This window comes from Amphiura filiformis, chromosome 9 (genome assembly GCF_039555335.1).
Source record: "Amphiura filiformis chromosome 9, Afil_fr2py, whole genome shotgun sequence".
Lineage (NCBI taxonomy): Eukaryota > Metazoa > Echinodermata > Ophiuroidea > Amphilepidida > Amphiuridae > Amphiura > Amphiura filiformis.
Genome location: NC_092636.1, coordinates 46,921,826 through 47,066,004, shown reverse-complemented (window position 1 = coordinate 47,066,004; position 144,179 = coordinate 46,921,826). Strand labels below are relative to the sequence as shown.

Here is a 144,179-nt window from a genome sequence, read left to right as displayed (position 1 = left end):
GCATTCTGAATCTAACTCAAAATTAGTAACAATTTTATCTCAGTATCATTAAATCGGATATTGTACCGTGACGTCGGCCAGATATTTTCGATATTGGTATTGGATCGGATATCAGTCAAAAAAAAATTTTAATTATTTTTTTGGCAAAGTTTTCTGCAACTTTGAAGAACCACTGGACCTATTCTGAGGTGCTAGCATAGTTAATTTGAAGAAAAAAATTTGGAAAAAAATTACGAAAACATTACAGTTTGTTATCCAATATGCAAACTATCAACAAATGTTTACCTCTTAGCTCTTCATCTATTAGGCCTACATAATTATTATAAATGCATGGAAAATTGTAATTGTTTCTGATCTTAGCACCTCAGAATAGGTCCAGTGGTTCTTCAAAGTCGCTGGAAACTTTGGGAATTTTTTTTTTAAATTGAATTAATTTTTTTTTTTTTTAAACTGATATCTGATCGGATCGGATATTGGCCAGTATTATTTACATCGATATCCAATCGGTAGACAGTTCTGCCATATCGGTTGAGGCCTAGAGATAAATCAGGTTTAGCTAGCTCAAGTTGAGTGCCGGTTAATATACCATATCCAATTAGAGCGCCAGCTCAGGGCACAATTTTTTAGCAAACATGAGGAATTGGTAAATGGGGATATACCCCCTAAAAAGTTTTTTACTCATTTTATGATGAAAACATCATTTGTGAGAAAAAACTGCTATTTATTAAATCATTAATTTGTGTATTTGGTTTGCAGTTGACCAAGATGACATCTGATGAACAACAGTAATGGAGATGGCTTGATGCAACACGATCTTGGGTTTCTGACCTGTTACTTTGTAAGTAAAAACATTCTTAATGTCAACTCATTTTTTCCTTTAGAATCATGCCAACAGCAAAACACCATAGAGTATAATGGTGAAATTAAGAATGGTGGAATATAAATAAGCCTAGATAAGACAAGCAACTAAAAAACTGGAAGAGGCTACATTACGCTAAACAATCACAGAAAGGCTTGAAAATGTGAAAAACATAATCTATGGCAGCACATTAAAATGGCTCTTTTTACTTGTTTTTTATTTGAAAGAAAAAATACTAAATCCCCATAATGTCACTGATTCAATGATACGTAATGAGACGTCTCAGCACTCACTTTATTGGTGAATAAATCTCCATGCAGACATTTATCAGACCCATTTAATATATTATGTTTAATTGTTATTATTTGTCTTACAGGAGCATGCATGATGATTTGGAAATTGGACCTTGTGATGGCCACCTTGAACAACTGATTTTTGAATCAACAGACAGAACAGAACTATTATTGCTGATTATTCAGTGGATTATGTAGCCTACTGATTTGTCACATACTTCTCAAATAGCAATTAGATGTAAAGTTACAGCATTCAGCAATTGAGAAAAATCAGACAAAAACACTTGTTTGGCCTGTATGAAAATGAATTGTGCAGAAACACAGAACACAAAATGATTGTGTTCATGGAGAACAAAACTAAAAGGGCTCCAGTATTACTCTCTAAAATTACATAAACAATGTACACATGTATAACACTCAAAGATTATGACACAGGAATTTGATTTAATACAGGGCCTCTGAAAGAACTGCAGTCAGAAAATTTAATTTTTGAGTACCATAATTTATTTTGCTACAAAGAAATTAAAAAGGTGTATGTTGTTACGTGGTAAAGCATCTGTCACTTACTTTTTAATTTTGAAAATCAAGGGTTTGGTTCAGGAACCAAACTAGGAACAATAATTAAAGTTCAGAGAGTACAGTTCTGTATTTAAGTTTTTGTTTGTTTTATTGTTTTGGTTTTGGAGTGTCCTCTGATTAGAGCTAAATGCTAGGATCAGTCTTCATTGACATTTAAAACAAAAGATAAGAAAAATAAGGCCCCAGTGTTTTTGCAAAGCTAGATTCGGGTGTGTTCATGAGATATTTATTAATGATTTCAAAATGCATTTGTATCCATTTTGAAATCATTAATAGAGTATGACATGAACACATTATATATAACTATTTGCATATTAAAAACACTAGGGCCTAATCCCGCCTATTATTTTTTTCTTCTTCTTTTTAAATATCAACCATGAATGATCCTAGCATTTAGGCCTAAAAAAATTGTTTGATTGACATTTGAAAAATTAGGGTAGGTCGGTCAGCATTTTTTCCCTTTTTTTTTCCTTCGTTTTTGCACCCGCTTTTTAAGCTGTAAATTGCGTATGATAAAGGCCTTGGAACTTAAAAAAAAAGGTTTTTTATTATTATTTTTTAGGTGTTTAAGTTTAGGTCGCTCGGGTTACGCCTAATCAAACAATTTTTAAGGCCTTAGCTCTAGGGTCCAGGGACACTCCAAAACCGAAAAAATAAATAACTAAATAAATGAATTAAATGTTTTTTAAATAGCCCGACGGGCCACATGGAGATAAAACCCAATAGCCCAATGCAAAATTTGGTAGGCATGGCTATCGCTTATTCCAACCCCTTTAACTTGCAGTTTCTTGTATTCACAGTTTCAAACATTTACAGTTTACGGGACAAAAAAAACATTTTGCAGGCAAAAATAAAACCCATGATCTTTCATGATTTTTATTTTTGCCTGCAAAATATTTTTGTCCCGTAGGTTTGTAGGATTGTATATTAAATTGCAGATCGCGATGATGCATGAAAAGAGTACCCTTTCCTGCAGATTGTTGCTCGATGATGACAACACATTTATTCTGAGTGGTTCCCCAGGTATTAACACTGAAGCAAATTCAAACAAACTAAAATAATTATGCTTGTAATTATTATTCTTTCTTTCCATTGTTACACATACAAAGTCATGAAATACAAAGTCATGATTGTTATTAAATGCCATCTGTAATTACCAACAGTATTACCAGTGCTTGTGTTATCAAATATAATTATAGTTTCTTTCAATAGTGTATGAAAAGTAAATCTTCAGATACCATGAAAAGAGGTTGAATAAAATGTACTTTTTATATACCATGGTCATTTATAAGTCAGATTATAGTCATTCATCTCTCATCAATGTCCTTACTAGTTCCTGACAGACCTCAACAGCATGTACATGTGATCACAATTCACTATAAAATATTTGGCTGACCAACTGAGAGTTAATTCCAGGACCTATGTTACCAGAAACACATAAACACATTTAAAGTCTAAATGAAACAAGTGAACCTTGACCCTTTTAAAAGAGATGAAACTAAATTTCCTATCAAGAGGTGGAAATTACACATTTCATGTAGACCTCAAGGCCATCTATTGCCACACAATGAGTTAGTGGAAGTATTTCATAGGGTATGAAAATACTTGCATTTTTCTGACAATAAGTTGAGCTGTGAACAGATGTAAGAATGGCCAGATGATTTCGCTGTGAATTTTGTACCAATTACATGCTATTAAGGTGCACTGAAAGTGGTACTATGGTGTAATTTAAAGAGTTCACAGTGGTGCACTCATTGGAGATTTGAGAATCACTGAATAAACATGATTCTCAGCTTCTGTCTATCCAGTCTAACAAAGCTTCATAATATCAATCCTTATTCATTTGTTGCCACAGTTCACTGCATAAATTTAGTTTCTAAATTGGAATGTGTTAAATTAAAAGTTGTTTGTAGAGTGCTTGTTGCCACACGAGTGTACATCGGACTAATAACGCAGAATGTGGAACCTCATATTGCTGACTCCCAGGTGGCTTCTGTAAGTTTCCCAGGCTTGGTCAACCACTCGGCTTACCACCTCAACCTGTAAATTTTAAAGGAAAAAGAATAAAATATTTTTATTGTTTAAAATCAAACAATTTTTTTGGTAAATTGAAAATGATACACTGTGACTGGTCACATACTGGTTGCAGATCAGGTGGACTGTAGGTACATTTTTATAGCTAGTCAAACTTTAAAAATTACCCTCCCAACATTTGGTTTACTCAGTGGCATTCATTTGTAAACTTAAATTGTTTCCCAATTTTGGAAAAATCTCAGTAGGTCAGCCCCATAGAACAGGGCCTACCAAAAAACTTTGCCCCCCCCCCCCATTCACCACCCTGCGGTACATATAAGGGGCTGTGCAATAATTATGAGCCCTGGAGGAGGGTAAAATTGGGGGTGCTAGGAATTTTTGGCACACATTCATGTGGTGCCTTTTAAATAAAACGCTCAGGAAGGCTTAGGAAAACAGTACGGAAATGCTTAAATACTCAAATATTCCTGCTTGCTGCGCTCGCAACATGTATCTTGTAAATTAGGATCCCAAAATTTGGCATGCGGCCATGCGCAAGGGGGGGCAAATAATTTTGGCAGGTTGAGAGCGGTGGGGCAAGCAATTTTGGCGAACCGCTCGAAATTTTACCTCTCCCGGCTCATAATTATTGCACAGCCCCTAATTATTGCACGGAAGGTCATCAGTTCAAATCATCCGGTCTGGAGGTCAGTGGAGGATGATTTGAACTAAGTGGGTGAAAAAAAAAATTATAACCCCCCTATTTTTGGTCTAAAAAATTTTATGCCCCCCCCCCCCCCAGTATATTTGAGACCCACCACCCTTCCGAAGAAAATGCCAGCCACCTAATTATTTAATTAAATATAAATATACTCACGTCACTTTTAAGCTTTCTTACTTAGATCAGCACAAAACTGCCCTGTCTCTGTCGCGATCGTGCTTCAGCTGTCTGCCGCGCCGGTCACGGTAAATCCATACAAATTGTATCCATAAAGTGTCACTCGGATCGCCACACAGCATTTTAATTATACTTTCTTTTGTTCATGTTTAACACCTTGTTTGTTTACATAAAATCCTCGTAAACATAACCGTAAACAGTTCCCGGAAATCCCGTAATACACTGCAGCCAGCTGACGAACGGCTTCCGGGGTTAAATTACGTCATGGTATCTTGACCAATTGCGAACGATGTTATATCAATTGCGTGACTTGACACTCAGAATCGACTGTCCAATCACAATCACGTAGATCCTTCAGTTTCCCAGACTGTATGTTCGTGATAGCCACATACAGTCTGGCCGCGAGACTACTGCCTACAGTGAGTGCAGCTGTACTACACGCTGCACGCTGTAGTCCATAACAGGACCAACGCAATATAAAATGGTCAAATTTTGAGTTCAAAGCGCACGGCCAATTTTCAAAGCGCATTCTAGCGACTATCATATCTGTTCAACACGTATTTCCAAGTTTATGAGACCAAATCTGGTTTCTTGAGAAAAAAATCATGACGGGAGATATTCATCATTTTCTAACCCGGTATCAGAAGATTTTCGTCTGATATCAAAATCGTGCATAGCAATTCACGTGTATCGATACCGTGTATTCATTTTAGTGTCCCTTCTGCACCAAATAATTATTAGCCAGGCGGTGTCGGTGTGTGGGGGGACTTGATAATATTTGTGCCCCCCTGTCAATTTTTTGTTTTCATTGTAATTTGATCTAAGTTTTGTTGAATAATATGCATGTTATCATTCCCAACACATCTGTGAAATTTTGTATGAAAATTCAATTTTTAAGGTGGTAAAATTTTTTCGGCCATTTTGGGCCCATTTTAGGCAAAAACAATGATTTTTCCCAAGCGATAACAAAAAATTGCTTTCTCCCAGCAAATAAGTAAACTGGAATTGTTATGTGAAAAGGATGAAAGTTTTTGTCAAACCATGTTTCCCTTTTGTCAGAAGATGAATTTTGGGTCAAAATATAATTTTTTCCCAAAATGCCCCTTTTGACCCCTTTTTGACCAAAACGGTGATTTTCACCAAGGCATATCTCACAGAAAAAATATTCAAAAGTGAAGTCAATGTTGCATTCTGCTTCCTAAAGCATTGAATCTGTTGTCAATGCAAACTAGAGAATCTGAAAATGATTCATTTTGGTTTTATTCATAATTTTCTCCAAAAATGGTGTTTTCAGTGGCACAAAATGGCACAGATTTACATAGGGCTTTATTATCAAGTAAAATAAATAGCGCCCTCACTCAGATGTGCCTGTCCTTTATTCTGCCTTGACGACTCAAGGTCATTAGGGGTGGTGCAATAATTATGTGTACCCGGGGGGGGGGGGGGAATTATAGGGAGGGGCAAAGATTTTTGGCAGGCCAAAAGGGGGCAAGCATTTTTGGCAAGTCGAAGGGGGGGTCAAGCAATTTTTGGCAGGTCGAAAAGGGGGGCAAGCAATTTTTGGCACAGATATTTTGGGCGCCGTTCTATATTACGCCCTAAAAGGCGAGGAAAACGTTTAACACGTTCAAATATGCAAAATTTCCTGCTCGCTGCCGCATTATATATTAAGACAATTTAAGGTTTTAAATTCAGGTTCCCCAAAATCTTGCATGTGTAAGGGGGGGGCAAAGATTTTTGGCATGTCAAAGGGGGGGGCAAAGGTTTTTGGCACGGCCAAAGGGGGGCAAGCGATTTTGGCAGACCATTTTGAGAATTCGTGGCTAGTGTTTCTCGAGCAAAAATAAGGCCAATTAAAAAAAGAAAGTAAACAGCCGTTTTCGCCAAACGTTTGTCAAACAATTGCCGAGCATAAAACGTTTGTCAAACATTTTCAGAACGCCCAGAACGCTTGACAAACGTTTTGATCGCTAAATGTTTGTCAAACGTTTGGCGAAAGCGGCTATGTATGTCTCAGACACATTTGGTAAAAAAGCTAAGTGCTATGCGTTTTTTTAAGATACTACTAGAATTTCGGGGTATTTTGGGGTCCTCCGATGTGGTAGCAGGACAGGGCTTGGAAGAGGCGAACGATGGGTTTTCAGATTATGGGTTCCGAAGTAACATATTGTTTCATAAAACATCAAATTTGTGTGTTATTATCAGCGTTCGAAATTTTGGTTGTCCGGTTGCCCAGGACAACTAAAAAAGTCGCCGGACAACCAAAAATACTGATTGGGTTGTCCGCCGGACAACCATAAATGTGTAGCCAAAACTCACCTTTGTGAGTGTATCCTTTAGCTGGTAATATACGGACAACCAAAAATTTAGACAGACAACCAGAAATTGTAACCTGGTTGTCCGTGGGACAACCAATTATTTTTCCTTAATTCGAACACTGGTTATTATCCATCGGTAATCTCGGCAAAATAATTGTAGCATTTTCACGATAAACGCATCTGCAGAATCGCTGTTGTGAAGCATAATACTATGTCAAAAGGAACGGTGAAGCGCGGGGTCGATACACCGTGTGTTAGTAGGGTGTGTGCGCGTATAGGGGCTGTGCAATGAGCCATGGGGAGGGTAAAATTGGGGGGGCAAGAAATTTTGGCGAGCCAAAAGGGGGGGCAAGCAATTTTGGCAAGCTGAGAGGGGGCAAGCGATTTTTAGCACACATTCTTGGGGCGCCTTGTAAATAAAACGCTCTAAAAAGGCTTAGGAAAACCGTACGGAAACACATAAATATGCAAATTTTCCTGCTCGCTGCGCTGGCAACATGCATAGACCATTTAAGGTTTGAATTGGCATCCCAAACATTTGGCATGTACAAGGAGGGGGGAAAAGATTTTTTGGCGGGCCGAGAGAGGGGGGGGCAAGCGATTTTTGGCGGGCGAGAGGGGGCAAGCGATTTTTTGCGAGCCGTTTGGAAATTTTACCCCCCGGGGGACTCATAATTATTGCACAGGCGCGGCGGGGAAGTACATGTAGTCAAAATACCGTACTCGGACGCTGGCGTTATTAACCAATAAGATGTATGGATTACCTAATAAATATTTATGAGGTATAGTATATATGCATATATCCCCCTTTTTAGGCTATTAACCCTAACCGCTTAAGGGCTTTTTGGCGACAGGAAGGGAAAGAAGGAAAGAATAAAGAGAGAAAAGAAGGAAAGAAGTTGGAACCCGAGACCCTCGCATGCCAAGCACTCGGTCGGCGACACTTTGCCACGGGTCTTGGGCCGCTGGCCAGTGTAAACCGTGCCTATATATCACTTAGGGTGATTGCGTCATCACACCACGTGGGATGCATGCACGAACAGCGCATATATCAAGTAGTATTTTGTAGTATTCAGGAGGGTTAGGGTTAAGCCATCGTGAATAAAAGAATGTCACCATCACAGGGCTGTTGCAATTAAGGTTTTAGGTTGAAAATGTGGGGCGGCCATCACAAATGTGGGGCGGCTAAATTACAAATATATGCCCAAATTGAAATAAAGATATATATATATAAAAATTCTCATAAAGTGGGGTGGCCATGGCATCCCCTGCCGCCCCGCTAGCTATGACCCTGCACCATCATGCATAACACCAGAGCCGCAATTCCTCACAGCAGAGTCAGCATTTTCCAGCTGCAAACAATTATGCATTTTGTACAGAAAATTGCTGATTACAATGACATCATGTATGTAAGTAATAAAATTTGATTTCACTGACACGCCTGTCACTATTAAATTTCATTGACATGAGCTGCTGTCACATAATACTTCAGTAACAACTGGACTTAAGCTGTTGAAACATGTGGGTACCGACTCATTGAAATTGAAAATTCAACATCATCAGATGTCTTCCTCTTTTCAAATATTGCTTAATAACAGTATTACTTTTTCCATTTTCCATTGAAACAGAATATATCCAGTGGCGGCGCTACGGGGGGGGGGGGGCATTTTTTTCCCACCCTTTTGCCGCAAAATCACATAAATTTCCACTATTTGTCAATTTTGCCCCACCCCCAAATTCAGTATGCTCCCCCAATCCCCCCCTGAAAATAACAATTCCTGGTGCCACCGCTGAATATATCCCCTCATGGTAAAACAGTTTGTTCACCATACCCTGTGCCATAATTATCAAGCCCTTTAGCAAGCAGAAAGTAGCTTAATATTTTTCATCTTATTATTGTTATTATTATTATATTGTTGTTATCATGTTTTATATTTTGCAGATATCGGTTTCACAAGGCAACAAGACGTACTCTTGAATTTGACCTACCTCTATTATAAAGTGGACCAACAGCTTTCCTAAACCAAAACCATGGATTCCAACAACGCAACGCTTGACAAGGTATCAGAACAAATCGCCAGGGCGAAGTCCACTACGCCAGGTTTGAGCAGACGGATACTTACGGAGTTGCCCGCTCAAAAACCGTTCCAGCTGTTCATTTTACTGAAAAGGTCACCGGAGGGCTTCCCTTTTATTTAGGCCACGTTGGATTTGACCCTCAAGCCAATATTCCATCCGGCACAGGTTACAATGCTGAAATCGGTTTTGCCGATGGTTTGATGTTCGCTGACCCGAATACGTACGTCACTTTACCATGGGTCGAGAATACAGGCCGTATTTTGCTTGAGCAAGTACGAAGGCAAGTTTGTGGACGCCAGATCCACGTGTGTTGGCTCGTAAGCAGCTGGAGAGACTGAAGGAGCTTGGTTTTTCCTTGCTCTCTGCCCACGAACATGAATTTTTTGTAGTTGATAAAGAAACGCTTGATCCATATACTCAGGGATACAACATTCGATCTACGCTTCGAAACTACAAAGATCCAGCACTGGTTCACCAGCTCTTGAGGGACTTGCCGAAAGTTGGCGTCAACGTTGAAGTATTTGAAAGCGAATATGGACCCGGTCAGCTTGAAATCGCCTACAAGCCTTCTTTTGGTATCAAGTCTCCAGACACCGCTCATACTTTCCGTACATCGGTCAAAGAGATTGCACAGCTGCGCGGTTATATTGCGACATTCATGTCCAAGCCGTTTCCACTCAGCAGTGGAAGCTCCTGTCATTTCAATCATTCTCTCTGGGATGCTGAAGGTCAAAAGGGCATGATGCATGATGAGAACAGCCCTAATGGTTTGTCTCAAGTTGCCCAGCACTGGATAGCAGGCATCTTGGCCCATGCTCCTGCTATTAGCCTTCTAATGGCACCCACCGTGAATTGCCTCAAACGGTTTAAGCCGGGTACATTCGCGCCTTGCAATGCTACGTGGGGTTTTGATAATCGCAGTGTTGGCGCTTCGTGTAAAAGTTGGTGGAGAAAGAGGTACGTACATCGAGAACAGACTAGGCGCCGCTGGCGGTAATCCATACATCGCTGTGGCGGCAACCGTAGCTGCTGGAATTGACGGAATTCAACGACAATTGCAGTTACCGGCCCCGGTCAAAGGTAACGCATATGATCCAAAAAACGTACCTCCTAAGACCGCTACCACCCCCGATAATATGGAGGAAGCTCTGGGTTATTTCACTAATGACAACATCATACGCGAGGCGCTTGGTGCCGATTTTTGTAGGTGTTTTGGAGCTCTTAAGTTGCACGAAGTTAAAATGGAGAATGAGGCGAAGGCAAAAGGGGACACAGATTGGGAGAGGAACCTGTTCTTTGAATATTTGTGAACAAGAAGTAAAAGCATTGGGCTATTCCATTTGAAATCCATATACCCTGTATGGAAGACACAACCTTAATATCCCACACAGGGGATATAGATTTCAAAGGGAGTCCCCCATTCAGGTAACCCATTTGAAAATCATGAAGGAAAGTAATTCTGAGCAAAAGGGTCACAGTTTACGCTTTTGAAATAGTTTGCATGCAAGACTATTTCTATTAAAGCCATATTGTAACATTTCCATAAAAAATAGATTAGTCTTTTTTTTCTATAAAATGTTAGTTTTGCAGGGTATGTTAGTTTAATAAAATACATTTTGAAAAATATTGAGGACGTCCTCCTCAGCAAATGTTACAATATGGCATTTTAAGCACCAAAATATCATATATTCATTTTTCTATCATGTCCACACAATGCTAGATATTGTGTTTCAGCCAGAGCTAGACACAACTAGAACTCTAAGCTATATCATTGTTCCAACTATTTTTGTATGAGGGTCTGTATGTTTACCTTATGCGCTTCAAAGTATTTAACAGATTTTTCAAATATTAGATAAAAACCTATTACCATTTGGTTCATTTGTATGTATTTTCTTAGGATTTATGTTTCTATTCTTTGTATCTTATAGTTAATATTCTAATTACATGATCAGTAACATTGAAAACCTACTTCATTTGTCTTTGTTCTCTCTGCAGGAGGGTATAATTTTGGCCAAAAAAAAGTGGATCTAGAGTTGGATATTTTTTTTTCATATTTGAATTCTCATATTTTTGGTATAAAAAACAAGGTGTTATACAGCTGTGAAAGAAAGCACACACAATATTAAAAGCAGATGCAGGCATTGGTAAGCGAATCGATATAAATTTGCAATTTTTAATATTGTCTGTGGCTAAATATTAAAGGGGGGGGGGAAGAAGGAAATTTGATCAACCAATATCGGAGCTTTAAGGCTAATACAATTTCTTTTGTTTTTCTGTATCAAATTTCCAGCTAGGTCTTCCTGCTTTGTTTACCAGAAAAAATAGTTACGAAGTATGGAGTGTTGTGTGCAAAGCCGAGAAGTAAAATGTTGGCTTACTTGGGCAATAAATTGGTCAATTTCGATGATGGGTTGCATACATGTGTATTTAGTTGTAAATATTCAATTTGAAAATGGTAAATTATGGTATCTTTGTAGTCTTTCAATTCCAATTTCCCCCTCACCTATCTTAGTGGCATACAGGTGCCTAGCATTTCAGAGGTGAGGGCAAAATATTTATGTCTCGACTATTGACCAAAAATTTACTTTACTGGGGTGCATGAAGTGTGTCAGAGTTAATTCTGCACTATTTTGGGGTGAATTTTTGGTCTTGTAAAATAATTTGTTGCAATTTCTGGCCACTGTCCATGGAGGCAACCTTCCAGACATGTCTGACTGCTAGTCAGTATAGCAGTCAATTGCCACCTATTTAATTCTGATATACAAAAGAAGATGAGAACACTGACATATTGTTATGAACACAACAGAGTGCTAAATAACAGTTTAAAATAAACTCTATTTAATCTATCAATGGAGCTGTGCAATAATTATGAGCCGAGGAAGCGGGAGGGAGGGGAAATGTCCAAACGACATGCCAAGAATTGCTTTCCCTCCCACAGCCTGCCAAAAAATCTTTGCCCCCACTTGCACATGCTAAATTTTTGCAAAACTCAATTTGCAAACCTTAAATGGTAGTATGATATGAGCATAGCAAGCAGGAAATTTGCATATTTGAATGTTTCTGTAGTCTTCCTAAGCCTTTCTTGAGCTTCTTATTGAAAGGTCCTCTGTAGATGTGTGCCAAAATTTATTGACCTTTGACCTGTCAAAAATTGCTTGCCCACACCCTCCCACTTTCAAGCTACCAAAAATTGCTTGCCCCTGGGTCCAACCCCCCCCTTTGGCTTGCCAATAAATCCTTGCCCCCTAATTTTGCCCTATCACAGGGGTAATAAATATTACAGTCCCTATGTTGTGAAGTGCTTCAGGCGATTTGCCGTAATACCGATAAAAGTTTTTGTATTGTTTAATTCTATCAACTGAAGACAATGCCAGCAAACTCAAAATGTACAGAAAACATTTAAATGCCGGGTAGGTAAAGGGTATAAAACATAAAATAACATATCAAGTCAGTGTTGACAATATAAAATGTTTGCCAAAAATATTTTAACAATAACATTTCGACAATATTTTTAATGTTTTTGTCATGTTTTTGTTAATTTAAAACATTTTCATGACCTTTGTGTAACCCGACATTTAAATCTTATCAAAAAGTTTTGACTAAGGACCAAAACACAGTTATAACATGTTTAAAAATGTTTAAAGGAGTATTTTGTGATCCTAGCATCCTCTTTTTATGACCATTTTCAGTAGACATCCACGTAAAAAGCCTATTCCCAAAATTTCAGTTAATTCTGATTTTGCGTTTGCAAGTTATGCATGATTATGTGTATTACACTGCTCCATTGACCACTGTGTTGTTATTTCGTTCTGGTATACAAGAACAAAATACAAATTTGATGATATTTTTGCTAAACTAATTAATCTGCAAGAATATTTTTGTACATACACAAAAATGTCATGTAGGCAGAGGTTTCCACTGGTATAAAAATATGAAAAGTGGGGGATGAGGCTGTGGATCATGAAATGCCACTTTAAAGTTTTAAAAACATTTTTGTGTTTACTGGGATGTTACTGGTTTTTCAGCAGTGGCAGGTTTATACTTGGATTCCAATGGCAATATTGTCAATTTTTCAACTTATACCATCTATATGAAATTAATTTGCCCTGCCCTGATGGTTTGTATAGTAACAACAAGTACAACTTTGAATGTTTGTGTATAAATTAACTGAACACATAACACATAATATGAATAATAAGTACTATTTATTATAAATGACAATTTTAATATCAATATTACAAAAACAAATTGTAGAACTAAAAACAAATGTGGAACTACAAATATTTTGCATAATATGTATTTATAGAAGTGTAGCAGGTCTATCATTTTGTGCCTTGAAATCAGATGAGTATTAAGAATAAACGTACATGCATACAGCTAAAGTTTGTGTTGTGTTTATTATTTGTTGAGTGGCAGTGGCAGTCCAGTTACATGAGATACTGAAGGTAGTTTACACAAACCCTGTAAGTGCGTATCTATAACATTGCCTCTGATAAAAATCCTGCTAGGATCAAAAGCTCCCGGTGGGTTCAGTCTTCACTGACGATGTGTACGCATGATGGTTCCAATTAGGGGTACTTTTCAAGAAATGTCCGCATAATTTTCTAGGACAAAATTGTTTGTGATTGTCCAATTTAGGGGTGTTTTGGAGCAAAATTGTCCTTGAAATGAAAAATAGGGTGTATTTCTAGGACTTTCCTCCGCGTTTTACCGCTACAGTTTTGTTTTTTTTGTATTTTTTCCACACAAAAATTGTCCTCATTTCCCTGTGAAATAGGGGAAACATTCAAAAGCGTCCTTGAAATGGTAAAAATAGGGGTATTTATTTCGGAAAAATGTCTTTGATTCCTCGTGATAAGGGGTGAAAAAAATCGTCCTCAAAATGATAAAAATAGGGAGGTATTTGGGGCATATTTTCCTTGATTTCACATAAAATAGGGGTAAAATTGCTGCAAATGTCCTTGATTCCCCGTGAAATAGGGGGGTCATTTTCAAATCCTGGAACGGTCATACGTCCTACCTTTAAATACAAACTGAACCCACCGGGCAAAAGCTCAGGCCCCTATAACATTACGGTACCTTATTGTGGAAGATTACTCTGTGTACCCACATTCGGTGGTTACACGACACTCGGTCAAGAACTCCACCACCACAAACACTACCCCCACCACCTACTCCTTCCCAGTGCTATCTACTGAAGATAGCTGACACACACACACACACCTTGTTATCTACTGAAGTTTATACAGGGTGTATCAAAATGATTGGTACCCATCAGTTTTTCCAGAAGATACAATGTTGAATTGGAGAAGCAGGCTTTTCAATAAACATCAAAACTGATGGGTACTAATCATTTGGATACAACCTGTATGCACACCTTGCTATAGATAATTTACACACATCTTGCTATCTACTGAAAACAGTTAATACACACACCTTGTTATCTACTGAAGATAATTTACATCTTGCTATCTACTGAAGATAGTTGACACACCCACCACCCATATCTAATGAAGATAGTTGACACACATTGCTATCTACTGAAGATAGTTGACACACACCTTGTTTTTTACTGAAGATAGTTGACACACACACACCTTGTTATCTACTGAAGATAGATGACACACACCCCCCTACTTGTAAAACGTGCCAACCGGGGATATGTGTGTGTAACTATCCAACCGAGACTATCCAAATGCGCTATGCTATGTTGCATTGCATACGTGGATAGTCCCCACTTTGCTGGAAAAAATCCAAAATTTTGACTCGAAATGTTGACTGTACCCACCAAGTTTCATGCCCATATGACAGTTTTTATTAATTTGACAAAATCAGAAATGTATCCCCGTTTTACACACGCCTATCTACTGAAGATAGTTGACACACACGCCTTGTTATCTAATGAAGATAGTTGACACACACGCCTTGCTATCTAGTGAAGATAGTTGACACACATGCCTTGTTATCTAATGAAGATAGTTGACACACCTTACTTTCTACTGAAGATTGACACACCACCACACACCTTGCTAATCTAATGAAGATAGTCGACTCACACGCCTTGCTATCTAATGAAGATAGTTGACACACACGCCTTGCTATCTAATGAAGATAGTTGACACACACGCCTTGCTATCTAATGAAGATAGTTGACACACACGCCTTGTTATCTAATGAAGATAGTTGACTCACACCTTACTTTCTACTGAAGATTGACACACCACCACACACCTTGCTATCTAATGAAGATAGTTGACACACCTTACTTTCTACTGAAGATTGACACACCACCACACACCTTGCTAATCTAATGAAGATAGTTGACTCACACCTTACCTACTGAAGATAGTTGACACACACACACCTTGCTATCTAGCCTAATGAAGATAGTTGACGCACCTTACTTTCTACTGAAGATTGACACACCACCACACACCCCTGTCTGTGTTTGCCTCCAAACGTGGACATTGTGTTTTGCTATCTAACCGAGGACGTGTGTATGATGTTTTCATCGCCTAACCGTGGACTAAAATGGCAGATTTTTTTTTTTTTTTTTCGAAACGGAATTTTAGCCATCACCCTGCGGACGGTAGTTTTTACACGTGTGGTCCTCGGTTTCAGGCAAATAGCGTTTAAAGCATCTAGCATGCATTTGAGGTCTTTTGCAGCAGTTTGAGACCGAGGACAGTCCTCGGTTGGAAGTAGGTCCACAGTTTAGGGTGAAAAATATTGTGTGTGTCCTCGTTTGTCGGCAAACACGTACGCACCTTGCTAATCTAATGAAGATAGTTGACACACACGCCTTGCTATCTAATGAAGATAGTTGACACACACGCCTTGCTATCTAATGAAGATAGTTGACACACACACACCTTGCTATCTAATGAAGATAGTTGACACACCTTACTTTCTACTGAAGATTGACACACCACCACACACCTTGCTAATCTAATGAAGATAGTTGACAAACACACCTTGCTATCTAATGAAGATAGTTGACAAACACACCTTGCTATCTAATGAAGATAGTTGACAAACACACCATGCTAATCTAATGAAGATAATTGACTCACACCTTACCTACTGAAGATAGTTGACACACACACACACCCATCCCTTATCTACTGAAGATAGTTGACACACACTTTGTTATCTACTGAAGATAATTTGCACACTCCTTTGCTACCTACTGAAGATAGTTGACACTTTGCTTATCTACTAAATAAAGTTAGTTGATACGCATCCCATGCAAAGTTTACACACACCTTGCTATCTACTATTATGCAAAATACTTGCGTAGGGTACCAAAGTGTATTGGCAAAATAAACAAGGGTGAAATAGACTATGTTTGGCTTCTATCAGAACACATCATAGGGTAAAACATCTTAAAAGAAACATCAAATTACTTATATTAAACAAGAACCTGAACATGCATTTTTACTTTCTTAGTGTTAAAAAAATGGCAAAATACTAGGTATGTTTTACACGCGCCGAGTAATACTCGTTTAGGGTGCGTTTCGACAGTCCATACCTGAGCATGGTGTCCATCACGTAATGTTAGTGCCCAGGCCCCCCCCCCCCAATTTGGAAAAGTATACAAAAAGTCCCAAAATTTCATAATTTGCAAGCGTAGCGACAAAAAACCCAGGTTTTTACGCTTTTTTAGACAAAAGGTCCAAATTTTGGGAAGAAAGTCCACTTTTCACAAAATCGCCCTCCCCCTTGGAAAAAAAGTCCACTTTTTCAAAATCAGCACCCCCAAATGAAATGCTGCGTACGGGCCTGTAAGTGCCCCCTGCCCCTGAGAAAAAGCCCCCAAACGGGCTGAAAATAAATAAAAACACAGGAATTTTGACTCACAAAAAATCTGAATTCAGGCTAAAACCTGAAAAGTGGCATCTCTGTTAATGTGTTATTAATTGCTATAGATAATTTACACATCTTGCTATCTACTGAAAATAGTTGACATACCCCACCTTGCTAGCTAATGAAAATAGTTGACATACCCCCACCTTGCTAGCTAATGAAAATAGTTGACATACCCCCACCTTGCTATCTACTGAAAATAGTTGACATACCCCCACCTTGCTATCTACTGAAGATAGTTGACACACACCTTGCTATCTACTGAAGATAGTTGGCACACCTTGCTATATCTAATGAAGATATTTGACACACATTTTGCTATCTACTGATGTTTACACATGCCTTGTCATCTACTGAAGATAGTTGATATACACATATCTTGCTATCTACTGAAGGTAGTGGACACATCTTGCTATCTAATGAAGATATTTGACACAATTACCTATCTGCTGATGTTTACACATGCCTAATCTACTGAAGATAGTTGATACACATCTTGATATCTACTGTAGATAGTTGACACACCTTGCTATCTACTGACACAAGTTGACCCACACACTTTGGTATCTACTAAAGATAGTTGACATACATCCTGCTATCTACTGAAGATAGTTGACACACTCCTTGCTATCTACTGAATTAACTGACACACACCTTGCTATCTACTGAAGATAGTTGACACATCTTGATATCTACTGTAGATAGTTGACACACCTTGCTATCTACTGACACAAGTTGACCCACACACTTTGCTATCTACTAAAGATAGTTGACATACATCCTGCTATCTACTGAAGATAGTTGACACACTCCTTGCTATCTACTGAATTAACTGACACACCTTGCTATCTACTGAAGATAGTTGACACATCTTGCTATCTACTGAAGATAGTTGACAGACACCTTGCTAGCTAATGAATATAGCTGACACACACCTTGCTATCTACTGAAGATAGTTGACACACATCTTTCTTGCTATCTACTGATGATAGTTGACACACATACTGTGCTATCTACTGAAGGCTACACATACAATTTTCCCATGGTAATACATACGGTCACTTACGCACTTTACCTTGGTGCCAACAATTTAAAATATTTGTTCAAAATGTGATATTTTCTCTTTAAATTACACTATTTTTGCGGTAGAAGAATAGAAATAAATTGCTGCCTGATCCTTTACACCAAAGTGTGTCCTCGACTGCAAAAATGTTTAAAATTGCATGAGATTGTCAGCATCTCTACCACCTTGTTTGCTCATGGGAAAGTCTGGAGGCATTTTATGTCTGTATCAAACATTATGGAAATTGTACTATACTTTGTTTCACAGTATTTGGTAGTGGCGGCAGTGCAGTGCTCTAATGCAGAGCATGCCAGTGGTGGTGGAAGCATTAAATTTTTTTTGGGGGCGGAGGGGGGAGTATATTTGTGACCTGATCCAGTCTCCAGTCCACTCAGGCTTAAGTTATATTTTGTCATTATCAGGTTTATATGAAGTAAAAAATTCCTTTCTATCAGTCCAACCCCATGCTTATAACTGATTTGGTTGCAAAGTTATAACTTTCTACATGTACATGATCATAGTCCAACTATGACTAACAGTAACCTTAATCTATTTCTGGCTATATCTCTGTTTCGCATTTACTGGCATTAGCCTTATTAAGTGGACTTAGTCGGGTCACATATGATAGTGGTTTTTACTGGGACATTTGCTCTAAAAGTTTTTACTATTTTAGCCCAAAATGAATGTGAATTTTGGCATCTGATGGTAGACACAGTTTTGCAATTTTACTCATTTAGGCCCAAAACAAGTCTTTTTCCAGCTAATAGGATTATGCACTGGGCAATGATTGCTATTTTTTCTTTTAAAATTTTTAGGTTGATGTCCCCATTAAAAATGATTGAGTTTTGAACAAAGTATAGCGCTGACTGTTCAATATTCCGCATTTTGTTCACCAATCTGAATTGTCAATTTACTATCCAGTGTGTATAGGAAGGGCTGAGGTGTAAAACATGTCATATATACTGCCTTGCGCTTTCCAGTTGAAATCCATACACACCCTATGGAAGACATGACATTAATCTTCCATTCGCCACTTAGCAGTTCGCCATTATGCACTATGTGCGGGAGAGCCTCGAACTGGCAGCATACATGAATGGGAATTGAACCAGTCATATAACATTCTGTGTAAGGTTACGTAATTCTTCCTTTCATGTATGCTGCCAGTTCGAGGCTCTCCCGCATATAGTGCATAATGGCGGAACTGCAAGTGGCTAATACAGGAGAGTCTACTTCAAATGGGGTTACCTGAATGGGTGACTCCATTTGAAATCTACACCCCCTATGTGGGAGATTAAGGTTGTGTCTTCCATAGGGGGTGTATGAATTGTACCTGGTATTAGCCCATAGTGATCACATCGAACAGGTGGACTTGGCAGGCAACAATCAAATTTGAGATACTTGATAATAATGTGGTGTTAATGCTCTGCATGCTAGCCATAGGCTTCAACATAAAAAGTTCAATTTTTCAGATATTTTATCCAAATATGAAGAGCTATCTTAGATATACTAGGATTGTTTGTACTCATTTTAATGCATATTTCATGCCGAGTCCAAATATGGTCATGAAAATGTACAATTCTGAAAGTTTTGAAATTGAAACCCGAACGGAGAGAGTTCAGTACTCTTAATTTTAACAGCTTTCTTTGAGACATAGCTTATCAAAAGTAATAAAGGTATTCAGAATTGAGGCTTGATCATATTTATGATCCATTATATTTTCCATTTATGATATCATTATCATCCATATCTTGAAAAGAAGTTTGCTGCAAAGTCCATCCTTTTGATGTGACAAATCACAATTACTCATAATACCAGTAAAGAAAGTTTAAAATCCAACTACTCATATTAATCAAGTATTTTTATTTAATATTCAATTTTCTCAGTATTTTTTCACATGAACATCTAATAAATTTAATAAATTAAGTTCTGGTAACAAATCCAAAAGAATAATAGTACTCATTCCATACATTTCATTTCCTATTATGCCTAAAAAAATTGTTTGATTGGCGTAACCCGACCTACCCTAAAATTAAAAAAAAAATTAATTTAAAAAAAAAGAAGTTCCAAAGCCTTTATCAAACGAAATTTACAGCTTAAAAAGTAAAAAAAAAAAAAAAAATCCCAACCTACCTACCCTAAATTTTTTTTATGTTACGCCAGTCAAACAATTTTGTTTAGGCCTTAGTATTAGGAACCTTATGCACTCTGCAATGACTGTTATGTTTCTAGATGTTGCCACTTTTGAAGGTTGCTGGTTTGTTTATCTGGTCATAAATTCTGTCAAATTTATATGCCCCCTCATCCTGATTCAGTCTTCAAAAAAAGGCAACATCATTACAGCCACCAAGGACTGCCGAAATCTAGAAAGACTATAGTCATTGCAGAGTGGACAAGGTTCCTGATAGGAACTGAAATATATCTGGTGAGAACTATACTCTTTTGGATCTGTTACCAGAGCTTATTTAAAGGCCTATTCAGTGATTCCAGCGATGGTGTAAAAACTTAAAATTGTTTATAAATTGCCTTAGAGTGAAGGAAAAGTCATTAAAATGGTCAATAGCTATTTTTGTTATGAAAAATTTGGCAAAAAACAAGGAAAACAGCAATATTGACAAATCTGAAAGCTGCTGAAGCCCCATACAAATACATGTAATTAATATCTCTACGTAAGTATAGAAATTAGATTCATGTGAAATGTCTTATTTTGTCGCCTAACTAAAGTTATACATGGCTTTCGCACATTTATGACACTAACAAAAGTGCCAACTTTGAATTTGGTTAATTTTTACGATCCTCCGGAAGAGCAAATCACTAAATTGACCTTTGACTTTTGAATGATCCTAATGAATCTCATCAATAATAACCATCTAATGGTTTACTTACACACTACATAGTGGGATGTCATACAAATAAGGCACATTGGCAATATTTTGTCTTATGATTGCATCTTAATTTACAAAAATGAATGGTTTTATTCTTGTATGTGTACATTATAACATGATTTTTTTCTTCATTAAAACATTTTCAGCTCTTGCTACAAGTTGAATGTATAAATTGTCAATATATTCACTAAAATAAAATTCAGGTGCATCATGTTTTATATAGCAGACAGTGGCATAGCGTAGCTACAAGGGGGAAATTTGCCATTTGGGCCCCTACCCTCCACAATGCTGCCAAAACTTTTCAATGCCAATTTCAATGCCAAGGCATTGGCTCACCAGGTCATGGTAAAAATTCTCAAGTAGCCCAATTTTGAAGCTTAAAAAAAAGCATTCAATACCGGATATTTGGGCGGATTTGCTTGAAGAACGCAAATCACCCAACTGGGCGGAAAAACACTTGACGGGAAGTTACTGACCGATCAAAAAATTTAGAGTTTCATAGACTAAAATCAGCTAAATGGAAAATATGACTAATTACTGCCATAGCCTGATATTGGCAAAAGTAGCCCAATTTTAAGCAAGTAGCAGCACAGTTTTTTGAGTTTGTGTGCCTCTCAATGCAGTTCTAGAGCTTGTTTCTCAACAATGTTTGCATCTTTACAAAGGAGCCGAGTCCTTCCCCTCAACATGGACTCCCCTCTGAAAATAATCCCAGCTACGCCACTGTCAATAGATACATATTGGGAGGTGCAATAGTTATGTGTATCAGGGGTGGGGGATACTAGAGAGGTGGGGTGGGGGTATGCATTTTTCAGCAAGCTGCAGGAGGTGAGGCAAGTAATTTTTGGCGAATACATATGGCAATGTAATATTTTGCCCTATTAAAAAAGGCATAGTAAAAAAAATATACTAAAACTGTTCAAATTTGCAAAATTTCCTGCTTGCTGCTTTTACATAACATAATTCGACATTGCTAAGGTTAAGGTATCAAAATTGGCACTTGTTAAGGAGAGGGGTACAGATTTCTTGCACAGGTTTTTAGGCAAGCCAGAAAGGGGTGCATGCAATTTTTGGCAAACCATATTTAGAATTAACCACTCCCACCCCATACACATAAATATTGCACAGCCCATAAACAAACCATTCACAATCTAGGTGCAGGAAATAGCTATTTTAATTATCATTAGTTGTTTTCAATATTTTGCATCAAAATTAAAGGGGAGCATATCTCATGTCCTTGTTGATCATCTAATGTAGCAGTTATCTCTGATTGCCCCTGTAAGTAAATGGGCCATTCCAGTTGAAATCAAGACACCCCCAATTGAAGACATGACCTTAATCTTCCACACAAGGCGTATGTATTTCAAATTGAGTTACCTTAATGGGTGATTCCATTTGAAGTCTACGCCCCCTGTGTGAAAAATTAAGGTCAGGGGTGTATGGAATTCACATGCAATAGCCCACTGACACCAGTTACATTATATTCTAGCAAATATTCTTTTGTGTTACATGGTCCAGCTGTGTTAATGTCAAAACTGGCATGTTTCATCACCAGCATCATTCATCATGATCACTTTATTATATTAATAGCATTCACATGTACAGCTAATTTCAAGATTATTAAACTGCACTTCAGTGCTAACACATTTTCACTCATAATGATGTCAATACATCAGTCTATGCTGCCTCTACTCATTCATCATAATACCGTACTTAGAAATTGACACATGCATAATACATAGGCCTAATTAACAAGCAGTTTATCCTAAAATCAATTGATACAATTCTTTAAATTTCAAATTATTATCATTAATATGTCATTTCATATATAAAAGCTTTAAGGCCAAAAAAAAAAAAAGGTTTTTCTCAAAGCTCACTAGCGGTTTGAAAACAAATGCGAAATGCGATTTTTTTTTTTTTTGAATTCCGACTTCAGATTTTTATGGTATTTTGAGAATAAAAATCGGATTTTTGCCAATTTTTTCGGAAAAAAAAAAAAGAAAAAATTGAAATAAAAAAAATTCGCATTTCTTTTTTCTTCAAATTGCGCGATTTTACAAACCTGATGAGCTTTGAGACAAACCTTTTTTTTTTGGCCTAATAATAATTGCACTCATATATTTAATAAAAAAAAGAAAACTGCTAACATAATTCTGGAGCTATCACTAGTACACTTTGCCTAACAAAATAAAAACATGATATTGGGCTATTCCATTTCAAATCCATACTACCCCTGTGGAAGATTTAGCTCAAGTGTTCAACAAAGGGAGTATGGGTTTTGAATAGAATAGATAATTGGGTAACTTCCATTTGAAATACTCACTCCAGTTGCAGAAGATCTAGGTAAAGCCATAACACAGGGGGAGTATGTGTTTCAAAATGATTAACCCTGACCAATTGCATTTGAAAAACATGCTCCCTCTGTGGAAGATATTTCCAAAATCTTCCACAGAGGTAGTGTGGATTTCAACTGGAATAGCCCAATTTCATATGATATATTCAGTAATCAGTATAACTATCTACAGCATTACAAAAATCTTGTGCTTATAAAACTATTGGCAAAATACACAATCGAATATACATCCAAGCAAACACAAAAATGTTTGAAAAACATAAACATGTTCAGGCGGCGGTGGAAGCGATATCGTCATTTTTAACGTCGCCATTGGATTAACACATAATCATGAAATCTTCACTTTGTTATGTAGTGCCAAAGCAAAATTATCTTACTCTAAAACCGTTGGGGTACGACAATGTACCACACTGTTAGTATGTTGTTTTTCAATTTATAACTGCTAACCGTGTATTTTGAATGGGGCTGTCAGCCTTGTATTTTCGCCAGCCTCGAACGTCACATGTTGTGTGTCCTATGCAGCCTGAACATGTTATAAATGAGTTATGGTTTTGGTTAAAACATTTTTGAATGTCGGGTTGTAAGTTATGAAAACATTTTTTATAACTTTTGTGCAAAACCACTACAACATTTTACAAATGCTGTCAAAATGTCATCGCAAAATATTTTTGGCAAACATTTGTACAAAATATTTTGTTAATGCTTTTATATAATAACATTATGTTAGAATGTTTTAGAGCAAGTTTTCAAAAATGTTTTCTGAATGTTATTAAAATGTTTTATACCCATATAACTCAACATTTCAACATTTTCTGTAAAACTTGTTTGCTGTGATTGTATATTCAACCATATACTACGTTCATTTGAAAATGCATTGTAAATTCAAAAAACTTAGGCCTAATCACACTAGGAAATAGTTGATTACGACTTATTCACTTTCCAATTCAGTGCCAAGTCTAGGGTTTTGAGAGCGCTATCAAACAACATCGAAGTGCAACTTTTCCTGGTATAAACAGTCAAATTAATTTGATTTAATTCATACATGTCAGCTAACCGTGCTTGCATACATTTCCGGTCCACAAGTGTCCTTGCTAAGCAACGGCAGTATCAAAAAACAGCTGTTGTGGTATGCTTTGTATGTATTATCAAATTTAATTTCAACCAGCTGATACTGTAATCACCACCAAATTGCATAAAGTATTTATGGTGATCCTCATCAAATTCAAGGTCAAAACAGGGTTTGAGCACCATGAAGCCTTTAAAATTCAAGGATTTTTCAAGGATTTCAAGGTCCAAAAGCATGATTTTCAAGGACTTACCACAACACAAAAATCATGATGCGGCTCTCCATGCGACACGTATTAACGAAAGTGACAGCTCCTCTCCACTCCCCAAATTTTGCAAATTCCAATTTTCAAGGACTTTCAAGAACCTTGTGCAAATCTCCAGGACTTTCAAGCCCTTGAAGAGGTGTTTTCAAATTCAAGGACTTTTAAGGACTCTCAAGGACCACGGGAACCCTTTCAAAATCAAATTGCGCCTTTTTCCTAGTGTAAACTGCCTCACATATTGCATTCTATCAAAGTGTCCTTCTAAAAGTGCACCCAACAAGTTTGTTGATTTCTTTAAGAAAGAAAAGAAAACTATTTAGCTCATGAGATGTAATGTGTCTCGTCTGTGCAAATGCCACATGCAAACAACCTATCTGCCTGGCTTGCAGATAAATAACCAGCATTTGCCACGAGTAAGCCCGCGTACGTGCATATAGTGTATTAAATGCACATCGGACCAAAACAAACCCCTTTGATTTCACACAATGACCTGAAACAGATATAGCACGCAGTTATTATTTTTCAAGTAAGCAGCCTGGTAGCATTTCACATGTCTTTTACATACAGTCAGTATAACAAAGGGTTGATGTACCCCCCTCCCGAAGACATTTTGGTATAATCCAAGAAATCTCTAGTTTAGTATGGAACATGGCCTGATTCAAATAAACATTATTTTTCATCAGGTTCGCCGTCGCAAATAATAAAGGAGACAAGTAGAAAAAGTGATCCCGCCCGGGAATCGAACCCAGGACCTCAGGTTTACGAGACCCACGCCTTAACCACTTGGCCACGGGAGCTTATGATTAGGCTGGTTGAAATTGAACCCATAAGCGGTCACTAAACTTATCTCCTCCCCGCAAATAGCCCATAGTAGCTAGGGCCGTAAATGCGAGAAATAAATTGCCATCCTCCCTGTGAGGAAATATTACACGGAAAAACAGTGGCATGATCGACGGGAATTATATAAATAAACATTATTATGGCCTGATTCATTATATATCAGTGAAGATGATAAAGGTAGCAACAAGAACCTACCCACAACTAATCAGTCTGTGTTCCAAACTTATTTTTTGGATTATACCAAAATGTCCTAGGGGGGACTTACATATTGGGAACCCTATCACAATTTCCTTTTCTTTTCCGGAAATCAACATACTTGTAGGAGTTACACAAATGCTTAAGGACAATGTAATTTTAGTATAAAAAAGTTTACAGTACAAAATGCTACATACATTTAAGAAAAATGTTCAGTTCTTATGACTGTATAATTTTTGAAACTGCTGACCAAATTGTGAATTTTGGCAGAGTTACTTTATTTGCATATGTAATGCAAATTATGAGAAACTCAGATGTACAAGTAGATTCAAGCCTCTTAGTTAGCATTGTTCAAATTATCCAAACCCCATGATTTTTTGCTTGGCCTAACAGCAGGTCTCAAAATAACCCCATATTTTAGTGGACCCTCACAGTTTTTCTTACAAATGTTGTGTACATTGTACAAAAGGATGAGGTCCCTTAATGATATATCCAGGGGCCTTCACATATTGTAAATTTTTTGAGGTCCCGCCATGATATATCCCAGGGCCCCTCACATATTTTAAGGGCATTTTATGGCTCCACGCCCACCTTATAGTAGTTCTTAGTTAGAACACTAACATAATTCAAAACAGGACACATACAAAATATTTTCAACCTCAAATATTTAAATGATCAGCATTATATACCTTCAGTATAAGTATCACTAATTAAAAAAACATGACTATTGGTATTAGTATACATATTGGCATTGGTGGAATGTTTCATAATCTTTTTGAAAAATTTCAGCTTCATATTCATTATGCATAGTAGTAATATTAGAAAAAGACTATAAAGGCATAATATGTGATCAACAAATTCTGCGCCAACAAGATTGGTCTGCAGTTTTCTTTGTCATCTACAAACACTTTGTTGAAATTGCTTTAAATTAAAAATATTTGGCAACATGTAAATAGCAATTCTGGAACAGAAATAGGCCATTCAAATAGTCAGTTTACAGCAGCTATGGCTATACCAAAAAATCCCAAACAAAAGAACATAATTCTGCCAATCACATATTATGTCTCTTACCAAACAAACAAGGACTCAGAAACACAAAGCCTTATCTCCATGTAGACCATTTTAAAGAAAAAATATGATTTAAGATTATGGTCATGCTATGGGAAATATTCACAATGTCGCCATCACATCAACTGGAGGCTAGACTGGAACCATCCTCCAGCATGCTGACTTCAACTTCCTATCTGAGATGTAATTGTTCTCTGCACTGTTCTGGAGGCAGTTAACCTTACGACCTCTTGTGCATTGTGCAATCACCCTATATAACTGCATGACATAGTGAAAAATTAAGATTCTCAAGAGAAACTTACCAATAACAATCTTAATATTTTTGTATCCAAAAATTCACAAAATTACTTGTTGCTGAGCCAGGGCTTGCAGAATTGAAAAATTTTAACTTGCCCGCCGGGCATGCCCACATAGAAATCCACTTGCTGGACTTAATATTTACTTGCCCTGCTCTTTTTCAAGCTCTTGATTTGTGTATTTTGTTTTGTTGAAAATTGTGAAAGTGCGTAATTTCAATTTACCTGTAATTTTAAATCCAGTTGCCCACCGGGCAACTGAGTCTGTGTTTTTTGGTTGTCCGGCGACAAATTTTCTGCAAGCCCTGGATTAACAACAATTACAATTTACCTTTTCGGTAAATCCCATAAGCCTTTGCATTTGACTTGATGTCACGGCAAAGTGCACATGGGTTAGTGAACATTGTATTTCGATGGCATGAAGTGCTCAGTAAAGATGTGAATTGGCATGACGTCATCAGGTATCCAAATGCAACGGTTCATGGGATTTACCGGAAAGATGAATGTGATCAAATCACAATTTAGACACAGATAGAAGTAGACAAAGAGCACCATATTTCATTGCAATAATCACTTGCAATATGGCCAATACTAGTATTATGGTACAGAGGGTATTCATAAAAGTACATTAATTGCTACCATTTCTAAGCAAGTGGGATTGTTTAGTCTTGATTGGCTTGCCTGCGAGTTGAGCTCAATTCCTCAATAGAGTCTTTACATTAGTCTAACTCATGAATATCTTACACCAATGATACACCCAGATGGCACTGAGCCAGTGCTAGTAAGTTCTCATACTACACTTCAGAATTCAGCACACTCCAAATACAAATCTGTGAATGTGTTCCCCGAGACAAAAGAACATCTTTCTGGCTATCTTGTTCTATTTAAATCTGTCTTTCAAATGTTAACATCATTATTATATAGTATACAAATATTAACTGTCTATGAGTGTGATGGTGAAATATAATCACGAGGTGAAAGATGGATTGTTCCATTCCATGAGCCGGAACGGCGAGTGGAATGGAACAATACATCTTTCACCGAGTGATTATATTTCGACCATTACACAAATTTAAGACAGTTAATATTTGTTTTATATCACTCATGCATAAATTCTATTACTAAAATACTATTTAAGGTAGGATATACATTTTTTCATCAACAAAACACCTTGTTTTGCCGTGATATACTTTACATTTTGGGGTCCACCCCATAACTAAATCGGCGAGTCCAAGAGTCAGCGCGGCTTGGGCGCAGGCGCACTCTGACGGCAGAGCACATGATGGTAAAGACTATCACACGGAGAGGGTGATAGTAAAAATGATAAATAGTAATCAACCAATGAACTGTCTAGAATTTATGTATGAGTGATATAATACTCAACAAGTCTGGACAACAAGGCTGTACCTCCTTGTTGAGGCATATACAGGTGAGTCTAAAAGAATGTGTGCTCTCAAGAAATATCTATATTATTTGAGAACTAAAAGATCGAAAATTGCCTTTTTTGGTTAAATCAACATAGCTCAAGAATGGAATGGTCAATTTCAAAAATTCCAAAAATATTTTTTTTTTGGAGAGAGTACAGACTTTCAGACTCACTCAGTAGGGACTACTCAGTAGTAGACACAACTCACTCAGCAGTAGGGACTACTCACTGATCAGTAGTAGGGACTACTCATAGGGACAACTCACTCAGTAGTAGGGACTACATGTACTCAATCAGTAGTAGGGACTACTCACTCCTAAAGTAGTACTACGGATTACTCACTCAGTAGTAAGAATTACTGATTTCTTGCTCAGTCCCTCCCTAATACTTTTTTAAAATAAGTTAAAAATATTTTATGAAATGTAAAAAGTATGTATAGCCCTATTTGTTTTATACATGTGGACCAATTTATAGCATTACAAATTATTGTGTTCGTTCACAATGGTTTATTGTGTAAGAAAAAAGGCCATTTTTAAAGATTGCACCTGAGTCCATAGCAGTCAGGTTTTCTTTAACAAACACATGAATAGACCTGGCCTACTGTAATTGTTTGAGAGTTGACTGCTATGGACTCAGATGAAACTTTTAACAGTTTGAAAAAAAAAAAGTGCAGTGATTTATAGTGCACTACGCACAGGCACAACGCCTAGACGTTGATCCACAAGCCTCAGCACACTTTAAAACAGTCTCTTTTTTACATAATGAACCATTGTGACTGAACATAATGACTTTGCATTTAGTCAAATATTTGCATTTCATCAAATATTTTTCGATATATTAACAAAAATATTTAGGGGGAACTTCTATGTTGTGGACCCTATATTTCTGTGTTGTTAAATTTGTGACCGAACCATTATTAGCAAAATTCACAAAAATAAGACCCATGTGGCAATGACCACTTATACATCAGTATACAAATATTAACTGTCTATGAGTGTGATGGTGAAATATAATCACGAGGTGAAAGATGGATTGTTCCATTCCACGAGCCGAACGGCAGTGGAATGGAACAATACATCTTTCACCAGTGATTATATTTCGACCATTACACCTAATTTAAGACAGTTAATATTTGTTTTATATCACTCATGCATAAATTCTATTACTAAAATACTATTTAAGGTAGGAAATACATTTTTTCATCAACATAACACCATGCTTTGCCGTGATATACTTCACATTTTGGGGTCTACCCCATAACTAAATCGGCGAGTCAAGAGTCAGCGACGGCTTAGCGCCGGCGCACTCTGACAGAGCACTATGATAGTAAAGACTATCACACGGAGAGGGTGATGGTAAAAATGGCAAATGGTAATCAACCAATGAACTGTCTAGAATTTATGTATGAGTGATATAATACTTGATGTCTACAGATAGCCCCTGAATTCATTACCACATCATCATCATAGTTCTTGGCGAGACATTCTTGGTCCTCTCTTCTTAGGTGGCTTAGCTTTCTTCTTCTTCACTTGAGATCCTGTTGCTTCAAAATCAAAAGGCTGCAAAGAAAAACACAGAAAAACATCCAAAGTCAAAGCTAATTCATAACACTACTACGTGTTAATTCTGTCTTGTCTCAGAGTAGCGCCATGTTGGATTTCGCAGTGGCAGATTCGAATCACGCACATTAACCTAATCCAGTGGGGCATATACACACATGTAGAATGGCGATTAGTCCGTACACTCACCTATGTTTCAGATGGACATTTTATTTTTGAAAAGACCATGAATACATAAAAAAATATTTCGTATAGCCCCCTCACGAAAACTAGTGCATTGCATACGTACTTGCTCAATTAGCATTTTGTGCAAATTTTGATTACACAATTTGTTGCCGTTTTTTTATGGACATTTTCATTTCACATGTAAAGTCTATGGAGATTAATATTAGGCAAAGGCTGGAAAGGGTGCCATAACTTCATTTTAGGCCGTTTTAGGCACTTAAATGCTCATAAAAAAAGAACAGCAACAAATTGTGTCATAAAATTTGCACAAAATGCTACTTGAGCAAGTACAAATATAATGAAATACTCCTGGAGAGGGGGCTATAGCTAAAACAAAAAATGTCCTATACCTTAGTGGTTATGAAACAAAGGTGCACTGTTGACACAACCACGTAAGCACACCAATTTGAATCTGCCACTGTTAATTCCAACATAACGTTACTCTCAATTTGAGACGAGACACACACACACTATAGCCCAGCCCCCACTCTTGTTTATCACTGGAAAAAAATTATACAAAATTATCTATTTTTATGGAAATGTTACAAATTGCTTTACTTTTTAGTCTGTGATAGCACCAATGGGCTATTCCATTTAAAATCCACTCTCCACAGGGGGAGTATGTTTTTCATATGTAATTGGTCAGGGTTACTGATTCTGAAAGTCATACTCCCCCTGTATTACGGACATAGCTATATCTTCCACAATTGGAGTATTTCAAATGGAAGTTACCCAATTGTCTATTCTTTTCGAAACTCATACTCCCTCTGTAGACAATTTTAGCTAAAGTTTCCACTGGGGGATTGTGGATTTTAAATGGAATGGCCCAATGGAGGGACATCCATGGGGTAAGATTACCTCCATCAAAACATTGCCTCCAGTCAATTTATGCACAACATTAAAAATGTTGCAGAAAAGATTCAAATGAACACTATTTAAAGAGGAAGCCCCACCAAAGCAGTTCTGGGGTGAACCAAACCTGCTTGGTTATCAAAGTTATCAGTGACAATCAAGGTTATCTCCGAATTTGACAGGTGCTAATTGATGCTTCAATGTTATTGCATCAATTAATAACTGTCAAATTCAGAGACACCTGTGTCACTTGATTAATTTGATAAGCAGGCAGGTTTGGTGCACCCCATAAGAACTGCTCTGGTGAGGCTTCCTCTTTAAGCTAACAAACTTTCTTGTTTGTCCTGCCATAACATATTAAAGTTTTGATTAAGTTTAAAAAAATGTATTTTGGAATGTTATGAAAATGTTTTATAACCTTTATATAACCCAAAAGGAAAACATTTTACATGGGGGGGCACAATTTCAAATGTTGCCATTTCCATTTTTCGAATGCATGGTAAATAACAGCTGTCTAATGAAGGGGGCAGTAAAAATCCTGTACCCATGGATCTAATAGCGATAAAATATCAAGATTAATTTGGTAAAAATACACACTCTCTTACTTATCATATTCCCCATTAAAGTTTCTTGGTTTCAAACGACACAGTTCTCAAAAACAATATGATGCCAATTAGTTTTATTAGCATTAGTATAATTAGCGTGGTTCTTGGACTCTTTTCTCGCTAAAGGCGAAAGCTAAAGTCGCGAGTACGCAATTTTCAAGCACATCAAATTTGAAATATACAAAATATGAAGAAAGAATCAAGAATAAAGAAATACAAGCATTATCACATTGCTTTACACTAATGCCCAAAGATGAGAAACAGTTCTGGGGAAGAGAGAGAGAGAGAGTTAGATAGAGTGTGACAAAAGCAAGAAAGAGAGAAAAGATATACAGAGATATAGACATTCAAATACAGGAAGAGTAGCAGGAAGAATGTAGGGTAGCATTCAATGAATATGCAAGCATTGTCCAATTCAATTTAGTCTTGAATAGTCAAGAAATTCTGTTAAAGATGATATTAAACAAAAGTAAAATGTAATCTTTTGTTCAAATTTACTAGCCTGGTCCTTAAGATTGGAGATAAGAGGAAAATATTGAATATTTTCCACACTCTTGCTTCCTACTTTACTATTTACAATAAAATATTTACAAAATCCAAAGTCAGTATAAAAGCATAGTATACTTCAGTTACAAGTTACTTCAGTTTTCAATGTAAGCTGATCAGAGTTTATATCAATCATTCATAACCTCATGAATATGCATGATGCGTGTGATCCAATCATATTTGATTATTTGTGAAAACGCGAACGCAATTCGAGGTCATTAATATCTCACAATTGACTCCGGACGCGCAACAATGACTTCCGCGTCTGACGTAGCAATCAAAACATAGGGTGATTGGGGCCCCGAACATGAATAAAGAATTGGCATCATTGCGAATGCGACTACCTTCAAAAAAATAAATAAAAGCAGCCCCGATCACAGCAGGTAAACCATTAAATATGCACACACATTCTAAACAAAACAGGGTCCTCTTTTGAATGAATATTGAATAAATATAAACAATTTTTCCTAATATGTTTGTCCCTGTGTTACGTTGATCGAGTGATCTCCCGGAGTGAGCTTTACGACCTGCGTCTAGGTCTCAGCTGCTCCCGATCCCGGCATCTATTGCTCTCAATAATTATGATTGCATCGTATGACGTGACTCAAAACAAATACAATTGGGGAATCCCAAACCAGAAAAAAACAAAAGAATAGACGAGTCACAACAACAAGAAATAGCAACTAGAAACCACAGTTGTGTTTGACCAAACACGAATATCTATGCCCGTGACCACACCCAGCCCCCCCCCCTCTCTTCCCCTATTCACAAAACGAAAACTTATACCCCTTGGTATAAGCTTTAAATGATATAAGTATCATTATCATAGCACCTAAAATAAAAAACCGCCCAATTGGGCGCCAAATGCAAAAGTTAGTGACCATCATGTGAAAGCCCTTGTTATAAACTTTAATTGATATAAATATCATCCTCATAGCACCTAAAATAAAAAAGCGCCCAATTGGGCGCCAAATCAAAAGTTGGTGACCACCATGTGGAAGCCCTTGTTATAAACTTTAATTGATATAAGTATTATCCTCATAGCACCTTAAATAAAAAAGCGCCCAATTGGGCGCCAAATCCAAAAGTTGGTGACCATTATGTGGAAGCCCTTTTTATAAGCTTTAATTGATATAAGTATCATCCTCATAGCACTTAAAATTAAAAAAGCGCCCAACTGGGCGCCAAATCTAAAAAAACTGGTGACCACCCCCTTGGTCACCCCCTTACAAACCGTGACAACCCTTAACCCTCCTAACACCCATTAACCAACCATACACCATGTCCCACAATGACAGCCTTTTGAGGTGGTCCAAGGCACCAATATCAAAATGCCTACACATTCCCTTTTAAGGGAATTTTTGTCAAGTGATCAATTTCCTTCACGTACGATTCGGGCCGTTATCATTGCAAACACAGGTAGCTAACAAAACGCTACCTATTGCGCTACACTGTGTTAATAGGTCGTACCTATTTTGCTTTTTAAAGTCTTTAGACTTTGACCTCTGGAGATGCGGCTAATACAGAATACATCAAGGGTCATGGGTCATCATTGTACCAAATATGAACCCTGAGGGCGCTGTAGGTTTTGAGCTAGAGCTGTTTGAAATTTTACACATATTGCTCACTGTAGCCCATGACCTTTGACCTCTGGGGTCGATGTTACTGCAGGAAATATCTAAGGGTCATGGGCCAATCTTGTACCAATCATGAACCCTGAGGGCGCTACAGTTCTTGAGCTAAAGCGGTTTAAAAAAATTACACATATTGCCCTCTGTAGCCTGTGACCTTTGACCTCTGGGGTCGAGGCTACAATAAGTTACTTCTAATGGTCATGGGCCATCATTATACCAAGTATGAACCCTGAGGGCGCTATAGTTCTAGAGCTAGAGCTGTTTGAAATTTTACACATATTGCCCACTGTAGCCCATGACCTTTGACCTCTGGGGTCGGGAGTACCCTAGGATGTTTCTAGGGTCATGGGCCATCATTGTACTAAGTATGGGCCCCAAGGCTACTTTAGTTCTTGAGCTAGATGAGTGCAAAGAACTGGTCTTGAGAAGAAGGAGAAGGAGGAGAAGAAGAAGTCGAAGACTAAACACAACAAATACAATATCTATGCCACCGTTCCACGGGCATAGATAACAACAACAGGAACCAAACGATATTACAATTAAATTATTTTAAGGCCCAAGCCTCCGTGACATCCCAGTGAAGGTGTAAAAATACAAATTTGTTATTGTGTACTTGAAGGAAATTTAGTCATTAAAATTGCCAATTAAGATATTTTTGAAATGAAACATTTCTTCTTCTACCGGTGAGTACATTCCTCTCTTCGAGAGTATCGTCGTACTGTGTGCAGTGCAAATGTGGACGAAAGGGAACACGGCTTACCCCCCCAAAAAAAAAACCCAGGAAAAATTACAGCAGTATGGTCATGATGGTGCATGGTGGACTATTGACAAAACTGGAAAATAAATCTTATATTTTGTTTGTAAAATAAATTACACGTCCGGCTTTCGGCTTTAAAACCACTAACAAAATCTGAATCTTGATTTCTATTATTATCCAGATGAGAAAATTACTGGATAGGCCTATTTATTATTTTGTATGGTAATTTGAAGCTCAAAATATCATTCATGGCCCTATAAATAGTTGTGAAGCTCAAAATATCATGGCCCTATAAATAGTTATGCTGGCCGGGCATGCTGGTTGTTCTTTCCCATGTTCCTCACAATATAAACAATTAATTTCTTCAGGTATTTATTCACAATCATTTTGTAAATGGTAGGCCTAACAAATATCATGTAGCCGAATTAACATCATGCATGGCACAGGGGGCCTTTGCATGCTAGCTAGGCCTAGCATTTGTTGTTCCTCACCATAGAAAGTCAGTCATCATAGTGACGGAGGTGTGACGATGTGAGTAGGCTACCTCGGGCTAGGTAATTTAAACCTGGAACTGTTTTTTAAATTCATTTTTAGAGCATCATTCCATTCTATTTTTCTCGGATCATTCTGCAAGTTTGTTTAAACGGTCCTCGCATGCTCGGTAAACGGTCGCGCCGTGCAGAGACACTTGCATGCTCGCGCTCATGATGCCGGGTAGGCATGATGCTGGGTTGGGCCAGCAGTGCCAGCCTTAAACAAAATGCTCAAGCCAGGCTAAAAAGCGTAGTAATCAGGGTAATCATGATGATATCTTAATACTAATTACGGCGTGTCCGTCCGTCAAATCCTCTGTCCGCCGCGCTATCGCGTTCGCTGCGTTTATGCGCTCACGCTGGTGCACTATCGCGTGCTCGCGTGCGATATCGCGGAGTATCAACGGGAGTGTGCGCGGAGTATAGTACGCGCATCGGAAAAGCATTACATTACAGTGTGACTAACAGGTGCATCTCATCGGACCAATAGGCCTATTTTCAAGACAGGATTAACATAAAAATCATCAGTTATGGTATAACCCGCTTATGCGTTGAATTTCGGGTATTTGGGGTCCTCCAATGTGGTAGCAGGACAGGGTTTGAAAGAGGCGAACGATGGGTTTTCAGATTATGGGTACCGAAGTAAGCGTCACAGCTACAAAACAGAGTTGATTGAGCGACGCATATCGTAGTAGTTTGAAAGGTTAGGACATTAGTATTATTTTGGGGTCCTCCAATGTGGTAGCAGGACAGGGTTTGAATGGGTGTTGGGTAATTAGAGATAGGCCTATCACGAGAACCGCCCAACCCGAGAACCGCGAAATCTAGTAAATTATAAGCATGCTGGCCAATATGGAAAAATAGGGCCTACAGATTTGAAGATGCAGTGCAAGGAAAACTTGAGCTCTGTTTTTACTGTCAGACACCGGTACGTACGGTATAATTGTCAGCCTTTGGTGGGTCAAGAGAAAATTCTGATTTTAAACCCTAATGGTAGAACTATTCATCCATTTAAATCCAAGTATACAATATATCCAGGTCCACTTGTAAACATGAGAATATAAACTTGGCGTGCAATAATCATGATTGATGCAACTCGTTCACGCATTCAGAAAATCTGCATCTTGGCAGACTTCGCCAAGAGTGAGCGCCCAATTTCACACACGTAGGCAACCCGGCTCATGCATGCATAATTACGATAGCCAAATATTCAACATGAATATATATGCTATTGTTCTCCAGATAATGTCACGATATAAAGTTTCATGTAAAAATACATTTCTGTAGCAAAAATCAACAGTACCGCAGTCAACGGTCAAATTTATCAATTAATCAAGGGGCCCCGAAATATGGATAGCAAAAATGCCCTGTATCCACGCCAATGAGGTCATGTAGTCAGGATTCGCCCATTATTAATGAGGGATGACGACTAAATAAATTGAAATATTCGAAAAATTTCCAGCAAATAATACGAAGGAAAGATAGGATTTTGTACAAAAAACGGTAATGAATGACAATAATAACTGCGCACCATCTATTTTGAGGTCATTGTGTGAAATTGGAGGGTTTTGTTTTGGGCCGAGGTATTTTCCGAGGGCGCGTAATATTTGATATTGTCTAAATCAAGTATTTTTAATTTTTCTTAATGTTACCAAATTCAGACTAAAGCCGTGCTTTTTACTAGGGGAGCTAGAAGCACATCCTTTGCAACCCCAGAACTGAACTAAACCAACTTTAGGTTCCTGAGATGACCCCAAAACATAATCAGGATGTTCCCAAAATATAAAATGGCCCGAGTGTTTTTTGTTCCATGATGGCGTCCAAAATGGCTGCCAAATGCAAGTAATCACTATAAATGACCATATATATGAATACTATTTCTGAACCAAACTAACCTTTTTAGCTTAATTAAAGAGCCCAGCATAACCTGCCCATTTAATAAATTTCCCCACCCAATTCTGCAAAAGGTATATGCATTAAAACTTAAAAAAAAATGGGATTCGAACGTCCCACAATACTTTGATCACCTCGTAATCGCCGGGAATTGTTAGGCTTTTCCCACTACGCCAAAAAAGTAGATCCATGTTAGGAGGATTTCATTTTCTTCGCAGGGGGGCCATGAATATGTCGGTGATCGGAGTCAATTTTGTATGACCCCCCTATCGCGGGCTAAATGTTTCTACGACCCTGCTATCTCGGGTCAAAATTTTTTATGACCCCCTCCGCATGTACACAGACTGACGACAAATTATTCATTGCTGGAACTAAGGCACGGAGTGCGCAAAAACTTTAATGTGCAGAAAGTGCGTGGAGCACATTAAAATTCTGATCGTAAGAATATTTTGGGTGTAAAAAAATTGTAACCACCCCATTTTTGGGTTAAAAATTCTATGACCCCCCAGTATATTCATGCCCCCTCCCCCTTCCGAAGAAAATTACAGCCCCCTTAAGAGTGTCATAGTTCATCTGTCTGATGTATATTTTGGGTGTTAAATAATTAAGTAGACAAAGTATAGGACTTCAATTAATAATTTGTGACGCTTCTGGCGAGATGTCACAAGGCAATTCTCAAAATAAAATATATTGATATTAAAGCAATAATGATTTGCATAAAGAATAGATTCCTATTTAAATGTTTGTTTTCACTGATCACATTATCACCTTTTAATTTTGAGCAAAACAAAATGAGGTATAACGAAGAAAATTGCGATTTCATTCCAGCGCCTACAATATGTGTACTACGCTCGACGATCGTATTACATGTAATACTGCACGGAGCATCGCTACCGACGTGTGTACACATAAGCTGACATCCGCGGACATGTTAGCAATCACTCGATCGGGGAACTCTAAATAAAACCGGGTCTCCCCGGCTTTAATATTAAAATATATATTTAACTGTTAATAAAATTGAAGGCGCCGCTGTGAAGCAAATCACACATTATGGCTTTAATACGCCATGTTATAAGGCCCATCGATTACGAGCTGATCAAACTATACAAAATCCAACATGGCATTATCTTAACTTGATCAAAAACAGACGATAGATATGAAAGACACAAATGCTGGTGCATTAGTAACATAAACAAAGAAAACATAAAAAAAGTGAATACTTTGGCATTCAAATTTATTGAATTGGATATATATTATCAAGTTTCAGTCATAATAATTTTACAATTATACCATTGTTTGGGGAAAAAGGAAAATAAATTGATACAAAAGATAACTATTATACTCTACAAATGTCATTTAACTGCACTTTATAAGATTTTTATGCTTCTTTCCCACATTCACAAGTTTGACAATGACGTTTTTCATTAAAAAAATTTGCTTTTTCCATTGTATTATTGCATATAAAATATATTTATATTGTAACTCACTGTATCATAATTATATTGTTGTAGATGAATGGATGAAAATAAAATTGATTGATTTATTGATAATAGTCCAGACCGGGATCTCCAAAGGTGCATCGATGACTTACGACTTTTTGAGACTCGCAATTACTAAAACATGCATGGATTGATGTTGAAGTCAATATTGAGTCCGTCTTAAAGCCATATTGTAACATTTACTAAGAAGACGCTCTCAACATTTTTAAAATTCTGTTTTTTACACGATTATAGTGTACTAAATAGTAAATTACCATACCCTGCAAAAATTAAGACTTACTGTAGTTTTGTTGAAATCCCGAGATTTTGAATAAACCACAGGAACCCTCGTTTTATTATTACAATAGAAATATTAGTCAAACGTGTACACCATGTTTATAACACAGTACGTACCTGGCATGCGGGTAGTCAAAACATATCAAAAGAACCAACCCGACTCACGTTAGAAGGAGTGGCTCGCATTGGCAACATTTATGTGCTGGTATTAAAGGAGTATTTCGTGATCCTAGCATCCACTTTTCATGACATTTTTCAGTAGATAACCACGAAAAATGCGTATTCCCAAAATATCAGTTGATTCCGATTTTGCGTTTGAGAGTTATGCATGATCATGTGTCTTACACTGCTCCATAGACAATGTGTTGTTATTTCGTTCTGGACTTCTGGTGTACCACAAGTCCAACATACATGTAATTCAAATCTCACAATATTTTTGCTAAAAGAATTAATCTGCAAAAATTTTTTGTACATAAACATTATGTACCCAGAGGTTTCCAATGGTATAAAAATCTCATTTTTTTTGGAGAAAAGTTGGGGGATGATGCTGTGGATCACAAAATGCCCTGTGCATTTTTTTAGACATGGGCCTACTCAATTACGTGCAATTCTCTTCTCATTTTCTCCCTTTTCTCATCTCTTTTTCTTCTCTTTTTCTCCTTTGGATTCTTCCTTTCTCTTTTCCTATTTTGTGGAGGGGTGCCAGCCCCTTCTAATTCGTGCCTGTCAGACACTCACATATAAACACACACTAACATCCCCACACTTATACTGACAAGCATACTAATTATGCATACATGCGGTATGACCGTATGGCCCGGGGAGTCACTCACTACTTGACTTGCTATGCACCGCGCCCATGAAAAACGCCTAAAAGGGTATGTTTTTCACCACACAGCGTCGTCGACATCTTTTTGTAAAAAGGGTACTTTTTCAGAAGGCATCGCCATTTAGGAGTCCTTTTTCAGCCAAATCCTTAGACGTTTAGGGTTAGTAATATTATTGTTTGAGTGAGTTTGCACTAATTTGATAAAAATCACCACTTTTTAACTGATTCTTGTTACTTTGGGGCATGTTTTCTTCAGTATCTATAGGTCTGCAACATCAAAAAGACACCTTGGGTATCAAATTAACTCATTTCCCTGTTTACGCCACTTAGGGTATAAATATAGATATTTCTCAGTTATCGCCATTTAGGGTAGGGTTTTTGCATGTGCTACGCCATTTAGGGTAGGATTTTACATTTAGGGTAGGATCGCCATTAAGGGGTGCAATTTGGTTATGTGAAAATTCACCATTAAGGGTGCATTTCAGAGGTGCTCGGACGGGGGTGGGAGGCACTTTTGTGTAAGAGTGACCCCCCTGGGCCGTATGTAAAATAATTCAACATTATTTATTGTCATGCATCTTTATTTATTACAGTTTTTATGCTAAAACAAACAAAATCCCAAGACATTTAGCAGACGGGTATTAAAATACAGTACAGGATAAACGCTTTTTAGTATACAGTATAGAATAACATAACAACCATTTTAAGGTGGTACTACATGTACACCACCTGATAAAATTTTGTGACTAATTTTACATTTTTCTCCAAAAATAACTACACAGTGGTAATGTATATTATAGGTCAAGGAATTCTATTACTTCACTGAAATGAGGTACATTTTAGCGGTACCTCTTTTCTTATCATAAATAATGTACCGTTTGTCTTGAGTCGCTGAAATTCCAGTGTAGTAACTGGATTCCTTCCCCCTATAATATACACAACTTTTGTTACCAGTGTATTATTATTTTGTGAAAAATGCAAAAATAGTCACAAATTTATCAAGGGTGCAGTACCACCTTAAGGTGTGCTAAATTATAGCCTATAGCTGTTGTATTCAACCCAGAAGTAGACCAAGTTCCTAAATGAAGACCATTGGGACATGCAATGATCTGTTGAAACCCATACATCTCCTATGGAAGATAGAACCTTAACCCTAATACTACTGATGGAACTCACTACAGCTCACTTATGATGAAAACTACTGTGCATAGATGCATTCCACGCAATGCGATGACATAATCAGCCCAATTCATATATACCAAAGGAATCGGCCAGCGAAATCCCTGTGGCTGTAAGTAGGTGATCTTCTGCGTGGCATGCGAAGTGTCTGAGGTTCAAATCCCGGGGGTAACAAGTGACTTCTTTGTTCATCTTCTCTCCTTTTTTGTTTGTTCTTTCCCTTCCACTAGCAAAAAAACATGGGAACAGTTAGGGTAAGTTAGCATGTTTTTAATAGATTTAGGCCTTCTTAACCCTAACTCTAACACTACTAGAACTCACTAAAGCTCACTATTGCAAACCATTGCGCATGCATGCCTTCCACGCGATGCGATGACTGAAATAGCTCAAGTGATATATACCGAGGGAATCGCTGGCCGGGCCAGCCAAAACCCCATGGCTACAGGTCGGTGATCTTCTGCGTGGCATGCGAAGGGTCCGAGGTTTGAATCCTGGGGTTCCAAATAACTTCTTTGTTCATCTTCTCTCCTCTTTCATTTGTTCTTTCCCTTCCGATATGGGCAAACACATCACTTTCTAACCATGACACTGGTTTACGCAATTGTGTCCAAATTTCCTCCGTGATCAAGTGCCATACCTGTTGATGATATGGGATGTTGGTTTAGCTGTACAACTTATGCGATACAGAAGAAGCCTGGTTGTTCTGTTGTCTTTGATTAGCACCTTGAGTAACAGAGCCATAGTCTGAAGGATGGATCTTCTTTCGATGGTTGTACACAATGTCCGATATGGTATAGAGGTGCGGATTGATCGCAGAATTAATTGGGAGGATAACTGCCACGGACCATGCGAACACTGATGGTGGAAGAGTGACAACTCTCATCTGGACAAGAATCCCAAGTAAGATGATCGGAGACCAGCAGCAGAAGTCGGTAGCCACTATTGCTGCTACCTTTGCAGTAAGGCGGATTTGAGCTTTCATTTCTTTATCAAGTCCGACTCGTTTTGCCGATTTGTACACAGTTTGAAGCAATAATATATAACAGATTAAGATGATGAGATAACATGCACAATTCAACCCAAGAAATACGGCTACGGAAAAATACATCCCAGTAGTATGACCGGTTGGTTGAGTATTTATGATGGTTTTGTAGAAAGAAAATGCTTCTCAAAATCAACTTTCTTTTCAATGGTGGTTATGTTGTAGGTTTGCAACAATGCCAATGGGATTCCAATGCAGACGCGTGCGAATTATTGTAGAACTTATCATTTCTTCCAGCAAACATGGACGGAATGAGACCGAGAGCAGCGGCTAAACTCCATGTTATTGAAGCAATCACAAGGGTGGATTTCTTTCCAAATTTATATTTAGTGTGCGGATACTTTATGCATATGAATCTGTCAATACTAATAAGGGTCACAAAGAATACAGAAGCTTCGCTGGAAGCAATACACAGTGCTCCAGCGAATTTACAAATATACCCAGTCCTCCACATTTCAGACTTTAGTGGGAAGTCCCTCCCAAAATGAATGTCTGCAGCACCAATAACGATCATATAAATACCCATGAGGAAATCTGAGACGGCAAGATTTCTGAGTAACATGGATTGGACTTTATTTTTTGCAGAATGCTTTTCCGCCAGCAAAGTACAAACAGGTTGCCCGCTGCTGCACTGATGCCGATTATCCACATGAAAACTACTAAAACTCTGTCTGATAGTAAACGATTGCAGGTCATGTAAGGAGATTTTGGTTTGGTGGCGCTGCATTCCACATTGTCAGGAGTGTAACATTCACAGATTTCAGGTTGGCTGACGATGACATCGGCTGATTTAGAAGACTGGAAAAGACACGCCGACATATTGAATGCTGTTTCCTTCTAGATACAAATGGTTAAGGTGTGATAGATGATTAATGTTTGGTACTATGTGTAAATTGTTGTGAGATAAATCCAAGTAAGCAAGCAGTGTTGTTGCATTGAACAATTCCAATGGTATGAAGCGGAGTCTGTTCTGTGACAGCGAGAGACTTGTTAAGCTCCGTAAGTCTTGAAACAAATCCTTTGCCAAACTTGTAAGCAAGTTGTCATTCAGAAGTAAGATGCTTAACTCCATCATACCATGGAACAAATCATCAGGCAGAGTTTCTAACCGGTTTACGCTGAGGTCTAGATTAGTCAAACTATGCAGCCCGTCAAAGATTCCGGAGTCTACAACTTCCAGGCTATTATTGAATAGCTTCAAGCTGGTCAGCTGATGCAAGTTATTAAATAAGTTGACATTCAGCAAGGTGGTGAAGCTGTTTAACTGTAGAAGTAATCGATCTAAATTATGCAAATCTCGAAACAAATCAGATGGTAAATATGTCAGTTGATTGTGTCTGAGATTGAGGAAGGTAAGCTTATTCAATCCGTCAAACACTCCTAACTGTAAAGAAGAAATATGATTGAAGTGAAGACGTAGCTTATCTAAATTGGTCATGCCGCTGAAGGCATCTATTTCAATTCCAATAATGTTTGCTTCTTTCAAGTGTAGATCTTCAATGTCCTTCAGAGAGGGATAATCAATGATGGCATTGTGATCCTGTGCAGAATCTGAACAGTGGAGAGCAACTTCACGGAAGCTGAGGGTGGTGTTGCAACTTTGTGGGAAATCAAAGGTACACTGACCCTGCTTCCAAATGCAGGAAATGATCTCATTGTATTCTTGAATTGTGCAAAATGGCATTGTTTGGTTACCAACTAAATCTTGGCCATCATCAACACGCTTGCTACATTTGGTCTGGTTAGTGTGAACTGTAGCAGGTATCGCTTTTGAGAAATACAGTCATGTTCCCATGTAGAGTGGACTGGAATCGTTCATCATGCAGAATAAAACTGCTGCAAGGTACACTGTGCCCATGTATCATCAATATCTTGTTTGCACATTCAGCAAATTGTCTTTGGATGTAAAGTACTTCCCTATCTGACCACAGAGTGTGTGGGATTTGAATCAGAACAGCTGATTCTGGAGTTGTTGCCACCTGTGCAGTGCATACGCTATCTGGGATACTTTGTAGGATAAACATTGCATCATCACTTGAAGATGAAATGCAAAATTCTGGTGATGCAGTCACATTCAAATCAGCAGTGACTCCTAGTTGCCTTAGCATGTATTGTTGATTGAGTAAAAGCATTAGTAAGAATCTGAAGACCAATGTTAGAGGCAAAATCATCATCATGGTTGGGTTATCCTCACTGCTGTACAAAATTGATGATGGTCTCTTTATGAAGTGGTCTTTTCCTACACTCTTTTCACTGCACTTTTTTCCTGTTTTAAAAGTGTCGCTTATCAATTTTTAACTCGTCTTTGAGTTGTGACAATAAAAAGAAATATGGTTATACTTCCCTCATGTGCAGAAGGGGATTCTACTTGTGAGATTTTAAAATATTAAAATGCTAGATTTTGGCATTGCGCTGAAACATTCTCTGAATAATATTGAATGCAGTCTCCACAATGTCTTGAAAATGGCCAAAAATAGTAGATGAGAGTCAGTGGCTGGCTGGGAAAAATGATTATTTCTTTTACAGAACTGACAGTACTATTTATATATATTTTGTTACCTAACTCATATATTAGATAATGTTTGTTGTTGCTTGCTGTAATGGAGATGCTTACAAGTAATTGGCAGCAGAAATTGGCTTGTCAAAGATTGATCCTCCGCTGTCATATTTTAGTCTTAACGCAGTCGATACAAATTCAGGTACATGTACTTGGGTACGCATAAAGATTACTTGAATTGAAATCATTCAAGTTGGTTCAAACAAAGCTGCCTGTCATATTTCAGATTATTTATAGCTGAGTATTATTCATTTAAGTTAGTTCAACCATAAGCAGCCTGTTATGTATCAGACAATACAAAGTAAAATCAATATTTTTGTAATGGGGAAAATATGAAAATGCTCATGAAAGATTTAGCGAGACTTTTCAAATTAAATACACAGCGGCCTTGCCTGTTTCACACAATGTTGATAATGACACTTACTTATATGAATCTGAGCATGTACAGATTAGCCAGACTTTTCATATTAAAATGCAGGGTGGTTTTGGCTGCTTAGCACAATGTTGAAAATCAAACTGACTCACTAGCAAATTGCACATGATTATGAACAGATTAAGTTGGACTTTTCAAATTATATATCACATTAAGGTTTTGCCTTTTTGCACAATGTTCAAAATGAAACTGACGTTCATGTAGCATAAACAAGATCTCACTCAAGGTTAGTATTACCACCGAGCTGTCGTTTTCAATAGCCTCTCTCTTCAACTTGGGACAGTGATTTAATGGTTTTTTTACACTTTTTAATCTCTTGCAAATTTGATAGTTCTGTTCACTCTTCAGCTGAGTATAAAGCTCTCAAATATGCTCTCTAGAATGCATTAGCTTCAAACTTTGCCTGTATTGACCTTGACCTGATGATGTAAAAAAGTGCAGTTTTATATAATTTGTTAATTGGAAATTGTATCAGAATCCAATGAGATTTGGAGATATGCTGCTAATCAGGCAAGCAATGATTCTACATGGAATTACCCTCATTAGTAATAACACTTGCTCAACAAAGATGATAACTCAGTCAGCATAATAGTTAACATAAATATTAGAGTTTGGTCGCTATTTTCACACAACTGTACCACAGAATTAGCATGTTGTTGTTGTAACAAGCTAATTTGTTAGAGCAACATGCTGACTTGTTGCTTAGCAATAGATTAATGAAGTATGCACTTAACTGTTACATGTTTCCAACAATATATTTACAAAGACCTTTACAAATACTCTTTTTCATGTAGTCAGTGGTTACATTGTAGTGCCTGCTATGAGGTACACGATACCATTAATGTTGGTGTTAACTTAGCTCAATATTTTGATTCTGTTGATGAAATCTTAATTTTGAAGGACACACCAGTTACTTCATTAAGTAGATGTCACTAGAATGTAGATAGAACCCATTTTATAAATTGTCAAATCACATCAATATCAGTAACTGTGATGTTTTAAATTCATTGGTAATGTGATAGTCATAGAAATATCTGTAGAAGCAGAATAATATATTCTATGGCTACACTTTCATGTAGCCTGGTGTCTATAGAATGTTACTCTCTGTCATTACTGCAAGTGTTACAACTATACAATGATATCAGGTATTGATTATAGGATCTCACACAGCTAACTTTGCTATCAGGGGTAGATAGCAACGGTAACTATATCACATATACTTTCCGAGATAGCTATAGACGCTACACCGTATATACTTTGCTATCAGGGGTAGATAGCAATATACCAAATAAACTTCACTATCAGGGGTAGATAGCAACAGTCACTACACCACATATACTTTGCTATCAGGGGTAGATAGCAAAAGTCACTGTCTATATCACAGGTAGATAGCAAAAGACACTGTACCACATATACTTTGCTATCAGGGGTAGATAGCAACAGTCACACTGTCTATATCACATATAATTTGCTATCAGAGGTAGATAGCATGCAGCATTCTGATCCATACACAGCTTGCATGTTCATAAAACCAATGTAATAATTGTGTTCATCTCCTCATCAGTGCTCACAACATTCACTCACACAAGAATAAGCCTTTTTGCGACTTGTAATAATCCTCTGTCCAATGGTTCAGTATTAACCGAAGAGCCAATTCTTAACTTTGCAGAAGTCCACCATTCACTTCAGCTCACTTTTTCTTGAAGCCTTTCTCCTGTCAAAGTTAGATTGCATACCAATTAAGAAGCCAAACTATAAACACCATACAAGTACTGTTATTGTTCTTGCCGAATAATTCAATAACTTCACCGATGCAGTAATATGAAATCACATCCTTTCATACATGTAATAAGTACGTTGGCGAAAACATTATGCTACTGTGAGCTTAAATTACCATCTCTTATTGTATCTTTTGCTGTAAAATAAGATTACAATTAGCGATTACAAGACCATTCTTAAACGCAGCAATTCACCAATTGTTACCAAGTTGCACAGCAATTCACCAATTGTGACCAAGTTGCAATCAGATGGTTTGATGTTGATGAAAATGTTTTCAAACATTCACTATAAATATATTCACAAGTATTTTTCATAACCAAAAGCTTTTTATCGATGTTTACAGTCAAAATAATCTAAATCCTGTCAAAGCTTTTAGGTGAACACAGAGAGGAAGTAGCAGAGTTGTATGTTCCGTTCAATAGCGCAGACTTCAGAAAAAATTCAACACAAAGTCTTTGCAATTTTTAAATGGATATATCTACAATACTGAGTTTCCCTGGTAACGTACATGCTTTTCCTTCACTTTATACCGTGATTTCAAGGAACCAATCAGAGCTCAAAGTGGTGACCAGCAAATGAATTGTTTTCCTGCTATTGGTTGTTTTCTTGTTTACATTGGTTTGCTACCTTTTATAACTGATGTAAAATAAGTATATATAATATCTGCGTCAACATTTAATGTAGAAAACAAACATGCACAAGAGTAATTTAATGCCATAAAATAAATTTTACAACATTAAATTATTCTTGTGTGTGTTTATATATATATATATATATAGATGATGAATAGTATCTTGGTTTTATGGAATGGTCATATATCACAGTTCTCATCTATTAGCGTGTTTCTATTGAGTCCCCTGCATTTTACCGGTAAAACTGTTCGCCGTCAAATAGTGGCAAAAGGCGGATAACGGTCAGTTTCCATTGCACGTTGTTTACCGGTAAACACTTGATGAACAGCGCCAATTGACACACCTTAAAAGTTTGCGGCTAAAGGTCGTGCACTGGGGTCAATCGCAAAGCACTGTGGATTTTAATATTGTAGTATTTTCTTAATTGTTTGGCTAAAAATTACGCCATTGGGAAATCCCCCTCAGTGATATCGACGTGAGTACTCAGTATCGTATTGTTGCGCGCAAAAAAATAGGTCTTATAATTTAATCTTTCACAGCTTAATTTCAGTTAATATTCTTTTTAGTGAATAGTAATTTAACATCAACAACATAATATTAAATTCATGAAATTTGTCTAATCTTCTGAAGCACACACCGCCGCGGATCCGAGTTGATTTCTATTGATTTCGCATGCACAGCTGGATTCATCCGCTGTTGTTGTTGTTGCCGGGCGTTGTTGTTGTTTTATTTCATGGCTTTTACTAGGGTCATAAATCATAACTCATGTTAAATATTTAGCATAATATGTATAATGCAGGGATAATGCAGGGATAATGCATTATGAATATTTCTTCCATTTACTTTATTTATAGCAAGTGAGTCAAATATTTGTATGTGATTAGGCCTAAGAATTTTTGCGAACGGAATGGTATAATACATAATAAACAAGCTAGCTCATTTGATGATGCAGAGGTCAATTTCGCGACTCAACTTCCGTTTTCTTCCCTGTATGCGCATTCAATCGGAACGGAGTGAGTTTCTATTGACGTTCACCGGTAAGCGTCCCCGCTATTTTCCTTCCTCAAGAAGGAAAACGTTACCGGTAAAAACTCGCCTCTGTTTACCGGAAAATACCGGGGAAGGTCAGTTTATATTGAGCAGATTTAATCCCTTTGCCGTCTTTTTACCGGTAAATGGTCCCAATAGAAACACGCTAATATGAGTAATAAGTGCCAGGAATGGTTATATAATTAATTTGATATTTAAAGACCTGCATGCATGTCACAATTAGTTTTCCCTTATTCAGTTGTTCTAGTTATTCTAAATTTTATACTTATGTACCAGGTTCGTAGCCAGTGGAGTGCAAAATGACTCCCCCCCCCCCAAAGTCTGCCTTAGCGACAGCTTGGTCATGTCGGGGTTGTTGCTGTCTGCAGCAGCATCGGCACTGCGATTTGTTCCTAAAAGGAGTTTTAGCAAATACTCCTGCAGATATGAAATTACGGGGGAAAATTGATGCAGATAATTGCCCTTTCCTAGCTTCAAATTACCGTCAAAATTGCCTAAAACTGTGAAGCTTCTGGAGGCTTCACCTTCGGTTTATCCTTAGTGTAAGAGAGCACGAAATACTACAGTGGAAACTTTTTAATACGAAATTTGTGGGGCCACAAAATTTAGTTTGTCTTATCAGGATTTTGTCTCATCCATTACATATTACATAGGGATTCAGTACCAGGGACCTGAAAATCAAGCTTGTCTTATCAGGTTTTTTGTATTATCAGATCTTGTATTAACAAGTTTCCACTGTAATAGGATTAGAGTTAGGATTTAGGGTTAGGGTAGGATTAGGGTTAGGGTTACAGTTGGGATTTGTATGGTATTCTCTTACCCCGAAGGATACACCTCACCTCCTGGACCCCCACCAGGGCTTTGCCCCTGGACCCCAGCAGGGGCCCTAAGGCAGGGCCCTGAACCCCACCCATTAATGCTCGTGCTTCCCACTCAAAAAGTCTTGCCTTTTAAAAATCTGCAGTCCCCTACAAAAAACTTCTGGCTTAGGGCCTGTTATGTATAGTTGCTTAAGGGCTGGGGTATGAACGTTTGGACAGTATTTATTTTGAGACATTAGAGCACATCAGACATATCGAATTGCATTCTGAATACGAAGAATGTCCTTCTGATATCAAATAATTTTGATTTTTGAAATTCGCAATTTAATACACATTTTATGGCAAATCATTAAAATTGATATTTTTGATATTTAACAGTACTCAAGTAAACTTTATAAATCTGATGATTTATACTTAAAGTGTATGTAGGTGGGATGAAAAGTCGACGATTAATTGAAAATTTTGAACTTTCGTATTGAAGATATGGATTTTTTTTCCCAAAACACCCACAAAAATTAGGTCTTTTGGGGAAAAAATCCATATCTTCAATATGAAAGGTCAAAATTTTCAATTGACCGTCGGCTTTTCCACCCAGCTACATACACTTTAAGAATATATCATTAGATTTATATAATTTACTTCGAGGACTGTTATATATCAAAAATTTGAAAATATATCAAATTTTTATAATTCGTCATAAAATTTGAATTATATTGTGATTTTCAAAAATGAAAATTATTTGATATCAGAAAGACATGCTTCGATTCAGAATGCAATTCGATAGGTCTGAGGGCTCTCATGTTCCACAAAAAATACTGTCGAAACGCAATAAACGCTCATTCTAGATCCCTTAAAGTCATGACTGGAAAAATATAGAATCCAGGAAGCTCCTTCCAAGGAAATTAAGCTACTTGGAGGGATAAGTCAACAATCTGTTGTCCTCAAAGAAGCAAAATAGAGGAAATATTTTCCATTAAATTCAATAAGAAAATGTGTCCGAAATACTACCATAAATTATATTACACTATATGTAAATGTGTTGAAACTGGTATTTTTTTCAAAATAGCAGGGCTATATTGCCACTTGGGTCTGTTGCAGTGAAGGATAGGAAAGTTTCTATTGACCATACTTTAAAGTGCATATTTGTGCAATCACAGATGTGTTCCAATATCTGTGGTGCAATTAATTAGGTTACCTTGAGCTTTGTTCAGATTTGAACCTGCAAATTGTCATCATAGTCATTGTAGTCATGACTATTAATGGATGCTGACTAGTCGACTACACAAACTGAAGTCATGCAACCCTAATATATTTGCTGTTGTTATTACTCTACACTAGGAATTTCAATTGAATGATCCGACCACAATCATACTTGTGCGTATTTCAAAATACAACACAAATGCATGACCTTGGAAAATACTAACCAATCACAAGTTTAAGGGCACGGTGGCACAGCGGTACGGGCTCTGCCTTGCAATTGGTGGATTGCGAATTCAAGCCTTGGTGGTGTCATCATGTTGTGCTCTTGGGCAAGGCACTTTACCTTACTTGTCTCTCTACCCAGGGGTGAAATGGGGAGCTGTTATGAATATTGTCCACTGAGCGCCGCCCAAAGGTATGAGCAATTGAGCATGCCTTGGGCATTGCATGGCAGCTGACATAATCAGCGGAATAAATGTGTGCTTTGATACATGTACACGGCGCTGTATAAATACCAACATTTATTTTTTTTATTTTTTAAAGTGAGTTGGCGGATTCACTTCCGCGTCATGCACACGCAAGCATTCATCACACAGTGTACGCGGACGATTGTCACACTGTTGTCCAGCTCTGTTCATTTAGTTGAAGCAGTATAGATTGTGAAGGTTGTAATAACGTGTTGATGCTTGGTTTTTGAAGATTGTGACAATTTTAGTAACACAAACATATATCAAAAATCGATTTGGTATTGGTTAGCGGAGTAGGAATCGGTGAAGTAAGGGAAATCATTGATGTTTTATTGTAACATTGTCTCTGAGAAATCATGGGGATTTAATTTTGTTAATATTGGTTGTTCATGATTTTTCATTTTAAAAGTAGTAAGTGAAGTACATCATGTAATGTTAAAGGTATTAGTCAGATAGCTATCTTTAATATTTTTATATTCAAATTATTATTATTCCCCCACTAAGAATTGGTGAAGGGGCTATAGAAATGCTACATGCCCATGTGGGGGTGGGGATGTGTCAGTCAAAGCGCCACTCCGATAATGTTATATCTTTTGAACCATCTTCGTAGCATAGATGTATTTCAAGTAGGTGGTGTTTGACTATAAACATTGTCCTGGGTAAATACAGCTGGAGCTTTATATCATCGGAAACATTGAACATTTGGTTATAATATTATTTCTCAGAGAGTAAAGTGTATACCTATCTTAAGTCAATAACAGTCATGAGCACTATAATTTAAATAAAATGCTACCTATAACAGATACCGTATTTCCTCGAATTGTCGCCCCTCGAGGGCATTGCATTTTCCAAAATGGTGGTGTTTATTAGAGGTAGCATGGAAATATAAGCATTTTTGAAACATCTTGGTTGAAAAAGGTGGTGGGGGCGTTTAATTGAAGGGGAGCGACTTATTCGAGGAAATATGGTAGTCATTATATTATTCCCATATTATTACATTTATTTCTATCACAACCCTGAACCCTCCCTGTAATCCTAATTAAGTTGACTTTTTCCCCAGCGATTCCTTGTTAGTCAAATTGTCAAAATGCATTTATTTATTGCTTTTCCAAACAATGAAACACTTTATAGCAGGTAATTGCGTCAAATTGTAAATGATGAAAACACAAAACGAAGGACAAGGTGCTAAATTTCTGTAATTAAGATTAGCATTTATATAAGGTATCAGTCAGGCTGATGCATAAGCTGGGTTCACATTGTCAGACGTACGCCTAGCGGAACTTGGTTGGCTCAAATTGCTAGGAGTAGCGGTAGACACTGCAAGGAGTAATGGCAGTGTGAACGATGGTCAGCGTAAGTTCCGCCAGTGGTGTAATCTCCGCCAGACATATGTTGCAATGTGAACGCTGCTATGCATGCCTGGCACCCAGTTTAAGTTTGACCTTTCTTTGGTCGCAACTAAGAAATCACATTTGTACATTTTTGAAAAAGGTCCCAGAATTAAAACACCAGAAGTTGTAGCCAATGTTTATGCCGACCAGAATTGAATGCTTGGTGGAAATAGTCGGTGTATACTGCTACGAGTAGGCTAGGTGTGGACACGCGGTATGAGTAGGGAAAATTCATATTTGTGGAATTTTGATCAATGTTAGCATAAGGTTACGCCGGGTGTAACTCAAAATGTGAACACAACCATACACTGGACCGAGTCCCCTGGAGGCTCACTCGTGTATATAAGTTGTAAGCATGATGTTGAAAAGTAAATCGTTCAAGCTGAAAACTTTGTAGGACAGGGTGGCCAACCTAAATAAATAAATGTCAGTGAGTACCAGCACACTTTAACAATTATTCTGCTGCCATTAGGAAATATCAGAATAATTTCCGCTTCCACAAGGCCACAACTGATACGCAGGTACTCTCAGCTGACTTAGAGTGTGAATACCCCCAGCAGCTCCCCATTTTACACCTGGGTAGAGTATAGCTATTGGGAATTAAGGCGTCTTGCCCAAGGACGCAACACACTGGCCGCGGTGGGGGCTCGAACCCACAACCTTTCGATTATGAAGTTCGCGCTCCCTAACCATTGGACCAGCGTGCTTCCCAACCTTTGTGGACCTGAGGGCCACATTTTTAATTTGATAAAGTTTGATGGTTGCATGATACAGAGTTTATACTAACCTTTAGCTTATCTATTCATCTCGTCGGTCGCAACACACATAGTGGCGTAGAGTAATTTTTCAAAATTTTCCGTTTCACATAGTGACGTATAAGTTTTGAGCTAGCTATATCCTTTAATAGTTTAATCTTTTTTTTTTTTTTTTCACAGATCTTAGCAAATTTATATATTGGGTCACTTTGACATAATATCACAGGAAATTAGCCAGAACAACAATGAAAAGTCCTTTTGTGGATTTCAGAGCTTGAAAAATGATAATTTCTGCACAATGCATTGTGGGACGGTACGCAATGTATTGTGGGACGATGTAAATTCCCTATCGCAATTTTAAGATTCTATTTCATCATTTTCTTTCCTGTGTTTTCGTGTTGTTTGACTTGATCGCATGCATACTCACGGCAGCGAATGTGTTATTTTATGATGCGATAAATAAACATTATTGGTGAGCAAACTCAGAATTCCAAGAGATCCAGTGCATTCATTGCAGATAAATGCTAAGCCAGATGAATGGCACAACATCACCTGTCCAAGACAGGACTGAAGTGGGCTATAATAGCAAGTTAACTCTCTAGCATTATTCACACAGACTGAGACTGGGACTGGCATATGGCCCTGATGATTTGGTAAAACTATCTAATTTGAACATCAATGTTTCAAGAAAAGAGCTTTGAAGTTTGAACACTTGACATTTTTCTTTTTCAATCAAATAAATTAATAAACACATTTAATATCTTAGAAAATATAAGAATCTTATTATTTGCAATAATTTGGTGAATTTGGTCTAGTAATTTTGAAACAACAAGCATTATTAGGAAGTTAGATTGTTTTTACATTGTTTTACATAGTGACAAAAATAAAAATTTGACTCATTAATATGTGACCAGCTCCAACAAAACCAGGAACAAGTCGCCAGGCATGTTTTTGAGTTATAGGCCTTTAAGGAGGTATTACGCCTCGATAAATTTATGTCTATTTTTGTTTTCTCAAAACTAATAACACAGTGGCAACAAGGTTATGTATATTATAGGGGCAAGGAATCCAATTACTACACTGGAATTTCAGTGACCCAAGACAAGTGGTTTGTTATTGATGATAAGAAAAGAGGTACCGCTAGAATGTACCTCATTTCCTGTCATATATACTGAACCGCTTGTCTTGAGTCACTGAAATTTCATTGAAGTAATTGAATTCCTTGCCCCTATAATATACATAACTTTTTTTTACCAGTGTGTTATTATTTTTGAGAAAAATGCAAAAATAGTAACAAATTTACCACAAGGGTGTAGTACCCCCTTAAAGATGACATTCCCATAAAATTTTGGAATTCTTAATTTCATGGTATTTGACCTTGGGACTAAGTGGACATTCAAATCCTTGAAAGTACTTATTAAAGAGAGGTTTATTTAATCAATAAATGACAGTTGAACTATGATAATCCCTATTCAATCCTGTGTAAATCAGTAAACTAATTAGCCCATTAATCAGAATAGCAATTTTGTAAAAATATCAATAAGGTATCATTTACAAAATTATCCATATTTTGAAAAGTATTGATGCTATGAATATAATTTTGGTATCATTTTAAAGATTATTGTTTGTCCCGTGCTTATATTTTTTTTCAATCATGAAATGTCAAAATTGCGACTTGTTCCTGGTTTTGTCGGAACAGGTCACATATGGTAAAACAATCTATCTTGGAATAGATTGTTTTGTCATGTTATGGGTTTGTCTGGTGCCCTCTAAAAGGTCTTGGCTAATGAGGTAAAACTATCCTACTTTGAGATAGCTCATTTTACCATATCAAATACACGGAAAGTGATAAAAAGTGTCAAGATAGGTTCTGCTATTTTCAAAATGAGGCACAGTGGTGATTTGAGGATGTCACCAGTGGAAAGAGCGCCCTCAAATTACCCAAGATATGGAAGTATCCAGCCTCTTGTCACACTTTCACGATATCCGACGGGTACCTAACAAGCGCTTATACTAAGCGTGCCTCTTCACACCTTACTTAAATGCTTACTAGCGCTATGTTCCGTTGGAGTTACTTAGGCTACTATTATTTCCTCTTACTTAATAAAAATAAACGAAACAAGTTAGATTTGAAATTCTACCAAGGATCGACCAGGGTTCGAACCAGCAACCTATCGATCCATAGTTGAGGCACTACACACTATGCTACAAGTGGTTGTGCTAGAAAGCCGTCTATTTATTATACTTACTGTTTACGGAATAAAGCGCGCGCACACGGTATACTATTACTATTACTAGTACTAATATATTACCAATGAATAACCCTAACCCTAATCCTAACCTTAATCCTAACCCTAATCCAAACCCTATTCCTAGTCCTAATGCTCTGTGCCGGACAAAACAGGTACCTGATCGACGCTACTAAGCTTAATCCCATAAAACCCTTTTGATCGCCACGAAAGCGAGCTAAAATGTGACAACGGGTGAAGTATCTCAAAATGTCCAAATTTCAAGCTAGATAGTTTGACCAAACAGGGTCGCATTGTCCAGAGTCTGCTAGTGACTGACCCGGGTGACTGATTTGAAAATACACTTAGCAGGTTTGTGCTCCAAGCAATCAATAATATTAACACCCATACACATCGGCTTTTATCTAACACACGCGTCGCGTCACGTCACGCCACGTCGCGTCGCGTCACGTCACGTCACGTCGTCGCGTCACGTTGAAATGTTATCAAAAGTTCATAATAAATTATTAACTCCACAATTACCCTTATCTCCCCACGTGATAAATAGTCCGTGAAATAGTCCATGGAATTCCAGCTTTTCATCAATGCCGCAAAGCACAGCAAAGCTTCAATGAATAAAATAATCAGGATTGCTGGAACTACTTTTAAACCACAGCCCGTATCCTAGTTTAGTGTAGCCTCTTTTGCAGGCGGTGCGTTTTCGCTTTTCTCAAACTATGAGTGTGATAAAAACACGAGTAGCCTGCGACGGAGGCTACGTACAGTGCGCACACCACTAAATAATGCTCCCACTGAAACACATGTGAAAATGGCCTATCAAAACAAAATAAGCTACCTCATTCGCGTGTTTCAGACTTATAAAACACGTTAGCCATTTTTGCAGAATCTGTGAGGTATATGATGCGGTATTATTTGGTCTTCTTTGATGGCGGTGTAAATAGCTGGTCATATAATTCGCAGTAGGGATATTTGCTCTCGCCTCGGTTGTCTTTTGCTCCCTTTTGCATTTGGCAACAAATGTTGCCAAATGCTTTCTTTCACCCGCATTTCTTTCTTCTGGCAACATTTCAAATCGCTATAACATCCACATACTAAGTTGGATTTTAACCAAACTTGGTCAGAATGACCACTGACCACTCCCATTTATGGTTTGTACCCCAATTTGACCTTTGACCTTGATTATATAGTTATACAAAAATACTAAGGCTTCTAGACGATTAAGCCGATTTCCACCAAAATATTTTAGAAGAATCCCCTACCTATGCTTCATATAGGATGTACACAAATAAGGGGTCAAAGGTCATTTTTCTTCTTTCTGGCAACATTTCAAAATGAGTCTAGCACCCGTATACTACATCGGATTTTGACCAGGCTTGGTCACAATAATCACTGACCACCCCCATTAATGTTGTGTGACCATGACCCTAATTTGACCTTTGACCTACTCATCGTGGTTTAAAGCTGGTAGGACCTACATTTGTATAGGCCAAGTAAAATTAATACGGAATATTTTTTCATACAAATACAAGTAAATATTTTGCCATAGAAAAAAGTCATTTTTTAAATAAATGATCGTGTCTGGAAATTCATGGAAGGTAAAATCGCGAATCTGTTTGCCCTTTTACGTGCATTTCGATGGGGCTTATTTGGTGGTGTGCGGCCGTCAGCAATCGCCACGCCGATAACCATTTCACTGGGATAATGACGGGTTCGATGCGGAAACACCCCGGGAAAAACTAAACGAAATCGTGAACTGAATCCGTATGACTTGTTTGTAACTTTTAAGAAGATATCAACGTGACGTGACGTGACGCGACGCGACGTGACGCAACGCGTGTGTGACAAACACAACAAGATGTCATCAATGATATCAAGCCTCTCTACCAATTTCATCCAGGTAACATAATACCTAACATGTCTGTTTTGAGTGCTTTCTCTCAAATTTCTATTTAATTGGCTATTTCAGCTGAAATCCATACACCCCCATGGAAGATGTGACCTTAATCTTCCATGAATTTCAAATGGGGCTTATGTACCTAACTGGGTGACTCCAATTGAAGACTACACTCCCTGTGTGGGATATTAAGATCACATCTTCCAAATGGTGTATGGATTTCAACTGGAATAGCCAACTGTCTGATACTGTCAAAGTGCACTTTTGGTGTACATCATTGTTTACGTTTCACTCATTTTCAATTATCATTCAATTTAGTTTTTCAATTCGCGATTTTGAGTTTTCTTACATATATACGTATACACAAAAGAACATTTCGCACATATTTTTGTTGTAGCTCTGTGTCGAGCGCAAAATGATGTGACAATATTAAATATGCGACCACGAAAATATCCATTTTGACAGGATTATTATTTGTCTACAACTAGATCATATCTTATTACAATACAACCCTACAGACCTACATCGAGCAAGCTTGCCATAAACCACCTTATAGGCCCAATTGGGCCTCTTTCAAATCCACTGCCATGCTCTACCTATAAGCCTACATGCAAAAGGGTTGCCATAAAACCACCCTATCCACCCAATTTGGCCTCTTTCAAATCACCTTCCACACTCTACCTATACCTACATACAGCAAGGTTTCCATAAACCACCTTATCAGCCCGATTGGGCTGCTTTCTGATTGCCCGTTAAGCTCTAGAAAAAGTCATTACACCTTGCTAAAAATTGGAACTACTTTTGCAAATTTCCAGCATGGTGGCTTTCAATGATAAGGCTATCTTAAATTAATAATTTTTTTCTTCTTTTTTCCTTCCAAAATCTGCACAAAAATCTCACTTCTGACATCGTCAGACGTAAAAATAAACTAAGTCGTAAATCTCAATCAAATTCTTCATCTAGTGAAACTATGTGCATCTATTCCCCAGCGTATTCTAGTCAAAAAGCTTGTCCTATAGTTTGATAAAAAAAAAAAATTTAGTTTTTTTTTAAATTTCTATTTAAAAATAGAAAAAAAAAAAAACCACGAAAAAAACCCACATTCCGCATTAGGTTTTCAACTTGGGAAGGGCCTTGAGCCAAACTATTAAATTAAGATGGCCTGATTTATCTTCATAGATTAAAAAGAGGAACAGATAGTTCTCCAACAGGTGAAAGTACTGTGTTTGCATTCAATTATGGATGCAATCATTTTACACAGTGGTTCATCAGAAATTAGCAATGATGCACCCACGCATCCGCCAATTTTTATTTCGTGAGGGCTTTTTCATTTTAAAAAGCTAGGTGCTCAAATTCTTTTGTGTCTTTACATTCCAGCAAATGATACTTTGGCTTAAACCTGGTTAACCATACGTTTAATTTTAATGGGGTTTGCATACATGTCAAAACTTACATTTGTTTTATATTCATTCCATTAACCACCCAGGGCACTTGCCAGTCATTTTGGGTGGCGCTTATTTTTCATATTGTTTACATAATTGCATGTAAAAAAATGCCCCCAATATGGATTTCATGGTTCCGTCTCACGGTTGTTTGATGTATATAGAATTGGCGTCATTATTAACTAAATGCAAACTATAGATGGCGCTGTTTATCCTAAATCATACTTCTTTAAGTTTGTAAGGTGTGGGTGATTAATACTGTAATTAAACCAGCTGGAATAGGTGGAACAAGCAATAAGGACATTTTATAAACATATTTTATCAAACAATAAAAGGAATTATTTGTATTAAAAGCTTGAAACAGTAATTTAAAGTAACTAAATAGTGCCACCAATTTTGTCATTAATACTATACATTTTATATATACGAAAAAGCTATAAAAATGCTATAAAAGTGAATAATTTTGTAAAAGAGAGGAAATTAAAGTTGAGAATGACTTAAAAGCATCTGTATACATTAACATGATATCACTTTAAGCTGTTTAAGCCTAAAATTTGATTGTACATGTTTTGTTTGAAAAACTAATAAATGATCCCATCAAACAACCGTGGTCTTTGATACATGTGTGGTTGGATCCTGCATGCAATGATGGTGGATCATTATAGTTGAATCCATGAGGATCATGTGTAGTAAAGTCGTTGGGTGATCGAGCCATTATATGGGCGGTATAGTAAACTAATGTAAAAAAAACCCCACAGAATATTGAATATTTTCAGCATTTGGACTCATGCATTTCTGTATTAGAATTTTTGTGTGCTTTTAGACTGCAAAAAATATGCTACTTTAATACGTACTGCCTATCACATACAGGCTTTACTTTGTGCTTGCTGTGTCTTTTAGTATGACCAATTATGGCAACACTGACATCCAGCTGCCTGGCATGCACACCATGTCATCAAGTAGGCTAATGAAACTCTTGGTTGTAGGTGGGTGTTCAATGAGTAATAGCCACAGTATACAAGCAATTTCTTACCAAGTTTGTAATGTTACAGCTAATTTGTAACCTACAGATAGGACATTAAAGCAGACAATCTTCCCATCATGCATTGTGTCAGCATCCTAACAACCAGCATATAAACTGTAATTTTGTCCAAAATGAGACAATTATTTGACTATGAAGTTTGAGATAAATCCCATAAGCCTTTGCGGTTAGACCTGAGATGTTGTCATTTGACATCATGTCAATATGCACACCGTTTAGCGACATTGTTACTGCGCATTTCAAAGCCGTGAGGTGTACAGTATTAAACAATGTGTGCATCGGCGTGAAGACAACAGGTCTACCCACAAAGGCTTTGCTGGTAAGGTCCATTCTTTCAAAATGTACAACTGACAAGACTCTGTTCATGTTCTATGAACAATGTCCACCACATAATATATTCAAAGGTCCGTATGTGTCTGTATAAAGAACGTAAAACTGTCCAAATAGTGAACCAAAATGACACAGAGACCGCAATGACTAAAAAAAATGTGTCAACAATGTTATCCATGTTTGTGTGTGTGTTTTTGTGTGATCTGTTCTCCCTTTGTCTGCATGAAAAGGATATGTTCCAGCCAATACCGATAAGTTTTGTGAAACCTTATAAATGATTAAAGCTTTTAAAAACCATGTTAGATTTTAACCTTTAAATTTGACACATTATCAGCAAATAAAGTTTAACACAGTGCAACAAGTTAAACTCAATTTACCCTAGCTAAGAAATGGGCGAATCCATGTTATTGTTTACTGGGTCAGAGGTCAATCATTGTCATGCAGATAAATTTGTATTGTTTGGCTCGACCGGGAACCAATGGATTTTTCAAGGGTTTGGCGTGATTAGTTGGTGATTTATTCACTGTTGGTTTTGTATTGGACACGACAACAACAAAAATCTTTGGCTACCGATTCTTAGAAATCAACAGCAACTGTATAAGACATAAACAACTGACTGATTGATGATAAAAATCAAGCTTTGGGAAGCTTAAAATGTGCACGTTTACTGCATCAATAACAAGGACACACGCTGATTTTTCTACCTTGTTCTGCTTACTGCACAACAATATAATCAGGATTCAGGTTCCGAATTTAATGCTGCACTATGTATAATTGGTGGCGAGTTCGGGCGCTGGCATGCAGTGCTAAAACTTGGATGTAAAAAATATTGATACATGTAGTAATATCAACATTTTGTGCACGTTTTGTGAGCTAGCGAAGTCAGTATTCTATACAATCGTCGTGGAAAATTCCCGGAAAATTACGGTAGACTTAATCCCACTGAACAGCACAACATGCACGCAAAGCAGTCATCTTCAAGACTTCATGAAATTTGTGGTTGAGTAATTTCTGATTAGACGGAGAAATATCCGGGTGAGAATAAATTTATTTAATTTATGTATAATGCGGGAGTCGAAATTGTATTTAAATGCATCTAAATAATATTTAATGGTGTTTTCTTGCACACTAAAAAAGTGCTCCAAAACTTTGCAATTCCTGTGGCTTTACGCATTTAATATTAATGTCTGTTTACCAAGTGTGGTTCTATGAATAATTCATGAGGTGTAATTGTTATGTAGGGGCAGGGTTTTACAATGCACATGTAGCCATTATCCAAATAAGGCAAGGCGTAATAAAAGACACGCTCATTATGACGTCAGGGTCCTTGAGAATTTGACATGGGCGAATCAATCGATATCCCGATTGGCAAACAATGACTTTCCATTGCAAATCAATGGCGAATTTTTCCGGTGTCATCGTGATACATTTGAGCCATAGTTTTTACCCGCTAATTTGGACAAATATTACCAAAGTTACAGCAATTGTCGAATCAGTTTGGCAGCTCGAATTCGGGATGGCAAAATTTAAGCAAATTAAACTATCGTTTTTGATTAAGCGCCGGTTCATTTAAGTAGGTTTTTTTTCAGCATCAGATATGTTTTAGGGTAAAGTTGACAGTCGTATTTTAATTTGGTGCCGAATTCAGTTCAAGCAGGCCAAGAAATATTGTCAGTTTTCTTGAAATTAATGTGGTTTTCATTCAAGGGATCCCTTTTATAGTTAAAACTCAAAAATGTGGGATCATTTGGCTTATTTAATTTACGTATTAAAAGCTGGAAAATCATAAGTAGAGAATTTACAGATGGTCAATTTTATGTTCCTACTTGTAAATAACAAAATCAATAAAAATAGAATAACAAAAGGGAAGATGTAAGACGATGATAATGTCGGTCAACGATTACGTGTTTGGGTTGGGAAATCCCTAATAATGATAATAGTTTTAAGTAGCAAAATATACGGTGGGCAGATGATAATATTTAACGCCACTTGTAGCAAAATAGTTCACAAAGGCAATTTATTTTAGCCATAAAAAATCTGGAAAAATCCTGGTGCACTTTCCCGCCTCCCTCGTTCGTCAAAATGGGGTAAAGACAGCCCGTCACCCCCTGGCGAATTTAGCGTATTGGGCGTTTGTGGTAAAATTTTAGACAATTTCTAGGTGTGATTTCACCTTTTTATGTTAATGCAAGCATATTTTAGGTGATAAATGTTAGTATAACATTAGCAGGCCAGGTTTTTGTGGCTTATTGAAAGGAAGGGTATCATGAGTATATTTACCCTTGGATATTTACCTTCATAATGGACGATTATGTCTAAGCTTACTCTGCATAAAACGTATATAATTTACATGACAGAGTCGGTAATGCATTAGTTTTGTTTGTTTGGTTGAATTTGGTTTGATTGTGGCATAATGCCTTACTTAAAAGGTAACCTAGTTTCATCCATAAAGTGGTCATATAGTGTAGGTCTAATTTTAGTCACGGGTTGTAGACAAAATGTATCGAAAAACAAGGATAGCCCGATATGTCCCTAGACGAGAATTGTTATTGAATACTTGGATTTTGGATTTGGATTGGAAATTTGATTGGACTGGAATTGTAATGTTCTTTTCCTTGGATTTGGATTGAAGTTGGATTTAAAAATTGGATGTGAATTTAAAATTGAAAATAAATAAATAAATAAATAAATTGTAATGTTCTTTTCCTTGGATTTGGATTGAAGTTGGATTTAAAAATTGGATGTGAATTTAAAATAGAAAAAATAAATAAATAAATAAATAAAAAAAAAATAAAAAAAAAAATAAATATGCAATGCTCTTTTCTTAGGATTGAATTTGGATTGAAAATTGGTTTTGGATTTGGATTGGAAATTTGATTGGACTGGAATTGTAATGTTCTTTTCTTTGGCTTTGGATTGAAGTTGGATTTAAAATTGGATGTGGATTGCAACGCTCTTTTAACTTTGCATTGAATTTGGATTGAATTTTGGATTGGAAATTGATTGGACTGGAATTGTAATGTTCTTTTCTTTGGATTGGATTTGGATTTGGATTGAAAATTGGATGTGGATTGAAAATGGAGAAAAAAATAAAAAAAAATAAAAAAATAAATAAATAATTGCAATGCTCTTTTCTTTGGATTGGATTTGGATTGAAAGTTGGATTTGGATTGAAAAAAAAAAATAATAATAATAATAATGAAAGACCAGGGTTTATCATGTGTGTTACGGTCTGTGTGAGGGATTTTGATCATAGTTGCATACCTTTTTTAACCTTGCATCCCTCGTTAGGCTTTGATCACAGGCTCAACGGGAATGTGGACGAGCTCTTCGAGTCTTTATAGAACTTGATGGTATTAGTAATGTGAAGTTCAGAAGTTCAACGGTAGATTTAGATCATAAAACTTGGTGAAGAAGGATCTTGGATAGTTAAATAATCTTGTGGTAAATCTCAGGTCAAATATTTGGATGGTGATTTAAGGAGGAGTAGTTATGAGTGCCGCAAATACATTGGTCATCGCCCTGTTGGCCACAAGGGGGTCAATTTAAAGTAAAGTAAAATAAATTGGTTGGTCATGAAACCAATATAAAGATATCTAATTAGGAAAAATCGTTAAGCAGGGTCAAAGAACTAATTAATGTAGAGAAGGATTTCATGAAAAACGGGGTAAAAAATTCTTGAGGTCAAGTAAGTAAAAGCCGGATTGTGTGAAAATTGGGAAAATGTGTTCCCTCATCCCTTGCATTTGTGATACAATGACAAGGATATATTGTGTCAAAGCATTTTTATTGTGGATTAAGGGTAATTAAGGCAAAGATTGCTTCAGTTTCTGGAATTAGTAATTAGTAAATGTCATATTTTGAAAGGGTTAAATTTGTATGAGAGTAGATCGCACAAATAATTTGTCATGCTTATCCACATAACACGACGGTTCATAAAATGGTCAGGAAAGAAATTAATACAAATTAAATATTCATCTGTCTCCTGATAACTTGTGTTGGATCACAAACAAAATCGAGGAGGTTTATTCAAGTTACACAGGGTAATTAGTATAGATGTGCTGGCAGGTTGGTTCCCATTTCTTTCTTTTTTCTTTCTTTTATTTATATTGCAGGCGATACCAATGACACTTTGATGCTGGTGGTAAGAAACAAGCCTGACCTGTATGTACATGTACACCTGGACACCCATATAATTGCTAGTGACTACTAGACTTTGTGTGAGGCGACAGTAGACTTTGACATGCACAGCGAAGCATATTGAAAATTTTGTGTCATCTGCGAACCTGAACTTACGCACGAGCAATACAAGGGAGAGCATGCATCTTTTACACAAATTGTACTGTCAGAAGTCTATTGAACCAAATAAGTTCAAGTTCGAGTCCAGCTAACGAAAAAGTTAACACTTTAAGGCTTCTCTTGGTCTATATAATAGCATCGCTTGATCAACCGCAGTTGAACTTTGCATGGGAAATATTAATTTGATCATTCCTTCGATGTCGAGTAGTGGAAATTTGAAAGATGGGTTGTGCATGATTTAGCCATGACCGGCGCTTTGGTAAGGCAACTCAGGAACAAAGGGTCGCATGAACGCCGAGAGTGCTGAAATAGAATAAAATAAAGCAAGACATCAGGCAGAATGCTGTTAGCCACATTGGTCCCATATTTCCGCCTTAAAATGGAATTAAACAACCCAATCACTGGGTTCGATAATGCGGTTAAAGCGTAAGTGTACTGGCTAGGTGTCTTACTCGGATTACAAGGTCTATTTCACTACACAACAGAATAACCCGATTTCTGCCTGAGATAGACGAAAAGATTTTTCAATTGGTAACTAAAAGTACGAAAGAAAGTTAACCATTGCGATGTTGATAATCAAAAAGCTCAAATCAACTTCTTCATACATTTGAAGAAAGAAGAATTAACTTAAAAGAGGCGTAAATTCATCCAACTTCGCATTGGTAGTGGACAACATATACAAAAACAATTTATACAATTTTGCAGAGTTGGACGAAAAGGGTCAACATGGGAAGTTCCATTGGACAAATGAATCTCATGGGACTTGGAATATCACTAATATCTGGGTTTCTAAAAATTGAATTGCATGGTACGTAAAATCTTACAAGAAACAATTTATACAGTTGTGAGCCCTCTGATATTATATTGATGTGCTTTATGTTATGTAATAGTATGACTATAGGGGGTTATATATCTCAACAACACATATATTCTGTTGTACATTTGAAATTAATAACATTGAGTCAATCGTGCTGGTTTTTGTTTGATTAAGTCTGTGTTAAAGGGAAGTAGGAATCAACTCCAGGTTGGCATGGGGTAGCTAGACTCTGGGGCCAAGTACTATGCCCTCATTTTTTCTAGTTTTTTGTGAGGTTGCGAGCCGGCTAGTTATCGCGTTGATTTCTTTCAATATCCTATTGTGAACATACAATATAGAGGTCAATGTATCTCGTAGCATATAGAGCCAGCACAATTAGTAGTGTTATTGTGGAGAATTATATGGATTACAGTCAATATCCAGCAAAGAAATTTTAGTGCTGTTTTATGCTAATGAACAATTAGTGGCACAGAGCCAAACGGTGATTTATATTTCAATGTGCCAACAATAAAATCTTTCATTGAGGCACCAGTTAGTTATCAGTAGCATTATCAAACATAGGCAGATATATCTGGTTCATCCATCACCATGTGGTTTCTGGTATTCAAGCAGACGCTCTCAAATGCGCTAGTCAAATTTAAACATGTGCCTCATTCCATTGTGTATCCTCCAGGAGTGTTAGAGGAGGTTTAGGTAATGGCATCCGTGCGGCAAAGTGAACAAACAAGTTTAAGGGGGGGAGGGGAGTTAACCAAGTTCCTTATAAAATAAGTCCCTTGTGTGGGGTTTTGAATTATCTTTTCTGTATTTATTTATTATGATATATGTACATGTCATAGAATGCTAACATTAATACTTTATCCTTTGTAACTTCAGGTCGATCACCTGTTGAGAGTCTCGAGAATTGTTCCACTCGGGAGCGCCTGACCTGTATGCACCAGTACCGTAATTTATTGTTGAGTTTCCAGCCATTATATATTGGATTTAATGATCCAAGGGTTCGGGGTCAAACGCTCAGAATTTGAGCTCGGGTGGCGGCTACCCGAATGCAAGTTTGGATCACGTGTTGGTTTATCCAAAACGAGATTTCTCTGCGCCTTTGGTCGTTGTATCGCTAGAGTCTTGGGTTGGGTATTGTTCGCTCGATTAGAGAATCTCCTATTATATATTGAGAGTCTCCAAACGAGATTTCTCTGCGCCTTTGGTCGTTGTATCGCTAGAGTCTTGGGTTGGGTATTGTTCGCTCGATTAGAGAATCTCCTATTATATATTTTGCTATAGTACGGCTGAGAGTGTAGGTACTTGGTGCGGGTCCTAAACAAAAGTCAATAAATGGTTGTCGTGTTCTGATTGCCAACATGCATGCAATTTTTGCGTCCGAGTGTTTTTCAATTTCTCTGTCTTAGGGTAATAAAGTTTAACACAGTGCAACAAGTTAAACTCAATTTATTCTAGCTAAGAAATGGGCGAATCCATGTTATTGTTTACTGGGTCAGAGGTCAATCATTGTCATGCAGATAAATTTGTATTGTTTGGCTCGACCCGGGAACCAATGGATTTTTTTTTTTTTCGGGCGTGATTAGTTGGTGATTTATTCACTGTTGGTTTTGTATTGGACACGACAACAACAAAAATCTTCCCACCCACCGCTCCCTGTGTGGACATGTGAGAAGGAAGTAAAATATAATTATGTGTGACAGTAATGAGATAATGACCTGTATAAATACAGATATATTTTATCTACTACATGGTAGGTGTTAAATAGCTAATTAAAGCATTTAAGTGTCTGTAAGTTTAAAAAGAAAAATCAAGAATTATGGTCCCTGTAGATAAGGAGGGAGGAATAAAGAGTTGACGCCAATCATTAAAATTACATGTGACTTGCAATTAATTTCCCTTTCTCAGTTCTTCAAAGATACAATGTACACTGTTTAATTAGATAATGTGTTCAATATGTTGCTACATAAATTTTTATATAATTATTCTGTATCAACCTTTTTAGGATGATAGTTCAAGAGGGAAAGTAAGTCGTCAAAACTATATAATTCTTAATATGTACAGGAATTGACAATCGTATTGTTACATGCAGGCACAGGTGTCATCAAAAACAGTAAAGTAGTCTTTTATAAGGTCAAAGACTTCACACAGTAAGCAAAAGAAAATAATGCTGGGTTTTGAATTATCTTTTCTGTATTTATTTATTATGATATATGTACATGTCATAGAATGCTAACATTAATACTTTATCCTTTGTAACTTCAGGTCGATCACCTGTTGAGAGTCTCGAGAATTGTTCCACTCGGGAGCGTCTGACCTGTATGTACCAGTACCGTAATTTATTGTTGAGTTTCCAGCCATTATATATTGGATTTAATGATCCAAGGGTTCGGGTCAAACGCTCAGAATTTGAGCTTCGGGTGGCGGCTACCGAATGCAAGTTTGGATCACGTGTTGGTTTATCCAAAACGAGATTTCTCTGCGCCTTTGGTCGTTGTATCGCTAGAGTCTTGGGTTGGGTATTGTTCGCTCGATTAGAGAATCTCCTATTATATATTGAGAGTCTCCAAAACGAGATTTCTCTGCGCCTTTGGTCGTTGTATCGCTAGAGTCTTGGGTTGGGTATTGTTCGCTCGATTAGAGAATCTCCTATTATATATTTTGCTATAGTACGGCTGAGAGTGTAGGTACTTGGTGCGGGTCCTAAACAAAAGTCAATAAATGGTTGTCGTGTCTGATTGCCAACATGCATGCAATTTTTGCGTCCGAGTGTTTTTCAATTTCTCTGTCTTAGGGTAATCACTGCATTCTCCTTTTGAAGGAACACACATTTTGACAAAAGAAATCTGTGCACCACTTTTGGCCGAATTGATCATCTTACCATGCTTACTGTGGTGTCATATTTTTAATATATATTTTTAAAGCACACACACACAAAGATGAAGTGTCTCCCCTCCTGGCGATATTAATGTTTTGTTGAATCTATCTATCTATATATATATATATATAATATAATATAAATACACGTATTTTTACATTTAGTTACTACTCTGAGTTTCACGCCGCTCTAGCCGAGCAACGATCATCAGGTAACTGATGTGTTCAACCCTACAAATTGATTATTGAAAACTGCCAGTTTAAAAAATGTGAAAAGTAAGTTTTCTGAACTTGTTGTTCCAAAACTGTGAGTTATATTAATTAACATTACTATTCAATTTTTGCATTTATGTCAGTGGTTCCTTCTACAGGGTAAACCTTGCAAGCAAGCAATCAAAATTTGTAAAGTGTTAAACAGGTGAGGTCTTAGTTACCAGATCTCAGTGTCTCTTTGAAGAATTTTTAGTTAATTGGAAGCGTGATCATGTGACATTACCCAACTGTGTATCCCACTGAGTTGTGTCATCACTAAAGTAATTAGAGCAGAGCTGTATGTATAGATCAACTGCTCAGTGCCAGAAGTGGGTAAGTGCAATAGCTGCCCTGTGAACATTGGGCAATTTACACACAGTATATTGTACTCATCTACACATGGAAGCTACACATGGCAGCTATTGCACTTACCCACTTCTGGTACTGATACCAGTTTGTTCCAGTTTCAAATGATTCCAATCCCAGGGCAGGGGGTACTCAGTACAAATTACCCTATGGGGATGTACTGCAAACATGGGCCATTTGGTATATCAATGATCCCTTTCTTGGCCAATATGGATAAGTCATTTTTTTTCAACATTTTCCCAATTCCCTGCCCCCATAACCCTATTTTTCCTAACTATAGCAAAACTTTTACAATTTGTATTAAATTTGGCTGAAAATGTTTGACTTTTGGTATAGTGATGGATCCAAATCGCTGGAAAATTGGAATATAGCAATACGTCCACTTTCAAATTCAATGCGGTACATACATCCCAATTCAAAACCAAACTTGAGTACCCCCCCCCTAGATTTCAATTAAACCTACAAAGAATATACATGTATACAATGCACATTCATACTATGTGTGCCATGGACTATTCCAATTAAAATCTATACACCCCCATGGAAGACATGACCTTAATCTTACACACAGGTGGGTGTAGATTTCAAATGCAGAAATTCACAGTCACTCCGTGTGTGGAAGATTGAGGTTATGTCTTCAAAAGGACTATAGATTTCAACTGGAATGCATTAGCTAGAACTGGAATATAGCTACCAAACCTAAAATATTTACAAAAGGTGACAGAATTCAAATTATTCAGAGTGGCTTCAGGGAGATTTATTTTCAGGGCTTTCTTATTTAAGCTTTTCTCTATTTCCCATAGGGCAAACACAATGTGTACTTCAATATACGAGACACGTTTTTGAAGGGGTTCACATTATTTCCTAATGGCATTATCAATTCAATTTTACTGGTTTCAGTTTTACTTCCAACATGGGCAAACTATATGGTAGTTCTAGTGGTTTCAAAATTGGCAGTATAATTAATATTTTAGGAGACCAAAAAGCTGAAATTAACTTAAGCATCTGTGTCTGAGCACAAAAACACATGATCACTGAATAAACCCTGATTAAGATTTTAAGTAATGCGATCAACCAAAATTAGTCGAAAGTCAGAAATACTGATTTTCAAATATTGCCAAACAAAGGAAATAAATTCTTTCATTTCACTACCTGTAGTTTTAGAAACTCTTCAACTGTTCATATCTTTAGAACTAAATGTCCAATTTCAATTGGTTATCTGCAAAATGTAACTTTGCAAATGCTTTATACAATCATATAGAAAAATGAAAATTGATGCTCGAATTCAGACTGATTTTGCTTGATCACTCCATATATATTACAAAGTAACATTTTTTCCCCTTCTGAATTCAAGCTATAGTCGATTTATAATACATACAATACCCAATCGCCAAGTCTGTGAGGGCCACAGACTGTGGCTATGGCAATTGCATGTCAACAGTTTTAGTGCCAAAATAACCAAGCCTGTATCAGTACATGTATATCAGCACATGCAATGTAAAATGTATACATGTTTGCATGTGACTTACTGCGACCTAATTAACTGAGATCTAATAATTAACAAAACTAATTACCTCTAATTATGTCAGTGCATAGTTTGCACTCTTTTGTCAACTAGTCATGCAATAACATGTTACTTTTGTTTTACCACTGGAAAAATAACAATAGACTATTGTCTCCTCATATCATTATTTGATAGGGTACAATTCAAAATTGCTACCACACTAGAGTCCTCTTATGCGGTGCAGTGGTATTTTTCTCTCAATGAAGACTATTCTGTCGGTCCGTGCCACGTCACTTCCGGTTGATGATGCGACTCACGGTCGAGTGAAAACAAGTCCCTGATTCGAATTTTGTTGATGATTTCTGTCATTGGTGTTATGTAAATTTCGATCGCAAATAGTCAGTGGAATCAAACAACCGTTTCTTAGTCTTCAGAGTGGAAGAAACTTACTTGATTTACCGTTTATATACTGACAAACTTAAAATTAAATTCCATGGTCGAGTGTCGTTTTTTCCAAAATTGAATGTCACTCCAACAACATCGCTATGTAGCCTCCTTCACAGCCGGTTTCTGTTGTTCATAACAAACCGTGAGCCACATGCAGTTTGGGCCCGAGACTAGAGATAGCCCCGGGAGATAGCCCGGATGTTGGACCGACAGAATAGGGTTTACGCTTTACAGGGATGCATCACTTTTTTTAGTGAAGTCAAAAATTTATATGGTGCTCTACAGAAAGGCACTGACACTTAGCGTTTATTCAGGGATGCGCCTCTATCTCCACAGGCTGTATCAAAATGATTGGTCCACATCATCTTCCAGTGATTATTGACAAGACTGCCACATCAAAATGCAACATAGGAGCTACCTTATTCATAGATTAATGTTATTTTGTTCATGAAACTATCAATCCTGGGCATTTCAAGAGAATCCAATGTTGCATTATGTGATGAGATCAAGCAAAATCAGTCGCAACTCGGAAATATTGATTTTGAGATATAGCCAAACAAAGGCAATATTTCCTTTTGTTTCCTGTTGTTTTGGTAACTCTTTAATTGCTCATATCTTTGAAAACGGGTGTTCAATTTCAATGGGGTTTTATGCAAAATACAGCATAGCAAATAATTTTTACTATCATTTTAAAAACTGAAAATTTAATATTTCTGATTTCCCACTAATTTTGCTTGATCACATCACATATTGAAGAAGCAGGCTCGTCAATAAACAACAAAAACTGACGGGTACCAGTCAATCTGATACTGCCTGTATACAGGTGCAGAACCCTGTCCAGCCTACATAGAATAACCATCCCAGCCAGGATCAGTTCTTGAAGTAACCTACATCATTTTGTTTTTGTTGTTGTGCAAAAATGAGGTAACCTTCAGATAGCAGGTAACCAAAAACAAAGTGACTCTGGTCACCGACAATTTGGCACCCACCCTTCCGAAGAAAAATAAATAACAGCATGTGCAAACAAAGCAAAGTTCTTTACTTCTCTATAAGCTGGCGAAGTTACGTAATAATCGGATTAACTACCATAGCAATAGGTCAAAACAATTTTTGAATATACCGCGCTGCACTGATATGTTCACACGGTACCTCTGCATTGAACCATATCATGTTGATCACTTGCACCTGTAAGATTAGTATATTTGAAAAGACCAGTATTGTATTCAATCTATGATTGCAGACATACACAGGTGATTAGTTCAACCTGCTTGTAGTGCAGCGCGATATGTTCAAAATTGTTTTGACCTATTGCTATGGTAGTTAATCCGATTAATTACGTAACTTCGCCAGCATATACAGGGTGTAACAATAAAATTTATACAATTGCATTTTGACTTCTCAGGAAAAAACTAAAAGAGTTATGGCACAAATGTTATATGCAATACAATCAGTAATATCGTAGCTAAAAGAAGACGTTTAGTTGGTTTCTTTACTACCTTGGATTCAAAAGTTATGACCGATCAATTAAATCATCCAGAAAACGTGTTGGGCCATTTTTGCCATGTTTGCGCATATCAAGTTTGAACCGCGTAGATATGCTTATCGTGCATTAAACAGCAAAGGGCTGACACAAAAGAATTATAAGTGGTGTTTCGTCATATAATTAACATTAACTTAATAATAATATGATATTTCTTTAAAATTTATAAATAAAGTCATGAAATTTCTTTCAAATTATCTTATAAATAAATTTCTCATATCCCTTAGATATCATTGGTAAAACTGAGAACAGTTTTTGCATCCATAAGTTCAAAACAATAAAATTTTGAAATTAAGTTCAGCTGGGCTTCTACATGTAGCTGTTCTGGGGCGACCACTATTGCCAGCATTTCTGTTAACAAATTCTACATACTTCTTATAGTTATATGTAGCTGTATGCCTTGATGGAAGACGTGAGTGAAAATGAGCTATCAACAATTTCTGCTTGACTCCATGTGCTACCGAATGTCACAACCATAAAAATACGCTCTTCCAACGTGAATTGGGGTTGTTGAGCTGCAGCCACGATTTCTAGTAAATGAGGTTGTTATGTCAGTGCTTAGGCCTAGTTGTGACTTTCCAAAACAAAAGGAGATATTCTATTATGTAATCATTTCTACCACTTCGAATGCCCTCATTGTTTAAAACTACCTATCATAAGAGCACCGTCCAACTGGTCCATGGATCAACTCTATTCAGTCACTTTTGTAACACCTAGACAAAAGTGGCCCAAGCGGTTTTAAGACTAGGTTACATAATTGGCCATATCTGCACTTGTATACCATCGATTTTATTGCAACAAAGCGTATCTGGTGGCTAAAGAAATTATCTTGATAGACATATAAATATCAAACCAAAAAATAATCGGCATACCTGTGTCATTCTATTTTCAAAATTGTTCAAATTTTATCGTTACACCCTGTACATACATGCAAAGTTGGAACAAGCCGTCTTTGAGCTATATACTAATAATACTAACCTCTGCTTCTCTCCTAAATGGATTGACAAAATCTGGATCACGTTTGACTATTCTTAATTCCTGAGAAAGCTGTGAAAGAAAGATAATAAATAATGGTTAATAAATTTACTTTATACTTTAATGTAGAGTCCGAAGTTTACCGTTTTCTAAAATCCATTTTCCGTGTTGTAAAATTTGTAAATCCGTGTTTCATGAATAAGCTTAAAATGTATAAACATTGATATTTATGTCACAATAAAGTGTCCAATATCGCGATCAATATGCTTGGATTGGAATATTCTCACGATAATAGGCCAACTGTTACAATGTTTGGAACGATATAGGGGGTTCATGACTTGGTAATACACCTTTATTTCGGTATTATTAAACATTATTTTTATCATAAAAATTGACGTACACAACTCATGATTGTTTTAACATGTATTTCTCTTATCTTTTAACAATTTTTGTCACATCATACAAAATGTCATTTTCCGTGTTGTACATGTGTATCTCCGATTCGTGATTTTTTTCCGTGTTCAGTAAAACGGAAAACTTCGGACTCTACTTAATGTTACTAGCAGTATTCAAAATAAACAAATGACTGGTGTCCGTCCATCAGACAACTTGACCTTATATTTTTGGTTGTCCGCCAGAATTTTTAGTTTTGGTCTGTAATTTTGTATGTATACAGAGACAATAACAGATTGATGGTGATGGTGGTGATGAAGATGATAACAATGACAATGGATGGTGATGATGATGATAAGGCTGATGAAGATTGATGCAAATAGATGACGATGAGGATGATAAAGACAATAACAATGATGATGATTACGAAGATGACAATCATGATGATAATGTTTATAATTATTAGAACATAAACAACAATAACAAATGATGATAATGTATAATTATCTGCCTAGTTCCTGTTACAAATTAAGCATACTATTCACCCTAGAACACATATGATGTGTAGTTCAATGGCTCGGACCACAGTGGGCTCGGACAACAGCAAATTGCATCAGCAGCCAATCAAAGACAAGTGTGTTTAAACAGTAGCTGTGCCATGTATGTAGTAAAGTATGCTTTCGCAAAAGGAATATAAGGGTTGTTTTACAATCAGGGTACACAGATTGTCTCACTGGGGGTGAAAAATGAAGTGTCTAATTCCTCAATTTATTTGTTTTTGTGTTGTAGATGGGTCAAATAGGAAATCTGTAAAATTTTTAGGCGTCAAGTGTTCAGAGTTTCAAGTTATGCCAGAAACATGTTTTTGATACACATGTTTCTGTATACCTAATTTTTCGGAGAGGACACATTTTGACGGAAACCTGACGTCCAACTTTCAAATATGTGATACATGGAAACTAAGTGTAAGTGGACTAAGTGTTTATTATGAGTTTGTAGGATATCTATAAGTGTTTTTCAAGAAAATATAATTTTAGTCTTGGGTCAATTTTAACTATGGATTACGAGCTTGTATTCGGAGAGGACATTTTTTGACGGAATTTTCAACATAAATTTGAAAAAATGGTACAATTAATGAAACAGTCGCAATCTTATTTGGTTCTCAATTTTGAACAATCATGTTTCAAACATTACTTCTGAACTGTCAAAATATGTTTTTATGTTATTGCTGGCAGTGATATATCATTTGCAAAGTTCACAAAGGTCAAATGAGATGGCTATTTTGTCCCAAAATCATACAGAAATGTATCTTTTCATCATTTGCTAAGCATTTCAAACAGTTTCTTTGTGGCTGTAGGTTGAACTAATAGGGGCCAATAATTAGGCATGGCAACTTTTAATCATAAGTTAATCTAATATTTGAAACAGGGCACAATATGGTGCTCAGCCCAAATGTACCCTGATTGTAAAACAACCCATACAGCAGTCTACTATAAGTATTATATACCTCATATATAGATTCCTGTCATCTGATTGGTTAAAAGTGCAGTCATTGAATTAGCTATGCCCTCCTTTTTAAGAATTACGTAAAAACTGAACTATTCCCAGGCAATAGTCTTTTTAAAAGACTATTTACTGGGCATAGTCATTTTCACATCAGTTGCTTGTGACGCCGATCAGTTCATAATAAAAACCTTCTTTGTCAATTTTACCATGGCCTATGAACAATACAATATGCCTTTTAACCAATCAGATGACAAAAATCTATATTAATTAGGTATATAAAACAAATATTGACTGCTTTATTCGGGTCATGGTTAACACTATAGGCCCGCGGTGATCTCAAAACCATGCTATGACCCTCGGCTGCGCCTCGAGTCACAGCATGGTTTTGAGATCACCTTGGGCCTATAATTTTAACCATGCATAGTCAATATTTGTATACTATAATGCATTCACAATCACACTACTTACCAAATGTAAAAGTTTGTTATGGACATCATCAAAAATTTGGTATCTGCTACATGATTTGATAGCCCATTTGGCAAGGTCCCTAAATGGCGGTTTTTATTATATACAGCGGTACTGATGTCTGGTAGACGTAGAACTATGTCACCTAAAAATGCTACATTTTCTAATAGTACTGAGAGGGCTGAAAGAGAAAAGAAAAAACAAAAAACCAAAACAATTAAATTATGCTACTTTGATTCCAGAATTCTGCATTTCATTTCAATCTAGACTAATTTTACCCCGAATTGGGGCACTCAACATTTGCAATGATGGGTATATGCCAGTCAATAGGCCCCCTTTTCTGAAATCTAATATACCCAATGACCCCCTTTTTTAAAGTCCTACCTGATGATCCCCTTTTTAGGTTGGCTACCCAATGACCCATTTTTCAATTTTTTTTTCTAGAATTTTGTCTTGAAAATGCCATAAAATAATTCTAATTCTCTTATTTCAGCAAATTTGTATTGAATTGTAAGTTTGCCAAATTGGGAAAAAATAGAATTCTTTTACTAAAATGATAATAAATAACTGCCAGGAAGGGTTTCAAAATAATGAGGTAAAATGAAAGAAAAAAACAACACTTACTCTCATGAGCTTGGAGCTCTTTGTGAGATTTCTTTTAACTAATTCAAATTGCTCTATTTTCCAATTCCTACACACACAAAACATTTGGCTTATTCCATTTAGATGTAAGTTGGAACAGGACTTGCATAAACATTACAAATATAAAAAATCAGGTTTAAAAATAAACCCAAACTTATTTCAAAGGATCAAATAAAAGTCTTATTATTATGGCTTAAATTAATGTCAAATAATTATGATATGTATATTGGTTATTTAAAACTTGCGAATGGTAGTGAGCTTTGGCAAAAACGGCATTGCTCATTTCATAGCAAACGTATAGAAGAATTCAAATATCACAGATATACTTTTGCAAGTCCTATGGTTCTTGAGTTATGCTGTAAATAGGGCTGAAACAACAACACTTTTGTAAAATGTACATAACTCATTAACAACAATAAATTAAGCAAGTTTGCAAATTATAGGATTTGTAGAATGAACTTTTGCAAAACATTACGGTGTTATTTTTCAATAATATATTGATCGAAATATTGAAAATCGATATCTTTGGTTGCTTCGACCAAAAATACCCATAATTGGAATTCTTACACCAGCCTTGCCCTAGCACATTAACTGAGTTTTGTACCAACCTATTTACCACATTAACTAAGTCTTGTATACGCCTCAATCACATTAACTAAGTCCTGTACACGCCTCTATCACATTAATTGAGTCCTGAACACGCCTCTACCATATTAGCTGAGTCCTTGCCCTTTACAATGATCATTAGGCTCAGATCATTAGGCACATAGACAGCTAACTGGCAAGGTCTTGTTTCATTATTTAAATTAATGTACATCATTCACAAAAATAATGGTATTGATTCTATATACCATTAAAGAACTTCAAATGTAACTAGAGCGGTTCTCGGGTTGCGCGGTTTTCGGCATTCGCGGTTCGTGTGTAAGGTTCTTGGGTGATGGTATGGTAGTGGGTGAAACGTTGCGTGGTTGTGTTAGATGTTTGTTTCTTTTTAGAACCCTGTATAGGCGTAGCTAGGATGGTGGTTGGGGAGTGTGGAGTGGGTTTATTTTATTATTTTGTAACGTTGGTATCTCGCGGTTAGGCTTCAAGTAGGGGTACACTATGATGTATACAATAATACTGTGTAACAATAAGAAGGCGGAACTGTGGGTTTACTGTTGCGTTATTTTGTAAATTTATTAGGGGTTATTTTACATAGACTGGTGGACTATGGGAAATGTTAAATGTACTTGTTCGAAGTGAGGCGGGCGTATACCACTTATCTGGTGCGTATCCTTCTTGTGTTAACTTTTTTTTATGATTAGCCTAAAAGGTATTTTGGTACTGGTTCTTTTGTTCGAGGGTCTTGATATTCGCCTGTCTCCGGAGCTAGAATTAGACTGTACTGAGTTGCATGACGTGAATGCATGCTAGTTTGCAATGTCTGCCCCTATTTATACACTTTTATGCTGAGACGAATATACCTAGGTATATTCGTTTCAGCTTTTATGGATGCATTTCACAAGCGCAGAATGATGTACTCATTATCTCAAAGTACCAGATACATTGCTTTTGTGATTGGTCTATTGGCTGTAGTATTTTTCAGGTAGTTTGTAATAATAAGCATGCACAGGTCATGTTCTTGGGAGTTGACATAGGATCATAAGTTAAGTAATATTGACCCTTAGATGCATTGTAGTTAATTTGACCGTGCATCATATTCTGCTGTAGGCCTAACATCGGGTTTTGTTCATGTTTTCCAAAAAAATTAAAACAGTTTAATGTTAATTAGAAGACTGTACTGGGTATGTATATATAGCAGTTGTCTATGCATGGTTAAAGAAAAATATTAACGTGCCACTGTATGCACGATGGGAAAGTCATGAGAAAACAAAGTCGGAACATCTTGCAGGCGTATTCTTTTGTAGACCTAAATAGTTAACTAAATACCGCCAGAAGACATGTGTAGCAGTTAGATGAAGATGATTCTGAAGGTATTTAGTTATCTATTTAGCTCTATTGGTGCAAAAGAATAAGCCTACAAGACGGGTTCCTGACTTCGTTTTTCTCCGACTTTCGCATGATGCATGCACATTTAAAAAAATTAGGCCTACAAGATGGTTTCGAAATAATTTTCTCCTTACTTATGGATTTTTCATGCACATTAATATTTTTTATTAACTATCTGACTGCTACACATGCTATGTCTTCTGAAGGTGTTTAACTATTTAGCTCTATTGGCCAAAAGAATTAAGACTACAAGACAGTGGTTTCCGACCTCCTTTTACTTCCAACTTTCGCACGGTGCATGCCCATTAAAGAAATATTTTATAGGTCTACAAGATGGTGGGTCGGTACAATTTGTGACCCTACTTCTCATACCCGACTTTTCATACCCCAGTGACCGACTTTTTTTTTTTCAGTTTGATGAGATATTCTCAGCGTATTCAGTAGGTAATTAAATATTGAACAAATGCCATACACATTTCCTTTATATTATCGATTAAAATAACAGCATTTTCAAGCATTTTTTTATCGCAAATTTCAAAGCCTCGTTCAGCTATATTCAGATACAATTAGCATTGATGAGTTTTGAGCCCTGTGCAATACAAATCGCCCGGACTATTTGCTCAAGCCAATCAATAAGTGTTTGCACGTTTGCTTATTGAGGAGAAAAGTCAATAACTCGTTATACCTTTATCTGCTAACTTAGTTGAACCTGGTGGTGTGGTACGTTGAAGTCAATGTTCAATAAATTCCAAATGTTGCTAGCAGTAAAAGAGCTAAATAGCATGCAATGACAATAAAAAAAAGTTTATGATCGTCATGCTTAGACCTTAAGGTGGTATTTGAGGCATATTCTAGAAATTAGTAAATGGCTTTGTGACTTTCAGAAGATTTTAAGGTATGTAATTTGAACATAAATCATTTGAGTTTGATTTGTTTGACTAGACCTAATGAAGAAATATTTTCATTCAAGTGCAAATGTTCTAAGTAGTCTTACTTTAAAAGTTGCCCTGTCGGCTTCTAAATAGTAAAGCGAAAACTAAAGAAGTAATGTTTTCATACAGTGCAGACAAAGAAGCGCAGCCAGCGGGATCCGGGAGGGATGGGAAAGGGAAAGAGTGTCTCCTTGACAAAAACTTAAAGAGGAAAATACACAATAACAAAAAATTAAAGAGATAACCGAGAAGGCAAAGGAAATGAAAAGGGAAAAGAGCCCTGTTTTTACCAAAATTCATCCCGATCATGGACCACATTAAAATTAATGTCTCAATAAAGCCCTTTTTGGAAGCTCGAACTTAACATGTAGACTACAGCCTTCAGTCATGACAGTCTCTTTTAAAAATAACGGTATAGGCCTATTTATATGTCCCAGGTCAAAATGATGCAACCGGGATTTTTTGGTCCCCAACACCTGAAATCCCCTCCCCCTCGACTAAGAAAGCTGGATATGCTCTCGATAGCACTATAGTGCCAGTATGTTTGGTAACGAACCGGAGCGATATTGACACGTAAAACAAATGAAAAAAAACTTGTAACATCAACCTTCTTTTGTGATGACTTTTAGAACCTTCTTTTGGAATGGGATGGGGGCATCTTTTGTGATGACTTTCGAACTGTCTTTTCAATTGGGCCGAGCCATATTGGCATAACCACCGCACTAATCAACCTTCTTTTGATCTTCTTCTGTTATGACTTTCGGAACCTTTTATTCTGTCATTTTTTTTAACATTTGAATTCATAGTATGGCCGTCACATCTCTAGTAAGATTGTTTGTTTTGTTTTGGTTTTTGTTTTCGTTTTCTTCTTTTCAACGATAAAGAAGAAGGAATGGTTTTTTTTTTATATCTTGGCCTATAGGTGCAAATATTTTCGTTTTATCGCATAACCGGAGCGACATTGAGATGTAAAACACTATGTGGGCCTATATACATGACATTATGATGATTATGGGGCATTTGCGCATTATTGGCATTCAGCGAAAACTAATGAAATGCTCTCAATTTAACATGTTTAAGTGCACATGTTACCCTGCCAGCTTTTAAATAGAAAAACTTTTCAATACCCGGAGTACAGACATTAAATATGCAATTTTCTATTTGCCACCTATTGAAAGTTCATGCTACTTTTATTTTGCAGATTTGTGCCTTCAAAGTGTTTCTAATATGTTCTTATGTATTATATTGTCTAGCAGCCCTCTAATTTGCATATTTGCATAATTAATTAGCTAATTTGCAGAATTAGCTAATTAACTATGCAAAGTAGGGCAACTAACTAATTAATTATCTGGAAGTCATTAGGAACACTTTGACCAAGTTTGAAACCAGTATTCTATTGTTAAATAAAAATGTTATTACATATTCATATCATGAGCACTTTCGAGTCATATTGGTTCATTGATAATTGATAAAAACAATACAAAAAATGTGTGAATTATAAAAACAGTATGTCCGATTAGCTTAAAACATAAGGCGTATTGATCAGTGTTCTTTGCCCTACTCAATTAGTCTATATTTTTAAAACATGCTTAGAGCACTTCCACAATGCCTCAAATACCACCTTAATGCGACAGACATATAAACGAGGCAAAACACAACATAGCGAAGCGTGAGCGAGAGCGTTTCAAAAAGCAAGACAAAAGCAAACAAAAAATACACCCATTTCCGCTATTGACCGCACAAAATCATAGACCATTTACGAAATGAACGACCTTAATTAGGTGCGGCAATTCCCCAATAGCTCCCAATGGTGCATAGGCCTATGATACTACACGTATTCTTGGAAGCTTCTTAGTCATGCATTTGACGGACTTAGGTGTTTTAATTTTTGTTAAATATCTCCTCTCCTGAAGACATATTATTATAGAAAATCTATCTACTTCTTCATTCGCATACATACTATATACCCTGCAACTTTCAATCTACACAGTGGCTAGATAACCCGTTAAACGTGCGAACAAATATTGCAAAACAAAATTAAAGTATGGCTGTACGCCTATACAAAAAAAAACCTGCATTTTTAAAGCAAACATGTTGAAACAAGCACACATCCCGGTGTAAAAAAAATAACAAAATGACAGAGAACAAGGTAGACTACCCCGTAGTCCACTTGCCCATTGTGCATACTCTGGATATTGTATTTAAGCTTAAAACTCTGATTTAATTAATGTGTGCACAATTGATAGATTTTCACATCTGATCTTTTCAGTCACCCTACTCCCTCTCTTTGTTAGCTTCCCAAGTATGGACTACTGTGGACTTTGCCTTGCGGTTAAGATTTTTAACACAGAACTCTATGGAGAGTTAGGCCAATTTCTGGCCTAACTAAAATTGGCCATGATGTAATGCATCTTTAAATGGATCTGCCTTGTGTTTGGTCGCCCATATGTCTATATCTATGGTTTAAATCTTCTGGGCCAGCGCCATTACCATTAACTACACGTACACAACTGTCTGTGGTATTTACTGGCGCTTTTGTGTTGACGTGAAAGTTAATCTCTCATCAAACATCTAGCTGCGTCTTGTACTATACCATGTTTAGTACTTGTGGTTAATGGACTGATAAACAAGTATGCTTGACAGTGTGTTTTTAGAGAGCAAAGTCCAGGGGGTAAAGTTCTGCTTACAATTCAAAGTCCATAGTCAAATTTTCGGGGTTCGCTATCAATAAACTGGTAGATTCCAAAATTAGAATTGTTCAGTATTAAAGTGAGCCATTATAATTATGCAAGATAAAGTTGCATTCAATTACTTTTATTGTCACTAATCATCTGATATTTTTAACTCTTTATGACCATTTTACTATTGAATACTTTAATTTTAATAAACATCAGTATAATTTTGAGTTCAACGAAATGGGTTCATCATGACTAATAATAACATATTTTTAATAAAATTCGACTATGGTCTAAGAACAAGGAAAAATAATACATTGTACCCGGTGGTGGCATAAAAACACCAACATACAAACAACAGACACAAAAGTGTCTTCCCCTTGTAAATATACAAACAAGATTTAAGATAAGTAGCGTCATCAGTGTTTACATTTAGTTAACAATGAGTCTACTTCTGCATGCATCCATAGACTCTTGATGCATCAAACAAGCAAATACTGCACTTGGTTCTTTTGAAGTTAATAATAGCTAAATGTTCTTATAAAAATATTCTTTTGGTACATCCTATAATTTGTGGTCAGACCCAAGATGTCGCCATCAGTGGCGGCACCACGGGAGGGGGCATGAGGGGCAAATGTCCCCAATCAAACTCTTGCCCCCCTTCCCCGGTAAAACCCAAAATTACGAAAAATTCCACTTTTTGCGGCAATTTTGCGCAAAATTTGTTGATTTTGCCCATCCTGAAATTCACTTTTCCCCCTCAATTCACTGGTCGTCATGCCGATGTCCACATCATTACCGTGCACTTCACAGCTTTCAAATGCGCAGAAACGATATTTGCTAAACGATGTGCATATCAGCGTGATGACATCTCAGGACTAACCCAGTGGCTGGCACAAGATTTTTTGACCGGGGAGGGGGGATACAATCCATTTCCCCCGAATTACTACGCACAAAAAGGTTGACCAAATTTCATTTTAAGATGGTTTGAAAAAGTGAAGAGAAAAAAAAAGATTTATAGGCACTAGCCACTAGTGACCAAAATCAAAATGTTTTTAGTTCAATAATTGGGTTTCACAATTTTTTTAACCTCCCAGGGCAGAGCCCACTGAAGCTCACAGAGACCACTCCAGTTACCCCGAATGACCATTTTCCCCCAACTGATGGGTCAAACTGGGGGGGCTGTGCCTCCTGGCTACTTTTGCGCACACCACTGGTCTAACTTCTAAGAATTATGGGTTTATCAAAAAAGGACAATTATTGCAGCCATCAACCAACCACAAGTTTGACTTGGCATGACTACATTTGAGTCTATACCATGGCGCTGTGCTCATGCTGTGTTATGGGTCAAAGTTGTTACACAACATAGAAATTAGCTGTGTGTGATATTCCAGGATCTGTGGATATGCATTCATATGCAAGAAACTTTGTGTTGGTGACAAACCTTTAACGACTGAAAACATTTCAAAAATGGCACAACTTTCTCAGTTTTTGCTATGAATGGTCAATTCCAAGCATCATTCTGCAACGCGATGTTTGCATATGGTCATTTTCACGGTAAAGGGTGTAACTTTGGATTTTTAACATTTTGATCCGTAGTGTTCTAATAAAGCCACAGAATTCCATGATTTTTGGCCACATAAGTCATCTAGTTAGCAGCTACCTTGGGTAGCATAGTCATCTTTGGTAGTTAGTGCGTTCAGTTTTAGCAGGCTTAAATGTACTTAGAATTGCCATTTTGAAAAACTATAAAAACAGTAACATTTTGTAAAACCCTGTGTTTTCTTCAGTTAGTTCATGGATAATTTTTCTTATCCTGAAAGTATGGTCATATGTTCAGTAAACACTGCCACATTAGATTTAATTGTGAACAGCCCTGTATTTTTGAGAACCGGACTTGATATTTGTCGTTTCGAGGCTTCATTTTCCGTTAACAATTGTTAACAAACTTTGTGGGTATAGCTTTGGTTCATAATTCTTGGTTATTTCTTCACTTCTTCTTGATTCATAACAGTTGATATCTTAACTTGAAATGGGTAACAAAAATTAGTTGATTTGCAAGCTTTTAAGATTTTTATAAAATCTTGACTTCAAAGAGCCCTTTTTCTTTTAACTTTTTTGAAGCCTCCAAAACAAACTGTTCAGCAAGCTTGGGCAAATATAAATAAAAGAGCTCATCCAATCTATTTATCAAAATGTAGCAAAGTAGATCCTCAAGTCACTTGTTTTTAAATCGTGGAGATATATATCACCGTTTGAAAATGGGACCCAATACAAACTTTCCGTTAACAATTGAAGCCTCCGAAACAAATGAAGCCTCCGAAACAACAATAAGATTAATTATCATCTATGCATATTTAAATTAGTGTTTCATACTGATATCTGCATTGTAATTGTTACTTGGTATGTGCAGAATGTCATAAATTTAAAAAAAAATTGATATTATGGTTAATGTTTGAAAAATATACTGATACCCAAAAAGCCTGTTTCGGAGGCTTCACATGCAAAAAACACCATACTTAACAAATGGGTAAAAAAGTTAACATGTTATAAATCTACAATATCTGCCGCATAGAAACATTGATTCAATACACACAAGAAAATAACAGCTTAGATGATCCCAACAGTGTTGTTTTCAAAAAACTACTTCTGCAATGTTTAGCCATTGTTAACATGAAGCCTCCGAAACAAAAAAATGACTTGCTGTGATAATTTAATTTTTGTCACAACTGAAATTCAATACTTAGAAGCAAAGCATGATAATTGGTAATTGTGATATTTTTTACCTATTTTTTCATGTCAACTTGCAGTAGTTAGCCAAATATTTTACTTTTATGATCACCTGTGTTGTTAACTGAAGCCTCCGAAACACAAATCGCTTGAATTGCCAATTCTAAAAAATAACTCCAATTTCTGTGAAACTTGGCTGGGAGGTTCCTTTTATCAAGTAGTATTTGTACATGAAGTTAGACATTCAAATTATTTTGTGAACCCAATTAAAACTTAAAAAATATGTTTAAGGTTGGGAAATTTCCATTGTAAATGACACTTTATGTAAAAAAAATTTCAAAACTGCAATTACAAACAAAGCAAAACATGGTATAAAATGTAACTTATATCTGTTGACTTACTTTGGAATGGAATTTCACATGTATTCCAGCTTTCATGTCATAATTTTCTGAGCTTATGTAAAATACATTTTTCTTAGATTTTAACCAAAATGTTATGGAAATGTCATTTTTTTTATTAGAAATCAAAAGGTTTAAGCCTTGAAACATTATTTTACTGGAATTTAAGTTGCTTCTATGCATGATTTCAGTAAACAGAAACATATTTAAGTGGTTTGAAATTTTGACCCTAAAAATCAAAAGTTACACCCTTTACTGTGAAAATGACCATATGCAAATTAGGGTCGTTTGGAAAAGTTTCTCCCACCTTATATAAATCTTCCACTTACCAAAAATAGTTTTCATTTATACTATTCACCGATATAATTGGCTGCTGCATTTTATGTTCAAACTTCGCGTTGCGGAATGATGTTGCTACCTAATTGGCTGCAGCATTAAAAAGAATTTCATGTTGCAGAATGATGTTGCTTGGAATTGCCCATATTATCATAAACATTATCCAGTTTCATTCATTAATTCAAATGAGAATATATTCCTCTACACAGCCTTTTTTTTCAACCTGTACATGAATGCAACAAATCTGTTGAAATTACACAATGAGCGTGTTTATATTTAGCACCCCGTATTATCTCCCTTTCATGCCCCTGCATTTTTAATCCTCTCACCGACAACCGGGTTGCTCCTGCAAATGCAGGGTAACGATTCACTACTCATGTATTTACAAGATAGTGGGAGAGTGGAAGTCCAGAAAAACTTCTTGTGACCACCTTCAAGCTGCTTTAAGGTCAGATTTTGAGTGCTTGTGCTATAGTTTGTCAAAGTTTAAGTGACTTATGGTGTCACAAATCATCACCCTGACTGTTTCTACTGGGCATGACAGTGGGAGTGGGTATTACCCACTTTTAACCATACACCAAAAAAGGTGGTTGACAGTCCCAGGGGGTCACTCCCATTGTGGCCTGTACACCATCCTTAATAAAAACGTGTTAAAGGGGTAGTTTTTCGTGGGTAGGCACGATCGCGTATCGTGTTTAGGGTGTCAAAAACATGAAAAATTGAAAAAAAAGGTAGCAAAATTGCAATGTGCTAATACGCTAATACAATTTTAGGGTATGAAATTTGATGCAAGGAATAAAATTCCTGTTTTGGGTGTAAAACAGGTGTGTGTTACCTGTTTAGGGTATCGTTTTAGCCAAGGGTTAAATCTTTGTTTAGGGTGCTTTTCAAAAGTTGATTATCGCGGATGGTGTACATGCCACAATTGGAGTGACCACCCCGAGTTGACAGTTGATGGCAAGGTTACCTCCAACACTCTTTACCCAATCTGTTTCTAGGAGGGCCATTATCACATATTCCTCAAATCAATCTGCATTACCGGTCAAGTCAACCGTTTGCTCAGTAGTAACACTGAATAGTTTTGTGGTGTATGCTGGAAAGACACTGAATCAACCCACAGAAGGTATCTTACACTTCCCATAATGCATTTCTCACATTTCAATATTCTGTACTGATTTGCTAAGTACGTGCAACATGGCCGGGTCGATAGTGACACAATGTACCTCAATGAACAGAGCACATCTAGATCTTGCAAAATATGACTTGACTATCGACCCATGTTTACAAAGGGAACCTATACAAAGTAATAGAAGTGTCATTTAATGTAATGAGGTGATGCATCATGTTGCAAAGGATTCTGGGAAGGGTAATATATCTCTCCTAGAATCAACCTCTGATGGCAGATATACCTTTCTTGCATTCTAATTCTGATGGGAGCCTTCTGGTCCTGACTAAGTATTCAATGTGCATGGTCACGCACACTGTCATGTGTAAACACAGTCATAGCTCTGTACATAATAATCATGGCTTGAAAGCTTTATTTTACATACAGAACAGATTGAACAGTAGCTGAAAGGAATTCTGTTGCTGAAACCAAGAAATCAGCATAAGTTGAACAAAATATTGAGTAGTTTGGGGATACTTTAATTTTTGCATATTTTTCAATCCCTACTTCTGGTTTTGACCCTTCTACCTGACACTGTTGAAGCCCGGGGGGTACTCAAGTTTGGTTTGGGTAGGTGCCGCTGAGAAGTGGACCCATAAATATACCACTTTTTCAAAGAAATTTGTACCCATTGATATACCAATAGTCAAAATTTTCGGCTGAATTTAACCCAAATTGTCTAAGTTCTTACAAATTTTCCCAAAATTTTGGGAAAATTTTGAAAATTTTGGCTAGATTAGGGACAAATTTGGCTATTTTCCGAAAAAATTGAGGAAATTTTGAAAAAAGGACCCATTCATACCAAAATAGGCTTTGAAAAAGGGTCATTGATATACCAAAAGGCTGAAAATGCTACCCATATTTTATGCACGTCCCGTATGGTCATTTGTACTGAGAGTACCCCGGGTGTTGAAGAAGGAATGAAGAATGAAAGGCTCATTCATGAAAAAAAAAGTGCAGTTGCAAAATATTTACCACAGATTTTTCAACTGTATCATGTATGTATGTCCTAATAAAAATCCCCATTACAAGGGCTTCAAGTTGCCTTCAATTGGCAGACATCTCTTTTTCTTTGGCATCTGATATAATGACAAGCTTGCCTTTGTTTTAGAGTTGACTGTTAGCTTGTCATTCATGGAGGAGCAGTGGCAACAGAAGCATTCAATTTTTTTTTTGGGGGGGAGGCACATTTTGTTCCAATGTTACTGTTCGAACCCCCAAATTGTTTTAATTTCAGACTATTTTAGCCCAAAATAAAGATGAATTTTAGTATTTGATAGGCATGTATGTGCAAAGCTGGTAAATTTGTGCAATTTTACCCTATATATTAGGCTAAAAAGGAAGAGGGTAATTATTGCTTTCTTTTTTCTTCTATCAGGATTTTTAGGGAGCTGCCCCCCCCCCCGATCTGATCCATGGTCAGGGATGCTATAGGCTTTTGTTTGAAAAAAATGTGACCCCTGTGAAACTATCCATAGCTCTCAATAAAAGTGGCCTCTTACTTATTGTTTTGCATACATTTTCTATGGAGCAAGCAGGCATGGAGCAAGCAGGCTACTGCAATGCTTTCACTTTTGCCACTGCATGATATGCTAAATCATCACATAAGCTTGATCTAAAAGTGTTCAAATCTGACAGGTTTCATGAATACATATATTCTGGTCAGCCACAGTACTTCTAACTTATTGCACTAAAGTGAAAGCCCCACTTTTGGGTCAAGTTCCTTAGGGCAATTAGTCAAGGTTAATATTTATCCATGTAAATTCAGTTCTGTCTGCCATCGAAGTAACAGGTCACAGGTGTATTGTTAGTTCTTCTGTGGAGAACTGACCAAGTGGGGCTTCCTGTTTAAGGTGGGTAGGTGGGGAGCATGACCTAGAGTTGATTGCACTCATTGAAAGCTAACATACAAGAAGAATGGTATGGTTTATTTAAGGAGTAACCCAAGGCTTGATATAAGGGGTGTCATTTTTACCCCATGTGCATCTTTTTTCTACGGATGGGACACCCAAAATTTCATTTTCATTGGCCTCTAAAACTCAAGAACAGCAAAGACCTATGGAAATCTAAATGCGATTCTTAACTTCCTCGACTCATTTCCTAAACGATCAAAGTATCTCTGCATCATCAAAATGATTTATCAAGAGAGCATCACGACACAAAATGCGAAACGTGCAACACAGTGAAGAGTTGTTTCCATGGCAAACCCACTTGAATCTGTCCTCGACATCAGCACCATGATAAGAAAGTTAAGAAGTATATGGCTACATGTACTTCAACCGTTGTCAAGAGTACTCCTCTGCCTGGGTATTGTAAGGGCCCCGGCATCACACACAAACTACTGCTGTACACTTTATGTGTGTGAGGGAACAAACAAATAATTTTAGAATTGCGCATGCACTCAGTGGCGTAGCCAAGGGGGATGCTTCCCCCATGAGAAGTCTCACCACCCCCATTATGCTGCTGGCCACCCTGATAAGATTTAAGATTTTTATGGCCTTTTGTACTTTTTAGCCAATTGGCCAAATTTTGTCAAATGTTGCCCCCTTGACAGTTGCCTTTCCACCTTTGCATCCCCTCTGGAAAAGTCCAGACTACTATTGCATGCGCCGCTTTTGACTGATGTTCTTTCAGACACCTTTGGGAGGAGTGCGGAACTGGTCACAGGATCTGTCAGGGGGTGTGGTACCACCTTGATGTGTGTAATAAGTAAAGTGCAATCCAAATATTTCTTTATTCTTGTACCATTAAGTCTTAGGCTCATCAAGGACCACAGTGGAAATAAGTGTGCTTTTTTTCTGTGTTTTTTATCCTTGGTTTGAATCCTAAATAAAATGAAATGAAATGAAATGAAAAAACCTGGAAAACCCTGCATTTATTCTGATTTCATCTAAAAGCCCATACAATGGGCCTCAAGGAAGAACAGATGATTAATTGTGTTTTCAACTGATTGAGTGTCCCAGGTTAAAGAAGAAATAAATAATAATAAAAAAACCCCAATTTTCCTACCCAATTGAATAAAAACATCATCTCCAAAATAATTCAAATTGTTCATGAATTTTGATAACCATTGACTGGTTTATATGTGATCATTTCCAAAAGAGATTTAAACATTGGCTCTTGCAAGATTTTTTTTTTTGCATCTTTTAGAAAACGCAGGTGTATTTTTTGCTGTGGTAAATCTCACACAAAGTCCAAGCATTAGTTTTACCTGACCAAAACCTGTGGATGCCCCAGTTTATTGCACCTGGAAATTGAAATTGAAGCCCATAATTAGACATGTTTCCTTCCATCAAGTTCATTTATACAATGACTTCACAGGGGTACCAAACAGTGATACATTTCAACGGTTCTTACATTATGCAGACTGGCAGACTGGGGCAGACTGGCAGACTGGGTTAGAATATGAAACTAGTATCAAAATATACCATTTGGTATACTAGTGGTAGTAATGTCAGGTTAGAACTACCCCTAATGGTGGACAAAAATTATCAAGGTCATGTCAGGGTCATACAGGCTCAAATTGCCACAGATTGTTGCAGGTTCATAAAAATTGGTGTGAAGGAAAGCGAGACAACAAGCTACAACAAAATGTCTGACGTAAAATCGATATATGTTACGTATAATATCTGGTAAAAATATATTATCGTTTTTATGTCATCAAACATTCATTCGTGCAATAATTATGAGCCCTGGGTGAGGGTAAAATTCAGGGGGTAATTTTTGGCGAGCCGAAAGGGGGGGGAAGCAATTTTTGGCAAGCCGAGAGGGGGGCAAGCGATTTTTGGCACACATTCATGGGGCGCCTTTTGAATAAAACGTGCTAAAAAGGCTTAGGAAAACGGTACGGTACTGAAACGATTTAATATGCAAATTTTCCTGCTCGATCGCCGCAACATTTATCAAGACCATTTAAGGTTTGTAAATTGGGATGTGCAAGGGAGGGAGGCAAAGAATTTTTGGCGGGCGAGTGGGGGGGCAAGCAATTTTTGGCGAGCCATTTCAAAATTTACCCCCCCCCCAACACACACACATTGGGGGGCTCATAATTATTGCACAGCCCCTAAACATTTAAATACTGAAAATAGAATGGGAATAGATTTAAAAAAAATACAGTAGATATGTTACATCAAGTATTTTACATCGAATAAAAAGTCTGTAGGGTGATAGAGTCACTAAACACTATTAAGATTTGACAACCACTTTCCATCCTATTTATCATAAATCTAGGCCACCACACACTATGGACCACAATGACTGCATCCCAATGGCATAGCCCAATGACCTGAATTAAACAATCATAGTGCAAAATTTGACCTGAAGTTGCAGAGTATGAGTTTTTATCCCCATATTTTGAAAGGTCATTCAATGAATGTACAAATGTATTGGGGTTAAAGAACTGTGCCCCTGATAGATGAGCATGTTGTGGATCCTAGTGACACTATTATCCATTATAATACTAGGATTAGGAACACAAGAGGATGAATTCCTAGCATGAGGGTCAACCCAAATATATTGCTCAATACAATAGGGGTATTTTGTTAAATAATTGAATTGAATTGAATACATATAATTGGCCATGCGTTTTGAGTTGGGCCGGTAATGCGTTACATGTTTTCGCGAGATGAAAATCGCATGTTTTTTAGTTTAGATATGAATATCTTTCACATATTATACCCAACATATATAAAAGTATACATTTTCTGGCTGCAAATGAACCAAGGAATCCAAAAATGCACTTTAAAATGACACAGGGTGTAACACTAAGGAGTTATGAAACTGAAAATACCAAATATTTTGGGGAAAAAATGTAAAATTTGACAAATTAAAAAAAAAAGTTAGCTTCACCCCACATATTTAAAAGTTCCATATTTGAATTCCTCTCATTCAGAGCTTTAAATACATATATAACATCATAGGGTTCAATAAAATTAAAATGATTTTACGCCAGCCTCTTTCAAGGCATATTTTCCCATTGACTTCAATGTGTAACCAGAACGGAAAATAAAATATGCAAAATTGCTTCTCAAAGCAAATTAAATTACCTGGAATATGATTGTATGGTGTTATAGTATGCAGTTGAAAGTGAATTGTAAAAATGTGAAAAAAGAAATGGACCTCTTGCATCCTATGACCCCTGGGGTCACTTTTATTAAATTTGCTCCTCCTGATCCTCCTCCTCCTGATCCTCCTCCACCCCGCACATTATGCTAATTAGATGCAAATTATTCAAATGTTAATAACTTTTTACAACTTTTTTAAGGTTTACTGTATTGGTCTCATCACAAGCTTTAATTTGACACCAAATTTAACTACATAGGCTGCATATTAACTGAGAAAATTAAAAAGATGAACCCTAAAATGTCGCGCGCATGTAACATCTCCACCTATTTACTGGCCCAACTCAAAACGCATGGCCAATTATTAAGTATGACATTGGGATGTACCTGTTTACACAGCAACTGTTGTAAAAAATTACAGTTTTATAATGATGGAAAGTATTTCATGAACATGCAACAATCCAGTCTGCCACAGTCTGCCAGTCTGCCACAGTCTGCCAGTCTGCATAATGTAAGAACCGGACATTTCAACCACTCAATTTTCTACTGATTGTTATTTCCGTAAGATATTGTTCACAGTTTTTCAATTTGGCAACATTCAAATTGTTTCTAATTGATTCATCTTTACCAGGTTCTTGCATACATTGTACAGGTGCTTTTAACTTTCCAAACTGAAATGTCACAAAAGTGGGCATTTTCTCATATATATATATATATATATATACAAGAAAGGAAAATATGGAAGTAAAAATAAATGTAACATTTATGGTCAAATTAATTCCTGAGATGCAGAATAAACAATTTCCATTGACAAACATGACATTTAGGGTGATGTATGTCATAATGTCACTATTATGCCCCATTCATCAATAACAAACTAAAACACAGACATCACATTGTGTTGTAATATAAGACTTCAGAGGATTAATGATTCCAAAATTGAATCCATTTTGAATATACAAATATTTTAGATTTTTTTAGGAGAAAGCTTGTTTATAGGTTTAGTAAAAGGAGAGATGTTTTTTCATAGTATCTTAACAAACATGATCACATCATGTTGTGTCTATTTAAAGCCATATTATAACATTTCTTTAAAAATAGATTAGTATTCATTTTCAATAAAATGTTAGCATTTACTGTTAGATATGTCCCTTTTAATTTTGAGCCGAACAAGTGAGGTAAAGCAAAGAAAATTGGAATTTACTACTAGCGCCAATGTATGTTACTCCGGCGGTTGTAATATGATACGATCCTCTGGCGCGAGTGTGTGTGTGTCCCGCACGCCGTGTACGTAGTACTGTGTTGACATCGCATATGCGTTCGACTAATATTTCTATTGTAATAATAAAATGACGGTTCCGGCGGTTTATTCAAAATCTCCAATTTTGAAAAAACTACAGCACCTAAAGTCTTGAATTTTGCAGAGAATCTTTGTTTACTAAAGTACATTACAATCATGTAAAAACCTGAATTTAAAATTTTTTTAGGGCGTTCTCCTCAGCAAGTGTTATAATATGGCTTTAATTGAATGTATAATAATGAATTATTTATTCAACATATCTGAAACAACCATGTCTGCAGCAACAATGATTATAACAAGACTGGTCTCAGATGTGATGAAAATCACCTGTCAATAATTAATGCTATCAAAACCTGAGATGGGGTTGACATGGCACTGTTACATTTTGAAGTCAAGCAATTTTCCCACTAAGATTGAATATTTAGCGTGTCACAACTTACGAAAATACAGTATGTCATCAAAAAATTTATGTTTAAGAAGTGTTACAAATCTAGATTAAAGGAAGGTGACCTGATATATTTGGAAAATCAAATTCTTTAAAACTTACCTATAACATAAAATGTCGTCCCTTTCAAACATTGATGCAAAAAGAACATGTAAATGTGTCTTGTAAATGTGACTAATTCCTTATGGAATTACTGACATTTCATACAGCATGATTTTGGTAGCCTACAGTGTTTTTATTAATGATAGTCATCATGATCATGTAATAAATTGAGATCAAATGAGAGATCCTATTTTTCTCATTAACATATTGAAATTAGGAGTTCCAAATAGGTATATTTCCGAAGATATGATCAAAAAACTGTTGAATTAATCTAAAATATGGTATACCACATTTGAGACTAATTCGACAGTTTTTTGATGATTTCTCCAAAAATATACCAATTTGGAACGCCTAATTTCAAGCATGTTAATGAGAAAAATATGAGCTTTCACCTGATACCAAAATCAGCATTTTGATGATGTAAAGTGAGGGGATGATTTTGTCAATCAGGTTACCCACCTTTAAATGGGCGAGGTCCAATCTTTACATGTTATGCTTTCTACCTTACATTGAGACTATAATTTTAAAAAAACCCTTTTGTTTCCAAATTTTGAGTTTTTGAGCAGTTTTAATCAGGCCCATAAGCATGATTTTTTTGGGGAGGTGCTGATTTTGAAAAAGTGGATTTTTTTCCAAAGGGGGCAATTATGTGAAAAGTGGACTTTTTCCTCAAAAGCATAAAAAACCTGATTTTTTTTGCTTGCTACGCCCACAAATTATGATATTTTGGGATCCTTCTTATACTTTTGCAAATGTAAGGGGTGTGGCCATAGGATAGTACATACATTGTTTGTTTAGACAGTTGCTCCATGTGGAAACACACTTGAGTCCTGATGGGACCAGACTCAAACAAAGTCCTCAAACCAAGCTAAAAAATCTACATAAGCATGCTGGGCTATTTATATGGAAAGAGAAGTGAGAAACAGATTTGAAGACAAAGAATGAGGAAAAGAAGGCCCCTCCCAACAATCAAGTGAACAATTTTACTGTCAGCCTTTTGAGTCAAGAGAAAGTGTTTAATCCAATCTTAACTGCCACAAGGCTATAATTGTACACTTTCAGTGTGGTTACCACAATTGACCACATTTAATTTGTTCTCACCATCTAAATATTTCAGTTCAGTTCAGATTTACAATATCACATCTTCACATGAATATGAACAAAACGATAAGATTCCAATGATTCCAATGTTTGCACATTTGTGATGTGATCAATCAAGGAAAATGAGTCACATGTTGGGAAAAATTGATTTTGAGATATAGCCAATAAAAATAGTATTCAACTTCCTTTGTATTTTATTGTTCTGAGCAACACTAAAATGGCCATAACTGTGGAACCCTAGGTCTGATTATGATTTGGGTTTCAGCAAAATAAAGCTTTGAGAATGGCTCACGTAATAAAATTAAAAACTGAACTTTGATTCTGATCAACATCGGACTCATTCAGCTTGATCGCATCACATATGATAGAATATGTAGTAAATTTACACAAAAAGAAGTATTTCAGAAACAGACAGACCAAGATACAAATGTATACAAACCTTCTAGAAGTTCTCCCTTGGCATCGCCACCTGGGAAAGGCATCCCTGGCTCAAACCCATACTCTGTTAACGTCCTACGAGACTGGGAGTACATCTGCATGCAATACAAATAGAAACAGCAATATCTTCATTGTATCATTTTTTTCTCATATGAAAGAATTCTTCCTGTACTAAGGGCTCATATTGAAATACCCTACCACGTTTTCACACAGAAAGAAGGCAGGATTCCCCTCACTAAACGCGCGCCTCAGGAAAGCTTGGTCACAAAACGGATGGATATATGCATCAGTGATACACCCTGCCCAGGATTTTAACAAAAGAAGGCTAGCATAGGAAAGCTGCAGGATGGCGCACACCTTCCTGTGTAAGGGAATTTCAATATGAGCCCTAACTGCTAAGTAGCTAGCTAAAATTATGATCCCATAACAGACATTTCTCTGATCAAACAAATATGCAAAAAGTATTTATACAAATTTCACACACATCAATATCATAATGTACAATCTTTTTTTCATGAACTTGGTTGATTTTGTTCAAACCTGATTTTTATTAGGCATATTTGGATCATGTTTATGCACATGTCCCAACTTACATTTTACACTGAAAATCCGCCGGTTAAATACGAGGGGGTATCCAAAAGTTTTTGACATCACACAGAAGTGAAAGTGCTATACCGATGAAATTTTGTCAGTGTAATCACTAGTCCTTATGTACATTATGGTCCAAAAATGGTCTCATAAGTATGTTTACTTTCTTCACAGGTGGCACTAGATGGGAAGTAGGCGCATAACCTTTTTGTGATAAGATCCTCCACTTTCTTGAGTTTTTTGCACTGTGGCGCATCATCCGTAAGTGATGGACGCCCACTTCTTGGCTCATCTGTGAGGGACATGTGGCCAGTTTGGAAATTCCTTTTTCAAAAAGCAATAGTGCCATATGATGGGCAATCATCACTGTAGATTGCTTTAACTTCATCATAGATTTTCTGAGCATTGTAGGCCTAACCCTTCAAATGCAGGAACTTAATCATGATGCATGCCTCAATTTTCACCATATTGCAGGTTATGCACCTACTGCCCATCTAGTGCCCCATGTAAAGAAAGTAAACATACTTATGAGACCATTTTTGGACCATAATGTACATAAGGACCAGTGATTACACTGACAAAATTTCATCAATATAGCTCTTTTCCTTCTGGGTGATGTCAAAAACTTTTGGATACCCCCTCGTATGTCCCTGATAATAGGCGGAAATTATTTGTTTTTTGTTACTGCACACATCAAGTCCCAACTTACGCATGCGTAAATTCATAAAGGGTACACCAGTCATGCATTACACAACTCATCATCAGCTTTCTACTTCTGATACCACACTGCTTCATCAACTTTTAACTGCTGATGGCATACTACTTCATCAGCTATCCACTGCTGATAGCACAATACTTCATCAGCTTTCTACTTCTGATAGCACACTACTTCACCAGCTATCTACTGCTGATAGCACTCTACTTCATCAGTTATCTACTTCAGACAGCACACTACTTCATCAGCTACTTCTGGTAGCACACTACTTCATCAGCTATCTACTGCTGATAGCACACTACTTCATCAGCTTTCTACTGCTGATATCACACTACCTCATCAGCTATCTACTTCTGATAGCACACTACTTCATCAGCTATCTACTGCTGATAGCACTCTACTTCATCAGCTCTCTACTTCTGACAGCACATTACTTCATCAGCTATCTACTGCTGATAGCATTCTACTTCATCAGCTACTTTGATAGCACAGTACTTCAGCAGCTATCTACTGCTGATAGCACTCTACTTCATCAGCTACTTCTGATAGCACAGTACTTCAGCAGCTATCTACTGCTGATAGCACTCTATTTCATGAGCTATCTATTTCTGATAGCACACCGTTTCATCAGCAATCTACTGCTGATAGTACTTTACTTCATCAGCTATCTACTTCAGACAGCACACTACTTCATCAGCTACCTCTGATAGCACACTACTTCATCAGCTATCTACTGCTGATAGTACACTACCTCATGAGCTACCTGTTTCTGATAGCACACTGTTTCATCAGCTATCTACTGCTGATAGTACTCTACTTCATCACCTTTCTACTTCTGACAGCACATTACTTCATCAGCTATCTACTGCTGATAGCACTCTACTTCATCAGCTACTTTGATAGCACAGTACTTCAGCAGCTGCTGATAGCACTCCACTTCATGAGCTATCTGTTTCTGATAGCACACCATTTCATCAGCAATCTACTGCTGATAACACACTACTTCATCAGCTATCTACTGCTGATAGTACACTACCTCATCAGCTATCTACTTTTGATAGTGCACTACTTCATCAGCTATCTACTGCTGATAGCACTCTGCTTCATCAGCTCTCTACTTCTGCAGCACATTACTTCATCAGCTATCTGCTGCTGAGAACACTCTTACTTCATCAGCTAGTTTGATAGCACAGTACTTCAGCAGCTGTCTACTGCTGATAGCACTCTACTTCATGAGCTATCTATTTCTGATAGCACACTGTTTCATCAGCGATCTACTGCTGATAATACTCTACTTCATCAGCTGTCTAAATAAATAAATAAATAGATAAATAAATAAATAAATAAATAGGCCTAAATAAATAAATAGCACAGCACATTGTTTTTTGTACTTCAGCAGCTATCCACTGCTGATAGCACTTTACTTCATGAGCTATATGTTTCTGATAGCACACTGTTTCATCAGTTATCTACTGCTGATAATACTATTTACTGCTGATATCACAATACTTCATTACTGAGCTGAGCTATCTATAGACTTCTCCGTAGTCCACTTGCCAATTGTGCACTACTCTGGCTATTACATTTAATGAGTGCACAATTGATAGATTTTCACAACTGATCTTTTCAGTCACCGTGACGCCCTCTGTTTGTTAGCTTCCCAAGTGGACTACTGACTTTGCCTTGAGAGTTAGGCCAATTTCTGGCCTAACTAAAATTGGTGATGATGTAATGCATCTTTAAAAATGAATCTGGCTTGTGATTGGTCGCCCAGATCTCGTTATTGTTTAAATCCTCCCGACGCGTAGGCCTACTGGTACCATTATAACTATATTACATGGTACACAACTATCTAGGGAATGCGGCGCTTTTGTGCTGGTGGATGAACGTATGCATCTAGCGTGTATTGTACCACCATGCTTAGTCTTGTGGTTAGATTTTATTGATAAACAAGTATGATTGACAGTGTGTGAGTCCCGGGGTAAAGTTCTGCTTAAAAGTGAAAGTCCATAGTCGGTTTTTCGGATAATAAACTGGCAGATTCTAAAATTAGAATTGTTCAGTATTGAAGTGTCATTATAATTATGCCATTATGATATGTTGCATTCAATAATATAAGCCTCACGTGAGGGCCTATACTTTACTTTTACTGTCACAAATATAATTATATAGCCTAAACTTTTTTTCATAACCATTTTATACTAGTATTTTGATGTAGGCCTACTAAATATCAGTATAATTTCGAGTTCAACTGAATGCGTTCATCATGATTAATAACATTTTTATTTATCAAAAATCGACTATGGCATAGTCTAAGCTATCTATCACTGATAGCACACTATTTCCTTACTAATTACAGGTGATGGCACAATACATATACTGCTGATAGCATACTACTTCGTCAGCTATCTACTGCTGATAGCACACTTCTTCATAGCAACTAGCAATCTACTATGCTGTATACTGTCAAAAACACACCACTTCAACCAGTATCTGTTACTGATAAAACTTTTTCCTGAGGTACTGGCTACAGGCCTATCACCCCAAACTCTAAGTCTGTGAAAGCGCTCCCAGTAAGCGATCAAATTTGAAGTAGTGTTGAAGTCAAAAAATTCTTCTAATTCATGTATTTTTTATTTTATTACACCTAACTTTATCTATGGGAATGAGGTTGTCTTGTAGATGGGGAAAACTATCGCACAGTGAAATCGGTCATAAAATGTCAATTGCGATTGACCAATAAAGTGGCATGATTTGCTCATGAATATTTATGAGGTATACAAATGTAATAATACACAATCTTTCTATGTACCAATAACACTATTTTATACTACCCACCTACCTAACACTTCTTCATTTGCTATCTATTGTTGATAGCACTTTTTTTCTACAACTGATGGACACTAAATGTCCTTAATGTAGTATTATTAGTCTTATATTATTAGTAGACTTTAAATATGCTAATTAAAGTCTACTAATATTAATATTCAACAATATAATCAGTAGCATACAAAAAATACTTATTCATCATGCTATAATTTATCTCATTTATAGAAATATACATGTACACTACTAATTTGTCAGCCCGTTTCACAAGAGCAATGAACCAAATCACTTCAATTATTAAAGCACTCTGAAAAACATGATCACTGGAGGAAAGCTGGTGGTGCTTTTGTAATTACAAATTCAACATCATGTTGAAATACAACATCATTCCTTTGTGTGCTATAAGGCCTGAAAAAAAATTGTTTGATTGGCGTAACCCGACCGATCCTAAAATTTTAGACGTTTTTGGGGGTTTTTTTGCAAAAAAATAAATACTAAATACAAAATAATAAATAAAGAAATATATAAATTTAAAAAAAATTGAATTAAAAAAAAATTGAATTAAAAAAATTGAATTAAAAAAATCGAATTAAAAAAAAAAAAAAAAGAAGAAAAAAGTTCCAAGGCCTTTATCAAACGCAATTTACAGCTTTAAAAGTAGAAAAAAAATCCCGACCTATCTACCCTAATTTGTTTAAATGTTACGCCAATCAAACAATTTTTTTAGGCCTAACAGTTTAAATATATGACAATGTACCATCAGAGTGTTAATTGTAAATTACTAAAGGGAGAGTATAGGACAGTTGGGAGGTAGTTGGGAGTTTCTGTTCGGGGACAGAGTTAGAATATGGCTCGGGGGAGGGGGGAAGCAAGTCAAAAGTGCCAAATATTCTGGTCAAGCCAATGCCACCCAAGAGGATTTGAACAGTATTAAAATAGAGCTCAAGTTCTGAAATGGTTTTGATCTTTTAAAATTTAAGAAAAACACATGGGAGTGAGACAAGCTCTTATAAATAAAACAGTAAAGAAAAATGGGAAATGTGGTATGATGGAGATCCCCATTTCCCAATATAAAACCAAGGACATTCTGGTTAATTCTTACATTAATATTCTATTATTTAGAGTGTCATGTATGCAACAGTGATTGTCGAGCACCTACAGATCGAGGCAAAGTGACCGCTCTTGTAAGTGCTCTATACATGTATGACCAATGGTTCAACTATTTTATTGTTACGTTTGTTGATCAGCCAATCAGCTTGACTGTTTATCACCTCAACGCAACCGCACATAAATCTGAACAACTAGGCAATTTATTTTCGACTTACCTCTTGCATTTTGTCAAACACCATATTAACCAGTTTGTATTGCTGTTCATAGTCATATGACGTCATCATGTCTTCCACTGCAGATAGATGCCTCTGACGCTTTTCCATGAACACTTTTTGATCTGATTTCAATTATATGTTAAGGTCAAAGATTTCAAGCTGTAAGCTTTACCATTTCATAACTAAAAATATGCATCAATTTATATGGCCTTTTATTTATTTTATTTACTCCAATTTTGCTATCAGAACATTGTGTTACAAAGTGTGCGTTTGTAATAACTTCCAAACAGGGATGTGTGATACCCTACATTCCACCCGGGGACCACTCAGAAGTTAAAGAACGCGGGGACCGCCCATGTTTTATAAATTTATGTGCAATGGACGGCAAATAACATTTATAAATTTACAAGATTTACAAAATTGATAGGTTAAACATCATAAAAATTGTGTATCATAATAACATGGGACTCAATCAATTCCCTTGGTCCATACATGTATGGCTGAAAAAATCTACATTTCAACCAGGGATTTTTAAAAAAAGTGAGTAATGATGAATCCAATGGACGAGGACACAAAACACATCAAGGATCAATAAATGATACAAGAGGATACCTTGAACATACGAACAACTGAAAAGAAAGAGAGCAAGGTATACCAACTTGATGTGGGGAAACAAAATACAGACTACATGTAGACGGCATGCAGAAGGGGACCAAAAACAACCAATTTAGGCATAGAAATAGGTAAAGTTTGATCTCCAAAAATTGCCAATTACCCCACAGAAGTGTCAGGAAAACAGTACAAAAGTGTACAAGTGATGAAAATCACTGTGCACATATAAGCAGGGACAGACTCTGGTTTCAGTTTTCTACTGGCCCTCCGGGCCAGTGAAATGGCAAATCTAGTGGCCCTGCAATAAATTTACTGGCCCAGCTTTTTCAATATGTTCTACTGCAAAAAAAAACCAATTTTTTTTTGTTGGTGTTTTGGGGAAAAAATCTAGGGTATATCAATTTTTAATCATTTGTCATAAAATGTGTATTATATCACGAATTTCAAAAAATCAAAATTATTTGATATCATCAGGACATTCCTAGTTTTCAAAATGCAATTCGATGATGTGCTCTCAGATCCCACAAAAAATATGTGGAAACGTCGCTATCCGAGCCCTTAAAGTCAAGCAAACCTTAACATTTTAATTTGTTTTGTACTGAATGTACTCAATGTAGATAGTGTATATGTAGGCACTAACACAAGTTCAGTCAATAGTCCTGCCTTTTTTAGTTCCAAAAGTTCACAAAGGTTCAAATACTATGCGGTATTTGCGGTATCGCTATCATCGTCAGATAAAGCACGAAAGAGCTTGGAAGTAGTACGTAGGCCTACTATCGCCGTATATTTTTGCTAGCAACACAAGAATAAGAATATAAATACTATACGAAAAATCATTGAATATAAGATATAAATTACAGGTGACAGGCGGAGCAGGAACTGTGTAAATATGTCCATCACTGATTATTATCTTGTCTCGTAAGTGTTATATCAGGCTCAAAAATCTAGTGGCCCGCCGGGCCAGTGTTGTTGGAAGTTTACTGGCCCGACACAAAATCCACTGGCGCAGGGCCACCGGGCCACTGCTTAAATCTGTCCCTGCATATAAGCAGATCAACTGCTCTTCTTCAGGGACAGACAACAAAATATTAAATCAAACAGCGAAAACTACATGCTGTAGTTTAAAAACAGGGATTTTAGTTGAACCGGGGACCAACCTGGGTAACCTAAGTAGTAAGTACATGTATGTTCGAAAATGATGTAAAAACGTCATGGAATGTGTAATCTGAAAACAAGTAAGGAAAAACAAGCCCTGTTTGTATAGATGAAGTCAGACCAGGACAGTCTCAGTCCCCATTTGGTGGTGATTACATATGGTGTGGGGTTTGTGCATGTATAAATACCTCCAAATGAGGACCTACTTATGGATACACACATGACAAACAAGGACACACCTCCGACTGTGGGCATCCTCGGTCTGCTGGATATAACCAGGACATCGCAAATAACGTAAAAATGCATTTAAAACAGGTACACGATAATAGGGGTATAGGACGGGCCACGGTTGGATAGTAAGTGGTCTGGTGTGTGGGGGTGAGCTCCACAGTGTGTCAATTACCAAGGGGTGTGTGAGTCCATGGTTAGATAGTATTAAATCAAATGCAGAATGAGGTCCTGGTTTGGAGGTATTTACATATTAGTAGGGGTGTGTGGAAGGGGGAATCATGTCAAATCAATCTAGGAAACTCTTGTGCTGCATAGTCAGGCCCGTAGCCAGGATTTTTTGTGGGGGTGCTGATTTTGATAAAGTGGACTTTTTTCCAAGGGGGGTAATCCTGTGAAAAGTGGACTTTCTTCCCCAAATTTAGACCTTTTTTACCCAAAAAGCTTAAAAAATTAAATTTTTTGGCTCGCTACACTCGCGATCTCTAAAATTTTTGGACTTTTTGTATACTTTTGCAAATTGGGGGGTGCATCGTACCCCCTGGCTATGGGCCTGTGCATACATGTAGTCTTTTATTTTAAATATAAGGATAAAAAAGTTTTGTAAGTTGTTTGCTGTAAAATCATGAAATCATTTACTTGATTCGATTATAGACGAATCCAAATACACACATTCCTACACCTGACTAGCAGCCTTTAGTTGGGTAGCCGTCGGCTACAATGCACTCAAAATGTGAAATGATTCGCCTTGGCGGAAATTTTAAACTGCATTCCATCACCCGTTTTACACCTTCCGCGAAAACACAGGTAGACAAAAGAATAACACAATACAGTTCCTTTCGACAAAACACACAGCATGGTCTATTCGTTGTTGAAGTGACATAATAATCGGATTAACTATACGCGGTATCTATGCATTGATGTACTTGCGAACAAAAGGACTATGTATATGAATAGATGCGACGGGATTACCTCTGGAATTATCTCCATTATATATATATTAGCTATTATTCTATTAACCCTCCTCGTCCTTGCATCTTCTCTAGGTGTTAGGCGGCTTTTATTTGCACAATCGGACGCTCAAAACACCAGGTTGGTGCTAGCGGCTACCCAAAGATGTCCGACCAAATCCTGACCATGACTTGGCTACTTGGATTCGTCTATAGGCATAAAACAATGGATCCATATATTTGTACTTCAACCACAGTTTTATGTGTACTATTGAACACTCGCAAATGACATCTTAAATCAAAATTAAGTTTTAAAAAAATCGTTAAAAATGCATTCTGCATTCGTTTTTGAAACTGCCAAGCGCTTTGAGACAGCATTATTTTTGTTTAGCCTATAACTCAATGATGATTATACATGTACAGACATACATACACTGATCAAATTAGTAAAACACTGGCTGACTGCAAAATAAATACTCAATCAGTTCATCACTAAAAACTTCTCCTGGCATGCATTCAGCTTGGGTGCACATTGCCTTGTATTCATATCACAATCAAGATAACCTAGGGGTATATCACTAGGATCCAGAACATGCTCATCTATCAAGGCACAGTTCTTAAACCCCAAAACATTTAGTACATTCATTGAATGACCTTTGAAAATTTGGGTACTAAAACTCATACTCTGCAACTTGAGATCAAATTTTGCACTATGATTGTTCAATTGAGGTTATTGAACAATGCCATTGGGATGAGGACATCGTGGTCCATAGTGTATGATGCCGAGTCATTGGGTTCGGGAAGTTGCTGACATTCAACTCAAAATCTACTAACTATGACATAATTGAATGAAATGTGAAGTGATGCGATCAAGCAAGATGAGTCGGAAGTAGACTTTTCAAAATCAAATTCCATGTTTTGCTATAATTCGGATATTACGGAACCTTATTATTTTTTACCTTGATTTCACTCTTGACTTAAATTTGCCCTGAAAATTCAAGTTAGACCCACTTGCACAGTTCATGCTATATTCTGGCATATTTTTCAATAAAATAAAAATACACATAGCCAGAATCACATACAAATTAAAAGGGGGAGGGGATAACCCTATTGGTTTAGGATATGGATGTCCCCTTTATGAATCTATGTGAGAAAACAACAACATTTTCAGCGTAAATGTGAATAATAAGCACAATTAGCAAGCCAATATATATGTTGGTATTTCCATTTGAGTGCATGTCCAGACATTTTGCTATGTACCACTATCACTCAAATATAATTGTTGATGATCCCATGCTTTTTTATTTAATTTGTACGGTACCTGAAGTATTTCTTGTTGATTTGTGTACATGTACATATCACATTTTTCTTTTATGAAAAGATTTTTCTTTATTTTATTTTTAATTCTTTAGTGGGGTAGGCTCTCATTTATTTTGTTGATGTTCCTTGTTCCTTTTTGATTTTGCCTCTTATGTGTTTCTTAATTTTTTATTTATTTTTTAAAATTTAAAGTGTATATCATTATAGCACTGATGTCTATATATGTGACATGATCAAGGGGAATGAGTCACATGTCGTCCCTGGTCGAAAATGAGTTTTACATAGGTTCCTAAAGAGGACATTTAGAGCTTTCATAAACTGAAAACCCCATGTTGGTACCTCTTTCCTTTGTGAAGTTACGTCAATTTATCAATCGCTGAAAACAATGTAAAACAAAAGAATTTGAACATTTATTTGCCAATATCTCAAAATTAATATTAGCGACATGTGACTCATTTCCCTTGATCGTGTCACATATATTGATATATTTTTTCGGGCGAACTGGTATCAAAGTGAAACGTCTCAAATTCACCAATTTCATTCATTCCTTGCCTACCCAGAATTCCTGGGCGAGTGAAATTTCACTAAAATTGGTAACCACAATTTGCCTGCTTTTTCACTATTTCTTCGGCAATAAACCAATTTGGAGCAACACATTTCATCAGAATGGTATGAGAAAAATATGATCTATATGATTATGATGATACCATAAATTCAACAACAATGAGAAAAATCAGGGGTGGGGATGATACTGCGATCGGGTTACAGATAGACTGCAAAATATTCTGAAGGGCACCCATTTCAAGGCAATTTTGAAAGGGCACATCTATTTTACAAGGCAATTACATGTTAAAGAATATAAGCAGCAATTAATAGGGCATCAAGGCAACTGGAAGGGGCACCAAAGGCAATTGCCTTCGGTGCCTTCGGTTATTTTGTAGCCTGGTTACAGACCTTTCTGCGACAATTATTTAGTCACAACTTTTGACTATGACTTATAAGTGAAAGTCGACTAATGACAACTACATGTATCTATCATCTCTTCAAGATACATTTTAAATAAGACAACTATAATAATACCTGTACATAGAGTTTGGCCAACAGATTGTTTGACATTCATACAAATGTTGCTGAAATTGGTTACATGTGCAAGGCAGACCTGTCATGTCTGTTTTATTTGCCCTTTTGAATCCCCAGTCCATCAAGATCAACATGCGGTCAGTGAGCCATTTGTGAAAGCAAGCGCTTAATGTCTGTTTCAATACTTTGTGTCTTTGTAATCCTGCATCATTTATTCTTAAACGCATATTCTGACCTTCAAATAGTCGTCAATAGTCGACTTGTCACAAGTTGGTGCTGTCAGTGTCACTAATCGATTACTAAAATGCTGAAGTCGTGCAACTAATAATACGAAAGTGTTCAGTGATTCAGACTATACAAAAACAAAAAGTTGCACATTAAACGTGGTGGAAAAATCTGAATATTTTTCCTGACATTAAGGAGGTATTACACCCCTGACAAATTTTATGCCTATTTTTTGCATTTTTCTCAAAAATTCTAGCGTATTGGTGGCAAGTAACATATATATTATAGGGACAAGGACTACAACTAAGTCTGCACTGGAAATTTTATTTCAGCACAGACAACAGTTGTGGAGTTACAGTCAAATATGAGGGAAAACCAATATTTGATCAATAAATCAATAACTACTTGCCTTGAGTTGCTGAATTTTCAGTGCAGTAGTTGTAGTCCTTGCCCCTATAATATAGGCCGTCACCAATGCGCTATAATTTTTGAGAAAAATGCAAAAATAGGAACAAAATTGGCCAGGGGTGTAGTACCCCCTTAAAAGCATTTTTTGTTCACAATTAACAATTATGGTTACTTATTTGCTCTTCTATCACTCTGATTGCATGTTATTGCTTTTACTATATTTGCACAATATCAAAATGTTTTTAAGAGATTTCAAATAGAGTCCCCATTCAGGTAACCCCATTTGAAATTCACACTCCCTGGGTGTAAGGATTTCAACTGGAATATCCCGGAATTCATTACATATTGATGCATACATGTACAAGGTCAAGTGGGTCCATGTCGCCTTAAAGGGGCTTTTTGTGATCCACAGCCTCACCCCCACCCCCACATTTCACAAAAAAAGTTGAGATTTTTTAATTTTATACAAGGTCACGTGTCTTATGGTGGGACCCCAAAATACCTGGTGACGTTACATTTTTCTCTCCTCTTTCTGATTTAACTTGTTGTCACAGGGCTATTCTTGGTCCAATTGCATCAACTTTGGGCTCATTATACAGCCTGATTATTCTAATTTTCAAATATGTTTCTCAATTTGGAATGCCAATTTGTTTAATTAGTGAAAAATACCAAAATGTTAACGAAGATAAACCTGGTGGATAAGCGGTGGAGGATAAGCGGTGGAGGAGTATGTGCATTCTCTGTGGGAGACATGGCACCTTTTTTAATTTTAAATTATATCATTGCCAAATTGTGTGCTATACTTGCAAAATATACCTCAAATGAAAGCTTGATCATTCATTATTCTTATTCAGCTATTAACTTGATCTAATCGTGTTTACAAGTATTCACTGAGAACCGCAAGTCACAAGAACCTCAATTTTTCCTATTCACTTACACACAAATGTCAAGATTTTCAGTCACAACATGCGTTTTGGCTTTCAATTGTTGTATCTTGAAAAATATACACCCTAAGATAGGAAATGTATACATTTTTGGAAAGGTTTTTACCCCAGGAATCCAAATATGCAGTTAAAATAAATGTAGGATACACTCTAAAGAAAATATTTTCAAAAATGTAATCAACGTTTTGTGTGTGAAGTTACGTATATTTTCACACCCTGTATCACCACTTTGGTCATTCATAACATAGCAAAAGTATAAATTTTATTCAAGCTCATAGTGTTGCCTGCCACAAAATTAGAAATACATTTGAGGTATTCCATATCAGTAGCAAATGCAAGAAATTTTGAATTTACTAGTAAAATTAATTTTTTTCATGATATCACCCTATATATTTTCTTACGCACCCTGTATACCAACTTCATTTTTGCATAGTTGGATTCCTTGGAACATAAGCTTTCCAAAAATGTATAGTTTTGTTGGTGTGAGATGTATAGTTTTAGACATGTAACAATTTAAGTGAAAAGGAGGACAAATGATCAAAATCAGTGCTTGTAACGCAAATGTGCCCCACCATATGACACATGACCACAAACCTCTGGCTACATTATGTTTTGTTCAAATCATTTCTTGCAGATTAATTCATTTAGTAAAAATATTGTCAAATTTGTATTTTGTTCTGGTACAGCAGAACGAAATTACAACACAGTGGCCTGCTGAACTCACAAACATAAAAATCAGAATCAACTGATATTTTGGGAATAAAAGCATTCTTCATGGATACTGAAAATGTCGTAAAAAAGAAGATGCTAGGCCCATATCACGTAAATACTCCTTTAAAATGTTAAAACTTGATTTGGTTTCAAGTCTGCAGCATTTTGCTTATTGCATTGAGTTGAAATAAGGGACAAATCAAAGTAATTGGTTGCTACATGACATACACGTACCTTCCTCAATCCTCCTCAGTCCTCACATAATTGTACATTCCTTGCACACATAGCCATGCCATGAGATACATGTATTAGAAATTTGTACCAACAGTGACATTTATCACTTTTATATTTTTCCCCAAAATAACCAAACTAGATCTTCAGTTCTGAAATGAGAGACACGATTATCTTTGTATCCATTATCAGGGTGGTGTTTTATAGCATACTTTGGGTCTTTGGGAGTCCATATGAAATCAAAATTCTGATATGTAATTTTGACTTTCTTTTATTATTATTTTGAATGTTCAGTGTACAATATAACAATTAAAATGCAAGGCTTAAAAAAGTTGCATAAATTTCAAGTTTGCCTCCAAAACTGCTGTTTGTTTACTGAACCATAATCCATTCTAAAAACTACTTTTTGTATTTAACCCTAACACTGCCCATGGTGTTTTGCTATTGGTCTAGTTAAATAAGAAACAAAAAGGAGAGAAAATCAACAAAGAAGTCTTTTGGTACCCCCAGGATTTGAACCTAGACCCCTCGCGTGCCAAGCACACAATCTCCAACCAGTGGCCATGGGGCTTTTGCTGTCCTGGCCAGCGATTCCGTGCATATTTGACTTAATAGGGTGATTGCGTTGTATAGCATCACATGAGATGCAGGCATGCCCAGTTGTTATTCATGTAGTATTTTGTGATATTTACTCAGTATGATTTTTCGATGTTTGGTTCAGTTAGGGTTGAAGTTTGCTTTCTTCAAGATTAACAGCAAATTTGATACAAATTTGGGTCACCTAATAAACAATATTTTTTCCATGGCAGGGGGTCAATAGGGGGGACAAAATGAAATCTGGGAGTGCAGAATTCCCACAAGTAGGATTTTCGCTTGCGACTGACTGTGGGATGCATAGACAGAGCTCAAGTTGGGCGGGGGATACCCTTCCCCTGTGATGTCCCCATTGCATGTAATTTGATACACTGGGTCCCGTTCTGAATATTTACGTCATACGGTAAGAGTGACCCCACCAGGGACAGACTTTGTTTTTAGAAACAAGCCTGGAAGCAAAAGGCATTTAAAGCTCACACAATACAAAATGTAACCCCATTACAGCATTTTGCCTTATATGCTGTAATGGGGTTACATTTTGTATTGTGTGAGCTTTAAATGCCTTTGGCTTCCAGGCTTGTTTCTGGGACCTGGTGGCTGGTGAGGCATATTGAGGTGGAACTTGGTAAGGGGCTGCCTTCAGACTCGATGCAATTTTTGGCGCAAAATATGCAAATTTTAAGTAGCTAATTTGCATATTTAACTTTATTTTTATTTTTTTTGCCATTTCTCAGAGCTGGCGAGGCGTATAGGGATGTAACATGATGGGGGTTGTGGTAGGGGTCAGTCATAAGATCCAATGCGATTTTTGACGCAAAATATGCAAATTAGCCACCTCATTTGCATATTTTTTTTATCAAAAATGCTTTTGGTCATTTTTCGGAACTGGTGAGGGTCATGCGCCATGAATTGGGGTATAGGAAAAGGTGGCGGTGTTACATTTTTTTATTTTTTCCCAAACATTTTGTCACATATCTCAAGAATGGATAGAGGTACTGAACTGGTTTTGGTCTTATTTTCTTGCTAATTTATCTGGCTAAAATTGTGGAAAGTAAAACTTTCATACTATTTGTACTTTGTGAGATATTGCCAATCAAAGGATGTTAAGTCAGGGGTGGTGGAGCCTACGGATGAGGAGCCTACGGATGAGGCATGTGTTAAAGTATAGGGAATATTGTTTTGGTGACTCTCAAATATATTTTTACTGTAACTTCATAACCCAGCAAGGTATTGAGATGGATTATGTACCATTGTTTTGGTATTTCTGTCTAGTTTGAAGTGTGACTAGTTTTACTCCAAGTAAAGTTAATTAGTTGCAAGTGTGCTGCATTTTGTGTCATGGTTTCTAGACATTTCCTATGTACGTTACTGTACTAGGTATTTATTTATGCTCCGAAATGTTCTGACTATCATATTTCTTGAAGGAGTTACCTACTGCTGTGAAAGTTAGCATTTTCTTGATGGAAATTTGATGAGGAATTCAAATATGCCACTGGTTTTTGTGTAGGGCCTGGAGGAAAAAAGTTTTGATTGATAATGTTATAAAAATCATAAAAATTATGTACGACTTTTGAACACCCTGTATCTCAGTAAGGCAACATAACTCATCATTACATGTTTGCTTTTTTTGGAAGCCTACAATGTTATCAGCACATCTGAAAAGGTTTTAGCAGAAAAAGTTTTTACGTTAGTAAATAAGAGAGGAACAAAATTTTATACTTTTTGAACCAAAATTTAACTTTTCCACCCTGACATTTGTGGCACCCTGTATATTGACCAATTGTTTGTATGTGTGTATTCCTGGTACTCTAAGCTTGACAGTGATATATAATTTTATAGGGTTTTGATGAACAGTTTATGAATTAGATCAGTTTAAGTACAAACCCATGTAAATTGTTCAATTTTTTAGTACGTAACGCATTTGGCCCCCAATTCATGGCACACGACCTCAAGGCATATACAGATGTAACTTGGTTGGGTGATAGTTAGGAGCAATCTAAAGATTTAATGCAATTTTTGTCAAAAAATATGCACATATTTGAAATAAGCCACCTCATTTGCATATTTTTTTATTTTTTTAAACGCTATTGCCATTTTTCAGAACTGGTGAGGCTTATAGAGATGTAACTTGGTGGGATGGTGGTAAGGGGCAGTCTTACGATTCATTCCATGTGATTTTTGTCGCAAAATATGCAAATTAGCCACCTCATTTGCAATTTTTTATTTTTAAAAACGCTTTTTGCCATTTTTCGGAACTGGTGAGGCGTATAGACTATAGAGATGTAATTTGGTGCGGTGGTGGTAAGGGGCAGTCTTGTGATCCCATGTGATTTTGTTCCAAAATATGCAAATTAGCTACCTCATTTGTATATTTTTTATTTTTAAAAACATTTTTGCCATTTCTCGGAACTGGTGAGGCGTATAGGGATGTAACTTGATGAAATGATGAGGTGGTGGTAAGAGGGAGCTGTAAGATCCGATATGATTTTTATCGCAAAATATGCAAATTACCCACCTCATTTGCATGTTGTTTGATTTTTAAAAAATTTTGCCATTTTACTAAACTGGTCATTTTAGTCGATATGGTAATATGCTCATTGGCTACCTCATTTGCGTATTTTTAGATTTAAGAAAATGCCTTTTGCTGTGTCTCGAGCTGGTGAGGCGATGATGATATAATATTGATGGTTGAGCATGATACCATAACATATCAGATGAATCATAAAAATATCGGACGAGCCAACGGCGAGTTCGATATTTGTATGACTAATCCGATGTTATGGTATCATGCGAAATAAGCCATCCAATATTATCATTATTAGGTTTTCTTAAAACTCCTAATAACCCTGAAAACATAATAATGATATAACTTGGGGGAGTGGTGCTAAGGTTTGATGTGATTTTCCAGTTGAGATTGCGAAGTTCCATTGGGAGAACCTAACAGATTCCTGCAGTAGGTGGCTAATTTGAACCCCTGTGTCTTCCTTTCACTCTAAAAGACAAATAAAGTGTTCTTCATATCACTTTACTAATACTATTTTCTATTTATTTATTTATTTTTCATTTAAGTTTGTTTATTTATTTTGTTTATTTTTATACAATTTACAAAATGTTGGTGTCGGTACTATGATGTGCTAAAACAGAATATATCTTGATTAAAACTTGAGGATCGGGGCAACTTGCCTCTTGGACTGTACCTGCAATAGGGATATAGACGAGGAAAGGGAAACAATGTTCAATCAGTGCAGATAATAAATGCTGTCCAGCAAAGAACTTCGAAAAATATATGTTAAAGTGAAAGCATATTAGCTGAAGGAACATTGGCATCATGCCCGGGGCATCATGCATCACCACCGGCCCCACCCCCCCAAATAGCTGCAATTTGTTGATTTTGCCATCAGCTGCTATATTTTGCATGTTTTGGGTGTGTTTATTATACATGTACATTCGCAAAATAATTAATAATTAAAAGTCACCTTGTCCCTTTATTTGAATCTTAAACAGGAAACAACATATGTATAATCAAGTGCGAAGGGCCTAATATGATATTGCTTTTAACCGTCCCTAACCCAACCCATGATTTTTTTGCTATTGAAAGGGAAAGAAGAAAAGAAGAGAAGATGAACAAATAAGTCACTTGGTACCCCATGGATTCGAACCTTGGACCCCTCGCAGGCCATGCAGAAGGTCACGGACCTGTAGCCACGGGGGAATACGCTAGCTGGCTCGGTCAGTGATTCCCTGGGTATGACTTAGCTGATTGCGTCATTGCATCACATGGAATGCATGCACATGCAGTGGTTTTCTCGGTTGGGGTTTTATAATATTTTGCAGGAAACCTCTGACGAGAGCGTAATTTACGCGTACATTGCGTATTTACTGCTTCAAAAGGCACTTGTCTCTGATTGGCTGCTGAGGTGATCTTCTGTTGCAGAGTGCAAATTTATGAATAAACTTTGCCCCATATAGGCTACATATGTTATGACTTTTTGGCTTTGCAACATCACGGTAGTACGTGCTCGTCAAAGGTTTACTGCAAAATATTATACATAGGCCTAAAAGGTGCGTGCTGTATGTAAGTCATCAAATCAAGCATGTGGTTACAGGATGGTACACATGTCACACATACATATGTACAGGATTTTTGCATCAAAAAATTGCGTCATGCGTGCACCACTGCACAACGACTAGTTTGTAGGTAACCCAGGCAAACCTTAGTTAACACATTTGCTAGTCAGCCAAATTCGCCGACAATGTCAATGCATATTTACATAGAAATTTAAAACAACTGGTCGAAGAAGGAAACGTACATAAATATGTTTTCTATACTTCACTTGACCCAAATATATGATTTTTTATGGTGATAAGTCACTCGCACATGGAATTTTAGAGGGATTTGGATAGCAGTTCCATTAAAAAAAACTGCTATCATAATAAGACTAAGATCTAGAAACAGCCCCGAAATGCCGTTTTGGGGAATTTTGCTAGCTGAAACTTTTTGATGAAAGTCAATCTTTGACAAGATGTAACTTTGCTACGGAAAGTGCTATGAAAAAATGGTTTTCAGTTTTGGCTTTGTTTACTCAAGGGCTTTGATTTGATATATAAAATGATGCAGTTTGATGGCAAATTTGAATTCACCTAGCATACCTATAGTTTGCCATTTTGCGCGCAAGTTGGTGAAATGCGTACCTGTAACTATAATACAGAGTGATCCTAACCATGCCAACAAAACTGATACCGATGCATAAAATACATTGTACAACATGTTGAAGAGCCTGTTCAAATTGTCAAAAACATTATATTAATTAAAACATGGTTGAAAACTGTGAACATCTACAAATTACAATCAAGCAATCAATCAAGGTCAAGGATACAAATGACGAGGCGTTCATCTGAATTTAAATCGAAGCCATCCCCCTCTGGCCCAGGCAGTAAACTCTTCCTTTTCTCTTCATCTTCTGATTCAGGCTGGCTTTCTACAGTAATATCATCAGTTTTCTTTTCCTCCGCAGAGCCACCCTCTTCTTTGGAGCCAGTACCAGCGGCCTGCCCATCTCCATTAACGGCGGGCTGGCTCGGCGGCTCATTCAGGGATTTTCCCGTAGCACTACTCGGAGGTGTTTCCGATTGTTTTGCATCATCACTCTGACTTAAGTTCACAGTTATCAGAGCTAGAAATCCAACTATGCAGAACAAAATCCACGGTGATTTCATAATGACATAGTTATGTGAGCAAATTTTGAATGAAAGGTGGTGAAATTTAGGCTTTTCTCCATGCACTACTGCACCTAAACAGCTGACAGCGGTACATCAATGGCCGTATACACCGAATCTGCACGTGTCAGGTGCCTAGCAGCACAGCTATTAGATATGGGTGGCCATCGGGGTCAAAAAGGTAGTAAGCAGTCATGGCAGTGTAAAGTCATTGATGGCGCTCATCCTAAAATGACGTGACGTCCCAGGCGGTGAATGACGTGCATTCTCTAAATTCAGTAAATTTCCATCGTCAACCGTGTAATTGAATGGAATTATTTTGAAATTTTAAAACGCTTGAAATATCACAAACAAATAGGCCTATGTTAATAAATAATATAAATACAAGCTAACCGTTGGGGTTCGATAATGAACCCCACAAAACCGGGCACAAAACTAACCGAGTATTCTGTCGGCCGTCCAGCTTCTAGTCTTGGGCCCAAGCTTCACGTGGCTCACGGTTTGTAATGAACGACAGAAACCGGCTGTGAAGGAGACTAGTCAATTTCGGAAAAAACAACACTCGACCATGGACTTTAATTGTCGGTTTGTCATTATATAAAACGATAAATCAAGTAAGTAACTTCCACTCTGAAAACTTAGAAACTTGTTTGATTCCACTGACTATTTGTGATCGAAATATACACAACACCAATGACAGAAATCATCAAGAAAAAATCGAACCAAGGACTTGTTTTCACTCAAATTTGAGTCGCATCATCAACCGGAAGTGACGTGGCACGGACCGACAGAATATGGAAAATGCCATACGGGCCGGGCGGTTTCACAAGTTGCCGGCTCTATGCCACTCGCCGCCTATGACGTCCCACGTCACAATCTGAGACGAATAATAGTATTCGTCTCAGGTCCCGACCCAATGATGGGCACGGGCGCACGGGCACATGAGCCCTCAAGGTTGTTTGAGGTACAATTTTTATCTGAGACTATAGATTTTTATGTTCATTAAAAGAAGCAAATGCGTTCCCAAAGATATTGGAATAGTTAGTATATAGGCCTATAATTTATTTGGGTGTTCTGCAAAATTCATAACAACATCTTGGTGTCCCTAAGTCTCCAACGGCAGCCAGTTTGGTTCCGCACCCTGCACTGTTTGTGGAGGGAGCGGAACCAAACTGGCTGCCGTGGAGACTAGATGTTCCCTGCGCATCAAGTCTCTTTCCGTCCCGTGCACACCCCTTCTCGACCTTTTGCATGATTGTAATGCCCACTGATGAACTAAAATGTGAGAGAACTTAAGCCTAAGGTGAATAATTACAGTCATAATAAACCCGGAAATCACCGGTTTTTTTTTTCAAGTTCACCGATCGAGAGAAGGTGGTATGGAAGTGCTCTAAGCATGTTTTGAACAGATTGAGTAGAGCAAAACACATTAGCCTTTTTTTATGTACGATTTACTTCAAACAAAAAGCGTAATTGAAAAGGGGACAAAATGTTAAAATTTTGTGGAAAACAAATAACAATCTCAGCGCACATTATCCCAATAAAGCCTTTTTGGAAGATCAAAGACTTTAGGGGCTGTGCAATAATTATGAGCCCTGCGGGAGCCTGGGGCATGAATTTTTTGGCGAGCCGAAAGGGGGAAGCAATTTTGGCAAGCCGAGAGGGGGGGGACAAGTGATTTTTGGCACACATTCTTAGGGCGCCTTTGATAAAATGCTCTAAAAAGGCTTAGGAAAACCGTACGGAAACGCTTTAATATGCAAATTGTCCTGCTCGCTACGCTCGCAACATGTAGGGATCCCAACAATTTGGCATGTGCAAGGGGGGGCAAACATTTTTTGGCGGGCCGATAGGAGGGGGAAGCGATTTTTGGTGAGCCGTTCGGAAATTTTACCCCGGGGGCTCATAATTATTGCACAGCCCCTTACACGTATGTATAACAGTCTCTCTATAAGAACTTGTGTAATCTGTGTATCCCACTGATAGTACCAGGTGAAAATGATGCAACCGGCAGTTTCTTTTTTCGTCTTTGCCCCGGAATTTATATTTCCCCCATCCATCCAGGAAAGCTGGCGCGCCAGCATGGCTATGCCGCTAGTTGCTAGTTTATTTTTATTTATTTCGGAGGCTACCCATCATTTTGAAAGAATAGACATTTGTGAAAATATTAAATTAACTTTCTATAGTGAGGGACCCCCTTTGTATTTGAAACTTTTTTGTGTGTTTGAGACTTTACCCGGGGAACCTATACATTCCCCTTATTGGCCTCATAGCCTAATAGGCGATTTGGGTCATAACTTAGCCTATGGGGTCAAATTTCAAAATTGCTCGAATTTTGTTTTCGACCCCACCAAAGTAGACCTAAAGTGTAGTGCGATTCTACCGTTATCAACGAAAAGGACAAAGGTCAAATTTGGGGCCATTTGGGGGGGGGGGGGGCGAACAAAATTGCTGCAAAAAGTGGAATTTGCAAAATTTTGGAGTTTTTCCCAGAAAAGTGGGAGGAAAATGACCCCCCCCCTTGCCCCCCCCCCCCGTAGCGCCGCCACTGCCTCTCACCCTTTACCTAAGCAGTGGTGAAAAAATTTTAACCAAAATTTGAGACATCTTTGCAATTTGAGACATCTTTAGTTTAAGGTGGTACTACACCCCTGATAAATTTGTGACTATTTTTGAATTTTTCTCAAAAACTAATAAAACACTGGTAACAAAAGTAATGTATATTATAGGGGCAAGGAATCCAGTTACTACACTGAAATTTCAGTGACTCAAGACAAGTAGTTAATTTAGTGATTGATTTATCAAATATTGGTTTTCCCTCATTTTTGACTGTAACTCCACAACTGTTGTCTGTACTGAAATAAAAATTTCAGTGCAGTAGTTGTAGTCCTTGCCCCTATTTACATATCTGTATTATACTCGATCGCTTTTGCAGAAAAGCGATTCTCACGCATGATTAGTGTTTAGGCCTACTCACATTTCCAGAGCGTAAAGCCAATCAATCGATTCAAATCGCTGAGGCAAAAACGACGTTTTTGCAAGTTGAAGAAATCTCAACTTCCCAGCGATATCACTTGACACGCGAATGCGTCAACCAATCTTTTTCAACCAACTGGATCTATTATTTTGCTAATTAATTTACCTTTCTCGATTAATAACTTTTGATAATGAATTAATTCAAAGCAATAATTATTGACAGCAACTGATGTTTTAAAAATGTATTTTGTGGCATTTAGAATATTTTAATTATCGTCTGCAATCGCTATCGCCGTGATAAGTATAAATGCAAAAGCGACGAGCGATGCATCGCAAAATTCGGCGATTGCCCATCGCTTTCCAAAAGCGTTTAAGGGGTATAGTCCATACAAGATCCCGTCCAACAATTTTTCTTAAACTTCGTACCAATTAACTTTCATCGATATACTTCGAATATCTAAAATAAAAAAGAGGGGTCACCGAGCTCATTTTTGAGAAATAACCATTTTAAAAAGGCTGTTTTTGGGAAAAATTAATACAGGCGTCTATGGAAAAATGGAAAATTTAGACATACTTTCGATTATAACAAAAAAACTACCCCAACAATTTCGCTGATTTTTTGATATAATATGCGCACTGATAGGATGTTTTATTAAAGCTAATAAAAAATGTGGGTCACCGAGTTACTTTTTTCACAATTTGAGCAGAAATGGCATATTTTTTGGTTCAAAATACCAGTGCGATATCATAGCGCGTCACTCGCAAAAACTTGTCGCAGCTCATACGCGCTAAATTGTCCGCGTATGCAGGTGATATCGCAAACACCTGCAACATGACAGTGGGTGATTTTCTTCGGTTTTATTAACCCTCTTGATTCCAAAGTATCCATTAAGTTAAATAGTTTCACTCAATATGAAGTTCTTCAAAAATCGAAAACCAAAAGTGGTTAAGCCAACAAACAAAATGAGATATTTTACATGAATCTGCAATTTCAAATTGAATTGAATTTGAACTTTGTCAATACTGCCGTTTTTCTCGTTGTTTTGCATATAGCAAAAATACTTGTAGGCATACCTATGACAACTTTAATGACTTATCCTTCACTCCTAGCTATGCACTTTATAAACAATGTTAATTTTCTGCAGGCTATCACTGAATAGGCCTTTAATTATTAACTTAAATGTTAGCGGATCCCGTTATTTATCATGTTTAGAATGATATTAATATTACTCAAATATCATCTCATTTTAGGCATGTACCCAGCAAACACAAAACATTTTCGACATCATTCGCAAAGGTTAGAAAAGGTTGCAAACGTTTAAATGTCGGGTAATTTAAAGGGTTATAAAGAGTATAAAACGTTTTCCAAACACTCAAAAACGTTATACTGCAAACATTCTAACATAATGTTATTTCAGTGTTAACAAAATATTTGGCAAAAAACTATTTGCAAAACATATTTTTTACAATAACACTTTGAAAACACTTTAGAAATATTATTGTAGTGTGTTTTCATACAAAACGATATTAAAACGTTTTCATAACCTTATATAACCCAACATTTAATTAACTTAAATCAAAACCCAAATGATTAAAACGTTTTACCGTTTTTTGTGTTTGCTGGGACAACTTGGTTCGATCTACTTATCATTCTTGTTTTATCATTAAGTTATAAAGTCAGTTGCACGCGAAGTCAGATGTAAAAAAAGACATTTTATTAAAAAAAAATTGAATTCATGTGATATATATTTCAAATTACAGAATTTTACCTTAAAATACTATTGAAATAATTTCATTATATTAATAATCAGTAAAATAAGAAACTACTTTAAAATAAATAAGTTATATAATACTAGTTAATAAGACAAATAAAAAAGGCCGTTTGATATCACCCCTTCTATATATTTTTTCGTATGCCTACTGTGCTTGTTAAGGGATAGTATGCCAAAGAAACTAAATATAGACCTAGTTTTATTTCTACAATATATAAACCTATAGCCTATATTATTTTTACGTATTATTGATTTCCTCTTGCCCAACCTTTACCAAAATTTAGTTAAATTGTGTTACATTACATTACGAAGTTATACTTTATAGGTAACCAAATGAGAGATGTGTAACGCTAATACCATTTAATTTCTTTTCCATGAAATAATGCATTTTTTTTGGATTTCTGAAATGGGCTCGCCCTAGTCTAATTAGGCCTAGGTCTATATATTTTGTTATCTTGGTTATTATTTTATCTTTCTTTTCCCTCATTATTTAATTCTGTCTCCCGTATCACCTTTCCTTCTTCTGTCTTTGTTTTGTTTTCGTTTCCTTTCTTCTTTTTATTCTTTCTCACATCTTTCTGTGATCTGTCGTTGTTATTTATTTGATTGATTACATTAATTTTTTCAGTTTCCTCTATTCTTAAATTTTCTGTTATTTCACTCTGTCTTTCTTTGTTTATCTTCCTTTTATTCCTTCTCTTTTCTTTCGTTCTTCCTTTTATTAGTTTTCTTTCTTTCTTTCTTTCTTTTTTCTTTCTTTCCTTCTTTCTTTCTTATTAACTCCTGAACTTTTTTTTCTTTACATATTCTTTAGTTATTTCTTTCTTTCCTTCCTTTATTCTTTGTTTATCTTTCTTTCTTTTACAAAAACCATTGGTAAATGGCGATGAAAACCGGTACTCTCGCGTAGCTGAACTTCTTACAAGCGCCTGACGCACACTCCACGCAGTTTTTAGTTTGACGCGCGTGTGGCGGCAAGAACTGCGCGGACAAGACCGGGGGGGGGGGGCACTCAACACAAATGACCATACGGATATGCTCCCCCGGAAAGACCCCCCTTTTTGGGTTTCGCAGCTCCGAAAGACCCCCTATATTTGACCAAAATACAGCTCCGAAAGACCCTTGATTTTGATAATTTCAGCTCTAAAAGACCCAAAATTGCTCATTCCTCATATTTCTTGTTTTTTCAGGCGATTTTCAACCAAAAAGCCAAGAAAGACCCTTGATTTCGACTTTTCGCAGCTCCAAAAGACCCCATTTTACTTGTTCGCAGCCCGGTTCGCAGCTCCGAAAGACCCCTTTTACCGGTACGCCATCAGCTCCCAAAGACCCACCACCTCAAAATTCCGGGGGAGCATACCCACCAAAATTTTTTGATGTGCCCCCCCCGGGGGACAAGATTTCACAAAAATTTCAGTTAGAAACGACGGTGCGTACTAGACGCGTGGATTATACCCCTTTACGCTTTAATTTGTGAGAAAAATGCAAAAATAGGCACAAAATTGGCCAGGGGTGTTAGATCGCCGCATTTTAACGAATTTAACCTGTGGAGAGGTCCAAATGTTACGGTACATTTTGCCAGTAACTCAAGAATCTGTATTTGAGAACTTTCTGACATCGATGGCCATCCATACTAAACTCATCGCAAGGTCAGTGTAGAGTCCAAAGGTTGTGTGCATGAGTCATAGCGATGGGTCACAATTGGAATGAGGTTATTTGTTGAGTCTCTGACACAGGCGTGATTTATGCGAAAATCGGCGTAAATTGATAGCGGAGTTTGTGGACAGACTATCCGTCGGACGTATTTTAGCGAAACCTGGTGGCAGGAACGATAGGCCTACACATAATTTATACACACACATAATGTTGTGACCTGATTAGTTTTTCAGCAAAAGGTACATTTCCGGGGGGCACTCCAACTTTGGAGGTGACGCGTATGTAGGGCTGTTAAGACCCCTTTTTCAGCATCGTTGTCACCCAAAGACCCCATATTTTTTTACGAACACATGCTCTGTCACTCGAAGACCCCTTATTTTTCCATTTGATCTGTCACCCAAAAGACTCCCAAAGACCCTTACAAGTTCAATTTGAACAGCAACTTTCATTTATCACTGATTTTGTTACTTTGAAAAAACAAAGAAATTTGAAGCCATTAGAACTAGAAATTCGATTTTTGAGGTTTCTGACGCTGTTTCGGTTCTCACCCAAAGATTCCATTTAAAAAAAGGTCATGTTCTCACCCAATGACCCCATATTTTTTACATTTTGCTCTCACCGAATGCCAAAATCATGCTCTCACCCACTGACCCCATATGTTTTACATTTTGCTCTCACCGAATGCCCCCATGATGCAGTCATGTCTACAGTAGAATTCACCACGACCTTTGCAGGACTTACACCCCATTAAAAGCTATTAAACCAAGATAAGACCCCGGGATAACACTCATTGAAAACAGCTCAACTGATTAAATCATATCTTCTCTGGTTAAATCCACACAACATAATTATGTTTCTGCTTTACATGTACAATGGAGCAATGAGCTGGTATTATAGTTTCAGTTGGGTGAACGATTATAAAGCCAACGCTAGAGAACAATTCTGTGTGGGCTTTTGTTTACGAAATGAGACAATACTCTGCTTATTGTATAACCAGCGTTCTTGAAAATGAGAAGCATGGTGGTTTGCAGACTTAACACGGTTTGGAAATAATTTCTTCATATTTTTTGGTGTTATTTGTCGTTTACATATCCTTCCTAAAACACCAAAGTACGAATATTTCCAAACACCTAAATTAGCTAAAAATTTAGGACAGTTACAAAACTATATTTTGTAGAATTTCAGAAGAGTACTTTTAATATTGGCCGGTTATTTTTCACACAGCGACGTTAACTAGGCAATGTACTATTACCTATAACATACACTAAAACACCAAAGTACGAATATTTCCAAACATCTAAATTAGCTAAAAATTTAGGACATGTTACAAAACTATATTTTCTAGAATTTTAGAAGAGTCCTTTTAATATTTGCCGGTTATCTTTCACACAGCGACGTTAACTAGGCAATTACCCATACTTCTAACATATGCTATTTGTAGAGGTTCCGCGTCAATGGTAAGAGCACTGTGTATTGTGTATAGGAAAACGGACAGTAACTGCAGTATGCTAAGTGCGAAAGTGCCAGCCCTACACCTATATCCATTTCAAATTGAAGCCCCCCCCCCGGGCATGCATTTAGTCATTAATTTGCATTTATGCGGAACGCTTCTACAAATTTGGTTGGAAATGTGAAGAAATCCACTTTGTGGAGCTGTATGGGGATTCGTAAGAACCATAAGCGCTATGATGATGAAACTTCAGAGGGGGTAGAATGATCAGAGGGTCTCAACCTGATTAGATTTTCAGTGCAAAATATGGTAATTAGGGGAGAACGGGGAAAAGTGGACCTAATTTTTTTTGTCCAGCCCAAATAGGATTACGAAGGAAGGCAAGGCAAAACGCAAGGTGTATAATCTTACCTTAGGACTGCAACTAACAAATGACATTAATGAAGTTGATCCAAAAAAAAAAAATGCAGCTTTATTAAATGGTGTGAACTTGAAAAAGGTTGTTCCGCTTTGCCCCCAGGTTCATTGTTTAGAGTTAAAACGTGGAGGGGCATTACAGAAATGCATCCCCTTCAGGTGTGCCTTCATTGTCAACACCACTTTGGGCCTACCTCTTGGTATATCAGTATACTATATATGGCCGGATAAATTTCTATTGCATAGTTCTGAGTGGGGTCTATTTCTGGTGTTCCACTTTGCCCCATCCACATTGGACTAATTGTCCACTTTGCCCCGGTCCAACCAGGTGAGATTTATCTTGACATGCATCACTATCTTGCACGCTAATGTATGCTATTCCTGTTACCATGCATAGAATAGGCTTAAGCCCATCTATCATTAATATGGCTGTCGAAGTAATTCAGCAAAAGCAGAGTGCTTTGGCAGATAATATTTCTATAAATTATCTGGATCCATGCCGTGTTCTAAATACATGAACTTGGAGATTGAGGGCAACATATAAAGCTAAGAAGTTAATGGGAGTGTTTCGTTTTGCCCCGTGGTCCACTTTGCCCCGGTTTCCTCTGAGTACCTAATTTGCATAATTTATGTGTAACAAGCAAAATACCTTTTGAACAGATTATGTGGAGATCCGTATGGGGTACAGTGACGTAACTTAGTGGGGAGTAGCGGGGCCAGGAAATCTTGACCTGATGAGGTTTTTGGCATAATTTTGGGGTCATCTGGGGTCAAATCGCCAGGTCATTTTGGGGTCACCAGGGGTCATCCAAGGACAAATTGTCATGAGCATGAAACTTGGCAGGTACAGTCAACATATACAAGTCAACTTTTTGAAAGGTCAATTTGGGCTCACCAAGGGTCATTTGAGGTCAAATTAGTACAAACTGTCATATGAAACTTGGTGCGTACATTAAAGCCATAATGTGTGATTTGCTTCACAGCGACGCCCTCAATTTTACTCGGATTTCTACTATTTGCATAATTATAATGCCCAGTGGTGAACTAAAATATCACGTAAAAGACTAAGCTTGAAGTGCTTTAATAACAGTAAAATTGAACTTTTTGATTAAAACCGGGTCGACCCGGTTTTATTCAGAGTTCAACGATCGAGTACTTGCTAACATGTACCGTGGATGTCAGCTTGTATGTACACACGTCGAGCGCGATGCTCCGTGCAGTTTCATGTAATACGATCGGCGAGCGTAGTACCGGCGCGTAGTACCGGCGTTGGAATGAATCGCAATTTTCTTCGTTATACCTCATTTGTTTGGCTCGAAATTAAAAGGGGATAATGTGATCAGTGAAAACAAATATTTAAATAAGAATCTATTCTTCATGCAAATCACACATTGCTTTAAACATTTAGAGTCAAATTTTTGGATGGTCATTTCGGGATCACCAGGGGTCATGTGAGGTCAAATTAGTTAAAACTGACAGATGTGCATGAAACTTGGTGGGTACATGTTGGGAAGGTCATTTTGGGGTCAGAGCTCAATTTTGGAAGGTCATTTGGTGGTCACCAGGGGTCATCTGAGGTCAAATTAGTAAAACTGTCATATGGGCACGAAATTTAGTGGGTACAGTTGTACAGTCAACATTTAGAACCAAATTTTTGGAAGGTCATTTCGGGGTCACCAGGGGTCATCTGAGGTACAATGGTAAAAACTGTCAGATGGGCATTAAACTTGGTGGGTACAGTCAACAGTTAGAACCAAAATTTTGGAAGGTTATTTCGGGGTCACTTGGGGTCATCTGAGGTCAAATTAGTGAAACTGTCAGATGGGTATGAAACGTGGTGGGTACAGTCCGCATTTAGAACCTAATTGTTTGGAAGGTCATTTGGGGTCACCAGGGGTCACCTGCGGTCAAATTGGTAAAAACTGTCGGATGGGCATGAAACTAGGTGGGTAGGCCTACAGTCAACATTAAGAGCCACATTTTACGAAGGTCAATTCGGGGTCACCAAGGGTCATCTGAGGTCAAATTAGTAAAAACTGTCGTATGGGCATGAAACTTGGTGGTTACAGTCAACATTTAGAACCAAATTTTGGAAGGTCATTTCGGGGTCACCTGGGGTCATTTGAGGTCAAATTAGTAAAAACTGTCGTATGGGCATGAAACTTTGAGGGTACAGTCAACATTTAGAGCCAAACTTTTGGAAGGTCATTTCGGGGTCATCTGAGGTCAAATTAGTGAAACTGTCATATGGGCATGAAACTTTGAGGGTATAGTCAACATTTAGAGCCACATTTTTGGAAGGTCATTTCGGGGTCACCAGGGGTCACCTGAGTTCAAATTAGTAAAAACTGTCGTATGGGCATGAAACTTGGTGGGTACATTCAACATTTAGAGCCAAATTTTGGGAAGGTCATTTCGGAGTCACCAGGGGAATTCTGAGGTCAAATTAGTGAAAACTGTCAGATAGGCATGAAACTTGGTGGGAAGGTCATTTCGGGGTCAGAGCTCAATTTCTGGAAGGGGTTTTGGTGGTCACCAGGGGTCATCTGAGGTCAAATTAGTAAAACTGTCATATGGGCACGAAATTTAGTGGGTATAGTCAACATTTAGAACCAAATTTTTGGAAGGTCATTTTAGGGTCACCAGGGGTCATCTGAGGTCAAATTAGTAAAAACTGTCAGATGGGCATAAAACGTGGTGAGTACAGTCCGCATTTAGAGCCAAATTATTGGAAGGTTATTTCGGGGTCACCAGGGGCCATCGGAGGTCAAATTAGTAAAAACTGTCAGATAGGCTTAAAACGTGGTGGGCACAGTCCGCATATAGAGCCTAATTGTTTGAAAGGTCATTTTGGGGTCACCAGGGGTCATCTGAGGTCAAATTAGTAAAAACTGTCAGATGGGCATTAAACTTAGTGGGTATACAGTCAACATTTAGGGCCAAATTTTTGGACGGTCATTTGGGGTCACCAGGGGTCATCTGAGGTCAAATTGGTAAAAACTGTCGGATGGGCATGAAACTAGGTGGGTACAGTCAACATTAAAAGCCAAATTTTACAAATGTCAATTCGGGGTCACCAATGGTCATCTGAGGTAAAATTAGTAAAACTGTCATATGGGCACGAAATTTAGTGGGTACAGTCAACATTTAGAACCAAATTTTGGAAGGTCATTTTGGGGTCACCAGGGGTCATCTGAGGTCAAATTAGTAAAACTGTCAGATGGGCATAAAACGTGGTGGGTACAGTCCGCATTTAGAGCCTAATTGTTTGAAAGGTCATTTCGGGGTCACCAGGGGTCATCCGAGGTCAAATCAGTAAAAACTGTCGTATGGGTATGAAACTTGGTGGGTAGTCAACATTTAGAACCAACTTTTTGGAAGGTCATTTCGGGGTCACCTGGGGTTATGTGAGGTCAAATTAGTGAAACTGTCATATGGGCATGAAACTTTGAGGGTGCAGTCAACATTTAGAGCCAAATTTTTGGAAGGTCATTTCGGGGTCACCAGGGGTCATCTGAGGTCAAATTAGTAAAAACTGTCAGATGGGCATAAAACGTGGTGAGTACAGTCCGCATTTAGAGCCAAATTTTTGAAAGGTCGTTTCGGGGTCACCTGGGGTTATGTGAGGTCAAATTAGTGAAAACTGTCATATGGGCATGAAACTTTGAGGGTACAGTCAACATTTAGAGCCAAATTATTGGAAGGTTATTTCGGGGTCACCAGGGGTCATCGGAGGTCAAATTAGTAAAAACTGTCAGATAGGCTTAAAACGTGGTGGGCACAGTCCGCATATAGAGCCTAATTGTTTGAAAGGTCATTTCGGGGTCACCAGGGGAATTCTGAGGTCAAATTAGTGAAAACTGTCAGATAGGCATGAAACTTGGTGGGAAGGTCATTTCGGGGTCAGAGCTCAATTTCTGGAAGGTTATTTGGTGGTCACCAGGGGTCATCTGAGGTCAAATTAGTAAAACTGTCATATGGGCACGAAATTTAGTGGGTACAGTTGTACAGTCAACATTTAGAACCAAATTTTTGGAAGGTCATTTCGGGGTCACCAGGGGTCATCTGAGGTACAATGGTAAAAACTGTCAGATGGGCATTAAACTTGGTGGGTACAGTCAACAGTTAGAACCAAAATTTTGGAAGGTTATTTCGGGGTCACTTGGGGTCATCTGAGGTCAAATTAGTGAAACTGTCAGATGGGTATGAAACGTGGTGGGTACAGTCCGCATTTAGAACCTAATTGTTTGGAAGGTCATTTGGGGGTCACCAGGGGTCACCTGCGGTCAAATTGGTAAAAACTGTCGGATGGGCATGAAACTAGGTGGGTAGGCCTACAGTCAACATTAAGAGCCACATTTTACGAAGGTCAATTCGGGGTCACCAAGGGTCATCTGAGGTCAAATTAGTAAAAACTGTCGTATGGGCATGAAACTTGGTGGTTACAGTCAACATTTAGAACCAAATTTTGGAAGGTCATTTCGGGGTCACCTGGGGTCATTTGAGGTCAAATTAGTAAAAACTGTCGTATGGGCATGAAACTTTGAGGGTACAGTCAACATTTAGAGCCAAACTTTTGGAAGGTCATTTCGGGGTCATCTGAGGTCAAATTAGTGAAACTGTCATATGGGCATGAAACTTTGAGGGTATAGTCAACATTTAGAGCCAAATTTTTGGAAGGTCATTTCGGGGTCACCAGGGGTCACCTGAGTTCAAATTAGTAAAAACTGTCGTATGGGCATGAAACTTGGTGGGTACATTCAACATTTAGAGCCAAATTTTGGGAAGGTCATTTCGGAGTCACCAGGGGAATTCTGAGGTCAAATTAGTGAAAACTGTCAGATAGGCATGAAACTTGGTGGGAAGGTCATTTCGGGGTCAGAGCTCAATTTCTGGAAGGGGTTTTGGTGGTCACCAGGGGTCATCTGAGGTCAAATTAGTAAAACTGTCATATGGGCACGAAATTTAGTGGGTATAGTCAACATTTAGAACCAAATTTTTGGAAGGTCATTTTAGGGTCACCAGGGTCATCTGAGGTCAAATTAGTAAAACTGTCAGATGGGCATAAAACGTGGTGAGTACAGTCCGCATTTAGAGCCAAATTATTGGAAGGTTATTTCAGGGTCACCAGGGCCATCGGAGGTCAAATTAGTAAAACTGTCAGATAGGCTTAAAACGTGGTGGGCACAGTCCGCATATAGAGCCTAATTGTTTGAAAGGTCATTTTGGGGTCACCAGGGGTCATCTGAGGTCAAATTAGTAAAAACTGTCAGATGGGCATTAAACTTAGTGGGTATACAGTCAACATTTAGAGCCAAATTTTTGGACGGTCATTTGGGGTCACCAGGGGTCATCTGAGGTCAAATTGGTAAAAACTGTCGGATGGGCATGAAACTAGGTGGGTACAGTCAACATTAAAAGCCAAATTTTACAAATGTCAATTGGGGTCACCAATGGTCATCTGAGGTAAAATTAGTAAAACTGTCATATGGGCACGAAATTTAGTGGGTACAGTCAACATTTAGAACCAAATTTTGGAAGGTCATTTTGGGGTCACCAGGGGTCATCTGAGGTCAAATTAGTAAAACTGTCAGATGGGCATAAAACGTGGTGGGTACAGTCCGCATTTAGAGCCTAATTGTTTGAAAGGTCATTTCAGGGTCACCAGGGGTCATCGAGGTCAAATCAGTAAAACTGTCGTATGGGTATGAAACTTGGTGGGTAGTCAACATTTAGAACTAACTTTTTGGAAGGTCATTTCGGGGTCACCTGGGGTTATGTGAGGTCAAATTAGTGAAACTGTCATATGGGCATGAAACTTTGAGGGTGCAGTCAACATTTAGAGCCAAATTTTTGGAAGGTCATTTCGGGGTCACCAGGGGTCATCTGAGGTCAAGTTAGTAAAAACTGTCAGATGGGCATAAAACGTGGTGAGTACAGTAACGATTAGAACCCAAATGTTTGGAAGGTCATTCGGGGTCACCTGGGGTTATGTGAGGTCAAATTAGTGAAAACTGTCATATGGGCATGAAACTTTGAGGGTACAGTCAACATTTAGAGCCAAATTCTTGGAAGGTTAGTTCGGGGTCACCAGGGGTCATCGGAGGTCAAATTAGTAAAAACTGTCAGATAGGCTTAAAACGTGGTGGGCACAGTCCGCATATAGAGCCTAATTGTTTGAAAGGTCATTTCGGGGTCACCAGGGGAATTCTGAGGTCAAATTAGTGAAAACTGTCAGATAGGCATGAAACTTGGTGGGAAGGTCATTTCGGGGTCAGAGCTCAATTTCTGGAAGGTTATTTGGTGGTCACCAGGGGTCATCTGAGGTCAAATTAGTAAAACTGTCATATGGGCACGAAATTTAGTGGGTATAGTCAACATTTAGAACCAAATTTTTGGAAGGTCATTTTAGGGTCACCAGGGGTCATCTGAGGTCAAATTAGTAAAAACTGTCAGATGGGCATAAAACGTGGTGAGTACAGTCCGCATTTAGAGCCAAATTATTGGAAGGATATTTCGGGGTCACCAGGGGTCATCGGAGGTCAAATTAGTAAAAACTGTCAGATAGGCTTAAAACGTGGTGGGCACAGTCCGCATATAGAGCCTAATTGTTTGAAAGGTCATTTTGGGGTCACCAGGGGTCATCTGAGGTCAAATTAGTAAAAACTGTCAGATGGGCATTAAACTTAGTGGGTATACAGTCAACATTTAGAGCCAAATTTTTGGACGGTCATTTGGGGTCACCAGGGGTCATCTGAGGTCAAATTGGTAAAAACTGTCGGATGGGCATGAAACTAGGTGGGTACAGTCAACATTAAAAGCCAAATTTTACAAATGTCAATTCGGGGTCACCAATGGTCATCTGAGGTAAAATTAGTAAAACTGTCATATGGGCACGAAATTTAGTGGGTAATCAACATTTAGAACCAAATTTTGGAAGGTCATTTTGGGGTCACCAGGGGTCATCTGAGGTCAAATTAGTAAAACTGTCAGATGGGCATAAAACGTGGTGGGTACAGTCCGCATTTAGAGCCTAATTTTTTGAAAGGTCATTTCGGGGTCAGCAGGGGTCATCCGAGGTCAAATCAGTAAAAACTGTCGTATGGGTATGAAACTTGGTGGGTAGTCAACATTTAGAACTAACTTTTTGGAAGGTCATTTCGGGGTCACCTGGGGTTATGTGAGGTCAAATTAGTGAAACTGTCATATGGGCATGAAACTTTGAGGGTGCAGTCAACATTTAGAGCCAAATTTTTGGAAGGTCATTTCGGGGTCACCAAGGGTCATCTGAGGTCAAATTAGTAAAAACTGTCAGATGGGCATAAAACGTAGTGGGTACAGTCCGCATTTAGAGCCTTATTGTTTGAAAGGTCATTTTGGTGTCACCAGGGGTCATCCGAGGTCAAATTAGTAAAAACTGTCAGATGGGCATTAAACTTAATGGGTACAGTCAACATTTAGAGCCAAATTTTGGAAGGTCATTTGGGGGTCACCAGGGGTCATCTGAGGTCAAATTGGTAAAAACTGTCGGATGGGCATGAAACTTGTTGGTTACAGTCAACATTTAGAAACAATTTTTGGAAGGTCATTTCGGGGTCACCTGGGGTCATTTGAGGTCAAATTAGTCAATACTGTCATATGGGCATGAAACTTTTTAACAGTCAACATTTAGAGCTTAATTTTGGGAAGGTCATTTCGAGGTCATCTGAGGTCAATATAGTGAAACTGTCATATGGGCATGAAATTTTGAGGGTAGTCAACATTTAGAGCCAAATTTTTGGAAGGTCATTTTGGGGTCACCAGGGGTCATCTAAGGTCATATTAGCAAAAACTGACAGATGGGCATAAAACTTGGTGGGTCAGTTAACATTTAGAGGCAGATTTGGGGAAGGTCAATGGGGGGTCACCAGGGGTCATCTGCGGTCAAATTAGTAAAATCTGTCGTATGGGTATGAAATTTGGTGGGTGCAGTCAACAAATAGAGCCAAATATTTGGAAGGTCATTTAGGGGTCACCAGGAATCATCTGAGGTCAAATTAGTAAAAACTGTCATATGGGCATGAAACTTTAAGGGTACAGTCAACATTTAGAGCCAAATTTTTGGAAGGTCATCTCGGGGTCATTACAGGTCATCTAAGGTCAAATTAGCAAAAACTGTTCAAATTGTTTGTTGTTGGTGGGATGTTTTAGGGATCTGTGTTTGTTTGTTATACATATGCCAGTTGGTAGCCGTCTAGTTTAAAGCATAACCACCACGTCAAGGTAGGCCCTTTTGGTTATGTTTCTTTTGGGTAGAGAACCCACACCATGAGACAGAGCTGGCTGTGCCTCACAAGGGAAACAACTACAACCGGACACGCAAATCCAGTTCAACCCCACCTTAATGCCGACTAAGCCTGCAGCGCGTAGCATTTTCACTGAGAATAGTAGCAGAGTACACCAAAAATGTGGTTCAAGGAAACTATGACATCTGAGCCCACACAATATAGCCCACTAAAATTCTCGTTACAGGACGGCACAGGACACAGGGTTCCCATTTCTATCCAACCACACGCATGCTATCCAACCATGATTCCGAAGAATCGGGGTGATTCCGAAGAATCGGGGTGATTCCGAAGAATCTTGCATAACAATAAACAAAGACACAAACAAACAAACAATCATCAAGCATCATCCCGTCTTCTGCTCGCTATACCTATACCAATGGTCTGGTCTGGTCTGGGTTGGTTTGGTCTGGTTTGGTCTGGTCTGGTCTGGTTTGGTTTGGACTGGTTTGGTTTTGTCTGGTCTGGTCTGGTAGTAACCCCAATCCTCATCTGCACCATCCATCTGAGATACAAAAAAAAAAGAAAAAAAAACACACAAAAGAGAATGTTAGTACAATGGGGGGGGTGGGGAGGGCAAAGAGGGGCTGGGAGGGTGGAATCTCACTAACTGGGGGATAGACCAGTAGGAGTGGATAGGGGAGGTGGAATCTCACTAACTGGGGGCTAGACCAGTAGGAGTGGATAGGGAGGTGGAATCTCACTAACTGGGGGCTAGACCAGTAGGAGTGGATAGGGGAGGGTGGAATCTCACTAACTGGGGGCTAGACCAGTAGGAGTATTCCAGAAGCCGAAGCCGATAGCACTGTCACGGCATCCAGTGGCAATTGTACACGTGTACAATTGATCGGACAAGCCTCTCACTAACTGGGGGCTAGGCCAGTAGGAGAGGATAAGAAAGGGGTGGGTAGGGGAGGGGTGGAATCTCACTAACTGGGGGCTAGACCAGTAGGAGTATTCCAGAAGCCGAAGCCGATTGCACTGTCACGGCATCCAGTGGCAACTGTACACTTGTACAATTGATCGGACAAGCCTCACAAATCTCACTAACTGGGGGGGGGGTAGGCCAGCAGGAGTATTCTAGAAGCCGATAGCACTGTCATGGCATCCAGTGGCAATTGTGCACTGTCCCTGATCAGACAAGGAATATCAATGTACTGCATGGTGGCAATAACTGATTGGACAAAATAATCTGGAGTCCTTGCAGCTGGTTTGGTAGAAACTCTCATCTCCGCCAGTAATCTGAGAAAAAAGAAAGAAAATGTTAGTACGTATAAAAGAAACCATGCACAAACCACCCCCTTTTGCCCTCCACATGTCCTATAGGGATAGTGCAATGCAAATTGGTATAATTGAGTTACTGCAGCTGTCTGAATAGAGCAAAAATATGTGCTAGCTAGATAGCTGTTACTAGGTTGGCCAACATTGCTATCTATCTATTTATTTTTTACATTTTTAGGCCGCCAACATGGCTATTGAACAATTATCTTCAAGGAGACTTTTGGTCATTGTTTTGAGGGGTAAGGGAGCGATCGTTATTTATGGCAGGGGGGGAATGGGAAAATTTAGGGGGGAACACAAATTTTTTTGTGGTCTTGAGGGGGGAACCTGAAATTTTTAGTTGAACCAGGGAGGGGGGATTGTTAAATTTTAAATGGAGAAAATTGGGAAAACAAGGGGAACGCGAAAATTTTGAGCGGACGCGAGGGGGAACGCGAAATTTTTGTCGATATTTTGCCAAAACACCCATTCCCCCCTGCCGTAAATAACGATCGGTCCCTAAATAGGAACAGTGATGGAGTATAGAGGAAGCAAACAATAACAGGGAGCACATATTAATGCAAACCTCAATTATTTGTTGGAATTATTAGTTGTACAATATGTGCCCGGTCACTTTTCCTAGACAAAAACGTCCCAAACTTTTCCAATATTGGAAATTATTTTTTAGAACAATTTTTGTTCAAGGGGCTAACCAAAAGTGGTCAACGGGCCACCTATTTAGAACCCCAGATGTAGTTTTCCATATTGGGCCTATAGACTAGTATTGATAATTAAAGGGGCATTTCGTGATCCACAGCCTCATCCCCCCACTTGAGATTTTTACACCACTGGATACCTCTGGCTACATAATGTTTATGTACCAAATATTTCTTGCAGATTAATTCGTTTAGCAAAAATATCGCCATTACAACACATTGTCTATGGAGCAGTGTAATACACATAATCATGCATAACTCGCAAACGCAAAATCGGAATCAACTGAAATTTTGGAAATAAGCTTTTTCGTGGATATCTACTGAAAAATGTCATAAAAAGAGGATGCTAGGATCACGAAATCCTCCTTTAAGAATTTGATAACTAACGTACCTATGCGTCCATGATCCACTTCCTCAGAGCAATCTGAGTCCCTTCACTAGAGTATGTGTGCAAGGCCATCGTGACTGTCCACATCCTTTACTGTAAAAATAAGACAATGTTTTTAGAATTTCAGTCTCTACTTTATAATGCACAAGCCTACTATTACTAATGCTTGTCTGCTGCTTAAAGCCATATTATAACATTTGCTGAGGAGGACACCCTCAATAAAATTCTGTTTTTGCTGAACCATGAAATGGTATCAGCCTATATTAGTGTATGTTACTTACTTACTTACTTACTTACTTACTTACTTACTTACTTACTTACTTACTTACTTACCAACCATTTGGTCTGACATGGACATATCTTTAAATGCCACGAAGGTATGAACCCCCCCCCCCAAGTGGTGTCAAATGAAAGAGGAAGGAGTATAGAATATAATAAACACATTTCCTAACGTCAGAGGTCATCCAAGGGGTCACAGAGGTCAAAAAAGGTCATTTTAACCGAAAATGCTCCAATTGAGCTGAAATTTATATGCAATGATCCTTATGACATTCTAAACATGTTTAAAATATTTTAAAATTCATTTAAGGTCATTAAGGGGTCAATAAAGGGGTCAAAGGTCAAGTTTTCAAAAATGGTCTAATTGAGTTGAAGTTTAAATGCAATGATCCTTATGACATTCTAAACATGTTAAAAATATTATAAAATTCATTTAAGGTCATTAAGGGGTCATAAAGGGGTCAAAGGTCAAGTTTTCAAAATGGTCCAATTGAGTTGAAATTTAAATGCAATGATCCTCATGACATTCTAAACATGTTTAAAAGAATTTAATATTCATTTAAGGTTATTAAGGAGTCATAAAGGGGTCAAAGGTCAAGTTTCCAAAAATGCTCCAATTGAGCTGATATTAAAATGCAATGATCCTTATGACATTCTAAACATGTTTAAAATATTTTAAAATTCATTTAAGGTCATTAAGGGGTCAATAAAGGGGTCAAAGGTCAAGTTTTCAAAAATGGTCTAATTGAGTTGAAGTTTAAATGCAATGATCCTTATGACATTCTAAACATGTTAAAAATATTATAAAATTCATTTAAGGTCATTAAGGGGTCATAAAGGGGTCAAAGGTCAAGTTTTCAAAATGGTCCAATTGAGTTGAAATTTAAATGCAATGATCCTCATGACATTCTAAACATGTTTAAAAGAATTTAATATTCATTTAAGGTTATTAAGGAGTCATAAAGGGGTCAAAGGTCAAGTTTCCAAAAATGCTCCAATTGAGCTGATATTAAAATGCAATGATCCTTATGACATTCTAAACATGTTTAAAATATTTTAAAATTCATTTAAGGTCATTAAGGGGTCAATAAAGGGGTTTAATGTCAAGTTTTCAAAATGGTCTAATTGAGTTGAAGTTTAAATGCAATGATCCTTATGACATTCTAAACATGTTAAAAATATTATAAAATTCATTTAAGGTCATTAAGGGGTCATAAAGGGGTCAAAGGTCAAGTTTTCAAAATGGTCCAATTGAGTTGAAATTTAAATGCAATGATCCTCATGACATTCTAAACATGTTTAAAAGAATTTAATATTCATTTAAGGTTATTAAGGAGTCATAAAGGGTCAAAGGTCAAGTTTCCAAAAATGCTCCAATTGAGCTGATATTAAAATGCAATGATCCTTATGACATTCTAAACATGTTTAAAATATTTTAAAATTCAATAAAGGTCATTAAGGGGTCATAAAGGGGTGATATATACATGTACCACAATATACTGCCAAAGCCCCATGGTTCAGCTATGGTGCGGTAACCGCTCTAGTTTACATTAGTAAACTAACATACCCTGCAAAAATCAAGACTCGAGGAGCTGTAGTATTGTCAAAATCCGAGATTTTGAAGACGATTTATTATAACGATGGAAATATTAGTCGAAGGCGTACACGATGTGCATAACACAGTACGTACGTACATGGCGTGCGGGCAGTCGTGACATATCAAAAGAAGTTAAAGAACCGACACAACTCACGTTCGAATGAGTGGGTCCCATTGGCGACATATGCGCTGGTATTAAATAGCGATTTTCTTTGTATTGCCTTGTCTGTTTGGGCCCAAATTAAAAGAGAACATATCTAAATACAATTCTATTTTTTTATGGAATAGCTTGGAAATGTTGTAATATAGCTTTAAGTAGTGGTTCTTCATTATTAAACCTTGATTACTCGTAAGCCCCAAGTTAAAATATATTATATATTATCATCCAAATTGAAACACTGGCCTACTTCATGTACCAACCCAGGCTACAAATCACTCACCACAGCAGGCCCGTACGCAGGGGGGTGGGGGCTTTGCATTAATAAATTACAAAAGTGTGAAGAATTTAAAAAAAAAATGCATTGGTTTGAAAATTGATGAAGTGCTTTGGTGTCCCCGAAAATGTTTTCAATATTACCTTGTAAAACTTCTAATGATTTTTGCTGAACCATGAAATGGTATCAGCCTATATTAGTGTATGTTACTAGCTTACTAGCTTACTTACTAGCTTAGTTACTAGCTTACTTACTAGCTTACTAGCTTTAACTGACTAACCATTTGGTCTGAAATGGACATATCTCGAAATGCCACGAAGGTGTAACCCCCCGAGTGGTGTCAAATGGAAGAGAAAACATTAAAGAATATAATAATAAAAAAGAAACACAGGGGGTGCTACTGCTAATAGTTTTAAAGTTGTGGTTCGTTTTGATTCAGAAGTCGCCCAATTGGGCTACTAAATCACAGGTTTGCGCTGGGAGACAGCTTGTCTGCTATTTTGATAACAAGCATATTGTTTCCAAGATAGTGAAGTAAATAATTCCCAAAGTATTATTAAAACAGTATCTTATTATTAAACCACAGTAAGGACCAAACTGGACGTGTCTAAGATCGCCCAGTGGAATAGCCCATTTTGTGGTTAGTATTTAGATCACAGGAAATTACAGTGTTCCATGATGCATTTATGAAAATACACATGTAACAGTGCAGAATGTTGATGCGGGAGTCTTACTTTTTTATAAGATATTCTTGTTTGGGAAAGTCACAAATTGCCGACTCATCCCGATCAATTTTTAGTATCAAAGGAATTTGGTAATAGGGAAGACGACTATAAAACCCAGGTGTGGGATAAAGGTGTATTCAGACTTTTTATTGTACGTACAATATTGTATGCAACATATCTACGTTGTTTAATCTATTGCCATTCTATTTCCAGTAATGTTTAAGTTCTAACGAATGTTTGATGACGTAAAATGGATAATATATTTCTACTAGATATTACATGTAACATATTATCGATTTTTCGTCATCAAACATTCGTTAGAACTCAAACATTACTGGAAATAGAATGGCAATAGATTAAATAACGTAGATATGTTGCATACAATATTGTACGTACAATACTCGGAGTCTGTGGAGCGCTTTAATCTTTTTCTCTGTCTCACTCACGCTCTAGACGAACCAACACACAATGAGTTCGCTCTTACATTTTTATGATTCCATATGACTTTGTATTTTGATGTTATGGAGGATGAAGATAAATAAATTCATCACCAAACCAATTCCTGTTGTTGCCAGAACTTTTATTTAAACCAGTGGCCTACCGCAGCATCTTTATATATATATACACCAATCAAACCTCATTTAGGCCTACACACTATGTGGTAAATGCTATAGTTGCCTCTGATTGCCCAATAATGGTGAATACTTGTGCGGTGGGGCTTGGTGGTCAAATGTTATTCCTTCCCATGATGCATTTATGAAAATCAATACATACACACTAAGGCTACAAGGTAAATGCTATATAGTTGCTACCAACATTTTGAAATATGTCAGATTGAGCTACAACTTAGTACAAATAATCCTTGATATAAGGGGATCATGAAACATCATCTGAGGTCATCCAAGGTCAAAGGTTAAAACTGCTCCGATGTGGCTGTAACTCTGGGAAAACAATCCCCGGCAGCGATATTTTTTTTCCTAGTCAACATTTGCATCACATATAATAATACATTTACATGATATAGGCCTATGAGGCTGGATTGAGCTGTGTTCAGTTTTATAATGTACGGCGGATTTATTGCCATAATTATTACCTCTTACTTAAGGGATCCAAAATGAGCGTTTATTGCGTTTCGGCAGTATTTTTGTGGGACATGAGAGCACCTCAGACCTATCGAATTGCATTCTGAATACGAAGCATGTCTTTCTGATATCAAATAATTTTCATTTTTTTAAATCACAATATAATACAAATTTTATGACAAATTATAAAAATTTGATATTTTTCAAATTTTTGATATATAACAGTCCTCGAAGTATTAATTATATAAATCTAATGATATATTCTTAAAGTGTATGTAGCAGGAGGAAAAGCCGACGGTCAATTGAAAATTTTGACCTTTCATATTGAAGATATGGATTTTTTCCCAAAAGACCTAATTTTTTGGGTGTTTTGGGGAAAAAATCCATATCTTCAATACGAAAGGTCAAAATTTTCAATTGATCGTCGGCTTTTCATCCCACCTACATACACTTCAAGTATAAATCTTCAGATTTATAAAGTTTACTTCAAGTACTGTTAAATATCAAAAATATCAAATTTTAACGATTTGCCATAAAATGTGTATTAAATTGCGTATTTCAAAAAATCAAAATTATTTGATATCAGAATGACATTCTTCATATTCAGAATGCAATTCGATATGTCTGATGTGCTCTAATGTCCCAAAATAAATACTGTCCAAACGTTCATACCCCAGCCCTTAACAAAAGAAAAACAAATTTATTCCAATTAAAATTCTACCAGGGTTCGAACCCACAACCTTCTGATTAACAGTCGAGATCGAATACCACTACGCTGTGAGTGCTTCTGCCAGAAATGCGTTTGTTCATCATACTTATTGATTACGGAATAAATCGCAAACATACGATATATATATATATTACTTGTCTATTACTAATAAATACGTATTTAATCTCCAATCAATAATGAACCTTGCCTCCGACTATGCGGTTCCTATGCAAATGTTGACTAGTAAATTAATATAGGCTCCCCGGCACTTGGGGAGTATGAAACAGCAAAGGTCATCTGAGGTCAAAGGTCAGGTCAAATTTAGAGTTGCTCCAATCGGGCTGTAACTTGGAAAAAATGATCCCTGACACATGGGGAGTATAAAACCGCAAAGGTCATCTGAGGTCAAAGGTCAGGTCAAATTTAAAGTTGATCCGATTGGGCTGTAACTCAAGGAAAATGATCCCTGACACTTAGCGAGTATGAAACGGCAAAGGTCATCCAAGGTCAAAGGTCAGGTCAAGTTTAAAATTGATCTGATCATGCTGTAACTCTAGACTTGATCCACCAATCCTTCAACTGCTTACGCACGGTCATCTTTATTTTATTCCGCCATGTTGATTGTTTCGAGATCGGGGCCGAGGGACTCAGGCTACTGTAACTCGGGGAAACAATCACTGACACTTCCACAAGTATAAAACTGCAAAGGTCATCTGAGGTCAAAGGTCAGGTCAGATTTGAAGTTGCTCCGATCAGCCTAGGCCTATACCACAATATGCTGTCGAAGTAACATGGTTCAGCTATGGTGCGGTAACCGCTCTAGTTTTAAATATTTAACAAATGTATATGGGTATAATCAGAAATAATGGCACCAAAGTGTGACAAAAGGGTGAAAATTACAAACAGTGATCAGAAATGTAATTGTTGTCTTATTGTTAGACTACTCCGTAGTCCACTTGCCCATTGTCATGATTATGCATACTCTGGATATTGCATTTAAGCTTAAAACTCCGATTTAATTAATTTGTGCAAAATTGATAGATTTTCACAACTGATCATCTTTTCAGTCACCGTACTCCCTCTGTATGTTAGCTTCCCAAGTGGACTACTGACTTTGGATTGCGGTTAACATTTTTAACATGGGACTCTATGGAGAGTTAGGCCAATTTCTGGCCTAACTAAAATTGGTCATTATGTAATGCATCTTTAAATGAATCTGGCTTGTGATTGGTCGCCCAGATCTCGTTATTGTTTAAATCCTCCCGACCGGTACCGTTACCATTAATGTTACACATGGTACACATCTATCATTGGAATGCGGCGCTTTTGTGCTGGCGCGAAAGTTGGTGGATGAACGTACGCATCTAGCGCGTATTGTACCACCATGCTTAGTCTTGTGGTTAGATTTGATTGATAAACAAGTATGATTGACAGTGTGTTTTAGAGAACGAAGTCCCTGGGTAAAGTTCTGCTTAAAAGTGAAAGTCCATAGTCGATTTTTAACTCGTAATAAACTGGCAGATTCTAAAATTAGAATTGTTCAGTATTGAAGTGCCATTATAGTTATGCCATTATGTTGCATTCAATAATATAAGCCTACGTATACTTTACTTTTACTGTCACAAATATAATTATATAAACTTTTTCATAACCATTTTATACTAGTATTTTGATGTAATAAATATCAGTATCATTTCTAGTTCAACTGAATGCGTTCATCATGATTAATAACGTATTTTTATTTATCAAAAATCAACTATGGCATAGTCTATCTTATTGTAAGCACAACATAATATCTAAATTCAAGAAAAAAAAAATTACATCAGTGATGTTACTAAATATATCGTTTCAACTGGTTTATTGGCAAAAGTAGTCCAAAATCTTCAGAAACACAACACAAAAGTTCCATGTCATTCCTTGTTATATTTTGACAAAATTATGCATATAATTAATTCTTTGAGTTTTAATGAATTACTTAGATGCTAAACTAAAATAGTCATGCAGAATTTTTCACATGGAAGTTTTGGAAAAAAAATGAAATTTTCATTAAAACACCTAAAAATGTGTGGAAATCAGGAACAAAAGTTTTTATTTGTCAAAATATACATCTTAAATTATTTTCTGTTCAAGTTTATAGTGCAATATGATGTGCAAAAACTGTGTTGAAGTTTTTAGCATCACATTGTTCTTCAAATTGATATAAGGATCCATCAAAGTAGTGCTATTGTGTAACACTCCTGACACTGTATAGTACCTGTATGGCTTCAAATATTTTATAAACTACATTTTCTAAAACGGTCTTTGTATTTTTTGTTGACAACATCTATGGCCCTCTCAAAAAAGCCACAGAATTTAGGTGACTGACGTTCAATTTAATTTTTTGAGCCCAGCTTGCATGTTTTTGTAACACTCCTGACACTTTGCTACTGTATAGCCTCAAATATAAACATTTACAAATCACATTTTCTAAAGTAGTTTTTGTAATTTTTTAGTGACACTATCTATGGCTATCTCAAAAAGGGGCAAAAACATGAATTACATTAGTTCAATTTTATTATTGAACCTAAATTACTTACAATTGATTGTCAGGAGTGTAACATTTTGTGAAAATCTTGAAAACCATGTTTTTATGTACATATTTCTTGAATATGAAGGTCTTTATATCATGATTGCAGCAGTTTGGCTTCAGGAATATATTTTCAGGGCTAAAAGAACACCAACAGACTGGTAGTTTCTTCAGAAATTTGAATTATTGGCAATCAATTAATTCTGTGTAACACTCCTGACATTGCCTATTCAGATAGCTGTAGTAAACATGTTCAAGCAATTGCAAATATTTTTCTTGTTTTGAGTTCCTATTGCAATCCACTAATAAAATAAAAAGTAATGTATAAATATTGCCACCTTGGTGTATGAAAAAAAATCAAGTTGAATTCTGATGTAACACTCCTGACGAGACAGGATTTCTCTTTTCAACCCGCTCTAAAAAGAAAACCGTTTTGATATCATGCAAGTTTTATTTTTTCCAAGTTTGGCCCAAATGTTGTTTTGACTAAAAACAGACTGAAATAGATTATTAGTGTCATCATGACCTTACAATGCTACACAATCTAGCGACAAGTGATTTTTGGAACATATTTTATTTTTCGCACCATGTAGTATTCACATGTTCATAAGTAGACTATTAAGCAACTGATATGAAAGAATTTGGTACTTAATAATAGCTGACCCTTCGCAAAATGCCATGAAAATCCATGCAAAACTTTTTTAACTTGTATATTTTTTACAGTGCATGATTAAAATACAAGTACCTCTTTTCTTGTCACACTAACATTAGTAACATGTAACACTCCTGACCATATGGGGAAGAATATTGGGCATATTATTTTTTACATGACAGCTATGACACTACAAATTGCTGTGGTTAAAGAGCCTATCATGACACACTTTTTGTAAGTTGTATTTCTTAGCTGGTCTTTTTCATTTGCACAGCAGGCATCAATAACCAAACGGTGCCATTATTTTTGACTTTACCCATATTTCCAAATTAAAGCTTTGGTCAAGTTCTTTGAGAATTTGAGCGATAGCCCGTTGTAATCAGCATTGTTTACTTCTGAACTTCCATTGCTTCACACAGTGTCATGTCATGCTTCATCAATTTCTACTAGATTTCAATAGCAAACAGCCAGCACCAAGATGTCAACCTTACCTGAGAGATGCACACTCATCGAATGTGTGTAATCAACAAAATTGCAGCGAAATGGTAGGCCTACATATATAACAATTCAATTAATTTTTATAATAATACAATTTTACATTAGGGCTGTGCAATAATTATGTGTAGGCCTATACCCCCAGGATGGTGAATTCTCAAAACGATATGCCAATAATGCTTCCCCCCCTGGCTGTGCAAAAAATCTTTGCCCCCTCCCCTTGATGGAGTGCAAAAACCTTTGCCGCCCCCCCTCCCCGCTTTTTGACATGCCAAAAATCTTTTTGGGCGTACAGCCTATATAGAAACGGTGCCCAAAATATCTCTGCCATAAATATCTTGCCCCCCCCTTTGTCTTTGTGCCAAAACTCGCTTGAACCCCTTTTCAACGAGTGCCAAAATGCTTCCCCTCTCGGCCTACCAAAAATCTTTGCCCCCCTTAATTCACCATCACGGGGATAATTATTACACCACCCCTTTTGGCCTCAAGTATAAATATTAAAGCTTACCATGCATCTCCCGTCTCAGTGTCTACAGGTATTTAAATTTTCGCGGTATTAAAGCATCACCATGGCATCACTGGCCATTTAGTAGGCCTATGCAAAACACGCTTGCGCACTGACACGACCTTGATGAATAGAGCTCAGCTGGTAGTCTCCACGGCAGCCAGTTTGGTTCCGCACCCTCCACACAACATGTTTGTGTGGAGGGAGCGTATTATAAACCAAACTGGCTGCGTAGGAGACTACTCAGCTGGAGGCACAGAGGTCGGTAAACATCTTTGGCTGGAGGAGACTAATTCATTCGCAAACAGAGGGGGGTTATGTGAATACTGATTCTGGATGGATGCACTCGCGATCGGTATTAAACTGCGTTTTGAGAAATTTTATTAATGTCATTTGTAAGTTGCAGTCCTCAGTGGCGGCACCAGGGGGGATTTAGACTTCTCCGTAGTCCACTTGCACATTGTGCATAGGCCTACTCTTTTCTTTGTGCACAATTGATAGATTTTCACAGTGATCTTTTTAGTCACCGTACTGTTTGTTGGCTTCCCAGATTTTTAACTCGGGCTTTCGCGATTATTAAACTGATTCTAAAATCAGAACTGTTCAGTAGGCCTATTGAAGTGCCATTATAATATGTTGTATTCAATAAACCTACGTAGGCCTATACTTTACTGTTACTGTCACTAATTTAATTATATAAACTTTTTCATAACCAGTATTTTACTAGTATTTTGATGTAATAAAATAATATCAGTATAATTTCGAGTTCAACTGAATGCGTTCATATTAAATGATCAAATAACATATTTTTATTTATCAAAAATCGACTAGTCTAGGGGGAATTGGGGGGGCAAAGTGAATTTATGGGAAAATTGAGTTTGATATGCTTTTCTATGGGGTTGACCCATAATGTCCTGTCAAAAAGGGGGGCCCTGAAATTTTTGAGGTTTGTAAAGGGGTCCCGAAAAATTTTCGCGATGGAATTTTTTTGCATCAGGCCCCCCCCCTAACAAGTGACATAGTGACTTTTATCCCCGGGGGCACTCCCATAAGTTGACATCATACACCATGCGCCCATGAAATGACCCCGTTATTCTTGGCAAATCCTACACCCGATCCCGTTTTTTCAGTAGCCTACACTGAATGACCCCCTTTTTGAACAATTAGTCCTCAAAATTGAAATTTCGACGCGCTTCGCGCATTTTGAAAAAATATAAATGAGTTTTGTCTATTTTGTACAGTAAAATTGGGTAAAAAGCTATTTTGGATTGTTAATGATGAGAAATTTTGGGCGCTCCCATGATACAAAATCGCCCCATTTTTGACATTGCCAACACCGAATGACCCCTTTTTTCTGAAAATATCTACACTGATAGACCCCTAGTTTCGTACGCTGGTGGGCACGGGTAGGCCTACGTTACTTTCATACGAGTGCCCCCCGGGCTTTTATCATTCTTGGCGTAATACTCATCTCAACCGGTTGCAGTTGGAATCATTTTTAACTTAGGCCTACTACATGAAAAATAATCAGAGACATGAATAATTTGTGTAAATATTTAGTGGTGGCCAAATGTTGCATTCGCAGTAGGCCTACCGTAAAATGGGGGTAACTTTGGACACTTTTCAGAGTTTTTAAATCACTGCTTCCAAACAAAACCAATTATATTTCTAATTAACTCTTTTTATGACATTAGGGTTCCGTTCTACACCTTGAAGTTGAAAGATGTTTTAATAATTTCGTAAGGGTGCCCTAGGGGTTCAAAATAGCATGACCAAAGTTACCCCACATTTGGGGTATTGGTCAGAAAAAAATATAAATAGATCTTCGCTGTATATGGGCAAGTTATTGTTTTTTGTGACATTTGACCCCTTGCAAAATTAATCAAGCACACATCCTTGCTCACAAATATCGATTTTTATTTTTCTGAAAAAAATGTAAAAAAATGCTAATATTTAGTCAAAAATCCCGACTATTATTTCTTCCAAATATATTTCTTAACAAATTGACACCAAATATGACTAAAAACAATATTGCTGTACGAAAATATGACCATTTAAAAAAATATATTTGACCGACCAAAGTACGTCATCGGATCTAGCTGTGAACTTGAACCCCCTCTGTGACTGAATGGAATATCCAACTGACGTCAGAACCAGCAATCAGATGGACTAAAATTCGCGCGAATTTTAAAGTCCATCTGATTGCGTATAGGACAGGATGTGTGCGAGATGCTCAGGATAAAAACTACCGGTACTTTTATAAAACGGTAAGCTTATGATCAGCTTAATGATAGGGCCTATAACAGTAAAAATTGTTATTGTATTATAATTTGTTGGCAATACTCACAACTTCAGGCTGCAATTTTGTCAATAAATATTCATATTCATAGGTACGGCGTATATAGGACTGGCAAGCGAGTCTAGATCGAGTGTTAAAAAAAATTGTCAACTTTCTGTTAATCT

The 144,179-nt window shown here is 37.2% G+C and overlaps 1 protein-coding gene, 1 long non-coding RNA gene and 1 pseudogene across 2 annotated transcripts; 1 reads left to right on the top strand and 2 right to left on the bottom strand.

Moving 5' to 3' along the window:
- Window positions 1–2,792: 2,792 nt before the first annotated feature.
- On the bottom strand, window positions 2,793–5,056 carry LOC140161056 (uncharacterized). Its single transcript, XR_011860068.1, has 2 exons — window positions 4,622–5,056; window positions 2,793–3,771 (listed from the first exon to the last, which is right to left on the bottom strand). It is a non-coding gene; the product is annotated as an uncharacterized lncRNA (long non-coding RNA).
- Window positions 5,057–9,017: 3,961 nt separating this feature from the next.
- LOC140160106 (lengsin-like) lies at window positions 9,018–13,415 on the top strand (annotated as a pseudogene).
- A 14,791-nt stretch (window positions 13,416–28,206) lies between these two features.
- LOC140161062 (coiled-coil domain-containing protein 134-like) lies at window positions 28,207–113,860 on the bottom strand. Its single transcript, XM_072184450.1, is given in 8 exon segments — window positions 28,207–29,331; window positions 29,779–29,918; window positions 72,908–72,976; window positions 75,272–75,357; window positions 75,360–75,449; window positions 94,586–94,679; window positions 100,039–100,160; window positions 113,374–113,860. Coding segments are annotated over 7 exon segments (897 nt in total). The 5' UTR covers window positions 113,714–113,860; the 3' UTR covers window positions 28,207–29,331; window positions 29,779–29,822.
- Window positions 113,861–144,179: the final 30,319 nt, after the last annotated feature.